At 50.7% G+C, this 123980-nt stretch overlaps 2 protein-coding genes across 3 annotated transcripts; both read right to left on the bottom strand.

The window, feature by feature from the left end:
- Nucleotides 1-2358: 2358 nt before the first annotated feature.
- Nucleotides 2359-10521, bottom strand: STARD5 (StAR related lipid transfer domain containing 5). 2 transcript variants are annotated; one of them, XM_049614345.1, is made up of 6 exons: nt 10326-10521; nt 9629-9678; nt 9145-9277; nt 5501-5618; nt 4520-4613; nt 2359-2807 (listed from the first exon to the last, which is right to left on the bottom strand). In XM_049614345.1, exons 1-6 carry the CDS (start codon nt 10422-10424, stop codon nt 2660-2662), a joined length of 642 nt encoding a protein of 213 aa, XP_049470302.1. In that variant the 5' UTR covers nt 10425-10521; the 3' UTR covers nt 2359-2659. The 2 variants fall into 2 exon arrangements, with proteins under 2 accessions (XP_049470302.1, XP_049470303.1); XM_049614346.1 differs by lacking the exon at nt 4520-4613.
- A 7988-nt stretch (nt 10522-18509) lies between these two features.
- On the bottom strand, nt 18510-57936 carry TMC3 (transmembrane channel like 3). The gene is given in 23 exon segments (XM_049614347.1): nt 18510-19426; nt 20534-20789; nt 22362-22404; nt 23522-23600; nt 23945-24070; nt 24736-24846; nt 25965-26093; nt 27882-27949; nt 28451-28579; nt 29229-29474; nt 30914-30992; nt 34367-34476; nt 36097-36244; nt 39522-39565; nt 40420-40567; nt 41799-41941; nt 42042-42140; nt 43121-43227; nt 46404-46485; nt 52342-52417; nt 56046-56192; nt 57448-57596; nt 57598-57936. Coding segments are annotated over 23 exon segments (3702 nt in total). The 3' UTR covers nt 18510-18582.
- Nucleotides 57937-123980: the final 66044 nt, after the last annotated feature.

Genomic DNA, 123980 nt, shown 5'->3' with positions numbered 1-123980 from the left:
GGGGGGGGGGGGGGGGGGGGGGGGGGGGGGGGGGGGGGGGGGGGGGCACCAGGACGCGGAGACGGCAGGTAACTTGTCCACGCTGGTAAACGATGAGGTCAATAACCAGAGGGATATGTGGTTCAGTCACCTCTTCACGCCCGATTGCCAAGCTCAGGACAAAGAAATGTCTAGAAGCAGCCAGCGCGCTCTTTGACGCGACCCTGGGCGGCGTTCCAGCCCCGTCCCGGCCCCACGTCTATCGCAAAAACCACAGACAACAGGAACACGAGTTATTCCCGGGGCCAGGAGCGCCGGGCCATGCCGGCGGGACCTGGTGGCTTCTCCGGGGCAGTGAACTCTTAGAAAAAGCCCCCGGGGCCTCCTCTTTACATGAGTGCCGCAGTGACCTCACGGCAGTGGCCGTCCCCTCGCCGTCCCGTTCACCCCGGGAAGCCGTTGGGCTCGGCATGGTCGTGTCCTGCCTGCTGCCCCCCTGCGTCCCCTTGTGAATCCCATGAAGCCCCGGGCGGAGGCAGGAGCTGAGCCGCCTCGTGGACCAGTTCTTCAGGTTTCATAGAAACCCTGAAGACGCAGCCCCGGAAGGCGTGACTCAGTCCTGCAGCCATCTGTGGGGTCCCACCTGCGTGACGAGGCCACGGGGACCCGGAGGCACACCCCCGCCCCCACCACCTCGCGCAGAGACGATTCCGATCATCGGGCCGTTGTCAGGCAAGCGGCCAGGTCAGGCACGTGGACCAGTGCAGGGAAGGAGGACACGGCCTTCTGTCGGGACTGGGAGGAGGGGACACGCATGACCATGGTGCCGGCCGGGGCCAGGGACACACAGAAAGCCTCCCGCCGGGCCGGACAAGCCAAGTGAGCGACAGGGGCAGGCTGGTCTCGGGGCTGGGGCGCGGCTGTGGGTGTCGGAAGGGCCCCCGGCTCGTTAGGAACGGCCACGAGGCCAGGCCCAGAACAGCCTCTGCAGACGGTGTTTCCAGCCACCCACAGGGACCCCAGCGTCACGGTTCCCAACCTCGTCAACGCGGCACGGAAACGAGCCTCCCTGAGGGCCTCTCCCGGCTGCCCCGGTCCTCTGCTTTGGGCAGTGACCTCGCCCGTCCCTCCATCCGCACGGACTCCCGAGCAGCGGGCTGGGGCTGGCATTTGTGTCCCCGTGTCGTCCTAGAGAGACAGGAAGTCGACGCGCAGGGATGCGAGGGGTCTGAGTGGCAGGCACGGGACCAGACGCATGCTTTCGGACTCCTAGTCCAGTGCTCAGTTTAGCCCGACGCCGGCAGGTGGGCGGGGTGCCCGGGGGGCCCCGTGAGACGTGCGCCGGGCAGCACGGCTCTCCACGTCGCTGGACAGCCCGGCACAGGCAGCCCCGTCTCGCTAAGACCACCGCCTCCCGGGGACTCCTGAGCCGGTGCGCCCAGACCTGGCTGCACCTGCGGAGGCGACTCAGGAGGCGCTGACACAGGACAGTGCCAGGCAGTTCTTCACGAAGGAAGGGAATCGAAATAAAGTCAAGAGTCTGATGACGACTTCCCGAGAAGCTAGCGGGGTGATCCCGACGGCACGACCGTGGGATCTGTGGTCGCATCACCACCCAGGGAGAAGGGGGCTTTCTCAGCCCCGGACACAGAGCCTCCCGTTTTAAAGGCTCCTCGGGCTTGGGCACATTCAGAGGACGGGCGGGCCAGGCAGATGTGAGGACACGATGCACAGGACTCTGGAAACTTCCTGCAGGCACTCCCGGCTGCCACACAAGGGGACTCTGGTCAGACACGCAGGGATCTTCCGCACCAGCAAGGCGGGGGACCGCAGGGGAGGGGGTGCCGGAGAACTCCACACGACTGTGTGGTCCTGACCGGGGAGAGGCAAGGGACCTCGTGGGGCTGCTGAGGCCCCTCCCAGGTGGCAAGGCCGGGCTCCCCGGGTCCGACGGCCCACCGCGGTGGGCAGGGCCCGTGCAGGCCCGTGCGGGGACTCTGGCCGGCGCTGCTGGAGGGGACCTGCTCTCCCAGCCTTCCTGCTGACCCCGGCACGGCCCGACCCGGGCCTCTAGCACGGAGGGTAAGAGAAGTTAACTCAGGGGAAAGAGACAAAACAACCCGTTCAAATAGAAGATACAACAAACGAAATATTGGACGAATTTTTCCTTAACGCTCATCTCATCTGTTAAAGCAGTATTTTCTAAGTTTTTTTTTCAGGGACATCTTTTTAAAGGGGAGACCCTGGTGCGGTGTCATCAGGAAAACAGATGTCAGGTGTGCGGCAACAGGTCGGACAGTGTCCTGGACGCTGAAGAGGCAGGAGAGCCTGGTTTCCGGTATCGACAGGGGTTCCCTCTGACCAACAGGGACAGGAAGTCTCAGACAGTGACTGGCACGGAAATTTGGACCGCGGAGTATCACCCTGTGGGCGGCGGCGGCTGGAGGGCTGGGTGTGCCGGCTGGAGGAGGTGTGCGGACAGCCGGCAGACAGGGCACCGGGGCGGGTCCCCCAAGGGGGCCCCGAGTGGGAGGAGAAGGAGCGGGACAGGGGGGCCTCTCTGGCCGGCGTCTTGGGAGACGAACGGTCCCCAAGCGGCTTCCACAGAGGGAAAAGCGGTACCCCAGCACCTGGAGCTCTGTGACGAGCGACGCAAGTTCTGGGCCAGCGGGCGAGCACGTCAGCTGTAGAATTTCTTCACGGCTTTCTCCAGGTTGGCGTAGAAGCCAGCCATGCTGCGGGGGAAGAAGGAGTCCACCACACTCCGTGGGAGGTACCCGCTGAGGTCAGTCTGGAAGAATGTGACCAGGTGGGTCCGGCCGGGCTCCCTGGAGAAACCAGATCAGAGTCACGTCACGTGTCCGTGGCAGGGCACTGGGGCCGCACAGCAGGGCCGGCGAGGAGGGCCCGCCCCCCACCCCGGAGAACCAGCCGGGACGTGGAGATTCGTCCTCAGGAACCCCACACAGCTCTGCGCCTGCCCATCAGACTTGCTCCAACGTCATGTAGGTCAAGGGCCTGGAGGAGGAGACCCTTTAGAACCCTGCCCTCCTCCCAGATGTACAGAAAGGGAAGTGAGGCCCGGAGACAGATGGGCTGAGCAGACAAGCAGTGTCGGCCAGCACGTGCTGCTCTGGGCCGTGGCTTTTCCGGTCTGCGCGGACCATCCAGTCTGGGGCCACGACTCCCTCCGTCTCAAAGCTTCACATCCTCCGCCCCCCCGCCCGCTGAGCCCGGGTGGCACCCCCCTCCTCTGTCTGCTCCTTCTCCCGGGGCTCGCCTGAGCCCTAGCATCCCTCTGCATGAACTCTTTGCCTGGAAACATGAGCAGGTAAAGGAGACACCTCTTGGGCGGTGGCGGGGAGTGCTGGGCATGGAGGGAGGTAAACACACGCCAGGCCGGGTGGGAAGAGGCAGCCCCCAGAGGCTACGGACAAGAAAACAAGGACAAGAGGGGGCGCCTGGGTGGCTCAGTCGGTTAAGCCTCCAACTTCAGCTCAGGTCACGATCTCACGGTCCGTGAGTTCAAGCCCCGCGTCGGGCTCTGGGCTGACGGCTCAGAGCCTGGAGCCTGCTTCCGATTCTGTGTCTCCCTCTCTCTCTGCCCCTCCCCCGTTCATGCTCTGTCTCTCTGTCTCTCTGTCTCAAAACTAAATAAACGTTAAAAAAAAATTAAAAAAAAAAAAAAGAAAACAAGGACAAGAAAACAAGGCAGAAGTTCATGGTCTCGGTCAGGGCACCTGTGCATGCGGGGGACCAAAACCGCATGCAGCTGTGTGTCGCGGGGCGTGTGACTAAGCGATTTTCAAACTCCCAGAAGGAGTTTTAGCAAAACCCTGTGGCAAGGCCCTTCGAGGACTGTGTGGTTGAAGGCCCCCCCCCCCCCCCCCCCGCCGCCCGTCCCCGACGGAAGCGTTACTCTGGGTCACAATCTCGGGTGCAATTTCTTTCACTGTCAACTGACCTTCAGTTATTATTTACCCAGAAAGTTCTAGTAAAAACCTGCCCCGAGCTGTGAGAAAATGGGACAGAACTGCCCCTGAGTGCAGGGTCAGGGCTGGCTCACGTGTGCTCTCAGAATCGCCCGTCAGCCCCTAGCACTGCCAGCCTCTTCCGTGTTGGGGGGACCCAAGCCCTGTGTGGGACACGGGGTGGGGACGGCCAGCCACTCAGCCACTCCGGGTCCTCCAACTCTGCACCGCCAGCCTCTGAAACCTTTCACCCGGCATAGATAACTTGACCTCCTCCGGCCTCAGTTTCCTCATCTGCTAAATGGGACCATGACGTTCGCCCAGCCTGTCTTATGGGGCGGGAGGGAGCAGTCCACATTGAACAGCAAGAACAAGGCCTCCCACGGTCCCTTCCCCTGGGCCTGGTGCTCTGGGACATTGCATCACTGACGAGTAATGTCAGAGCCTACAGAGCCATAAGGCATTTTTATGACTGCAAATCGTAACTAACGTGCCCCATGAACGAAAGGTCCACAGTTAAGCTACGCGTGGGTCTGGGCACGTAATTCCATGCAGGAGATCAATCTCACCCGGGCAGAGGTTCGCAGAAGCAACCACAAGGGTGGTTGAACCCTCTCACGTACCCCGGCCTCGGGGGGCATGACCGATGTTCCACGTTCACAGCTGGAAGACAGCACAAAGTGGCCAGTGAGCTGCGACCTCAGACAGTCGGGGCACCGTGGCCCCTCCTGCCCGCAGACCCCGCCATCTGGGGCCCGAGGAGTCAGCACGGGCGCCCTGTGACCTGCCCCTGAGCGTCCCCCCCCACCCGTGTCCCTCACACCCACACACACACACGTGCGCACACGCTCATGGGCGTCCACACACGTGCACAGCCTCCCCAAGCCTGCCAGCTTCTTAGAGAAAAGAACACTGCACGGGCCGAGGCACGGCGGTAGGAGAGGCGCCCCCCCTGCCGGGATCCGGAGGAACAGCAGGGGCTGCGGGTTCCCCGGGTGAAATACGCCATGGCAGGACTCTGTTCCCCGCTGGGAAGGAGGGGACGGCCCACAGCCCCTCGGGGACGCGCCCCCACGGGCCCAGCGACTCGTTGCACACGGAGGCTCCGTGCAGTCAAACCAGGCGACACGTGTCGGGCGTGGACGATGAGCCTTGGTGGCCAGCGGGGCGCTGGCCACATCTGAGACTTAGACGTAAAATTACGGGGCGCCTGGGGGGCTCAGCCAGTTAAGCGTCCGCCTTCAGCTCAGGTCGTGATCTTGCATTTTGTGGGTTCCAGCCCCGCATCGGGCTCTGTGCCGATGGCTCAGAGCCTGGAGCTGCTTCGGATTCTGTGTCTCCCCCTCTCTCTGCCCCTCCCCTGCTTGCACTCTGTCTCTCTCTCTTGAATAAACATTTATTAAAGGAAAACATACATATATATGAAATTACTAGCATGTGGGCCCTCCCCCTCGGCCCTCCGTGGCACACGATCCCACCCAAGCCGACGAGGAGAGGCCCACGCACAAGGGACGCAGGACGTGATCCCGGGGCAGCCGGCCGGCACTCACCGTTGGAGCTGAGAGTCCCATCCTCGTACTTCTTGACCAACACCAAGTCCACGAAATCTCTGGGGGAAATGAGCTTCATGGCGGCCGAGGGGGTGGCGGTTCTGCTGATACACAGCGTCTGTCAAAGCCAAGGGGAGTCCAGCTGCCGGCCGGAGGTCTCCCTGCTCCCACCCCACACCCCAGGGTCTGGGAAACTGGTGAGGGGGCAGCGCTGACCGTGGACTGCAGGCTCTAGATCGGGGCCACTCTGAGCTTAAGTCTCAGGGTCCCCAGAGTTGCCACTGACTGTGCGTCCAGGGAGAGCCTGGCTGGGCAAAGCTCTCGGGCACCTCCCCCCGCCACTGAGCTCTGAGAACTGGGTGTCATGAACCCATTTGACAGGTGAGGACACGGGGGCTGGGAGAGGTGAAGCAGCTCACCGCTAAGCTCAGGCGGGGAGGTGTGAACCGCCTGAGAGGCAGGAGGGGTGCTGGTTTTTGGCTAACCCTGCACCTGCCTGACCCTGAGAGGCTGAGCCAGGCAGCTTTCTGCTTACCCACGTCCCGGCCCTGGAGGACGTGCCCCAGGAACCCCACCCCGTCCCAGAGCACCCCACCAGTCCTCTCTCCCACCCTGTAAGCCAAGGTCACCCTAAACCCACCCGGGCTCTAGCCCACTTTCCCCTGGTGCAGCGGGGCCCCGCCCTCTCAGGCTCACAAAGGAGAACAGGTGGAGGACGGGGCGGGCCGCCTGGGGGCGAGGGACAGCACGACTGGCAGGTGTTTTCTCAGCCACCTCTGTCCCCAGGGTTTGAGTCTGCAGCCAGGCAGGCAATCCCTGGGGGGAACCGGGAATCCTTTTCCAGATGACCCGGCCTCCCCCGTGTGCCTCCTAAAACCACCTGCCCGAGAACGGGCTCACCTGGACGCAGGCCCTCCCTCCCCACTGGAGACACGGGCACAGCACGCTCGACCCGTCTGGAATCCTGTCACGCGCGCCCGAGTCCCTGTGCCCAAGTTCCCCAGGGCGCCAAAGGGACACGTCAGGATGCTGATTCCAACAGCAAAGGAGGGCACGCAGGAGTGAGAATGTCCTGCCCTCCCCTCTCTTGAGCAGATTCTTTTTTTTTTTTAAAGCATATTCTTTCTAAAGGCCAAAGCTTCTGTTAGAAACAAGGCAGTCCGGCCTTGTCTGAGTCCTCATGCTGTGCAGCAGGACCAGCAGAAGCGATTTGTTCTTAGTAACAACACGGCTGGCTTCTACTCCCGATTCCTGCCGCAGGATGCCTCGTTCCTGAAGGAGGGTGTTTGGGGACAGAGATAAAGAGGACACGGGTAAGAGACCCTGAAGGTGTCAGCGCGTGTCCTCAATGCCACAAGCTTGCGGCGTGGCCCTGTGTCTCATCCGTCCGTCTGTCCATCCATCATCTACCTATCAACTCGGAGATTCGTCACAATCTGGCTGATACACACCGCCCTGCAGGGGAGGGCTCCTTCCCCCCATTCTCACTGCTTCACGGAGAGGTCAGGAGGTGCCGTGGTCAGCCGCTTCCCCCGCTGAGCTCACCAGCAGCCCGTGTGTTCCCCTCTTTTGTAGCTATTGTCCACTAAAGGCTCTTTCTTCCTTGTTTGGTTTTTTTTTTTGAAGATTTTATTGTTAAGTAATCTCTACACCCAACGTGGGGCTTGAACCTGCAACCCCAAGATCAAGACTCACACGTGCCATCGACTGAGCCAGAGAGGTGTCCCCTCTAACTTTCTAAGTGGAAAGTCTTATCTTTTCACGGACACGTGAATTAATTCAAGGAGAAAAGACCCCCTGTTCCTCTCATGAGAGATGTAAAATAGTTTACTTTTATAGCTTATAGTCCTTCATCAACATTGGTAATCTAATCATGTTATTTTACTAAATTATAATCCTATCCTCAGTCCAGATTTGAAAAATTTTTAATGTACTTTTTAATTTTTTTTAACGTTCATTTATTTTTGAAGCAGGGGAGGGGCAGAGAGAGCGGGAGACACAGAATCCGAAGCAGGCCCCAGGCTCTGAGCTGTCCGCACAGAGCCCAACACGGGGCTCAAACTCACAGACTGTGAGATCATGACCTGAGCCGATGCTTAACCAACTGCGCCCCCCAGGCACCCTGGGTAAATTTATTTTAAAATGAAGCTATTTAGGGGTGCCTGGGTGGCTCGGTCGGTTGAGCGTCTGACTTCGGCTCAGGTCATGATCTTGCGGTTCGTGGGTTCGAGCCCCGCATCGGGCTCTGTGCTGACAGCTCGGAGCCCGGGGCCTGCTCCGGATTCTGTGTCTCCCTCTCTCTCTGCCCCTCCCCCACACGCGTTCTGTCTGTCTCTCTCAAAAATAAATAAACATTAAAAAATTAAATTAAATTAAAAAAATTTAAAAAAGATAAAATGAAGCTATTTAACTATCCCAAGATGGGGGGCGGGGGGTGGAAATATCACTTGGCATAAAGGCCACCGCAAAATATACAGGCAAAGGATTGTTGGATTGTAATTCTAAGGGGACTAGCAGATGTCAAACGGGGTCAAAGTCACATTAGTCCCCGAGACCCCCCTCTTCAGACTGTCAGAGAGTAAACTGAGATGGGGCGATCTCACCATGTGGGATTCCATTTCAGCTCTGGCCTGACGTCTTTTGTATCCCAGGGGTGTGTGCCCCGCCCTTCAGGAAACGGGGACATACGCTATGACAAGGGACTGCAATGTGACTTTTGGCCGAGGCAGAGAACACCTGGGTCCTACCGAGTGACCAACACACAGCACTATGTCTTGAAGGTTTCACAGCGTCGTCTGTGTAAACAGACGAGAGGCGGTCACGTCCACAGATGGCAAAATCAAACCAGGTGGCAACATTTCCCCCCAAGGCAACTGGCTTATTAGTTTTGTCTACGACTTTGTTTTGTTTCCTTAACTTCCGTAATCAGAATGAGGTGGGTTCTTCCTGCTTACAAGCTCCTGAGGCTTAATGTTCTGAAGACACAACCATCTAGAAATGTGTCCCTATGGTGGCTGATATCTCCGTGTGGCTGTTTAAACTGACATCGAGAGTAACGACAAACAAATAAAATTAGCAATTCACATCCTCAAACAATTCATTTCCTTCACTTTCTTGACACGTTTCAAGGGCTCTGTGGCCAACCGGGGCTAGTGGCTACTGTAGTAGGCGTGGTTACAGCACAATTCCATTATGGTGGAAAGTTCTACTGGGCGGGGCTAGCTTAGACGACGCACGTCTTACCAATGGAGAAACTGTAATCCAGAGCCGTCACCTGGCATAGCCCCGCAGCTGGCAGAGAACCCCGACGCTGGGGCCAGGACTCTGGATTCATGATCACGGCCCCATCAGAGGGCGATATTTCAAACCAGAGCTGGGAGGTCAAGGTCAAATCCAGGCACTGGCCCGGCAGCTGCAGGGCCCACATTCACACCCCCCTTTTCGTCAGCTGCTGCGTTCTCTGCACTCTGCTCAGGGTTCCTCCGCCTCGCCAGTCACGCCGTCTCCTACCTGGACCTGGCCAGCGGGCAGCCTGTGTTTGCTGGGTACCAGGGGTTTGCAGGGTCCTCCCCTTGCCAAGAGCTGCCGCTGACCAGCTCCAGAGGGAGGTGACTGCCAGGGTAAGAGCGCTCGCAAAGACTTACATCCGTGATGCTTTCGATAATTTCAAAGCTGCTCACATTCTCATCCCACTGGTCTCTCAGGGTCCCAGCAAGTGGCTTAACGCAGCCCCACACCTTCTCTGGCGTCCCATTCACGATGCCTTCTCCCCGGTACCTGGAGCACAAGGAGGAAGGTGATGCCAGGCATCAACCAAACGCTTTTTATCCTGGGATCGTACACAAGGACTCGGTGCCACATCTGTCACCGCTCTTTGAGACAGCCTCGCGGATTGGGGGCTGAGGTTTACCAGCCCGCCTCCCCTCAGGCCTGCAGGAATGGACAGTGAGCTTTCGCAAGAGACAGTTTGCTGGAAATGGTTGAGATAAAAACAGGAAGGTTTTCTGGACGACAACTGGCCAGCTGATTCCAGGGTGCTAGGGGAGACTGGAATTATTTTAGGAAGCAAACCCACAGAGACATCCAGAGCGGTGTGGCACTTCTGATGAACTTGGACAAGGCACTTACAGGTTCCCTGGAAACTCCATAGATGGCCTCCAGGAAACCGAGACTCCATTCTGTCAAAAGGCACAGAATCGCAGAATTTAGAGCTAGAAGGGCTCTGGGAGATCACCTGGCCCCTTCCCCTGGTCTGGAAGTCTGGAGCCTCGAGAGGTGGGATTCTCCAAGGTGCGTGACCCCACTCGTGTGCCAGGGCGGGGGTCCTGGACCAAGCTGAACGTGATGAAGCAACGGCTCTTAACTGGATTCCAAGGGCTCAGGGCGGTTTTCCAGCCTCTCCAAATCACCACGCATTTTGTTTCCTCCAGCAATGTCAGTCTGCTCGTTAAAAGTCATGAGCTGCGCAGGCAAAAACCATTCCCATGCCGCCCTCCCGGGAACACAGAGAGAGGTGCAGGCTTTGGAACCTGGTGTTTTGGCTCGACTCCAAACCACCGTGTGCTAGCCAGGTGGCCTTGGACAAGTCACACAAGGAAAGGGGTCTTATCTCCCGGGGTCACAGTGCGCACAACAGGCCTAGGGATTTTTTTTTTTTTTTTTTTTTTAAGGAAACAACCCTCAAGGGAATCTCCTCCCAATCCAGCTCCAGGGTATTGGAATGCAGAAAGGAGCGGGAAGAGGAGGAGCATGGGGTCTACGGAGGAGACCCCGGCCCCAGGGAGCAAAGGCCCCACGACCCCTTCCTGCCCAGCTCCTCACTCACGGCTTCCCGGCAAATTTTCCATCCTGACTTGTCTCGCCGGTACTGGAGCATCTTCTCCGCCACCGCCTCGCCCATCTGCGCGGCCAGCGCCGGGTCCATAGCGCCAAGGGCCGCGCGTGGCTGCGGGGTCGCGGCCCGGCTGAGCGGCGGCGGGCGCCGGATCCGGGAGGCCACAGCTCGCGGGCCCGGGCGGAACCTGGGCCTCGGCCCCGCCCCACGCTCGGGATTGGCCCAGGCCGGCAGACGGGCCCCGCCCCGCGCTCGGGATTGGCCCAGGCAGGCAGACCGGCGGCCTGAGACTGGCAGCGCTCGCGAGCGCCAGACCCGGCTGGGCGGGTCCGGGGATCACGGCGCAGACCTGCCGGGTCCGCCTCCCGCCCGCCGGGTCCCGGGAGCCGCCTTGCACCCCGAGCTCGGGGCGGCCCCGCGGAGGCCCAGGCGGGCCGGGAGCGCGCACCGGTGCTCGGAGCGCCCGCAGGCCTGCAGCCGGGCCGGGCGACCGTGCAGTTCGCGTCGGAGATGAGCTTCTGGGGTGGCTGCTGCGGGGGCGCAGGGGGGGTGCGCGGGGACGCGGGGTAGGGGCCGCAGCCGCGGAGGGGAGACGGTGGGGCCGGGGAGGAGAGGGCTCCGCCGCCGGTGCCCAGACGGGGGAGGCTGGAGGTCTGTGCCAGTGACGTGGGGGCTGCAGAACGGCGGCCGCCCCTGCGGCCTGGGCCCCTGGGGACCGTGGTGCCCTCAGTTCTGGGCACTTGGGGTCGGAGGGCTGAACGACCTAAGTGGAGGGGCCCAGGAGGCGTGGGATGTGGGGGGCATCTGGGGCAGAGTGAGGCTCCGGGTAAGAGGTACAGGCTTCTGCGCATCCGGGTGGCCTTGATCTTGGGGAATGAGTGGGGCCACATCCCCCTGGTGCGAATGGCAAGGGCAGCCTCGGTCTCTCCTCTTCTGGAACCAACCAAATGTGTGAAGAGGTCAGCACTGAGGTCTGTGTGTGCGTGTGTCCCTGTGCCTGTTGTTTCTTGTAAAGGTGTGAAAAATGGTTGTAAACCAAAAGACGACTTGAAAATCCTTTTCGGAGATTGTGATGGGCTGCTGGGCTGTAAGGAAGCCCTGGACGGGGACTTGGGGACTTAGGGACTCCCGGGTTCCCGACCCGGCTTCACCCCGTAGTGGCTGTGTGATTTGGGGCAAGTCACTTAACCTCTCTGAGCCTCAGTTTGTTCCAAGATGAAGCGAGACACTAATCAATGTCTCCGTGCCAAGTGAAGTCACACGTGGGTATTCCTAGGAGGCAGCAAAGGAAAGACCAATGAGGTAACCACATTAAAAAGAATTAAGCACAGGGGCGCTTGGATGGTTCAGTCGGTTGACCTTGGGACTCTGGATTTTGGCTCTGGTCATGATCCCAGGGCTTGGGATCCAGCCCCGCTTTGGGCTCTGTGCAGAGCATGCAGCCTGCTTAAGAGTCTGTCTCTCCCTCTGCCCCTCTGCCCCTCTCCCCCACTCTCTCGCTCTGTCTCTAAAAATAAAATAATTTTTTATTAAATTTTTTTTAACATTTATTTATTTTTGAGACAGAGAGAGACAGAGCATGAACGGGGGAGGGGCAGAGAGAGAGGGAGACACAGAATCCGAAGCAGGCTCCAGGCTCTGAGCCATCAGCCCAGAGCCTGATGCGGGGCTCGAACTCACGGACCACGAGATCGTGACCTGAGCTGAAGTCGGGCGCTCAACTGACTGAGCCACCCAGGCGCCCCTAAAATAATTTTTAAACATAGGGAAAAAAGATGTTTTAAAAAAATTAAGCACATCAAAAATGCCACAAAAATATCTGAAGGAAAAATCGGAGCACTGTTTATCTAAAAGTAAGTTTTTGTCATGTACAAAGTGCTCTTACGAATTATTAGGATATATGCAAACAACTGAACAGACAAAACGAATGCATCAGATGGGAACAGATACTCTGCAGAAAAATTAACAGGGCTAAGAAGGCAGTGAAAAGTTGCAGGACCTCCCTCATAGGGAATCCGTCACTAAAACATTAAAACAAGCGTCCACTTTCACACCTATCAGCCGGGCAGATAAAGAGGTCTGTTAATTCCGGGTAGGAGGGTGTATGTTTTAATACGCTGCGGGCAGGAGTCTAAATTTATGTAACCTTCTGGGAGGAGAACAGCCTATCAAAATGTGAGTTTACTTGTGCTTTGACCAAGAAACTCCTGCACAAAGCCAAAGATTGATCATGCAACCAGAAAGAAATCTGTTTGTTGGCGGAGTAAAGAAAGTTACAGGGTATTCATTCAGTGGACTATTAGGTAGCCATTAAAACAGTGAGACACAGGAAGGGGAGGGAGCCCGGCTGGGACAGGAAATATTCTCTGGAGCACAGGCAGCAGGCTGGACACGGTTGATGGGAAGTCGGCTGTTCTAGCCAAGAGCAATTTATTCTCTATGAAGGAAAAAAATGGTGTTGAAAACTCAGTTTATGAGGGCTGATGGGGGGTGGGAGGGAGGGGAGGGTGGGTGATGGGTATTGAAGAGGGCGTCTTTTGGGAGGAGCACTGGGTGTTGTATGGAAACCAATTTGACAATAAATTTCATATATTTAAAAAAAAAACTCAGTTTAAGAATTGGCTTAGTATTATTTAAATTCTTAACTCTCCCCTATGAATGTTTTATATGTGCAATGTGCACTGACAGGGAATATATATATATATATATATATATTTTTTTTTTTAATTTATTATTTTTTTGCCAAAAATATATATTAAAAGACAAGGGTATTGTAGGTAGGAGAGTCAGTGCGCAGCTCTGATTGCCTGGATTCAGATCCCAGCATCGCCACGTAACTAGCTGTGACCCTGGCAAGTCACTGACCCTTGCAGACTTTAGCGTCCTCATTTGGAAAATGAGAAAAATCATAGCGCTAACTCCTGGGGTTGACGTATGAGCCGAAGGTTTTAACGGATGGGTTGGCAATCGGAATGGTGGCTGGCGTACCATGAATGTTCATATGTAACATATCATATGTGTCTTGAGTGAGAAAAAAAACTAGAGATGTTTGTGTATGTTTATACATCGATGTGTTTAGAAGATTGGCTTCTAGCAAGATACAAACTGTGAGCAGGAGGGAGTGATGCCAAAGGCTGTTACTTTTTTTATTTTGTATCCTCATACACTGTGTTTAATTATTCTAATTCCTAACATGTAAGACTTTTTAAATTAATAAAAGCCTCCTTGACAAATTCGGTGTAGGCTTTCTGTAAAGCTGCAGCTCAAGACCTCGTCAGCTGGGACCTGTCAGAGATTTTTTGTTTGGGGATAAAACACAGTGAAAGCATAGCTCAGGGAAAGTCAGTCTTTCTGTAGAAAGTGATTTTCTTTTCTTTTTTTTTTTTTTTTAGTGTTTATTTACTTTTGAGAAACAGAGCATGAGTGGGGGAGGGGCAGAGAGAGGAGGAGACACAGAATCCGAAGCAGGTTCCAGGCTCTGAGCCATCAGCACAGAGCCTGATGCGGGGCTGAAACCCACGAGCTGTGAGATCGTGACCTGAGTCAAAATCAAGAGTCAGACGCTCAACCAACGGAGCCACCAAGGTGCCCCATAAGGTTACAGATTCTTTTTTTTTTTTTTAATTTCTTTTAATGTTACTTTATTTTTGAGACAGAGCATGAGTGGGGGAGGGCAGAGAGAGAGGGAGACAGAATCAGAAGCGGGCTCCAGGCTCCAAGCTGCCAGCCCAGAGCCCGACGCGGGGCTGGAACCCACGAACCATGAGATCACGACCTGAGCCGAAGTCAGATGCTTAGCCGACTGAGCCACCCAGGCGCCTGGAAAGTGACTTTAAAGTAGACATCAAACACTTAAGAGACTTATTCTTATATAAATGGAACATGTTTTTTTTTTACAAAAAAGAGTTAACACTGTAAGAGTGTTTAATGTTTGCTCCCAGAAAACAAGAAGCCCGGAGACCTGTGGAGGTTGTGGGGGCCGGGCAGGGGCGGGGGTCGGCCCACAGGACTAGCCGCTCACAGGGCCTGGGGCTGACGTTCAGAGCTGATGGGAAGGAGGATGGAGCCACTCTGCCGTCCCCACTGATCAGAGCCCCTGCCACCACGTCCTCAGGCCTCTGAGTAACCCAGCTGTGAGAGCAGATCGCGCTGGAATCCTAGTTGAATATTAAATCAGTGTAGATGGCGGGAGGGTGGGGTGGGGGCGGTGGGGGGAGCCCGGCGGCCTCCACCCCACCCCAGCTCCAGACCGCGGAGGGGTGGGCCCCTGTGTGCACACCCTCCAGCCCTAAGAGCTCCTGAGTGGGGTATTTGCGTTCTACTTGGACGATGGCGAGGGATCGGGTGTGCATTTCCGACGTTCATTCCGGCAGGTGCTGTCTCCACAGGCGAGTTTTCACCTGTAAGCACGCATATGCTTGTTCTTAGCCGCAGCTGGTTGTTTTCGGCGGGTCCTACTTGCCACTGTCCCGAGCACCTGCTCTGCGTGGTGCCTTTGAGCCCTCATGGCATTAGGAGATGCTGACTACCATCCCATTGCACAGGTTGAGAAACTGAGAATCCCCTAGGGTGTCCATGGCCCCGGAGCTAGTAAGGGGCAGAGCTGTGGCACACGCCCAGGCTCTGTTTACTTAACAAGCTTTACCGCCTCCGGCTTCCTGTGAGGAAACGCAGTGTTTACCACGAAACGGGCAAAGAGCAAAATCCAAACCGAGGCAATCCTGAAGAGGGAAAACACGCAAACACGTCCACGGAGTCGCCGGAAAACAGGAGGGCCACCCGAGCCTACAGAAGTCAGTCTTTTCGAGATGCACAGAAACTGCTCTCTAAATACTCTGGCCTTCGCGAATTTGGAGACAGGAGCAGTGACCGAGGGAGGCGCCTTTAGGGGCCTAAGGCATTTGCCAGACTGTTCCCATCAAGAGGAATTCACGCACCTCGATTTAGTGGATACCGTTGTCCCGATCTCTGAGACCTGAGAGGAGTTTGTTGCATAGACATGGTTAGGAGAGATTTTTAATAACGGTGTGGACCATGTCCTCAGTGATAGTTTTACTGGAGGGTGGATGGGAATCGCCCCCTGCCCCCCACCGCCCGCAGGGACCGTCCCCGGAAGCCCAAGCCGTGCTGTGAAGGGTCAGTTACGAGAAGGTGTTTTGGTAGCGCGGACTGGGGCTTTCTGCTGGCTGCGGCTCAGGTAAGGGCCAGAGCTGGTGGCCACTGACAACAGAAGACCGAGCAAAAGGCGGACAGGCTGTCCGTTCGCAGATGAGAAAATGCGAGCAACCAGTCAACACGGGGAAAGAGGCTAACGACCAGAGAAATGCGGATTAATTCAAGTAACTTGGAATTTGGGGCTCCCGGGCGGCTCGGTCGGTTAAGCATTCGACTTCCGCTCAGGTCACGATCTCGCGGTTGGTGAGTCTGACCCCCCGCGTCGGGTTCTGTGCGGACGGCTCAGAGCCTGGAGCCTGGAGCCTGCTTCGGATTCGGTGTCTCCCTCTCTCCCCGCCCCTCCCCGCTTGTCCTCTCTCTCTCAAAAATATGTAACCACTGGGGCGCCTGGGCGGCTCAGTCGGTTAAGCGTCCGACTTTGGCTCAGGTCACAATCTCGCGGTCCGTGAGTTCGAGCCCCGAGTCGGGCTCTGTGCTGATGGCTCAGAGCCTGGAGCCTGTTTCAGATTCTGTGTCTCCCTCTCTCTCTCTGACCCTCCCCTGTTCATCCTCTGTCTCTCTCTGTCTCAAAAGTAAATAAACGTTAAAAAAATTTTTTTTAAATTAAAAAAAAAATAAAATTAAAAATATGTAACCACTAAAAAAAAAATTTTTTTTTTAATTAACCTGGAATTTTTTTTTTTTTTTTTTCCGGCAGGTGGCAAAAATTGCCTCGTGGTGACGATACCAAGTTCTGGTGACGCAGTGAGTAAAATGGCCCTCATCATCCGCAGAGGGGGCTGTGAAGGTCGGGACGCACGGGGATTCACAGAGGAGCAGCCGGTGAAAGTGAACACACGCCTGCCCTGTGCACCAGGGACCTGCCCTTCGGGAGAACCAGCACCCCCGTCGCTCAGCATCAGCACGGGGGGCAGCCGAGACCGTGTAGAAGATGTTGATTGCCGCATGATCTTTAGCTGACGCTGGGATGACTTCAACGCCCATCGACAGGAAATGGAACGGTACTGAGTTTATTCCTACGGTGAAATACTAGGCAGCAGTTACAAGGGAACTTGATCTTTATATTTTGTCGATAGGCCTCGAACACATAAAGATGTAAAGTGATACAGGCAATACGATAGTATTTGCTTAAGCAAAACACGCGTATGTTTACGGATGTTTCTACACACATATTTACACACACACACACACACACACACACCATAGGTAGCTGTAAACAACTATGGACGTATACGAAATTCTTGGCAGGGCGAGAGGGGTGTGGACCTCTGCGTAGGGATTACAACGCACTCTGGTTGTATCTATAATATTTTCTCACGACTGATAACATGGTGATCGATGGAAATCAAGCAAAATTGTAGCGGTCGTTGATCCAGCGGGGGTGGGGGTGCTCGCCACACGGGGCTTTGTATTACTCTGTATCTTACACTGAGTGCGGGCTCCCAGGTCAACTGTGTCGCCTGCTCCCTGCTGTACGTTTCCGGCACTCGCGAATATGATGAGCTCTCACTCCCACCGTCAGGTGCTGTTCCACAGTAAAGACGGTTCTGGAGATGTAATGGAGGTCTCTGACCGGTTAACGTTGACGTGATGAGAAGGGAGATCCCTCTGGGGGGGCCTGACCCGATCAGATGGGCTCTTTGACAAGAGCGTCTGGGACTTCCCTGGAGGAGATTCAGAGCCAACGGGGTATCTTCTCGCTGCTTGGTCAGGCAGACGGCCGCGTTGCGCAGAGGGCCACGCAGCAGGACGTGTGTCCGGCCTCCGGGAGCGGAGGGCCGGCCACCGCCTCCAGCAGATGAATTCTGCCAACAGTCACGCGAGCTGCTCCGAAAGGGCCCCCAGCCGCGATGAGATGCCTGGTGGACAGCCTGGCGGCGACCTTGGACGGAGCACCCAGCTGCATCTGTGCTCGGCCCACAGACACCATAGGATGAAAGCTGTGTGCTGCTTTAAGCCACCAAGTGTCACACAGCAATGGAAGAGGAGGACAAGCCCTGCCACGTGTCGGTTCTGGGGGCGGGGGGAGGGCCCAGAAATGAACAAACACCACTTTGTTCCACAGGCTGGTGGAGGCGGCGGAAAAGTTGAAAGACACAATCTGGAGTGGCGAGAGGGGTCATGGAGATAGGACGAGGGGGTGGCCTCCGGTTGGCCACGGCCGACTGAACCCACACGGCTACAGAGCCCTGCGCAGTGCCCGCGAATGGGGCGTCAGCCACCACAGGTGCAGATCACGTGACGGGACGGACACCTCCCTTCCTTCCCCCGGGCCCATCGGCTGGCTGGTCTCCACCTGGCGTTTTCTGCCTCCGTGAACTCCTCTTCCACCTACAACCTGGAGGAAGCCTGTCGCCAGTGGGAGAAAATGAGGTCGACACACAGGGAGAGCTGGGAGGTAAAAAGACAGGGGATCCTGAAGACGTTCGACACCCAGGTCCAGCTGAGCCTGAAGCCGGCTTGATTCCCATCCTTCCCAGTTAAAGGAACCACTAAACCCCGGGGATCCCGTTACTTCCTATCCTTGCGTCCTCGTTAATACGGACGTTCACGCAGCCCGGTAAACAGCAGGAGAAGTTCTCACACCGTACTCCCGCCATTCCTAGACTGACGGTTCATATGAACTAATTAAGCGCCGTGAAGTCTTGGAGGGCAGGCGCCTCGTTCCTGGGTGTTATCAGGGAGCCTGCAGGGAGCTCCGTGTGCCGAGACAGACGTGACGGGCGTCACGGTTCAAACGGTGCACACGCGTGAGTAAGGACAACACAGACATCTCACAAGGGGTTCTGCCGTCAGGCTGAGCGGTCTGGCTTGCCCGTGACCTGTGGGCACCCTGAACGGAGGGAGGGGATGGAAGCTTTTGAAACGACAGCCTGATGCTGCGGACGTGCTGGCCACAAAGAGACCCGTGGACGCAGCCCAGCGCAGGCGGTTGCTGGAGAAACCGGAACCGTAGCCCTGTCCTGGGGCTGTGTGTTCGAGTCTCCTTCCAGAAGTGGGGGGGGGGGACCATTCGCCGTCAGACCAGCAGACCAGCACTCCAACTGGGCTCCGAACCAGCAGGATGAAGTCTCTAGACGTTAGAACAAACCAGGTCATTCAGATCCGCGATCAGCTCCTGCCTGGATGTGGCCTTTCTCCTGCCGAGCTGGAGCGCAGGCCTCGGGAACCTGCCCTTGCCGTGGGGGACCCAGAAGTATCGCTCACAGCTGCTGTCCCGCTGGTCGCTGCTGGACGCTGCTGACACGGAGTCCGATTCCGTCAGGGGTGGCTCAAACTCCGGCCTGTCCCTGAGGTTCGGGGGGTGCTGTGGGTACTGGGAGCCCCGGGAGCGTGGTTTCTTGTGCACGTACACCGGCCTGTCGAGTTGAGTCTCCAAGCCGTCACTCCAGGACCCGTGGGGCACCCTTCCCTGGTGCTTGGGGGCCGGGGTCTGCCTCTCTGACCTTTCGCCAACATAGAAGTGAGGAGCCCCTCGGAGGCCCGCCGGGGCGTGTGGGTGGAAAGAACCTTCCATCAGCTGCCTCCGCGGGGCGTCCTCGTCTTCCTCACTCAGCTGCGGGGAGCCACCCTGCCGGGGGCCCCGGGACACAGCTTGTCGCGTGCTCCTGGGGTACACCTCCACCAGGTCCCCCAGGGCATCCATCCGGAAATGTCTCTCTGGCCAGAAAGTTGGATGGGAATTTTTGTGAGAGTCTCGCTCATTAACGATGTAGTAGCTGGGGGCCCGGGGCCTGCGACCACGCGGTGCCCAGGCCGAGGGGCCCGGTCCGCCAAGGGGAGGGCTGATGTGCTGAAAGCCTTTTTGGAAAAGAGGTTCTGAGTGAGCGTCTTCGATGGGCTTTGTCAGCATCACAGGTGAGCGGGGTCTGCTCCTGCGCCGGTCACCTGTGCTCACACAAGGACCACGCGGGCGCCTGCAAGACAGAGGTGGGTAAGCGCCTGGTCCGAGCCCCTGCCTCCCGAGCGCCGCCAGCCAGGGAGGCCGTGTTCTCGGCCTTTCCCTGACCACGTCCCAGAGCGTTAACATGTGCTCTACGGATGCACGCACAGGATGGTTCGGGGACCCGGGAGAAACAGAAGCCTTTGCTCCTGGAATTCTAGAACACCTACCGGAATGATGCGCGCGGTGCATCTCCATGGAGGGAGTAGGGCAGAGGGCGCTTTGCTAACATATCCCACCCTGAGCCCCCGTTTTGTCCAGGAGCACACAATGGGGCTAATATTAGGCCAGCGCGTGTCGGGAACGCTCCTCCGTGTCGTCCCTGCCGTGGGCTGTCCGGCCGCTCAGGCACTCCCTGCCCACCCGAGGGTACGGGATCCCTCCTCCCTGTCAAGGCCCCGTAGATACACTCTCTTATCGCAAGATTTCAAGTCCTCCGTGAACTTGGTCACTGTCTTTAAGAAAAAAAAGCCCAAACCCCAACAAACCCCACCCCCTCCCCCCAGCATTTTATCTGAACTGCTTTCACGGTTGTCACGATCAATTCCAACCACATCCTCGGTGAGTTGGGGTCAGTGCGCACTCCCAGAGTGCATCCGCTGCTGTCTTATGTGTGAGGAAGGCTCAAACAATGACAATGGACCCCAGGTAACACAGAACGACCTTGCCAATAACTTGGCCAGCCCGGAACTGAAATATAAAAGGTCTTGCCAATAATATGGCCAGTGTGGACTTAAAAAAATAAAAGAACCAACAATTATAAAAGGTATTTTTTTCCCCTGAGGCTGTAGAAACACCTACCCTAGGTTGGCAGGAACGTTTGCTTACAGGTGATCCGGCAAAAGGCGGAGGGGGAAGAATGTGTCCTGTTTGACCCACTTTGTCCCCCCCATTTCTTCTCAGTACCAGCTGGCCCCATGGCCGGCTGGCAGAGCTGGAATTCGACGGCCTGGCCTCCTGAAACTGCTGAGGCCCTCAGATCCCTAAGGGTTCTTCAACCTGCACTTCACGGCCCTGGCCATCACCGGCAGGTGTCACGGTCAGGGAGGCAGGTTTCCAGCTGGTCTGCAGATAAGCTCACCTGTTCGTGTCCTGCCCCGGCCTGGGTTTGGACGTGCCGGGAAGAGGCGAGCTGGGGCTGCGGGGGCCTGGCCGGGGACTCGGGGGTGTGTGCTGGGCAGCGGCCTCTACCCTGCCCCTCTCACTGCTGCATGAGTCCCAATTGACCACGGCGCCGTTGCTCTGGGGTGTCCCCGAGTGAGCTGAGGACAGCTGGCTGCCGAGGTCGCCGTCCTTGGGAAGCCTCTTGCTGCTTTCGTCTTGGGTTTGGATTCGGGCTGCGGGAAGAGGGTGGGACGTGAGAAGGCAGGGGTGACCCGTCGGGGCTGGTTTAGCTGCAGGAACGTCAGGACCTCCAGCTGCTGGGTGTGCAAACCATTGTGTGCCTGGGGACACACCTATCCCATGGGCAGCCAACGTTCCGTAACCCCGATCATATCCTCACGGGGAGCTGGAAGGGAGTGTGGACTCCCATGAACCCCGAGGCTTTATAGATGCATCATGTGGGGCCCCCCAGAGGCAAAGCGGGTCGTTGCCCAGCTTTGGGGCTCTGGTCGTTTACCTACACAATGCATATCAGAAAGCTTATATGACAATTATGAGCTTTTGGAAGCAGTTCATAGAGCATTCTGGAAGAAGACGTAGCCTGGAGCTGAAAGAGGGCCATCGGACAAAGCCACTGCCCTCCCGAGAGAGCTCCCGAGACCCTCGGTTTTAAGGACCACCCGAACTAAATTATGTCCCATTGGCAAGTAGTCCTTGACTTTCAGTGGGGTTTGATCGTGTGAGCTTCAGTCTCTTTCTGTAGCGGATTTTCATACATAGGGTGCTTTCTGAAAAGGGGGAGGGGCAAGGCTAACCCTTGGGCCTCCTGGCTCTTCCTCAGCGCCCCCTTCAAACCCCCACACCCCCACGAGGGGGACGGATCTAATTAGCTCTGCAGCACAGCAGACACAGAGCCGGCCCGCGGAGGCTTTTAGGGCCTCAATCTCATTCATTTTCTGCAGGAGAACGTGGCCTGTGCCGTTTCAGCAGTGCGGGGTGATCTGTGGTCTCTTCGTGGTGCCCGGGGGCAGATGGGTTCCCATGCCCACCTTCCTTCCTTCCTTCTGGCCACACCAGCTCTCTGCAGGAGGGGGAGCCTGGGCGGGAACAAGTTTGTTGGGGCCCCTGGAGAATTTGGGGAGAGAAGGCCGGCCCAGCTGGCATTGCCCTGCGGGAGTGGGACGAGGGGTGCCCTCAGAAGGCTGCACCTGGGGCACCGACGGGGGGAGGGGGTCTCGCAAGGAGGAAATGGCCATCGAGAAGTACAGAAAAGTTAACAAGACAAGGGCGTCCGTATGGGTTTGCTCCAGATTTCTCTGTTGCTTTTTCTCTCCCGACTCAAACTCTCCTTCTGATTTCAGACATGTTTCGGTGCCATTCACAGGCCTGGGTATGACGGAAAAATTATAAGTTTAAACCAATATTTATAGCCCTGTTTTATTTTATGGTGCCTAGTTCATTGTGAAAACCACAGCTTATCAGGCATTTGTATTGGTAGCACACCTTAAACGGCTGTATTTCAAACATTTTTTTTAATGTTCTTTATTTTTGAGACAGCGAGAGGCAGAGTGTGAGCAGGGGAGGGGCAGAGAGAGAGGGAGACACAGAATCGGAAAACAGGCTCCAGGCTCTGAGCTGTCAGCACAGAGCCCAGCGCGGGGCTTGAACCCACAAACCGTGAGATCACGACCTGAGCCGAAGTCGGACGCTCAACTGACTCAGCCACCCAGGTGCCCCGAACTGCTGTATTTTTAAATGCCCCCCCTGCCCCAACTGAGGCAGAAGGCATTTTCGTCTCTACTTACCCTCTACCATTTGGGCAACCTTTTTCTTGTCTTCAGATCTGGCCTAAAATACAAATAATAAGCATGTTTGTTTTGGTTTTAGCAGGAAGAAGTAATGAACACTATTCCGGGGGAGGGGGGGATTCACGTGTGACGGCCTTGGGCCAAGAGCCTTCGACTGCTATCACTTGGGGACAGCGTACTCAGGGACTTGGGCCTTGCTTAAATGAATAAATGCCAACACCCCAGAGCTGAAGTGTTACCCAGCAGGTTTTATTTTTAGGGCCAGCTGTTCGACAGACCGGGTGTCGATTCTGCCACTATGGTCAACCTGAGACACAGATGAGAAAATACAGATCAACATGGGACGTGTATGTTTCCCCAAAACGCCTTCTGTAGCTCCCCATCCGTTTCTTATGATTGTTCACGGAACTGTTTCTTTGCCTGAGCCGATACTCCCAGGAGTTATGGTTTTCAAAGTTGCAAAAGGCGGATGTTTTTTGCGTGGGGCTCTGGGACTGGGGTGGGGCGAGGAGGCACCCAGGAGTGGAATTGTAGGGAGGCACCGCCCACTCTCGGCTGCGTGGGGCAGGCTCAGGGGGAGCCCGAGAGCCCGTGCCTCCCTTGCCTCACCCCGTCCTGGCCGGGGCGGTGTGCAGAGAGGGGACACCGTGCCCACGCTGGACCTGTTAGTCTCCTTCTGACCGTCCTGAGAGCTAAGTCCCAGATGGGAGAGAGGGTGACGACACCGGAGCCTGAAAGTCATGAAAAAGGTGCGTCTTTGGGTCCAAACAGAGTGCGTGGGCTCAGATGTGCAAGTTGACACAGAACGGGAAAGGGGCCCTTTTTCCTTCCTCTGAGTGGGTGGCGGCCCACAGAAGAGCCCTGCACCCTGAGTCCCTGGGGCAGCCACAAGAGGGCGCTGACGCGCTCAGGGCATCGGCAAGGCCGCGGTGCGGGGGAGGGGGGGGAGTCAGCTAGTTCCTGGGCCAATGCGAGCTGTCCCTGGGATTTCTTAGAAAGAACTCTGCTGGAGCCTGGGGGAGGCTTGGCCTTGTGCCCCGGAGGTGGCCAAGAGCCCTCGGAATCCGGAAACGTGACCTCACCGGTAGTCCCTTGAGGGCGAGAGCTGCCCCGCAGCGGACACGCAGTCACGACGGCAGAGACGAGGCGGTGCTTACGTTTTGGATTTGCATTCTGAGCTGCTGGTTGCTGAGCTTTAAGGATCTTGCGATGCTCTGAAGGTAATAGATGACCATGCTGGGACGGAAGAACACAGGCCACGCGTGAGCCCCCCTCGCCTCCCGCTGCCGGCCGCCCGGGGCGCGCTCGCGGCCAGGCTGGTGCGGGATCATTTCAGCGTCTGTCCCACAAGACGACGATTGCGGCATTCGGCCCCATCGCAGCGGCCTCAGCGGAACGAAGCCCGCCGTCCCTCCCTCCACCGCTCCCGCCTGGGTCATCAGGCTCTACGCGGGACTTTGCAATGAACTCGTGGCTTTTATTTGGTTATTGGAGAGCAGCGCTGTCTCGGTGGCCAGAGCTTGCAGAAGTCCCCCAAGCCTGGCGGGGAGGGGGGCGTGTGCGTCGCGTGTGGTACTCACAACAGCAGCAGGGTGGCCGGCAGGATGACCACGGGGCTGCTGACGTACCCCACCACAGAGCCGAACCACGCGGGGAAGTCCTCCTCGATGGTCTCCGACACGACGTCGTACATCTTCTCTTGTCCACTGCGAGGAAGACAGAACCCCAGATGGCGTTGCTTTTGGCGGGAGGACTCTACGGACCGTCAAGCAACAGCCGTATGGCCGGAGCCCCGTCCTCGGAGTCAGGTGCCAAGGGAGGGTAGATACCCCAAAGTGTAAGACATGCAACATTCCTAAGCTTTTGTATGACTTGTCCGACTGATGGGAGATTTGAAGGTGGAGTCAGCGATCACCGTGTGCGCGTGTGCGTTTTAAGGACGGTAAATGTCCCCGATAGTTTTGAAACCGACCTGAAGGGAAAGCTAGGCAGAGCGCTCTGGGCCCTGCTACCCTGATGCAGTTAGAGAAGTAACGTAGAATGAAAAGGGACGTGGGTTAGCGTTTGATAACGGCTTCCTGAGCTCTGGAAGGGACGAGCGCCCAGGTGACCTCCTCTGTCGCACAGCAGGCTGTACTGTTTTGATAGGCGCTATCTTTTCCAGAGGAGCACGGAAATGATGCCTCTGGAGGGCAGCCTGCCATCAGGGAAAGGGTGCTCACCGGTCCTGGACTCCCAGGCTGTGGGTTCGAGACCCTTCTCTGCTGTTGACCTGTTCCGTCGGCTGGGAAGAGAATTCCCTTCAAGGCAGGGGCCCTTCCCCTAGAGCTCAGTCGCTCAGGGCAGAGGAGACAGACCCGAAGTAACTTACCTGAAGGGCCCGCAATTCAGAGACGGCTTATACCGAGCAATAGCAAAGACAGTGGGCAGCATGCACAGAAACAGCATGAACAGGAGCATCGCCAGGTAGAAGTTGTTGGATCTGCGAAGAAACCGCGTGCCGCGTGCCGAGTCCCTTCTGTGACAGTTGACACGATGATATGCCCAAACCAACACCCACACCGAGGCCTTGACTCTTTAGACAGAAAAATCCTCCTCCTGTAGGAGGTGCCCGGGGCGGTGGGGGGGGGGGGGAGGGGGGGAGCTCAGTCCGTTGAGCCTCCGACTTCGGCTCAGGTCATGACCTCACGGTTTGTGGGTTCGAGCCCCGCGTCGGGCTCTGTGCTGACAGCTCGGAGCCTGGCGCCTGCTTCGGACTCTGTGCCTCCCTCTCTCTCTCTGCCTTTCCCCTGCTTGCACTCTGTCTCTGTCTCTCTTCCAAAAATAAATAAATATTTTAAAAATTAAAAACAAAAGATGCTCGGGGGGCGCAGGAGTGGCTCAGTCAGTTAAGCGTCTGACTCTTGATTTCTGCTCAGGTCATGATCTCAAGGTTTGTGGGTTCTGCCCACATCAGGTTCTGTGCTGCTGCACGGGGCCTGCTCGAGACTCGCTCTCCCTCTCTCTCTGACCCTCCCCTGCTCGCTGGCTCTCTCTTTCTCAAAACAAAGAAACATTTTTTAAAAAGTTTAAAAGGACGCTCAGGGGACTGTTGAAGGCAGCGCTGTTCCTAGCAGGGCGGGAACACCCCATGCGCCCACCGACAGGAGCAGGGATAAAGGCCCTGGGGCGCTCTCCTTAGGAAGCACCGCACGAGCACAGGGCTGACGGTACACAAAGCAAGAAACCGGGAAACGCGGCGCCCTTAGGAGTCGGTAACGAGGGGAATCGAGTGCAAGGGGGGCTTCCGGGTATGACTCTGGGTCTGCTTCTTGATCTGGGTGCTGGTTCCCTACTCGCATTCGGTTCGTGCACGTTTACGCCTTGTGCCTTTTCTGGATGGTTCTTAGACCAGGAAAGCGTTTCAAAACCAATGTGAGGAGCTGGGGAGGAGTGAATCGGAGTTGATCTGAGGGTGGGGCACGGGCAGGGGCTTCAGTGCGACCGGAGGGCGGACGGGCCAGGGCCAGGCGGCCGCTGGGACACCCCTTGCGGCATGTGGCCCCGGGGGTGGGAGGCCCGACGAGCCCTCTGTGTGCAGCGGCCGCGGTTGCCGCTCACCTGGAGGCCCGGAACACTTGCTGGTGGGGCACGTTGCAGGTGAGCACGGCCCAGCTCCTCAGGTACATGAGCCCGATCAGCTTGAGCACGTTGAACGCCGGGAGGCACGGGGAGAAGAAGGCCCCCATCCTGCAACACAGGGGAGGCGGTGAGCTGTGCCGCTTCGGACGCTTGGGGCGTTCCCGCGATGCCTAAGGAACCGGAGACACCCCGGAGGGGCCGGGAGCCAGGCCACCCGGCTCGCGGACACGGCCGGTCACCCCCGCGGGCGAGGAGTGACCCTGTGACGTGCCCCTGCCACGCGGGTGTGCTCGGCGTTTGTGTCTGCCTCCTCGTGCGGCGGGGGGCACACACGTTCACCCCAACACCTGGCAGTTGGCCTCGGGCCACTCCACTTTCCCGAGAGACCCGCCTTAGTACCTCTTGTCGCGAATAGAAATCCCAAGAGGATCTTTGCTTTCTCGCTTTGACAAAATTGCCCATACGGCAGTCCCCTCCTGGTCTGCAGGGCTCTGTTCCAAGACCCCCGCGCTGGGGGACAGTGCTGAACCCCGCATACACCGGGTTTTCCTACACATGCCCCCCCCCCCAGGGGATGAAGTTTAACCTGTAAGGTAGGCACTACGAGATTAACAAGAACTCCCAGTAAAACAGAACCATTAGAAGATAATGTAACCAAAGGTCTATGAATGTGGCCTCCCTCTCAAACTATCTTATGAACTGCACTCACCCTTCTTCTTGCCACGATGCGAGATTACTGTAGTTATAAAAGTGCCTGATACTGAGCAAAATATTAAATAAGCGTTGGGTGTGGCCTTAAATACTGCATTTGTGAAAACTGTGCAAAAGGGAGCAGACTATAAGGGTACAGACTTTGAGAAATGTTACTCGATGCTTCTCTATGCCTCATGCATTTTACTGAATGATTAGGGAGAGAGATTGTGTTTTCTGAATGCACGGAGCCTCCGAAAAGAAGGATGGAAACTTCTTTTCCTTGCCTGTATTTGAACAGACAGCACTGCGTGTGGTCCGATAGGCAAAGCCAGAGGCGGGGGCTTGACTCGGGGAGCTCCCCGCCGTGCTCCCACAGACACGCGCGTATGTGGGGGTCCCTTTGCGTCTTCGGTGTCTTTAGGAAAAAGATTGCCTTGGCCGGGAGTTGCCCCGCGTGAATGGATTTCATCCCAGGATGGGTCTCTCCGTCTGGACGATGGCCATGCTCTGGGCTCAGTGTCTCCATGAAAATACGGAGGCACATGGGAGGGACAGTGGGGGGCTGAGGGCGGGCCTGGACCCAGCTGTGACACAGCCACTCCCTGGAACTCCTGGGGGCTCAGCAGACTGTGTTCCCAGCTGTCCCTCAACCTCTCAGCAGCTTATTCTAATGGTTCCTGTGCAGGTATATATATATATATATATATATATATATATATATATATATTTGGTGGGGGGCTGTGACTAACAATGGCCTAAATACAGACTATTTCTTTTCTCGTTCCTTTCTGCAAAATGCTTAGAAAGCCATTGCTAAAAAGCCATTGTAAAATTACTACATTTGCAAGATAGTCTAGTTAGGAACTGTTTATGTCACTTTTAATTCTTGTGACTGTGTTTGTTACAATCGTGTCCCTTCCAGACCGAGTAAGGCAAAATCTTAGTCCGGGGGCGGCTGGGGGGCTCAGTTAGTTAAGCATCTGACTCTTGATTTCGGCTCAGGTCATGGTCTCATGGTTTGTGAGTTGGAGGCCCGCATCGGGCTCAGCGCTGACGGCATGGAGCCTGCTTGGGATTCTGTCTCTCTTTCTCCCTGCCGCTCCCCCACTCACACTCCCTCTCTCAAAATAAATAAACTTAAAAAAAAAAAATCTTAGCCTGGATGAGAGGTACACAAAGGTAAGAAGGAGCTTTGATACTTACCAAATCATTCCTTGGTTGTAGACTAAATGTAACACGTTCTCTGCTATTTTGAATTCCCCGTATTCAGGCTACAAGAGAAAAGGAACTTTCACATTAAAAAATGGTTCCAGGGGTGCCTGGGTGGCTCAGTGGGTTAAGCATCCAACTCCGGCTCAGGTCATGATCTCACAATTCGTGAGTGAGAGCCCCGCGTCGGGCTCTGGGCTGACAGCTCGGAGCCTGGTGCCTGGTTCGGATTCTGTGCCTCCCTCTCTCTCTGCCCCTCCCCTGCTCACACTCTGTCTCTGTCTCTCTCTCTCAAAGATAATAAATAAATGTTAAAAAAATAAATAAACGGTTCCAAAGTTCCTTGTGCAAACCAGTTCACGATAGTCACGTGCAAAGGGTTCTTTGGTGTTACAGACACAGAGAGATCGCGGTCTGCGTGGCCACCCCAGGAAACAGTACGGCTGAGAACGAGAAGGCAACTCAGCCCTGTGCACCCTCCCCTCTTCCCTCCCATTTCAGCCACATCAGGAGAGGAGGGTGCAGCCATAGGAGCTTCCCCGTGGACCCAGCATCTCACTTACAAACTTGCTTTCCAGGTCCCAGCACCAGTAGTCGCTTAGGTACCGGACGAAAAGTCCTCGGAAGAAGTCGATGAGCAGAATGCTGGCCACGGTGAAGAGCATGTCGATGATGGAAAGCTTCAGCATCTCCTGGAACACAGGGGGTCCTTGGGGCCACCTCCTCCTGCAGGGCCCCCAACCTCTGCCAGTCCCCCTGCCCCCGCACCGTGGCGTCTTCGCGTCTGGTGCCTAATGGGCGCTCAACGAATATTTGTTCATCTGAATTTGAATTTTGGTATCTGAGTCCAACCTGACACGAAACCAGGACAGAACCTGAGGTCTGTGGTTCTGAGCCACTGGAGACCACTTGGGGCCAGTGATTCAAGTTCACAGGACAGACAATAACCTGGGGGGGGTGTGGGGGGGTGCTGAGATTCTCTGCATGAGATCCCGTACGGGGAGGCCGAGTCTGGAGCGGATGCCCGGGTTCAGACCTGCCTTCTGCTCTTTACTGTCTGTGTCCACGGGCAAGTACCTTCACCCCTGGAGTCTCAGTTTCCCCACGTGTGTCTACAAGGAGGGTCACGATAGGGTCTCATGAGGACTAAGCGCTTAACACGGGGCCGGCACGTAGCCAACACTGCACGGGTCTTTGTGCTGATTGTTACCATCGAATCGGAGAAAATCGGAAACGCTCACTGAACCTGAGTTTCCTTTCCTATAAAACAGAGGTAGTGACCCTTCAGAACGAAGTGATGAATGGCTGTGGAGGGGCTTTACGAGGGACCGAGGGAGCCACCTGGCCGACGTATGTCTCCCAGCACTGGTCTTGAAGACTCTGGGTGTAGATGGCGGTCTTGTTGGCCCCCGCGAGGGGCAAGGTGGGGGTCGGCAGGCCAGCCTCCTCTGGGGTCCACATTCCGCCTCTCCCTAGCCCGGTCCCGGGCCCACGTGTGGCCCATTTCTCCCCTTCCGGGGCCGCACTGGCAGCCAAGAAGACAGTAGAACCCGTCCAGTGGCTCGCGTTACTGCTGGTGGCAGCTTCCTGCGGGGGCGACGGAAGGAAGCAAAAAAAATTGCTGCGTGTTTGTAAATAAGCATCGTAGACACCCAGAACAGCACTGCTTGGGAAAGATCTCCCTCCGCCTCTCTCTTTCTCACTGTGTCTGTCTCCCTGTCCGTCTCTGTCTGTCTGTCCACTCTCTCTCTCTCTCTCTAGCTGGGTGGTTGGCCCCTTCAGCCCCGGCCTCCAGACCCCGTCCAGGTTAACACCGAGCGCATCTTCTCGCCCCCGCGAGCGCGTCGGGACAGTCGTCACCCCCTGTTACAGAGGAGCAGGCTGAGGCTGACGGGGACGTTCCGGGGCGGTGTGCGGGCGCATCGCGAGTAAGGGCCCGGTCCGTGCGGCGCCACGGCCGCTTCTGCCCGTGGGAGCCTTCGGAAGGTGGCGCCGGCGACGCCCCCTCCCCCCTCCCCCCTCCCCCACCACGTGGGGCGCCTCACAGGTGCCGCGGGCTTACAAGGGGCGCCGGAGCTGCCCTGGGCGGGCCCGGGAGGGGGGCCCCCTCTGAACTGTCCCCACGCGTGCTCGCGTTCTCCCCAGCGCCTCAGTGAGTCTCACGGCCAGCCTCCCTTCCCCTGGATCGTCCGCTGTCGCCGCAGACGCCCGCCTCGACCCGATGGATGGAGCTCACAGAGGCGGGGCGGCCCCGGGCAAGGGAGCGGGAGTCGAGACGCCCCCGCTCCCCTCTCCCGGCTGGGTCACTCGCTAGCCATAAGCTCTGGCCTCAGTTTCTTTAGCTTGGAAACGGGGCTAATTCTGCTCCCTTTACCTTGAGAAGGCCACAGCTGAGTTGAGTGGTGAACGAGACGAATGGAGGGCAAGAGTAAGCGGTGACAATGTCCGCAAGGGTGATGGCCCCGGTGGGTGTGCGTGTGTGCGCGTGTGTACGCGTGCGCGCATGTGTGAGTACGTGTGTGCATGTGTATGTGTGCGCGTGCACGTGTATATCTGTGTGCACGTACATGTGTGTATACACGTGTGTATGCATGTGCATGTGTATGTGTGCGCGCGTGCACGTGTATATCTGTGCGCACGCACATGCATGTGTGTATGCATGTGCATGTGTGCTGCATGTGTGTGCATGTGTTTGTATGTGCACGTGCATGCATGTGTGCACATGTATGTGCGCACACCCATGTGCGTGCATGTGTGCATGTGTATGTGTGTACACATGCATGTGTACATCTGTGTGCACGTACATGCGTGTACACGTGTGTATGTGTGTGCACGTGTATGTGCTGCACGTGTGTGCATGTGTGCGTGTGTTTATATGTGCGTGTGCAGGCATGTGTGTGCGTGCATGTGCGTGTGTGCACAAGTGGGCATGCATGCATGTGTGCGTCTGTGTGTGTGTGTGCATGTGCGTGTGCAGGCGTGGCAGCGAGGATGGGACAGGGGCCTCTGCCGAGGACAGCACTCACCTCAGCGCTCATGCTGTTAACTTTGTCCAGGAGAGCGATGATCAGGCTGTAGAGGTTCCCCAGGTACAGCACGAGGACCCTGAAAACACACGCCCGCCTCGAGAGACAGCCCCACACGCAAGCCCGAGGTTCTGGACGTGCCCCACTTGGGAGGGAATCTCACGGTCACCCCGAGACAGTGGCTGCCCCACGCGGTTCCCTTCAGAATCGTATGGGGGGAGGGAATAAAAATTCCAGAGCGCGTCCTGCTCAGCCGGTCTGGGTGGGGCCTGGGGACCCCTTCAGGCCCCATCCTGGGGGCAGCATACTAAAGCCGCTAGTGTCCCAGGAAGCGTGTGAGCTGAGGAGGTGGGGCTCCGGAGGGTTGTGTAAATTACGCGTCCTTGTGTCCCCATTCCTGGTTCGTAAGGTGATTTTCCAGGCAGGATCTCATTCGAGCCTCCCAACCGGTCAGGCACATGCTGAAGGGACAAGTGGATTGCAACACGGGGCCCAGTGAGCGGCTCAGGTCCAGAGTTCTCCAGAGGCGGAACACCACCTGAGCGCCGCGCGGTCTGCTTCCCACACGCGGGTCAGGCCGTCAGCCGCTCGGGGGACTCTGGGCAGCTGTGAGCGGGGGGGTCAGCCGGCCACCGATCAGAGACGCGCTCCTGGCCGGGCAAACACACCCTGGGATCTCCCAGCACACGGCCTGAGCCTTGGCAGACGCGCGTCGGGGACAACGAGGCCAGACAGGCGAGCGACGGGTTCACCAGCTCCTCCCGGGGACCCTGACTGGCACTTAGGGGGCCACGAAACCGGTACAGGTGCATGAAGAAGAGAAACGGCTTTATCCCGAGGACCAGACTCCAAGCTGATGCTTGGCGTCGCCCCTCGGTCCCCAAGGCCCCATTGTTCACAGGTGCAGTTCAGACACGTGGGTGGGAGCCAGCAGGGGGGTCTGGGGCATCACTGCCACCGGCCCTGGCTCGCCCCTCCACTCCCGGTGCACCCAGCCAGAACCCGTTTGTCTCTGCATTTGGGGCACCTGCACAGGGCAGGACCCTCCGAATATGCTCAGAAGTGCTGCCCGACAGGAGAACAGAGGATTAACACGTGCTTTCCTGGTTCCCCCTTTGCTCTGGGCCTCCCCGGGCCCTGGACAAAAGGTGACATGATCTGCTGTGGTGAGTTAATGGGACTAAAACAATATGTCTTGCTCTTATGACCAGAATTAGCCCTAATTTGTCTCGGGCGAGTCTCTTGATGACTCTGTTTCTCTAGTTTTGACCGTGAATAACGAGACCGATCTGTATAATACGATTGCTGTTAGAACCAACGCAGTAATAGAATTGATCCTCCCCAATGCTTGCTGGTGAGGACAGAGCTGAGGCAGACACTTCTCTCTCTCAGGTCAAGATCGGGGCTGGGCACAGGAGGAGGACCGGGTTTGGGCCGGTTTGGAATCTCATCCCGGAGCCACCCTGGGTGGGGAGGTTTCTGCAGACCCCTTGCCGGCTCTTTCTTTATTTTCTTCCTTCCTTCCTTCCTTCCTTCCTTCCTTCCTTCCTTCTTTTTCTTTTTCTTTCTTTCTTTCTTTCTTTCTTTCTTTCTTTCTTTCTTTCTTTCCTTCTTTCTTATTTAATTCCAGTTAGGTAACATATACAACACCCAGCGCTCATCCCAACAGGTGCCCTCCTTAATGCCCATCCCCCATCTAGCCCATCCCCCCCACCCCTCTCCAGTGACCCTCAGTTTGTTCTCTGTATTTAAGAGTCTCTTACGGTTTTTAACCCCCTCTCTGTTTTTATCTTACTTTTCTTCCCTTCCCCTATGTTCATCTGTTATGTTTCCCGAATTCCACATGTGAGTGACTTAGTTTGCTTAGCGTAATACACTCTAGTTCTATCCACGTTGTTGCAAATGGCAAGATTTCCTCCTTTTTGATCGCTGAGTAGTATTCTGTTATATATACCATACACAAAAACAAATTCAAAATGGGTGAAAGACCTAAATGTGAGACAGGACACCATCAAAATCCTACAGGAGAAAACAGGCCGCAGCAACCTCTTACTAGACAATCTCCGGAGGCAAGGGGGATAAGAGCACAAATGAACTAGTGGGACATCATCAGAATAAAAGGCTTCTGGGGCGCCTGGGGGGCTCAGTCGGTTAAGCGTCTGACTCTCGATTTTGGCTCAGGTCATGACCTCACAGTTTGTGGGATTGAGCCCCACATCAGGCTTTGCTCTGACAGCAAGAAGTCTGCTTGGGATTCTCTCTCTTTCCCTCTCTCTCTGCCCCTCCCCCGCTAACGCACATGTACCCTCTCTCTCAAAATAAATAAACATTTTTAAAAAAAGATACAAAAGCTTCTGCACAGCAAAGGAAACAACAAAACTAAAAGGCAACCAACGGAATGGGAGAAGATATTTACAAATAACATATTGGACACAGGGTTAGTATCCAAATTCTATAAAGGACTTACCAAAATCAACACCCAAGAAACAAATAATCCAGTGAAGAAACGGGCAAAAGACATGAACAGACACTTCTCCAAAGAAGACATCCAGACGGCCCACAGACCCATGAAAAGATGCTCCGCATCACTCGTCATCAGGGAGATACAGATCGAAACCACAGTGAGACCCCTCGATCTTTCTAGTAGTGTTTTTCTGCCTTTGAGATGACAGTTGGGTTTTAGGGAGAGGCAAACAGCCCTCAGGCCAAATCCTAGCCTCACCTATTGTTGTCAGTAAAGTTGTGAGGGACACGGCCACACCCACCTGCTCTTTTGCAAATTGCCCCTGGCCACTGTCCTGATGTAACAACCTCGGGGCTGAGCAGAAGCCACAGAGACCTATCCCACAGGACCCAAACCGTTCACCCTCTGGTCTTTGGGGACAACGTTTCCCACTCCTGAACGAGAGCAACCTAGCCCGAAGCTAGCGGGCGACTGGTTCTGCAGAATGTCACCGAGCGGCACAAGAGACGATGCAGAGGCAGATGTGAGGCGGGGCTGTGTGGCGCCTCCCCGGCCCCGCTTGGCCAACAGTCCCCGCTCCTGGTCTACCGCATGGACGAGGGGACCGCCCTCTGGGGGCAGTGGAGTTTTCAGGGAGACGGGGTGAAGCCAGCACTAGAAACGGATGTGGGTGCCCTGTCCCCATGGGCGGTCCCAGGACACCCCGTCAGACCCAGCAGCCGCCATGCCTCGGGCCTCCAGCACCCCCAGCCGTCGCGTCCAGCCACCAGCCCCGCACCGCCCTCTCCACCCCTCTCTCCCGGCCTCCTTTTCCTCCTCTTTCCCCCTTTCTCTCCTGCGCATCCTGCTTTCCTTGAGAGGCACCCCCGGGGAAGTTCTGTGCTAAGCTTTAAGGGCAGCGAACAAGCTGGGCTCTTGAGGGACGCGGGTCCCCCGTGTGCGGGGCACACGGTGCCCCCCGCGTGGCATTTCCCACGGGGCTCCCGTACCTTGCCAGCTGAAAACGCAGCGTGGTCCGCGGGTGGTACATCTCCAGGGCGGCGATGAGTTCGAAGGCTGATGGCGCCAGCATGGTGACCAGGGAGACGACCACACTCACCTGCCGAGAGAGCGCGAGCCGGCCGTGAGTCCCCGGTCCCCCCCGGCCCGGACTCGCGTGCCTCCCGCTGGCCTCCTGGCCTTCCGTGTGGTCGGTGGGCACCCGGAGGGCTGTGCGGCTCCCATGCGGAAACCCTCCCCCAGATCCCTGCCGATTCGATGTTTCGGAGAGGCCCCTGCCACCCTGTCGCGGGCTTTACTCCTTTTAGGAGCCGGCTTTAATCCGAGATGCTGACGTTTGCCACCGGGGATTTGTGAGCAGTCCCGCCACGTCTCCCAATTGCCCTGCTGGTCACTTGGGTGGCGGGTGGAGGCGACCCAACTATTACACACAGGAAAGGGGGGTGCCGACAGGTGATCGGATACGCTTTCTGCACACGGTAGAGTAAATATCTCGAGGGTCACGCCTGGGTCCCGTTTGTCTGCCTTTCTGACGACGAAAGAAGGACGTTTAGCTGGTACCCGGGCGGTGTGAGCTAAGGAAAGATGCCGTATCTGAATATGCCTTTAAAAACCTGGTCTCTCTGCAAACACACGTAACCCACTTACCTGGCATGAAATAAGAGGCCTGAGAAAACCTGACCTGATGCCGTCTCAGGTTCTGAACAATGAGGGTCGCTTGAGGAAAACCTGAGAACGGCCTCTCCCCTACGCACTTTGCTCCGTAAATTCCAAGGATGACGCTCGTTTCTACAACAGCAGTCGGCGGGACGGTCTCTGCATCTGCCTTTTAGACCTTGGCGGGAAAAGCCAACGGGGCTTTGGAGGCAGCAGCCTTACAACAGATACTAAGAATTAGCAGAGTGGTCGTAACGTTTCTCTCGGCCGCTTCCGTCATGGGAATATTCACATCGACCAAGAGAAGAGACCTTTTAGCAAACAAGCCTGGCTTGGGATTTAGAAATCCCTGTTAATTTAGAAATACGGAGGGGGCGCCTGGCCGGTCCATCCATTAAGCGGCCGACTTCCGCTCAGGTCATGATCTCACGGTTGGTGGGTTCGAGCCCCGCGTCGGGCTCCGTGCTGACAGCTCAGCGCCTGGAGCCTGCTTCGGATTCTGTGTCTCCCTCTCTCTGTGCCCCTCCTCTGCTTGTGCTCTCTCTCTCTCTTTCAAAAATAAATAAACGTTTAATTGTGCTCTCTCTCTCTCTCTCTTTTTCAAAAATAAATAAATGTTTAAAAAAAAAAAAGACATAGAGAAACAACCTAAGTGTTTAAGAGCTGGCGTGTGGTCAGCTATGACAGGTGCCACGGACTGCGATTTGGTCATTAAAGCGAGTCTGCGGGGGATGTCTGTGTCTGGAAACGTGTGTGTGTGAAGAACCACCACGAGAGAGCAGCAAACCACAGTCCGCGACACCCCAAGGCGAAGAAGGAAACAAACACTTGAAGGTGACGTTGAATCGGAACCGTTCCCGACAGCGACCAACCAAACCATCCCTCCAGGTCTTGGTGTGGCCCCTGTGGCTCAGAGCCCGTGCAGTCGGTGTTCTCGGACAGGGGGACTAGGTTGTCCAGGGGGATATTTCCAGCCCACCTGCCTAAGGAACAGCCGGGAAGGGGAGGGCGCGCTGCTCTCGCGTCTCTCCTGGAGGGCGCGTGCGGGGAAGGCGGTGAGTACCTCGTTCTTCTCCCAGAGCGTCAGCTCCTTCTTTGACTGCTCCAGCTTCTGGGACCGGTCCACCACGAAGTAGATGAGGTAGATGCTCCCGGCGAGCGACAGAAGCACCAGGATGTTGGCAACAACCCTCAGGCACACGGTCACTGCCCTGCGGGGAGAGGCGGGCTGCGCTGGGCTGCGCTCCGGGCGCCGCGTGAACGACGGGACCCACCTCGTGTCGTGTGAACCCTCTGCCCTGAAGCGTCGGTGCTCCCCCTACCCACCCCCAAACTCCTCCTCTCCTAAGGGATCAACAAGGACTTCTAAGCCCACCCAACTGCCCTCAGGGGGACTCGAAACAAGTCTTGCGAATCTGACCCTGTGCACAGGTCCATGCGGTAGGTGATCAGCTGTCTTTCCCTCGAGAACATACGCTCTGAAATGGTTTACTCTTCCTCGCCGTGGTATTCTCAGCTCCTGGAACGGGCCCAGCGCATATAAATACATCCTAGCTCTTTTCTAGATGATGAACGAGGAATGGAACAGGGGTTTGCTCTTTCCTTTCTAACTCTGGGGGCAAACTCACTGATTCCAACTGCTTATATATATATATATATATATATATATATATATTTCTTATCTTTTTATTAAAAAAATTTTTTTTTTAGTGTTTATTTGTTTTTGAGACAGAGAGAGAGAGACCGAGCATGAGAGGGGAAGAGGGAGAGAAAGGAAGACACAGAATCCGAAGCAGGCTCCAGGCTCCGAGCCGTCAGCACAGAGCCCGACGCGGGGCTCGAACCCACGAACCGTGAGATCGTGACCTGAGCCGAAGTCGGACGCTCGACCGACTGAGCCCCCGAGGCGCCCCAACCAACTGGCTTATTTTTAAGGCGTCTTCTTCCAACTTTGGGGCCAGACTCAGCCTGGGTTTCCCTGCAAACAGAGCATCAGGCAAAGGCCTGTTTGCAAGTACTTTACTCGGGATGTGATCCCAGGAGGTCTATGGGGGAGACGGGAAAAAGAGCAGTCAGGGCAGGGTACGTGACGGACTTGGCCACAGCTCACGGCAACGGCAGGGCCTTCTGAGGGGCGTGCGGGCTGTGTCTCAGAACGGTCTGCCCGGCGAGAAGTAGGGAAGCCTCTGTCATCGCTTTCCTCCCTGCTGGTCAAGGGTGGCTCCCCGAGAGTGAACCCCCGGCGTTGCCCTAGCCTGTCAGATTCCCGTGCACGCACGCTGGCCGGGGTTCGGTGGGTGCCCCACACTGCAGCCTCAGAGGGGCCGTGGGGGGGCACTGAGCAGCGGGTACCGGTGAGGGGTGAGGGGTGCGAGGGGCCATTTGCACGCAGCTGTGGCGCCCCCACGGCCCTGCCCCGCGGCAGGTGCCAGAGGAAGGGGCGTGGCCAAGGAGGACGTGAAGGGCACAGAAGAGGTGTACCAGCCTCTCTGTAAAGCGTAATTCCACCCTCCGGGTGACCTCGGGCTGGTCGCGACACCCCCCTCCACATCAGTGGCGGCCCTTCATCGTCTGTACAAGGGGGAAGCTCACCCCCAAATGATCTGATGAACGTCACCTTGTCTTTCTGTGCAGAACTTTAGATGAAGAGTCAGAGCACTGCCGATGGAAGATCTGAGAGAGGGTGAGGTCCATTCATAGCGTCCTGTGCTTTCTCACCTCTCCTGTGCCCAGACCACGCTGCCATCCTTGGTGGGGGCCAACCAGGGCGCCCAGGCCACTCTATGGTCATTGGGTGGGTGGGGGGGGCAACCTGTCGGTCCCCGTGCTGACTGCGCCCAACAGTGCACGTGACGGGCACAGGCTGGGGTCGCCAGTCAAAGGTTAATTTCCCCCGTCTCTACCCAATCCTTCCGCGTCCTGTGATAATATCCTGGATATCCCAGAAGGCCTATCGCGGGCCTATTCTCCCCAGGCTTTGGCAGCCGCGGGAAGATTCAGGATTCGCTTGTGGACGAGACTTGGGGAACAGGCTATTCTTGCTGCTGACGTATTTGCTTATCATGACGGGTCATGCGTTATCTTGCAGCCAAACGCTGCAGTTTTTAAATGTGGGGGGACAGCAAAATCACCTGCTAAGAATGTGGATCGTGGTGGCCCACATCCAGACGTTCTAACTCAGGGAATCGGGGTGGGCGCCAAAGTGGTCGGCATGTTTTGTGCCTGGGGGGGTGACTGTGATGGGTGGGTGCTCTCTGCCCTCTGAGAAGCTTCTATGGAGCCCCATTCTCCTTTCACAGGGGAGGAAGTGGAGGCCCTGAAGGGCCAGGGGACCGTCCCGGGTCGTGGGAGCTAAGGACGAAGGGAGAGTAGGCGCCCCTCCCCTGCCTCCTTGTGGGGAATCCTTCCCACCTGCTTCCTCAGGGGCTTGCGTGGGCTTGCGCACCTCCCCACATCCACGGCATGGCTCCGATAGGCTTTCTGCATCACGGAAACGAATCCAGGGGCTCAAGACCCAGGGAGGATGTCAGAGAGTTGTCCCATGAGGACAGGTCACTGTCCCTTGGGGGATTGGCCCTTCCGGGTCAACTCTCTGGCTAAAGGGCCTCACCTCACCCAGACAGCCCTCAAATCCCAGAGAAGTTCAGATCTGAGCTATCACCTTGGAAGGCTTGTCGACAAGAATTGGTCGTCTTGTGACTTCCGGGATTTGTTGCTAAATAAAGTAGTCTTTGCTCGGGGACCTGGGTGGCGCAGTAGGTTGGGTGTCCGACTTCCGCTCAGGTCGTGATCTCGCGGTTTGTGGGTTCGGGCCCCGCGTCGGGCTCTGTGCTGACAGCTCGGAGCCTGGAGCCCGCTTCCCGTTCTGTCTCCCTCTCTCTCTGCCCCTCCCCTGCTCACGCTCTATCTCTCTTTCTTTCTCTCAAAAATAAATAACCATTAAAAAGAATAAAGTACTCTTTGCTTAATTTAGCAAACTAGAAATTGGTGCTAAAAATACCTCCTTTATTATCTGAGTAAAAGAACTCTCACCCTGTGGCCTGATCTAAGGAGGAAGGAGCCACTCTTGACTACTGCTACTGACCGATTAGATTACAGGCTTCCCACGTGTCACATTACTGGAAAGACGGATTTTAAGAAGGAAGAAGAGGGGCGTCTGGATTGCTCAGTCAGTCAAATGTCCAATTCTTGGTTTCAGCTCAACCTATGACCTTGCAGTTTGTGAGTTCGAGCCCTGCATCGGGCTCCATGCTGACCGTAGGGAACCTGCTTGGGATTCTCTCTCCCTTCTCTCTTTGGTCCTCACCTGCTCTCTCTCTCTCTCTCTCTCTCTGTCTCAAAACAAATAAATAAACTTAAAAACATTTTTAAAAACGAAGAAGAGCCACCTGACGATGTGTGAAAATAAGATATAGATAGTTGGATCATTTTTGTGCCAAATTAAAGTAGCATTTCAACGAATGAAGCATGGGGAGTCTCCATACATACAGGTTTTTACTTTTCTCCTTCTCCTGTTCTTCCAGGATGGCCTCCTTTAAGGAAAGACACATTCAGTTAGAAGCTTAGCGTTACCATTCATCATAAGTCTTTAGAATTATTTCATGATAAGAAATGATGAGTCAGTATCTGGAACCACTCCGTGAGACGTTGTTGACATCAGTGCTTTGTATAATAATAAGTAGATAAAAATGGAGGGGCGCCTGGGTGGCTCGGCTGGTTAATTGCCCAACTTTGGCTCAGGTCTGGACCTCGCTGTTCATGAGTTCGAGCCCCGCATCGGGCTCTGCGCTCGCAGCTCGGAGCCTGGAGCCTGCGTCGGATTCTGTGTCTCCCCTCTCTCTGCCCCTCTCCTGCTTGCACGCTCTCTCTCTCTCAAAAATGAATAAACATTAAAAAATAATTAAATTAAAATAAATGCAGATGGGGGCTTGGGGAGACGAGGGGGCAGAGCATGTTATTTAATAAATGAAATGATCTAATGGTGTTTCCCGAAAGGGGCAGCATTGAGCTGTCGGGTTGCTCGGTAGACCCGAGTCCCTGCGAGCTTCTAACTGCTTCCTCTCCTGAGCTACCACTAAAGCTCACATCGCCAACACGCGTGTATTTTTTCACTCACAAATTACCTGCAATATGGAGGCAATCCCTTATGCAAATTACCAGCAATGCACCAACTGAAATTTTCGGGGGATGAAATTTAGAAAATTGAAATAAAGAGTTTTTCAATGCCTCGTTCTGTATTCCATGGGATTGTGGGTGCACGGGGCCGGTCCCCTCGCTGAGGAGGACTCGGACTCTCGCGGAGGCCCAGGGCCTCCGCGGTCAAGGCTGCGGGCGAGGTCGGAGGACCCCTGACCGCCCTCGGCCCCCCCCGCGCCGCCCCACTCACCCTGATGCTGTTTACGATGGCGGCCGTTTTGCTCTCGGCGGCCTCTGGGTTTCCGATGAGGTAATCCCAGGCACAGAACACCCGCCAGCAGAACGTGTAGTTTTCATTGGAGGCTCTGGCGAGGCTCGTGCGCGAGTTCTTGGCCATCCTGCAAGAGAGGAGCCGGGACGAGCATGTGAGGGCGGCGGCGGATGAGCCCCGGCCGCCCCCGGGGGGCACCGGTGGGTCCGGCGCCCCTCTTGTGCAAATGGCATTGGCCACTCTGGTGGCCGGGAGGTCACTGAAGGCATGTGTGCCCGGGGCCGGGCAGTGTGATTGTGAAATCAAACTCTCCCTTGAGCTGACTTCGTCTTCCTGCCCACTGAAGGGAGCCTGTCAGGCGCCTCCTGCCCATGACACCCTTGAGATGCCTCTGAAGGCAGGAGCCGCCGTCCCTCTTCCTTCAGACTGAAGGTCAAAGTCCCTCTGCCTTCAGACTGTCTCTGGCGATAAGCTTTTATCTGTTCTCTCTCCACAGTCCTTGCTCCTGTGTTTGCTCTCATCCGTCTCTTAGATCGTAACATCGAGGAAAAGGCCTGTCCTCCAGGTGGGGGTTTTGAGGACCCCCCAGAAGCCAGGCTGGAAAGCTTCTTGCCAAGTGGAGGCCCCTGGGTCACTGTGCACCGCCTTAGGCTTTTGTTTTTTGATGGTGATGGTGCCCACGAGGCTGACAGAAGCAGCCAGTGAGCCACGCAGGGCGGGGCCAGGTTCTCCCTGGACTCCCAGCCCGTCAGTCAGTCCGCTGTGTCTGGCCCCAGTACAGAAGCGGGGCGTGTGAAGGCTGGCAGGGCACCTGGCCGTCTTGGGAGCCAACCTGCCCATTTTAGTAATGAGGCCCAGGGAGGGGAAGTGAGTGGCTGTGGGTCTCGCGGTGGGGACCGTGCGGGACTCCTCACCCCCAGCCACTTCCTCCCACTGTCTTCCTCCCACTGTGTCTCCTCTCAGTGATGGACCGGGTGTGCCAACCGCATCATGACGCGGACGAGCCTGTCCCTTACCGAACTCGTAGCTCGGTCACAGGCCGACGTGCGGCCGACGGAGAATGTTTGGCTTTCTGCAAGCTCTGGTCACTCAGACCATCCTGTTCCTATCTCTGTCACCGCACTTACTAAATTGCCTGAAATTACGTTAACTGGCAAGTCTATGGGATTCTTGTCTCTCCAGACCCAGCTCGGAACCTGGCACACAGCTGCTGGTTAAAATGAGCACATCTCTCTTTAGCTTTGGTCCCCCCACCTACAAAGTGGGTACAGTTCTGCCTTAACTTTGCATGATATTGACCAGCTTGAGATCACACATATCACTCTTGGCATGTATTTGGAGAAACTGAGCAGCCATACTTTTTTAAGAGGATGATGAAGCTGTAAGCAAACACAGCCATGCCCACCAGGAAGTACGCCAGGGGCAGCCGGTAGCCCGCTCTCCCGATCCTTCTCTCCCTGCCGTAATAGCCGTAGAAGAGGACAGAGTACTGTAGATAACCCTGCGAAGAGAGAACACTCAGTGTCACTTCCGGGCTCCAGAACTGTGGCCCCCGTTCAGCCCTCCCTCAAGATGAGAGTGCCACCCAGCTTCCACCTCACCCCCAGGGACCAGACGGTGTCCAGGTCTCCGGCAGACATAACACTCTCCTTGGGGATCATCTTGCTGTCTGTGCTTCCGAAGGGCTGGCCCGCAATGAGCTGGTGGGAGAGAACAGGATGTCATGGGATCCTCAGTGAGGGGAGGGGACCAGAAGCAAAGGGGTGGCCGATCCCCACGGCCTGTGAAGGCGTTGCACGTGTGAGATCTCTAAGGGCTGGATTTCCGCTTGATTCTCACTGATGGAGAGGTAATCCTGGGTGGGCAGATTTTCTCTTCGCTTGATCAGCCCGCCCGGGTATTCTGTCTCTGGGCTGGACGGGGCTTCTACAGATGGGTTTTTGAGGTCACCGGGTTTCTTTGATGGCACGGAAAATAACCCCATTTACTGTGGGAGGACAAAGGTTAGTTGAGAAGTGGGTTTTATTTTACCAGCGTCTGCACACTGGCCCAGATGCCGAATCTGGCCTGTCACCTCTTTTTGAACAGCCTAAGAGCTAAGAAGCGTTTTTGCATTTTTAAATGGTTGGAAAAGAATTAAAAGAAGAATGATATATTGTGACGCTTAAGAACGATCTGAAAGTCAAATTTCAGTATCCATAAATAGAATTCGACTGGGGGCGCCTGGGTGGTTCAGCCGGTTGAGCGTCCGACTTCAGCTCAGGTCGTGATCTTGAGGTTCATGGATTCAAGCCCCGCATCAGGGCTCTGTGCTGACAGCTCGAAGCCCGGAGCCTGCTTCGGATTCTGTGTCTCCCTCTCTCTCTGCCCCTCCCCTGCTCACTCTCGCTCTCTCAAAAATAAGCAAACATCAAAAAAATTAAAAAACAATAGAATTCTACTGGAACACAGCCACACTGTTCATGTGCCGTCCGTGGCCACTTTCACACCGCGTGGCAGACAGAAGGGGTGTGACAGGGGCTGCGTGGCCCCGGAAAGCCTGAGCTATTTACTAGCTGGCCCTCCACAGAAAAAGTTTGCTTGAATACAAGGATGATGAAGGGAGTCGTGTTATGAAACTGCTCTGACATCTCTTGGTTTTAACGACTGGCATTTTTATCTCTCCTGGACTAGTTCTTACCTCTGGAATGACGATAAAAGCACCTGTCATCATTGTGAGCACAATATTAATTCCAAATAACCATCTCAAGAATATGAAGTAGGAGGCAACACCAGATCCAAAATGACCTAAAGAAAGACAAGATAATAAGAACGATTAAAGAAAAAACCAAAAAACCAAAAAAACCCAAAAAACCCAAGACAAACAAACAAAAAACCCCCACACGCACACAAAAACCAAAAACCAAAAACCAAAACAGTATAAACAGGATGAACAATATAAAACCCTCACGGTGCAAAGTTCTCTGTAAGCAGTGTTGTAGTTGTTTGTGTATCGGGGCACAGATCAAGAAGGCCAACTCGGGTGTTCCCCCAAAATAGTCATTTACGTGGGTCAAGATGTTCCCTAGTATTTCCAGTTATAAGCACAAAAAAAAATCCCTAATTTCATAATTTCCCTAATGACATATTCATTATGTCATTGTACTTCAAATTCATTATGTCAAAATACTTCTCAAATACTCGTCAAATTTACAACATTTCATGTATGTTCAGAAGAATCAGCATCTTTTGAGGGGAGCCTGGGTGGCTCAGTCGGTTGAGGGTCTGACTCTTGACTTCTACTCAGGTCATAATCCCAGGGTGGTGAGATCGAGTCCTGCCTCTGGCTTTGCACTGGGAGCCTGCGTGGGATTCTCTCTCTCCCTCTGTTCCTCTCCCCTGCTCATGTGCTCTCCTTATAAAAATAAAATTAAAAAAAAAAACCAACTCTTTTAAAAAAAGAATCAGCATCTTTTGAGAATTTGGTGTATATATATATATATATATATATATATTTGTTATAGTTTTGAGAATTCCCAGGATTTTTCTTAGAATTCTTTTGTCTTAATTTCAAGATATATAGCAATCGGCTAGATGTTAACATTAGGGGAAACTGGGTAAAGCAATTATAGAAACTCCTTACAACTTTCCTATATATTTTATTCTAAATAAAAAGTGTATTCAAAACCCAATTTCTATTAAGAAGATAAGGGAGTGTGTGATTCGTACCATACTTAAAAAAAAAATCCCCTGAATCTGTATTTCAAATTTAGTTTATGTTGGTCACAATAAATAGGAAAACACAAAACATCACAAAGAAAAAAAAAATTACCTATTCTAGAACACTAAATTAAAATTACTATTAGAGTTTCTGGGGCGCCTGGGCGGCTCAGTCGATTAAGCATCCGACTTCGGCTCAGGTCATGATCTCACGGTTTGTGAGTTCGAGCCCCGCGTCGGGCTCTGTGCTGACAGTCGGATCCTGAGGCCTGCTTCAGATTCTGTGTCTCTCTCTCTCTCTCTGCCCCTCCCAGGCTCATGCTCTGTCTCTCTCTGTCTCCCAATAATAAATAAACGTTAAAAAAATTTTTTTAATTACCATTAGAGTTTCTAACAAGCTTTTCGTGTGACCCCTCATTATTATTCTCCACGTATAGATTTTTTGTATAAAATTCGCATCTGTCTACAACATGCATCTTGAGTTATTAATTATTATCAGCATTTTCTCACGCAAAAAAAAATTCTTCCATGAAATAAATTGCATTGCTTCATCAGCTGAATTTTCCGTAGTTTACTTAACCTCGCCCCACTCCCGGCCATTTCAGAAGTTTCTGACTTTTCACTTGGTGGGGGATTCACTGGGGTGAATAAGTCTGCCGTAGACCATTTCTGTCCGAGGTCGGGGCACACTGGGCAAGTGCTCTCTGGAGAAAGGGAGTGTGGGGGTCAGGGCAGGTCAGGGGAAAGGGCCAAGCAAGGATACGGTGCTGGAGCCTGGCTCCCGCCGATCCCACGGCGGATCCTGGAAGGCAGATTGCACAACACGGTGGGTTGGCCCCACTTGGCACAAGGAGCTGGACTTCGTCCATCACGGCCTCTGCGCCCTCGGCTGGGACAGGTGATGTGTGCCCCGCATCTGGAAGAGTGTTGGCCCAGGGCGGCGCTCCGGAGACCTGGGGTGGGGGATGGGTGGAGGGGTGGGGTGGGGAGGGGCAGCCGCGAGTCACAGCATCCACACCCAGAGCTGCCGGGAAAAGCCGGACCAGCCAAGTCGAGAAATCCGGGTGGGGCACCGACCTTGTCCGCCTGCGATGATTTTGTCGTGGCCCTCGTTTCTTCTGTCGTTAAGGGATGGGGGAGTTTTATCGAAGGGCACAAACAGCATGAAGGTTTTTGCTACAAATTTTAACTTTGCCCCGGAGACGCCTTCCCAGTGGGCAGTCCCGCCCGTCGCGTGTGCCGGTGCTCAATTCCACTGAAATGCCGAAAATGGGCTTTTCTCCCTTTGACTGTCAGCTTTGCTGTCTCAAGGACGCAGGTTGCCTTCATAGGTGACCAAATGCAGCCCTCTCTCCCTTGATGATTTCCTTCTTCGCCTTCGGGATTGGACGGGCTTCTGTCCTGATCCGTTCGGAGATCACACGCTCTCTCTTAATTCTTTCGTGGTTTCCCTATTTTATATTTAATAGCTAATGGGACTTTAAGTGGAGGGTCTGACAGAACTCTGTAAGAATCCAGTGTATCTGCAGTGCTGTACTACAGATTCAAGGGCGGTAGTGTTCCTCATTGTACTTGAACCCTTTGGTTACGCAAGCTCATGTGCGTTGTCAAAAAAAATTTTTTTCGACGCGTCTTCTGGGTGGTTTTCTTCCACCTACGTTTCACGATCATCTTGTTGAGTACAGAAAATTAAAAAACTGCGTTGAGGTTTTTACCGAAATTTCTGGAAACCTGTGAAGTGACGTTAAGAAGGTCCACATCTTCCAAACGTGAAGTCACCTGTGCCTCTCACAAGACTCTTGAAACATGTGGTGGCCCAATTTTACAGCTTCCTTCATTTCAGACCCACTGTTGAGTTTGTTCCTGGCATTGTGTGCTCTGTGTTATGGGTGTGTGTTGTGTGAACGAGTTTAGAATATGTTTTCTAAATGGTGCCACTCACCCCTAAGAAAATGCAGATTTCTGAGTTTTGGTTTGGCAAATGCTCACATCAACCTTGTGCAGTTTTCCACCTGCTCCTTCTGGGTCTGTGTCGGGTCCGAGTCACGAACGACCCGTGAGCCGCAGCGAATGTGGGACAGCTGTCGTCCGGGGAAGCGGCGGACAGATGCCTCCCGTCTCCACCGTCCCGCGTCCAGCCCGGCGCCTCACCACGCGCAGGGCGAGGACCAGGACACGGAGCCCCTTCTCGGGCCACGCTGTCGTCTGGCCACTGGCAGGGCCTCCCCGCTGCCCCTCCCCACCCCCCGAGCGCCCACACTTACTCTCGATTTTCTTTATCCTCATTTCCCAGGGGATGAAGGTGACCATGAAGTTACAGGCCCCGCGAGCAAATTTCCGCCACAGCTGAAAAGGAGGGAGCAGGGTTAGCGGGCTTCGCATTTGTCAGGATGGCAGGGACATCGTGACGCTAAAGTCCCTGGTGGAGGAGAGGTTCCCAGACACGCCTGTGATTATGACGTCATAGGACTTGAGGCCACACTAGGACCAGAGCAGCCCCTGTCCGCTCTTGTTGGGGTGACGACACCTGCTTGGGACCTGAGCTGTGGCGTCTGTATCGACGTGCGTATGGTCCAGGGTCACAGGCTGCCTTATTCCTACCGTTCCCGCCCTGGGGACTAACAACAGTGGAAATCACTTGAGGAGTGATGTCCACTCTGGGGCTGGGGCCCAGGAGTCCGCATGGCCAGCAAACTGCCCCGGTGACCACAAATCCCCGCTTGGGGGATGAGAGTCTAGAACATACGCCGAGCACGAGCCCTGCCCGCCGTGTGCCTCCCGTCCCGCACCTGTGCTGCTCTCCTGCCCTCTCTCCTGGCAGAGGCCGCCAGCGGGGAGATCTGCAAATTCGTCTTGTGTGTTTAAGAGGCAACTGCCAAGAGTTCAAGCTCTCTCTCTCTCTCTCTCTTTTTTTTTCCTCTCTCTCTTTCCTCTGAGGAGAATAAAGCACAGCGCGCTGGGACTCCGGCCGCTCCCTCACAATGTTGGCAGGCTGCCCATTTTAACACACAAACAATCCGGGCTTGTGTTGGAAGCAAATGATATCACCGCGGAAAGAAGGGCTCCAAATGCAATTACAGGATTCTGAAGTCTGAGACAGCGCACGGTCCTGATGCTTGAACGCACGATCGTGCCGTTCAGGTTGTGCCTGCCAAGGCCAGACACGCGAAACGCAAATCTGTTCGAGTTTCACCAGACGTTGTAATTGTTGGTCTTCTGTTCATGATCCAAGACGCAGCTCAGACCTAACCACGCCCGTGATGCTTCCGCACAGGCTCTCTGGAGAGAGGCAGACCCTGCTCCCTGCAAACTTCCAGCCATCGACATTCTTGTCATGCTCAGCTCATCCTACCTCGTGCTGCCCTTCTGTTTTTGTTTTTTTTTTTCCCCCGTGGCTTATGTCCTTTGGCATGGAGGCGAAGACCAAAGCTTTCGCTCTGTTGTCCCTGCAGCAGGCAGAGGCAGGGTGCTCACACATCCTCGGGGGAGGGTTTGGTGTTGGAAAGCATCTGAGTCTCTGGCCCGCGGTGAAGTCCTGCGGTGTAAGCAGCCCTGGAGGAGGGCCCCAGACCTGATGCCAGCTCCAGTTCAACCGCTACCCTACCACGTGCTCCTGGGAAAGGCGTTTTCTTTCAAGGTCCTCATCGGTCCAAGAAGTGGGCTTTGATCAGTGGTATTCAGAGTTACTCTTCCAATGAGAATTTCAGCGCATGAAATTTTAGTGCATGAAACAGACTAACGCAGAGCAATTTTTCTAAGTGGGAGATGCAAAACCTCCTCCTCCCCCTCCGCCTCTGGTGCTCATGTGACAAGTCAGGGGCCCCGAACTCAGCTTCAAGGCCGCCAGACCCTCAACGCTCGTTCTGGTGACGATGGTCTGCGCTAACCTTCTAAAGGAGCTTCCTTGAAACATGTGATTTGTTATGACCAAGATTCCATAAAGCATGGGAAAAAAAAACACCTGATTCTCTGATGATTTGCATCAAATCTCCATGGAAAGCCTGAAACTCTGAAATGATTTGAGATTTTAAGAGCAGAGCAAAAACAAAACAAAGCAAAACCAGGAGCCAGACTTGGAAGAAATGGGTCTTAATTGTGGGCCTGGGTTACTGGGTCTGGTGAGACTCCGTACCAAATAAGCTCATTCTTTCCTCTTTGGGAAGTCTTGTAAGTTCACCTGGAATAAGTGTGTTCTAACCACACGAATGCTAGTTTATGAAAAATGCATTCATCCAGAGCATGTCCTGAGCACTGTGTGTGTTTCCAGTACAGCGGATGCAAGTCGACAAGACATGTAAGACGTCAGCTGGCGCCGAGCTTGCATCCAGATAGAGGGAAGGCAACGAAAGAGTCAAGGCCACCGTGGGATGTGGTCCATTAGGACTGGAGGAGAGAGCTCTTTTAAACAAGGGGGTCAGGAAAGGTCTATCTGCAGAGGTCATACTTGAGCTGAGACTTGAGTGAAAAGAAATCAATACTTCAAAAAATAAGAAATCGGTAGAGGAGCTCTCTAGGAGGGCAGGACAGCATGCAATCCGCGAGTTAGCACGTGCTGGACATTTTACAGCAGAGGATGGAAGGGAGGAGGTGGGGTAGATCCAACAGGTAGGCAACGGCCAGATCAGTTGGGTCATGGGAAGGAGTGAGATTTAACTCTAAGTGTAATGAATGCCTATCTGTCTCTCTGTCTGTCTGTCTATCTATCTATTATCTCTCTATCATCCCTCCATCCATCCATCCATCAACCCATCTATTTATCTATCATCTATTATCTATCTATCAATCTATCTACCTATCATCTATCAATTATCTATCTATCAACCATCTATCTATTTATCATCTGTTTATCATCTATCTATCTATCTATCTATCATCTCCATTCGTCCATCCATCCACCCATCTATTTATCTATATCGTCTATCTCTCTATCAATCATCTATCTATCTATCTATCTATCTATGTTTTAAGTAAGGAAACAGTTTAAACAGTTTAAACAGTTTAAGTAAACAGTTTACTGTTTCAAGGACTGCCCGGGCTCCTGCACGGAGGAGAGTGGATTATAGGGGGACGTGTGCGAAAGCAGTAGGACCTTCCAGGAGGCCAATCAGCCTATATACCATCATAGGCAGGTGCTAAATCATGCCATGCAGGCTCTAGGGAAGGGTGACCTCCCTTGTGGGTATTGCGTGAAAAACAAAGGACGTAGAATATTAGAACCAGAAGGAATCTTGAGAATCACACGTGAAAACCAAACTCAGAGCAGGGAAACGATGGCAGAGAGACTTGGGTGTCCTCCCTCCTGCCGCAGTGACTTCTCGGGTCCCGGAGGCCCCAGCCACTCAGACCTTGCTTCTGTAAGAAACAGGGACACCTGCTGGCACTGAAGGAGGACTGCCTGTAAGCAGGCTCAGGTGGAGACCCAGGGGGGCGAGGACACAGGCCGGATACCGGGGAGGGCCCCCCAGGACGCCTTGTGCTCTGCAGCCGGGACTCCCAGAACAGGACAGAGTGGAGCCCCTGGGAGTGGTGACCGGATCTCAGTGCCGGGAGTCACGGGAGAATGGGTAGCCCGTGACACAAAACGTACTATTTGGAAAACAGTCGCATCTTCGTCGGACAAACCAAGGACTATAAACAGATGGGCCGCGGGCTAGATGGCTTCTGTTTTCTCTCCGCGGCAGCTGGAGTGGGTGCTGGTCCTCAGTGGCTCATGTCAAAATTTCCAGTGTAAAAAATTACAGGGGCTTCTGCGTGGCTCCGTCGGTTAAGCGGCCGACTCTTGATTTCGGCTCAGGTCATGATCTCACGGTTGTGAGTTCGAGCCCCACCTTGAGCTCTGTGCTGACAGTGCAGAGGCAACTTTGGGATTCTTTCTCCCTCTCTGCCCCTCCCCCACTCCCACTCTCTCTCTCAAAATAAAAAAAAGAAATACACATAAAAAGGTGGAGGAATGTTGTTCCGAACAGGGAGGGGAGGAACCAAAGCGTGAAGAAGACACGTGAAAGGGGGACCTGTCTTTGACACTTTACTGCACCCCCCAGAAGGCGGAAGTGACCCAGTTGGGACATGACCCCAGGGCCTGGGACAAAGCGTGGCACGTGGATTAAACTGAGCTGGATTGAACCCCTTTCTGCGGGGCCATTGCTCCTACAAAGGTGCCACCGAGCACCTTTGGGCAGCCCGTCTCTAGGTGAGGCTGGGAATTCCGGTTCCCCTTCTCATTCTGGAAACCCTGAGTCTAGTAAGTCAGCCCCTTGTCGAATTACACCTTTAATCCTTACTGATGTCACTGTGACTAAAAGTTGCTGTGCTTTTCACTCATATATATTACAGGTTGTCTGAATAGGACCTTCTAGTATTTTCCAAGAGACTTCCCACTGCATTGCAGGCCATCTGTTTAGGGAAAATGAGGGAGCCGGGCGGCACATATGCTTAGCATTAAAAAGATAATTTTGTTAAATGTATTTATTGCATGAGTCCCATCATCGCCTGACAGGCATAAGCACTCAGGGGTAATTTTCGTCCTACGAATAGATTAGAGTTTTCAGGCACAGTCTGTGCAAAGGAAGAAGAAAGCCAAGGCAGAGCTTTGAGGACCCTTTGCGACTTTATCTAATTTTTCAGTTAAGTAAAATTTAGGACCACTTTTAATTAAAAAAATTTTTTTTACATTTATTTATTTTTGAGAGACAGAGAGACAGCACAAGTAGGGGAGGGGCAGAGAGAGAGGGAGACACAGAATCCGAAGCGGGTTCCAGGCTCCGAGCTGTCGGCACAGAGCCCGGCGCGGGGCTCGAACCCACCAACTGTGAGGTCGTAACCCGAGCCAAAGTTGGACGCCCAACCGACGGAGCTACCCAGGTGCTCCATGACCAGCTTTAATTTAAACTTCGTTAAGGATTTTGTTGGTTTGTTTCAGAGAATCTGAAAAGAGTGCATTTGTCAGCTCTTATCTGTTAAAATATAACCAACTTAAAAAAAAACAATATCCAATATTGGCAAAAATATGAAGGCAGCAAAACTTGTCATGCATGGCAAGGTGAACTATCAAGGGTTTTGGAAAATAATTTATTAATATTTATCAAGAGCCGAAGCACCTGGATGGCTCAGTGGGTTAAGTGTCCAACCCTTGATTTCAGCTCAGGTCATGATCACACGGTTTGTGAGTTCAAGCCCTGCACGGGGCTCTGTGCTGACAGTGCGGGGCCTGCTTGGGACTCTCTCCCTCTCTCTCTCTGCCCCTTCCCTGCTCACACACTCTTTCTCTCTCTCTCAAAGTAAATAAATAAACTTCAGGAAAAAAAATACGTGTCAAGAGCCAAAAAACAAATTTTATTTTTCTACAATGATTATAGTTCTGGCATTTATCCCAGGAAAGGAATTTTAAAGGGTAGGAAAAGCACTATGTGCAAAGATAGTCTTTGCAGGGTTATTAATAATAATGAAAAATTAAAGGCAATTTAAATATACACCAGCAGACAAATACCAAATTAAGTTAATTTAACAGCAGACAAATAACCAATTGAGTTAATGTACTTGTCTGTCATGGGAGACAACGTGTGTAAAACGTTCAGAGCAACACGGAAAAATCCTTGTGTGTTGGGGTTAAGTGAAAAAACGTTTGTACGCTGTGATTACTGTGTGTGAAAATTATAGACTCAGTGACTGAAATGTGAGCTCTAGAAAAAGATACTATATGAGAGGATGATTTTTTTCCTTTGGCTTCTGAACATTTATGGGAATGATCGCAATGTCTCTCTGAACAGATCATTGCAATTAGATACTAAAGTTGAGCTTTAAGGGGATGAATGGGAAAAATAACAAACAAAAAACATAGCACTGAGTTCTCAAATAAGCACTGGGATAGATCTATAACGTTCCCATTACAAGACACGCTGGAAATAAAACTTACACGTATGGGAGGGAGTAAGTCAGGAAAAATGCTAGATCATTCTCTCGAGGGAAGATAGCCTTTCTGGGATGAGTCGGGTTTACCCAGGGTCATGTACAAATGGTGAGTGATGGCCTCAGGGACTAAAGTCCAAGTTCTGGGACATGCAGACCCTCCAGGGACCAGCATCGCTCTACGGCTGTAACGACTGATGCGCACAGCCGATGCATAATGGCAAGCACAATGTCACACACCTTCCTGGCCCCGAGGCCACAGGGAGGGGTGGGATCGCCATGCGTACACACTCTCACCTCTGCACCTGCCGCTTGGTATCCTCGGGTCCTGGTCAGCCTCCCTTCGAACTTCAGCACAATCTCCTTCGCTCGCCTGAGACAAGAGAGCGATGACAGTGAGCACAATTTTGGCACCGCTGGGATCGTGGCAAAACGTGTGAAAGCGTGACAGGAGCAGGTGGCCAAACGTGAGGGGCAAGATACTGTGGCAGGGAGCCGGCTATGAAAATACGCAAACCGTTCATTTCCTGGCTGCCAGCGACCAGAGGGCTCCCTTACCAAATATTTTCCGGAAAACAAAACAAAACAAAATATTTGAAAGGATACATTTACAGAAAATGATGAGTTAATGCCCAAATGAGTTGCAACTGAATTTCTTTTTTTTAAACAGTTTTTTTAAAAAATTCACCTATTTTGGGGCGCCTGGGTGGCGCAGTCGGTTGAGCGTCCGACTTCAGCCAGGTCACGATCTCGCGGTCCGTGAGTTCGAGCCCCGCGTCAGGCTCTGGGCTGACGGCTCGGAGCCTGGAGCCTGTTTCCGATTCTGTGTCTCCCTCTCTCTCTGCCCCTCCCCCGTTCATGCTCTGCCTCTCTCTGTCCCAAAAATAAATAAAAAACGTTGAAAAAAAAAATTAAAAAAAAAAAAAATCACCTATTTTGAGAGAGCGAGCGCGTGAGCAGGGGAGGGACAGAGAGAGAGGCAGAGAGACAATCCCAAGCAGGTTCCAGGCTGTCGGTTCAGAGCCCGGCATGGGGCTCGAACTCAGGAACCGCAAGATCACGACCTGAGCCGAGATCAAGAGTTGGACGCTTTAACGGGCTGTACCCCCCTGGGCGCCCTACAACTGAATTTCTTAAAGCCCTCCCCTGATTCCGGTTGTTGTCTGGGAATCGTGAGCGTTGGAAGTCCCGGCAGCGGGTGCTAGCACCTCGGCCCCTCACTTAACCTCGGCGGCCACTTCCTGCAGCCCTCGCGTCTGGAATTGAAGGTCAGACCTAGTTTCGGAGAGCCCGCTTCAGGGAGGGGGTCGTGGGTGTCTGGTTACCGCTGCGTCTTCGCTCCCGCAAACAAACTACTGACACACGCTGACCGGTGTGGTGGGTTGACCTGATGTCTCCACCTACATGATTCATCCCTGCAATGGACCGAAGTCCCCTGGATGGACGGTCAAACCCACACCTAAAGGAACAGCGGGGTTAGACAATCCCCGCTGGCGCTAATGGGGCGGACGGGAGTCGAGGACTCTTGGGGGTGAAGGTCACCTTCGAGGCCACCTCGTCTGACGCTGCGCTGATGAGACCCTCGTTATCCATGACCAGCCCCCTCCCCTTGACTGTGCTCGGTGCCTCTTCAGAGCCCCTCGACCTTCAGTCTGCCCGGCTCGCTGGTGAGGAAGGTCTCGCACACGCCTCTCAACAGCCGTTTAGCGGCCCCCTCCCCGGTCCTGAGTCCCTCCCTGAGACACCGGGAACTAGCTGACTCCCTTTTCCGAGCGAAACGTGACCGAACCGGAGCGTTTGCTGGGATCTGGAGCCCGGTGCCCTCGTTGCGATCACCCCATCATCCCGGCCCGGCCAGCCAATGCCCTGGCTTCATTCCGGTCAGGACCAGAAATGCAGGCAAGGGTGAGGGTTGACACCCTGCCCTGCAGAGCATCTAAAAGATAGAGGCCTGTACAAGTGACATCATTTATCTCATCTAATCATTTATCATTTTCTTCCTGCAGACATTTTCTGCACACTTCCTTGGGGCAAGCAGACTGGGACACACAGGCACGTGAAACAGAGTTGTTGTCCTGGAAGGCACCCCCTCTCTAATAGCGTGAAAGAGACCGAAAGCCACAGTAACAGGCGACAGGGTGGGCCGGGCACTCAGGAACCAGGGGGGACAGAGCTAGCCTGGTCCCGTTAGGGTGCCGGCCGCTGGCTTCCCTGCGAGGTGAACAGACCGGTCCTCCCTGACAGGTGGCTGTTGCCCCAGACCCAGCCGGGACCCCTGCCCTTTTCCGCGTCCGCCTTGTTCCCTGGGTCCCCACGCGGTCAGGCTTCGGTGGCCTCTGTGCTTTCCAGACGCCTCAGCGGGTCCAATTAGGGAGGCATGCATCGCTCTGGTAGCTCCTGAAGGTGACGAGGGAGGAGACGCGTGGGTCCAGGGGATGATCTATGGAGGTGCTCAGAGGACCAGCCCGTCTGAGAGCCTGACCGCCTCTGCCCCAGGCAGCGCCGTGTGGCCCGACCGCTGGCCAGGCGTCAGGACGGAGGGCCCGGATTTTGCCCTTCGGCTCGGGAAGTGTATCGACTGAAAAGTTATCATTTGCTGCTCTCTGCCTGCAGGTTAAAATGGCTTAGGCTCTTACTGGTAATTAATGGTTATGAATTACTGATTAGTAATTAACCACTTCCTCCCACTAACCATCAGCCATCCATCCTTAACAACGTTTCTGTACGATTTTTAAAAATCCGGATACAACTGCCTCTCTTTCTCTGCCTCTCCCCACGCGCACGCTCTCAAAATAAATAAATAAACTTAAAAAAAAGAGGGGGGGGGAAGGGGCGCCTGGGTGAGTCAGTCCGTTAAGTGTCTGATTCTTGATTTCAGGTCAGGTTGTGATCTCGCAGTTCCCGAATTGGAGCCCGGCCTCAGGCTCTGCACTGACGGTATGGAGCCTGCTTGGGATTCTTTCTTTCTGCCCCCCACCCTCCACCACCTCTCTCTCTCTCTCTCTCTCTCTCTCTCTCTCTCTCCAAATAAATAAATAAATAAATAACTTTAAAAACTGTGATACGACACATGACTCTTTCTTTCTTTCTTTCTTTCTTTCTTTCTTTCTTTCCTTCTTTCTTTCTTCCTTAGAACTGAGAAGGTTCTAATCCTGTCCACGCAGGGTGCCTGCTGGTCAGGGCTACTGTCTGTTTCTCTGGGAAGGTGCACTTGACAGGTCGGGAGACCTCATTAAGGCCATGCAATTAACCCCCTCTGCTGTGCTCCCGGGCATCGGCATCATCAATCAGTCCTCACTGGTGGGGCCTGACGGCCGGGGACCAGAGACAATGCGAGTCGCTTGCACGGTTCACTTCGTTTAACCCCGGAACAGGGGTCAGTGGATCTTAACCTTCAGTATGTGACGGAATCTGCTAGAATGCCTGTTAAAAATCCTGGGCCCCTCCCATCGTGGTAGGGTCCCTTCCCTAAGGAAAAAAAAAAAAAAATCTAAAGGTAACCTGGCTCTGTGCCTGCATCATAACCTCCCTCATGACCTTGTAACATGAGACCACTTAATCAGGCTGCCTGTGTGTGTGTGTGTGTGTGTGTGTGTGATCATATACGGGAGACAAAGAAGTAGAAAATATATAAAAAACGAGTCCACATGGCCACGCCGGTGAAAGTAATGTCTATTTTCAGTCTGGCTCATACACTTGTCTCTGCTGAGTCTGGCTATTTTGTTCACGTCTCCAGACGATGCTAAGATCTAGCGTTTGCAAGGGAGGTAGAAAACCACAAATTTTCCACCAGCACACGCACGCACACTCATACATGCACACACACACACACACACACAGAAACTGGCCACCTGGAGGCACCCGTGGCTTCTCAGAGTCAGGTCTGGAACGCCTGGTCACCACCGTCAAGTGGGTCTCAGTGCTCATCCCCTTGGGCGGGACCGGGCGGCCTCGTGGAAAACACACTGACGATAATCAGTAATGAGAAGGGAAGCCCCTACCTCAGTGCTCCCAGCTTCTGCCTCATGGTCCAGGGTCTGCAGCGAATGTTTGCCATGAGATCTTTCTGGAACTGAATATTCTGGAAGATTTGTTCTGGATCATTGCTGTCCCCTGTTTCATCAGCATTAAAGCTGTCGTCCAACTTGCTGAATGGATCAGGACATTAAGGAGGAAATCTGATTAGTAGAATTGCTTCCAGCAAGGACCTTGCCCAGGGTACAATCTCGCTGCCCCGGGGTCATCTGTATGAAGTTTCTATGTGTGGAGGGATGAGGGACCCAGGGAGGCAGAGAGAGAAGGTGGCAGTCCTGGCAGCCACCGAAATACGTGCAGTGGAGCCTGTGGCTTTAGTGGCTCGGGAAAAGAAGACGGTTTCGCAGCGTGAAATCTATTATCAGAAGACGTCACACCAAGAGACAAGGGGGTGCTTATGAACAATTCCTGAAGAGCACCATCGTTGTGGGCAAAACAATTTCTATTTCAGGCTGGTTGAAATAGTCAGCTAATTTTAAAGATGGGGCTCCTCCTTGTCCCCCAACTCTGGAGGTGAAATAAAGAGAAACCCAACATTGTCATCCAGAGACCCTCCCCGCGTTCCTGCCTCTTTAAAATGGAGAGGCAGGACAGTCGGCGATTTCTTTAAGCAAGAGTTTAGCCAAGCGGATTTACGTGGGCAAATCTTTCAGGGAAACGGTGACTCCGGAGGAGAACAATTTGGCAACGTGTAGCAACGCTTATTCCCCCTAACAATGAAATCCGAGGTGACTTCTCAGGAGGAGGGAAGAGTCTTCCGCGACAGCTGTTTGATCAATGATGCGCTTAGAAGTAAAGAGAAAATCATTCCTTTGCTTTTCTCTAATTCTGACGGTTTTCATTTACCCCTAGGAGGATTTCCTTCAATTTCTCCAAACTGATGGAGGTTTGGATATACCTTTATAAATATTTCACAAACTGATGGAGGTTTTAATATACCTTTATAAATATTTAACAGATTCCAACGGCACTCCCTCACTTCTCCCTGGCCTGAAGCCTGTGCCAACAGGCACCTTATTTATTATGACGGATGTATTGCCCACTCCCTCTTGACATCGCATAATTGCGTAAACAGACAGAAAACAGAGGGCGCACGCCCGTGGGTTCGGCCGGGTTGGGGGACGCCAGATTCGGGTCCCCCGGTCAGCCGGCAGGTACAGTCGCCTCCCTCTGGGCACGGAGTCGAGATGGCTAACCCGGGTGTGGAGAGCCCAGAGAAAGGAGTTTGGGAGTCCACTCTCAAGGAGAGGGGGACGGAGCGGGGTCTTGGCCCTCAGGTCGGACGCAGGCAAGGCTCGGGGTGACCCAGCTTCCCTTCCTCAGCACACCTGCGTCCCTCCTCCCTGCGGGTGGGGGACACCGACTCACCCGAGCAGCAGGGACTCCTGGTACAGGCAGCGCTGGCCGGTGTTTCTCCCGATGCTTCTGTAGCGCTGGGACGCCCTGGCGGGCTTCATGGGGGCTGAGCGGTTGCCAGTGACCCCTCGGGGCCGGCAGGGTCCCAGGGAAGCGGGGAGGCGGGGGAGGTCTGGGCCACGGAGGTCTCCCGAGGGGAGCCCCTCCTTGCCCTGCCTCCTGATCTCCGGAGCAGGACTGCGACCGTGCAGCTGGCACCCGGCGAGGAGGCCAGCTGTGCGTGTGTGATGCGAAGGCGGCTGCCGCAGCGCGATTGGCCGGAGTCTGGGCCGGCAGAGGCGGGTGGCTCGGCCGGGCTGAGCCAGGGCTCATTAGGTGGCCCCCCCCAGTGATCACATCCGTGACCCCTCGCGCCCAGACGGGCCGCAGTGGTTTGCACAGCGCTTCGTCTCCATCCCCATGACTGGTGTCCACAAAATAATTAGGGAGAAGGCAAGGCATGGCTTAGGGCTTTCCATGTTTACGTCTCGAGAAAGAGGCTCAGAGGGGCGCCCGGACGTCTCAGTCGGTCCGGCACCGACTTGGGCTCAGGTCGTGCTCTCGCGGTTCCCGGGTTCGAGCCCCACATCGGGCTCTGTGCGGACGGCCGGGAGCCTGGAGCCTGCTTCGGATTCCGTGTCTCCCTCTCTCTCTGCCCCTCCCCTGCGCGTGCTCTGTTTCTCTCTCGAACGTAAATACACATGAAAAAAAAATTTTTTTAACGTTTAGAAATCAACATTTTTGAAACATTAGTCCAAAAATTGAGACGAATGATTCACATCAAAAGTAGTAATTCTTCCTATTTAATTATCCTAGATAATTCATTTGGATACTAGAAATAGGTAATATGTTCAGATTAATCCATTTTATTCTGCCATAAAGTTAAGCAAAGTGATCTCAATAAATCTGAAAAGCAAATCACTGGTTTGCACTAATTTGTTTTAATAAATCCCCATGGTACTTCAAGATTTGCTATTACCTCTCTACTCCAAAAAAACCACAAATACACACACACACACATATAAATATAGAAATAAATACATAAATACACACACACACACACACACACACACACACATATATGCAAAGAAGAGACAAAACGATCAAAATGTTAGTTGCACAGACAGCTTCAGAAAAAGCAGGATAGAAAAAATCTTTGAAATGCTCAGAAATAATCCCTATAGGTAAAGATCTCTCAAAGAATGCCAAAAAAAAAAAAAAAAAAAAAAGCCAGGGGACTAACAATAATCTTACTTTTTTTTTAAGATTCTTTTTTTAAAAATGTTCATTTATTTTTGAGAGAGACCAGAGAGACAAAGGCAGAGAGAGAGAGGGAGACACAGAATCGGAAGCCGGCTCCAGGCTCTGAGCCATCAGCACGGAGCTCGATGCGGGGCTGGAACCCATGAACCGTGAGATTGTGACCTGAGCTGAAGTCGGATGCTTAACCGACTGAGCCACCCAGGCGCCCCTCCAATTCTTACCTCCTTATTATGAAACTCTAGGGAGCCTCTTAACCTCTCTCCAGCCCAGCATTATCGTGCCGACTGATGAGGCCACACTTAAGAAGCGTAAAATGTAAGAAAATCTTAATTTGATGATTATTAACATCATGTTGAAATATTTCTGCGCAACGTGCCATTATTTCTCAAACACACTTGTAAACGGTGTTGGGGGAAAAGTAAATAGATAGAAAGCAAATGTTAGCGACTAGTGAATCCAGGTTGGGGCTCAGCGATATCCGTGGTGCTGTTCTCTCAACATTTCTGTAGATCTGACTTTTCTCAAAGTGCAGAAAAAACAAAAAAACAAATAAGATGTTATAGCTGCCTCTCCCGGACTCCTTTGCGTGAACATAGACAAGCTTCTTACTCTAAGCCTCTTTTTTTTTTTTTTTTTATGTTTCTTTATTTTTGAGAGACAGAGACAGAGCATGGTGGGGGGGCGGGCAGAGAGAGAGAGGACACACAGAATCGGCAATGCCAGCCCCCCCTTCCTGAGGGCAGCAAGTTTTCTTTCACCTTTGCATTTTGCAAGAGCGACCTTTCCATTTTTGAGACATGTTTGCACGCCCGGGAGATTGTTCTAGGGAGTCTAAGGCCTCTTGTCTGAAGTCTAGAAATGCCTTTGGGGTCTGGGAAACGTCGTTCAGGGTGGACGCCCTGGAAAAGATGTTTTCCAATTTTCCGAGTCACGGCTGAATTTGTTGAGATGTGAGGGTGCGTGTTCTTGGTGGTGGTGAATTCCTCATGACATCATCAGCTGCCCGTAAGTTTGACACTGAGCAGACACCCTGAGATTTCCATCGGGGGTCACGTGACGGGTGCTCCTGCGGGAAGCTAAGGGGGGACTGTCACCGGCCCACGGAAGCCCTTCCGAGGGGGAGCTGATCACCGGGTGGGGTGCCCTTGAGACACAAATTATAGAGCCGCCCTGGGCTGCTCGGTTCGTGTGCTTTCTCAAGGACAGACGTGCATTTTTGCACAGGACCGCATCGAAACGCACCCACCGCCCTCGGACCTGGAAAAGGAAATCGAACTTTCTCCAAGGCTGGGATAAATTCCTTGTCAAGCAGCCACTTAATCGTTGGCTGTGGTTTCTCCTCTAATGATTTTTAGATTGTATTTACCCGGATATTCGGGGACTTGGAGAAAGTCCAGCAGAGCTGTCTCTGGCGGTGGGACAGCCTCCCGCGAGCGGTTCCCCCACACCCCTGCAGAGACACTGTGCATCAGTCAACGGACGCAAGCCCCAGGCTGAGCGAACAGAGCACAGCAGGTGTGGGACACAGCGTCTTCGTCGTATGTGGACCTATGGCCCAACCGCCAGGTTGGCCGTGTTCCTGCTTCGGTCCATGGCTGATCTTTTTAAATCCTCTCTTTAAAGAAAATTATCTTCATTTCCCTCCCCCCGCCTTCAATTTCACTGACGGTCCTTTTCATCTTGTTTTGACCCATCGTTTCTTGCTTTATAACGACCTTGAACAATCCTCTTTCTGAAAATGCAAAGCAGTTTCTCCCTTGACATTTCCAGACTTAAAAATGGACAAGCCCTCCTCTTCCTGCTTCTTTTCTTTTAGTGTTCTGTCTCCTTCTGTGAAGGTAAAGCATATTTTCGTGGGCCCACCCCCATCTCTGTTGATTTTCCAATGAGGAGAGTTCACATTTGCCCGTGTGTGCCCAGAAACAGTATTCACACGTGAAACCTTTTCTTTTTAAAATTTTTTTTTAATGTTTATTTATTTTTGAGAGAGAAAGAGACAGAGTGCCAGTGGGGGAGGGGCAGAGAGAGAGGGAGACACGGAATCCGAAGCAGGTTCCAGGCTCTGAACTGTCAGCACAGAGCCCGACGCGGGGCCTGAACTCATAAACCGTGAAATCACGACCTGAGCTGAAGTCAGACGCTTAACGGACTGAGCCACCCAGGTGCCCCTATTTTTGAGAGACGGAGAGAGAGAGAGAGAGAGAGAATGAGCAGGGGCGGGGGACAGAGAAAGGGAGACACAGAATCCGAAGCAGGCTCCAGCTTCTGAGCTGTGAGCACAGAGCCTGACGCGGGGCTGGAACTCTCGATCCGTGAGATCATGACCTGAGCTGAGGTCGGACCCTTAATCGACCGAGCAACCCCCCCACCTCCCCCCGCCAGGGGCTCCAAATCGTCTTGTGACTTAAATCTCACTGCGAAAGTGTGGCTGGAATGGTTCGAGCTTAGCGATTCTGTACGAACAAGTGTCATGACCCTTAGTACCTCGATCATTAACCTTATCGTAACTTCAGCATCAAAGTGTGATTAGAGTGGTTTCAGAACTGTTCATTTCATGATAACTGACCTGATTCGTGTAAAGAATTTGCAAAGGAGGTATACTGCAAGGCTATTTCTTTTTCTTTTTTTTTTGCAAGGCTATTTCTTAACTGCACGATAGACACGCTCTGTGTGCTCTCTAACATTGCCGCAAATACAAATAGAACTTCAAAAATGCCTTCCTTCTTCCTAAGGAGCCACAACAAGCTTGAGCAGTGGCCGATCGCCCGTACGGCATCTAACTGCGTGCATTCACCGCAGTCGGCTGTGGGTGGGGGAAGAAGCCTGCCAAGGCCCAGAGGTCCAGGGATTCCTTCCCGGAGCTCAGGGGGAAGCAGGCTGATCGTTGAACCGGGCGGTGCCGTGGAATTGAACGTGCGGGCCCGGCCCAACTGCAGGAGAGAAGAAATTCGTTAAACGGTACTTTTCCTGGGGTTAAAAAAGGAAGACAAACCGTCGCTGATTATGATAGCGTCTTATTACGTTTCTACGCTGCTAATTTGGAAACTGTGATAATGCAGACTACGTGACGGAGGAGACGAGGTGCCATTAGGTGCCGTCCCTTGGAGATTTTTCCTGTTGGGTGCGCTCTCACAGGATACAAGGCCTCTCGCTGACGTGAGCTTGTATCTCACCTCGGTGCCCCCTGTGCCATCCGCTTGAACGCTGTCCCGATTCCCTTCCAGAGCAAGGCGCAGGGAGTAGGAATAACGCCCAGCGTCAGGAAACCACCTGGGCGGTTGCAAAGCAGAGAGAAAAGCTTCACAAGGACGTGGACAGGGAAACGGCAGGGACTGATTGCCTAAGGGTGTCTGTCCGTGCGGCACGCATCGGGCCCGGGAAGGCTAACAGACTCCGGAACGGAGAGCCGAGCGCGTGTGACCGAGAACAGCACCGTGGGAGGATTTGACGACGACACCCAGCGCTCCAAAGAATGACGTGTCTGGGCGGCCGTGGTTGAAGACGGACCCTGCAAACGTCCCCTGCCTGGTGGCTCCACTCAGCCCTACAGACAGGGCCGGTCGTTCCTTGTTGGTTTCGCCACACGATGAAACACAATCCTGTAAACAAATTAATTTCCCCCAGGACTTTTGAGAGCATCCTAACTGCATTATCGTTTTTCTGCATAAAGGAAGCTTAGCACAAGAACAATTACGGAATGGGCTTCAAATGATCTCCAAATGGCCGTGACGTGGAGAAGGCCATCGGCAGAGATGTGGGGATAACACGAACCACGTTTTGCTGGCTAAAATCTGGGATCCTTTATTCTGAAAGCTGTGCTGACCCTTTCCTGTTCTTCCTCTCTCCTGGCAGAAACCCTTGGCCATCCTCATTTAAAACCTTTCTATTCCTCTCCTGCTGTCCATAGCCTTTCTGCTCTGTCCCCTCCAAGCCAACATAATGTAGAATTCCCGGAGTAGAATTCCCAACTTGACCTATCCCGGGATGAGCTGTCAGGGCAGGGACAGGGAGTATGAGCAAATGTGCCAGAATGGTATGGAATGAATTAGCACATCCATTCATGTGTTGTTTTTTTAAAAATTATTTTTAATGTTTATTTATTTTTTTAGAGAGGGAAAAAAGAGAGGATGAGCGGGGGAGGGGCAGAGAGAGAGGGAGACACAGAATCTGAAACGGGCTCCAGGCTCCGGGCTGTCGGCACAGAGCCCGATGCGGGGCTCGAACTCACCGACTGTGAGATCGTGACCCGAGTGGAAGTCGGACGCTTAACCGACTGAGCCCCCCAGGTGCCCCTCATGTGTTTGCTCATCTGTCATTAAACAAATCTGTTTTTAAACAAAAACCAAAAGTAAATTTGTGAAGAATTGATAAGACAAAGGGCTTTGGGCTATGGGTAGTAAATGGTGAAGAAGTGACACGGTTCGTTGTCTTATCTGGGGCCAAAGGGGGTGCCAAGTGTCCTTCCTGCACCTGCTGTTTCCCAAGTACCTGTAATTCAAAAACAATCCGTGAGCCCAGAGTGGCATATTTCGGAGTGATGGGTCCTGAACCCCTTCAGCTATGTGGGTGCTTGGAGCTAGGGAAGGGTAGAGAAGAGGAAGGGAACGTTGCCTGGTCTGGGCCCCGGAAGGTAAATCGCTATTCCGAAAGCACGGTGGAGGCTGGGTGAGGGGCACGGGTCAGCCATTCGAGACCAAAAGCTATCATGGCCTCTGGGGACCGGTGGGAGCCACCACTCCAGTCACTCAGGCCCGGAAGCACGGCCCCATCAGTCTGTTCATTTATTTTCCGGCCTCACCTGCAGGGCACGGTTGTTAAATATGAGGCGGGTGGTCACGAGGGCGTGGATGTTTAAGCCCCAGCCCCAGAGAAGACACAGATGCAAGGGACGGGAACCCAAGGCATAGGCCCTGGCGACCCGCGGAACCCAATAAGCTTCCATCCCAGTGCGTCCCCGGGACCCACAGATGCGCTGGAAAAAGGCCAAGGGAAGCTACTAAGCTCCACTCACTCATCAATTAAGCACAGCCTCATGCCTCCGATAATTCATCCACCGATCAGGACTTATGACATCCACAACGTGCCAGCCCCTTGGCTGGTCCCTGGGGACACAAGGGTGAATGGGACACCATCCCAGCATCTGGTATTGGGGTCTTCGGAGACCCTTGTGAAGGTCTATATCACCGCTCTGGTCAACTATGACCCATGAGACTGTATCGTCTTGTCACGCTCCCGAGAAAACGTCACTGACCCCCCCCCCCATCCTCATTCTATTTTTCAGTCTGCCATTCAAGGACTTGTGACATCTGTCCCCTCTGAGCCTCATCATCTGTCTCCTCCGTCTATGCAGGTGGAATGTCATTCCAAACCACCTGCCTCTTCGCTGCCACCTCACTCCCCACTTGAGGAGATTCTCTTCCCTTCTGCTTGCTCATCTGCGTCCGTCATGCTTCCCGAGAGGCCCCTACAACCACAGAGGAGCCCTCATCGTCCTCCTCTGCGTGCATCTGTCTGGCGGAGCCCATGTCTCCCTGTCTCCTCCCTTCGCTTCTCTTCCTCCAACGGCCTCGTTTCTCTCCACGGCTGCACTTGCTCCGTCCATCCACCCTAGCACCCCAGTGCTACCAACCACCACTCCCTTCCCCACCTCACCTATTTGGAAGTTTCCCGGAATCGCAGGAGAGTTGCTCTAGACATAGGCCCCTTGATGAGGCATCTCTAGGTGCTATTGTCACAATGGGGAGAGGGGAAGAAGGGCAAAGTCTTTGGCTTCTTCCAGAGGTTGGTTTGGAAGTTGCGATGGAATGAGTTAGAAGAGTTTGAGTTTCCTTGATATTAAACATACGTGCTCCCCTTCCCGTGGCTCATCCATCTACATGCAGATACCCGGAAGTGATCTCACATTTAGTAAACACACCCTTCCTTTCTCTCCTCACTCCTCTAGTCCTCCCAGTAGGTTCAGAGAATCTTCCAGCCAGAAGGGATCGCAGCACTCTTTACTTCAATTCCTCTAATGGTATTTGAATATCAGCACATTCACACCCCTACATGACCGTGTGGCTCCCGCCTGAACACCTTCAGCCAGAAGCTAAAAGATTATTTTCTCCTGAAGTAGTCCACTTATCCTTGGATTGTCCCCCCCATTAATGGGTCGTCTTCTTTATATGGATCTGAAACTATTGTTCTGAAGTTTCTACCCATGCGTATGATTTTTATTTTCTAGAGCCAAAGAACTAATAAATGAGTATAGCAAGGTTGCAAGACACAAGATCATGATAGAAACTCAATTTTTTTTTTTTTTTTTGCATACTAGCCATGGACATTTGGAGTTTGAAATTAAAGAAATAATGCCATTTACAACAGCACCAAATAATGGAATATTTAGGTACACGTCTATCAAAATATGAACATGATCTGTATGCAAAAAATGTAAACCCTTAATAAAACTCTAAATGAGTGGAGAGATATTTCACACTCATAGATTGGAAGACTCAATATTATGAAGCTGTCAATTCTTATACCCAATTGGCCTGCGGATTCAACAAAATCTCAGGCAAAAAGCTAACAACCTATTTAGTATACATCAATAAACTCACCCTAAAGTTTATACAGAAACGCACAAGAACTCGAGTAACCAAGATAACATCAAAGAACAAAATGGGAGGACCCACCCCGCTTCAAGACTTACTATAAAGCTACGGTAATCAAGAGAGCACGGTGTTGGCAAAGGGACAGGCATACACGTTGATGGGACAGGAGAGTCCAGAAATAGACCCCCACAGAGAGAGCTGATTTTTGAACAGAACAGAGGCAAGTCACTGGAGAAAGAAGTCTTTCAACAGAAGGTGCTGGAAGGATTGGATGTTCGTATGTTAAAAAAATAAATAAATGTAGAAACACATCGTATAGCGTTCACAAAAGTTAACTCAGAAGGGATTATAGACCCGAAAGTGCACTCACAAAAGTTGACTCAGAAGGGATTATAGACGCGGAAGTGAAACGCAATAGTATAAAATTCTAGAAGAAAACAAAGGAGAAAGTGTACACGATCTGGGGTTTGATGATGAATTTTTAGATACAACACCGGAAGTAGGATCCATGAATGAAAACAGTTGATAAGTTAGACTTTATTAAAATAAAAACTTCTGCTCTGCGGAGGACGCTGTTAAGAGAAGGAAAAGACAAGCCACAGATGGGAGACGATATTTGCAAAACACACATGTGATAAAGGAAGCGTGTCCAAAATGCACAGAAAGCTATTACAAATCAATAGTGAGGGTACAAACAACCCAATTAAAAAATAGGTAAAATATCTGAAGAGACACCTCACTGAAGTCCTGCAGTCTTTCTCCCCAAACTCATTACCCCAGAGTAATCACGAGAAAACACGAGACAAACCCTGGCTGAGGGTCCATTCTACCACATACCTGACCCGAACTGTCCTCGATACTGTCAAAAATCGTAAAAAAACCAAGGAATGTCTGAAAAATGGGCCCGGCCAAGAGGCGTCTAAAAGGAAATAATGACGAAATGTAATGGGGGATCCTGGATGAGATCCTGGAGCCGAAAAAGGTTGTTAGGTGAAAACTGTGAAGATCTGAATAATTGTGGGCTTTCGTTAATAATAAGGTATCAGCACTGGTTCATTAATCGTGACAGATGAGCCATACGGGTGAAGGATATTGACAAGAGGGGAAACCGGGTGTGGGGTATGTGAGAGCTCTGTTCTACCTTCGCAATCTTTCCATCCATCTAAAAAGTATTGTCTCCTGCTTCTACCCGTATGCCATTTCCTTTGCTCAAACTACACGCTTACTCCGGTGACGCGGAATAATTAATAAAGACAAAAGCTAGCGTTTACCGACCACCTCGTGTGTGCTATTTACACCTACTAACTACGCAGAGTGTCTCCATTATAACCTTGACAATAACGCCAGACAATAAGAAGGGGACAACCAGGCTCACTCGTATCTGGTTTTCCTGGATACGTGGGGAAAACGATATTTTCTAGCACCTTTACGGTGAGGCCAGGTCCCGTGCCCGGTTAAGTAACATGTGTCCTGCGCAGAGCAAGACATTCACCGGTTGGTACAACCCATCCGCATACCTTGTCCCCTTCGGCCATGACCGTGGGGGTCACGGGTTGAGATGGTAGGGCCACAAGAAGGAAGGAAGGAAGCAGGGTCTCTAAGTCAGCACGGAGGAGAGCTTCCTGGAACGTCACTGGAAACGCATCAGCGTCTGATACGGGCCAGACATTCATCTTGATCGTGCTGGACGGAACCTCTTCGATGCGGACTCCATCTTGATCGTGCTGGACGGAACCTCTTCGATGCGGACTCCTGTGAGGCTGAGACTTAAACGTATAATACATACCACGTGGCGACAGTGTGATCAGGCAGTCTTTATTGACGGGCTTGACGGTCTCGGTTTTGTAACAAAATCTCCTGAAGAATATTGGCTCAAAGGATGACGAATCACGGAGGGGTTTACGGCCTCGTTTCACGCCGTTGCGTAAGTCCTTGCGGCGGACCTTTCTGATTCCTTTTGATCCCACCGGCCAGCCGAGAACTTTCACTGACGTTCTCACATATTCTGACCTCTGTCCTTTCCTGCTGCTTAATGATCGTCCTATAAATTGTATAGGAAATGGAGCAAATGTAGTTACTGTGTCTGCCGGCCCTGATGCAGATAAATGTGGAAGTCTCGCCCAGTGTCTCCCCAGGGCAACCCTCAGCCCTCCGCCTGGGTCTTACCGAGAACAGAAAGAATGAACCATCAATCACAGCTCGGCCTGGCTCCAGCGATAGCCTCACCTCCTGGAGAACAGGGATCACGGCAAAGTCATTTCAAATGGACGTGACCAGTCAACACAAACCAAGCTCCTTTGGGAACGGAGCTTTTATAAATTTATATCGGCGTGCCGATTTCCCAGTGAGTAATCCATTGGCTCTCCAGGCCAGGGCAGCCCTTTCAATATAACCTCCCTCGTCTCTGTGTCTCAGGAGACCTAGTCTCCAGCCAAGATCTCCCCACAACCGTGGGGCTGTGACCAGGCATATTGGGAGGGCTAGTTACGTGGGCCAGTCAGAGATTTGTCTACGTGAGCAACGAAATGCTTCCGTGGTTTGGAACAGGGGGCTGGTCCTTCAGAATGGGATCTCCAACCTAGTCTTTAATTCCACAGCATGTAGAAATTAACCCCTCTCAAGAGAAGAGTTGAAACAAAGAGTAAGTGAATGTCCTCCTTTGTTCCTACGGGTTTTGTCTGGTAATAGAATAAAAGCAATTTCTTTCTTTGACCTAGCTCGTGACAAAATGCAGGGGGAGGAAGTATCCTCCCCGTCACCTTCACTCTTGACACGGTAGGAACAGGAACTTTCTCACCCAGCCCGGATGGACGCACGGAGGTGTTCTAACCTATGTTTGGACATTGGGGTCAGTGACGGCTAGCCCAGCGAGGGGCGCACTCCAGAGATCCCAGGGCCAGGAGGCCACCAGGAAAATGGTAGATGACAGCTTTTGCAAAGTCCAAGGATTCCAGTTCCTTAAGCCAGAAAGCAGCATTTTCTCCATTGTTCTTTCACACCTTGAGGGTTTGTTATGCACGAAGCACCTGTTCCCCAGCCCCATTCCTGGGCCCTGTGATGGCCACACCCTCCTCCGCTCTACCAACCTTCACTCTCCTGCAAGGTGGAACTTCACGCCTCCAACAACGAATTGTTGTCACTCTCCTTGTTATTTTAATTGGTGGGTAATAAGGAAGAGGGCTCACCTTTGTCCCCAAGTCCTGGGAGGTAGCCTGGAAAAGCTTGGAATTTTCTGTATGCTAGGAGTGTCTTTGTTCCTCATGGTGAGCCCCTGGGCCCACATTTGACAATTTTTTCTAAGAATAACTCAGATGGGGGTCCTCCAGGCCAAAAAAACCAGCCCCAGCATTACAGTGTTGGGGCTTCGAGCCGGGACATATCAGCCCAATCTCCAGGGAAGAGACAGGGCATGGGGGCTGGAGGTGGGGCTCGATCCCATGGCTAACGATTCAACCATTCATGCCTACGTGATAAAACTTCAATAAACACTCCGGACACGAAAGCTGGGGTGAGCTTTCCTGGTTGGTGATATTCTACATCATGTCACACATCCTGACTCCAGGGAGAGTCACACACACAGCCGAGGCTGTGTGCTGGGACCCTCTAGGACCTCGCTCTCTGTGTCTCTCTCCCACCCTTGACTGGTTCTGACTTGTATCCTTTTGATGTAATAAACCTACAGTTGTAAGCATGTTGTTTTCTCGAGTTCCGTGAGACATTGTAGTGAATTACTGAACCCGAGTTGGCGGGGTGATGGCCCAAAGTTGTAGCCAGCTGACTTTTCTTCACGACTCTGCTGGCCCATAGGAGTCCCGGGCTCCCTCCTATGTGTCTGGAACAGCTGAAAGGTGTTCTGGATCATAGAATGGGGGCTCTCCACATGGTGCGGGTGGGAGGGAGCAAGTTCTCAGAGCACAGACAGATGTTGTCCTGCTCGGACAACTGAAGGGCAGGGCTGGCTGACCTCCGAGTCTTCCCTTGAAAGAAAAGAAAGACAAACTGAAAAAAAAGGACAACTGACCTCTGAGATTATGCTAACTCATGATGCCTGTTCCCTCTGGGCTGGAGGTCTTTTCCTATACTTTCTTGTTCGCCTTGTCCTTCTCTGGCTCTCCCCCAGCTCCTGGTATCTCAAGGCGGGAAACATGAACGCGTTCTATCTTACACCGAGACCCTTTGCCCATCTCGATGCTGCCGAGCGTTTGAATTGAGCAGTTGACCATCCGTAACTTTTACCCTCTGGATCTGTGTCGAATGACTGATGTCACATTGTCTGGCCTCGTAGGTGAAGAAGGTACCTAAGTAGAGAGGAGTCCGGCCTACCAGCGATGAAATGATGTGATCCCAAAGCGCGTGTGAGCGTGTGTGTGTGTGTGCACACGCGTGTGTGTGATGAGGGAGTGAGCGTGGGGCTAGCTGAGGGCAGAGTGTGGGCTAACAGCACCCCCCCACCCCGCCGGGTGGGACATGTGTGATATTCCTTGGACACTCCTGGCTGCCCCCAAACGGGAAAGGACTAAAAACACAGAGTGAAACTGACAAGAGTCTCCACCAGGCTACCAGAAAAAGGCAATCCCATCAATAGGCCAAAGTCCAGGAACTCCCTATTGCCTCGATGTCCATGTTTCGCCAGACGATAGCGAGGCCTCCTGTAAGTCTTTTTATTTTTTTATTTTTTTTTTATTTTTGAGACAGAGAGAGACAGAGCATGAATGGGGGAGGGTCAGAGAGAGAGGGAGACACAGAATCTGAAACAGGCTCCAGGCTCTGAGCTGGCAGCACAGAGGCCGACGTGGGGCTCGAACCCACGGACAGTGAGATCGTGACCTGAGCCGAAGTCGGCTGCTTAACCGACTGAGCTACCCAGGCGCCCCCTCCTGTAAGTCTTTAGTACGTCAAAGTCTCTTTGGGACTCCCTCTTGACATTTCCGCCCCCCCCCCCCCCCCGACCCCATAAAACGGTCCCTCCCCTCAAGCCCAGTGCAGCTCTTTCTGCCCACAGGTCCTGTTCCCGTGCTTTAATAAAACACCTTTTTGCACCAAAGATGTCTTCAAGAGTTCTTTCTTGGCTGGCAGCTCCAGACCCCATGAACCCCCCATCCCCCAAAACTTCATCATGTGTGCGCATAGGATGCACACGGCCCCATCTTTCTTTCGAGGCTCTGGCACTGGGGAATGATAGGGGACTCGTTCGAAGCCACACCGAGAAGACAACCCCCGCCATCTTGGAGTCGGAGAGGTTTACCTCGGGATGCTGAGTCTAGAATTTTCCCCTTCCCATTTACAATCCCTGACTGGGAAGGATCTTTCCCTGTGACACAGTCAGGTGGTCCGGGGCCTTGCCCTACCCAGGGGTGTGCCTGGACTTCACAGTGGCAGCCTTGAAGGGATCCCATCCTGGAGACCCTGTCTTCAAGGCCAGAAGGGAAAGGCGTGCCCCCCACGCCCTCCCCACATGCTGGAGCTCCCATTCAGCCTACCCCACCCCGTCCCACCCAGGGTACGTCCCGAGGACCCTAGCCGGTGTGGGAGACTGAATGGCCGGCGTTGCCCGAGTCGGGGTTCCTGCAGATGCTGTCTGAGCTCCCGAGGAAGGCTGGGTCTGCCTGGTCCTCTGCTGCGGGGCCCCCCTCACGAGCTCTTCACCTTCCAGCTGTTCTTTTCCTCTAGCTCAGCAGAAGAATCTCTCTGTCCCGTCCGCTGACCACGGATTCTGTGACCTCTCTGGGACGCAGGTCAACGGCCTTACCGACAGGGCCAGAGGCTGGTAGAAATGATTGGAGGTATTTCATTCTGAAAGGTGGAGTCCAGAAATTCCAGGACTAAGGTAAAGTCTCCACCTTGTGGCTGGATTCAGTTCTGCAATGAACTCTTCCTCTCCCCGTGACCCTGAGTCCCCGTAGACCCCCCCCCCCCCTTCTTCGCTTCAAACCAGGTCTGTTTCCTTCGCGGCCATTCGGAGGGGGTTTCAACTTGACAATGAACTGCGCAAAGGTATTCCTTTGTTCCTTTCCTGGAGAGAGGGCCCCCGCGTGCTGGGGAGTGAAGGTTTGTTGGTGGACAAGGCACGGTGCCTACCTGGGAGGAGGTCACCGTGGAGCGGGGCGGGCAGGCTGACAGATACATGCACGTTCGAGACCCTTCTGCAGACACCTGTGCCGTGGGATCACGGGGGAGAGCCAGGGGTCAGGCGGGCGCTCTAGAGCGGACGGTCTCTGAGCTGACACCGGAAGCAGGTGCAGAAGTGGCCTTGGGGAAAGAGAAGGGAAGAGCGGGGAGGGCAGAGGAGGAGGTGGCTGATCATTAAAAGGATTTGAGAAGGTGCAGATCTTAGATCACAGAGGAAGTTACCGCCCGGAGCTTGGATTTTGTCCTGGGGTCACCTGAAGCATTGAAGCAACGAGTGAGAGGGACTAGAAAGGGGGGTTGGAAGGTCACAGTGGCTGCAGGGACAGGGGGCGGGAGGCTGAAGAAAAGTGCGCAGAGGGGCTTAGGTCCAGGATGTGAGGGGGCCCCGGGTGTAATCATCATAGCGGTGGCTCTCGTGGAACAGAGATTTTATGAAGTCACTGGGATTATGACGGTCTTAAGGGACCGGGAGTTTGGGTGGTGGGAGGGTGGCTCTTGTGGATGTGGAAGCCGGCAATCACAGGCGCATTAGCTTCCTACCGCTGTGTGACAAATGACCGCAAACCCAGTGGGTGCCAGCCACGGTGCCAGCTGGCGGTGGTCTCCCCTGGGGATCTTGGGGCCCTTTATATTTATGCATCTATTTAATTATTTCTTTTCTTGGGGGGTCGCTTTTCCGGCTCTCGGAATTTTTTTTTTCAAACTAGACTCCTCCCCCTCCCCTAGAAATTTCACTCCTGTGCTGTGAATCTCTCTCTGTGGAGATAACCCCACGAAAAGGAAAACAAGGCAGGGTTTACCGCGTCCGCCGTCACTGAATCTAGGGAGCAGGTGAGGCCGTGCGGAAGCCGCACACACACACAGAAGAAGCAGAAGGACTGGAGGGATTGGTGAGGCAGCCCCGTGACCGCAGACCGCGGCGCGACGTCCCTCCCGGGAGTCCGTGGGGTCCCCTGAAGGACGAACAGCACGCACCGTCTGTGCAAGCTGCGGGGGCTGCAGGGAGCGGGGTGGTGGCGGGACACAGCCCGGCACTGACTTGCTCTAGAGAAGCAGAGGGAACGGGTTTCAAGGCGGCACCCGGGGACCTTTGGACACAGGATGCAGCCGTGTCCGCACGCTGCAGAGATGAGAGCGATTGTAAGCCTTCGATAAATAAATAGAAGAGCTTGTCCCTCCGCCACTCCTGGACTCTCTCTCTCTCTTTGTCTCTCTCTCAAAGTAAATAAATAAACATTAAAAAACTATGGAAGAGGGGCGCCTGGGTGGCTCAGTCGGTTAAGCGTCCGACTTCGGTTCAGGTCACGATCTCACTGTCCGTGGGTTCGAGCCCCACGTCGGGCTCTGTGCTGACAGCTCAGAGCCTGGAGCCTGCTTTGGATTCTGTGTCTCCCTCTCTCTCTGACCCTCCCCCATTCATGCTCTGTCTCTCTCTGTCTCAAAAATAAATAAATGTTAAAAAAAAAAATTAAAAAAAAAACTATGGAAGAAAGTAGGAGGGAACTACTAAGAGGTGACAAACATACAGTGACAATGTTGAGTCAAAGGAGAGAGAAAAACTGGCCTGATAATTTGCCAAGGATTTTTTTTTTTTTTAAAGCCTTAGCAAGCAGGGAGAAAACCAAAATGCCCCAGTGCAGACACACGAGGAGGGGTCGGGAAGGTGGCAGGACAGGAAAGACGAGGGTCAGAAATCACAGGGGAGAGGACACGTCGGGGAAACACAGGCATTGAGAAAAACAAGGTAGAGACACGGGAGAAGGGGAACACAGACCATGGACGCAAAGGAATGAAAAGTAAAGGGTCGGGGAGAAAACGATAAACAGGGGGCACAGGTAAAGAGGATCCAACACGGGCACAGACGGGCTGCCTCCAAATCAACGGAATAGAACGCCACGGAACCGATATTTAAAGTTGCAGTCGAAGCACTTAAAAAAGAAAGGGGGGGGGGTGGCCTGGGTGGCTCAGTCAGTTAAGCGTCCGACTTCGGCTCAGGTCATGATCTCGCGGTCCGTGAGTTCGAGCCCCGCGTCAGGCTCTGGGCTGATGGCTCGGAGCCTGGAGCCTGTTTCAGATTCTGTGTCTCCCTCTCTCTCTCTGACCCTCCCCCATTCATGCTCTGTCTCTCTCTGTCTCTCAAAAATAAATAAATGTTAAAAGAAAAAAGAAAAGAAGTATACTTGTCACCTGTTCTGTAAAAGTTGGAGCGAAAGGGATTAACTTAAGGCGTAAATTCAAATCTTAGTCTCAAGTAGGTAATGACATCACTTAATTGTTCAAAATCAGGCACCCGGCCGGCCCAGTCAGGAGAGCATGTGACTCTTGACCTCAGGGTTGTGAGTTCAAGCCCCACATGGGGCGTAGAGATTATTTCCAAGGAAAAAAAAAAAGTTCAAGAGCAACCCAGAGACGTAATATTATAAGTTAAAGTGGGGTTGTAGGATAGGCAAGGGAAAAAGAAACTGGCGAATTTATCACTGTTTATGGTGATACTGTGTAAAGAAATCAAGAAGTAGGAGTATTAAATGACGTCACGTTGATAACCAGGAGAGTTCACGCACAAGCCATTGCAGATGTCAGGAAAGAGCACACAAGTACACACACACACACACACCCCCCCCATATTAGAGGCTTTTAAAATTACTGAACAGAAACTGTACCATCAAATAAGATGACAGAACTCAGACGAAATGTGCCATAAATATGTGAATGGGCTTAACTAACTTATAAGGAGAAAAACACTTACGTCAGATCGAGAGCAAAGGTGGCTGTCACGCTCATGAGAGATGGACAGGTTGAAGCAGAGAGATGGGCACACACCCCCAAGGCAAATCCAGACAAAACCCAATAGGAGCTGCGGTCAAGGTCACCTGACAAGGTGGCAGTCAGCCGTGAGACCTTCCACGAGGCCACAGGTGTGAAACGTGCACAGTTGACGGGGGACCGAATCGCCCACGTGATGCCGTGAACCTGGCACAGCCCCGCGCCTGCCGTCCGGACAACTTTCCCAACAGACTCTTCACTGCGAGCAGAGTGGTCCCACCAAGTGACAAGTCATGTTCGTTGTGACATACGGTACTGGTGAGAGAACAGACAAGTGACACCGGTCCCAGGAGAAAGGAAAAAGAGGCTCAGGGGAGTGTTAAAATGCGGCAGTCCTGGGGCTAAGGGCTGAGGCAGTTGGTTTTAGCCTTTCCTAGAAAATGAGGTCAACACTTGGAAAGTTTACTAAATTGCGTCCGGATGATTGATTTAGAATAGAAAAAGTGGGGAACTGAGATATTAAGACTAACGTAAATCATACCCGATATTAAGACTAACATAAATCATACCCAAGGGAGGGACAGTGAGGGAAACGGTGTTGTCCCGTCATTTTTTGCACAAGACTTAAATAGCGTACCGTGAGGACGTGGCATAAATTATTCCACACATAGATGAGCTCTGCCGTTCGGCTATTTTGTTTTTTTGTTTTTTTCTTTTTTGCTACTCTAAACATCCTGCCGAGGACACCCTTACAGCTAAAGTCAGATGCTATAGACATTCATGATTTAGGATAAACTCTTAAAGGGGAGATCGCTGAGTCAGCCGGAAGCATATTTTACAGAGACTCACTATGGAGTTGCAAATTATCCTCGGAACAGACTGCCCCAATTCGCCCCTCGGGAAGGACGTCACGAGAGTGAATGTTTATCTTCCGAACACCAGGAAGCTCTCTGAATCTTGGACAATTAGGTGACAAACGCAATCACGGTGTGATTGAAATTCACATTTGTTTATTAGTAGGTAAACATACAACCTCTTCTGTGTTCATCAGCCAATTATGTTTCTTCATTTTGTATTTCCTTCCTTATCCGGGCAACTTGCTTTTATTTTCCGTGCCGTTGGCTCTTGGGGGCAGGATAGAAGCATTAAGTTTCAGGTGCACGGAGACCTCCGGGCCCGCGGCTCACCTCGGTGTGGAAAGAGAATCCTCACTGGCAAAGCCCGCCTCCCCTCCCCGTGGGCCCGGGGTCTAGACTCTCCTGCTGCGGAAGCAAACGGTGTATGAAGGAATCAGCTTGGACAATCTGTGTCAGGAAGGTAGTGGGTGGGGAAAGAAACAGAGATCTGAGTATGGTCTGGTTAAAAAAAAAAAAAAAAATCAAGGAGGGGCGCCTGGGTGGCTCAGTCGGTTAAGCGTCCGACTTCGGCTCAGGTCGTGATCTCACGGTCCGTGAGTTCGAGCCCCGCGTCGGGCTCTGTGCTGACGGCTCGGAGCCTGGAGCCTGTTTCCGATTCTGTGCCTCCCTCTCTCTCTGCCCCTCCCCTGCTCACGCTCTGTCTCGCTCTCTCAAAAATAAACATTAAAAACAATCAAGGAATGGGGGGGGGTGCATATCAGTCTCCCGTGGCTGCTGTAACAAACGACCTCATCTGTTCTCTTACGGTTCCGCAGGTCGGAAGTCCACGGTCGGTTCTCCGAGCCCCAGCGAAGGTGCTGGTGGGGCCACACTCCACCCGGAGGCCCCCGGGGGAGGGCCCTTCCTTACCCTTTCCGGCTTCCAGAGCTCAGTTCCTCGCATTCGCCCACTCCTGTCCCCGTCCTCCACCTTCAGAGCCAGCAGGGCGGCACCTGGCTCCGGTCCACAGACTGCGTTGTTCTTCTGTGTCTAATCCCCTGCTGCCTCACTTTACCCTTGTGGTTCCATCGGGCTCCCCCCGTGAAAAACCGGGAGAATCTTCGCATCTCAAGATCCTTAACGTAATCATACCAGCAAAATCCATTTTCCATAGAAGGGCGAGGGGCTTGCCATCCACAGCTCCAGGGATTAGGATCTGGATAGTCTGTGACTATCACACAGCTCGCTCCAGAGAGGACACAAAGGGGATTTGAGAAAAGTGTCACCAGGGGCATAGTGGACACCGTCACGGATCTGCCCAGCATTTATTCCTCCACTGCCATGACGGGATAGCAGCAGAGATGTGGGACTTTCCTCCAGGACCGGGGCTGGGCCCTCCCTGGTCTAAGTCCATTGCTGTTACCACCCACCCCCCGATTTTAGTGACGTGTTCAGGGAGGGTCACTTGAACTGACTCATAATCCAGACCAGCTCAGGGCCTACAATTCTATCTCCACACTTGCAGAAAGAGGGTCGCTCTCTCCTGGACCTCGTCAGCTCTCCTGGGGGGGGGGGGGGGGGGAAGGGGGGGGGGGGAGAAGCCCAAGGGATTGTGGACGTCTTTCCATTGCAAACCTGGTGGCACTATTCGGCTTCTTTTTGAAGTTTGTCTGTTTATTTATTTAGAATCCCAATCAGGCTCCACACTGTCGACACAGAACCCAACGCAGGGCTCAATTTCACGAGCCGTGAGATCGTGACCCGAGCCGAAATCAAAAGTCGGTGCTTAACCGACTGAGCCACCCGGGTGCCCCAACTATTTGACTTTTCAAAGCATGTGCGTGAATTACTTGGAGAGTTTTTTTAAAACCGAAGTGGAAAAGATGATCTGATTTAAAAGATACAGCTAACAAAAGAAGTGTCACGGCCGAGTACGGACCATTTGTTCTTCGGAATATCCTTAGTTTTAGTATTCTTATTTTTTATTTAACTTCAAAGTGCATTGCCTCGAAAGCGTGTGGACTCCAACAAATATTTTTTTCGATGGAATTCTCTGAGGACATCATTGTGGGAAAGTGTAGGCCATCCTTGTTTTTTGTTTTTTGGTTTTTTTTTTCTGCTCATTTTGGATGCTTTCCGGCTCCTTTTAGCTATAGTTCAGGCTTCTTATAAAGCAAGTGGGAAAGTTACGCTTGACGAAACTGTGTTTTTCTCGGGTGACTCTGGTTGGAGATCTCCGGCGATCATTTGTGGCATAACATTCTTTGTTGGACACTTTCTAGCACTAATGGGAGCGACTTCTATTCACTCCAGCCTCCTCGTAAGGGCCCGAGGACGTCCTCGCTGGACTTGTGTTTTTCAGAAACTGCTATGACGTCATGGGCTCCAACCCAGAATCTCTTGGGGACCAGCTTCATCCAATCGCCTTCAGACCGTCACCTGTCACGTTCCATTTCCCCGGCTTTGACCTTGGAGCTGTCTGCGTCTGAGGGACAATCCTCTGTCTTCCTCGTTATCCTGAAAAACAAATCTCTCTCCTAGTTCTTGCTGTCTTGTCCCCCGGTTCCGTCACTGTGGAGTGACAGATTGTTCCTGAGGAGGACAGTGGTGTCTCCACCTGTCAGCTCGTCTCTCTCCAGGCACACCAGTGGTCCGAGGTAAACAGTGCCCACAGCTGTGTACCGTGAAGGAACAAACTTTAAAACTCGGAAGGCGTTTTAGAGATTGGCCAGTCCAGCATCTGACCGAGCGAGGAACCACCTGGCAGGAAACCCCTGACATGTCGCCGTCCTGGATCAAAGTATTTCCAGTTACAGGAAAGTCGGGACTGAAATTTACAGAATCAGATTCTTAGGATCAAAGATCTTAGAAATGACGGAAGGGAGTGTTTCTCAAGGTGAGGTCAGTGGGTCACTCGCATCGGAGTCGTTGGGGATGTTTGTTTAAGACTGTGAAACCAGGGCGTGGCTGGGTGGCTCAGTCGGTTGAGCGTCCGACTCTGACTCAGCTCATGAGCTCACGGTTTGTGGGTTCAAGCCCCGCGTCGGGCTCTGTGCTGACAGCTCGGAGCCTGGAGCCTGCTTTGGATTCTGTGTCTCCCTCTCTCTCTGCCTCTCAAAAATACAGAAAAAAAAAGACTCTGAAACTGGGGCCCTCTACTCATTGAACCACACTCTGCAGGGATGAAGTCCGTGCCCGGGCCAGAAGAGACGATTCTTAACTTCGCTGAAATTTGAGATCCGTTGTGCTGCACTGACCGCCCCCCCATCTGGTTTTCCAACCACCTTGACATGTATGCATGGGATGGCTTCTCCCCAGAAAAAGGCACATATGCACCACCACCCCCCCATCTCCCCCCTGGACGGGAGGTACGTCTTTGTCACAGTGCAGGAGGCTGGGAGTCCCGGATCAAGGCCCCCGCAGATGCGGGGTCTGGTGAAGTTTCTCTTCCCGGCTTCTCCTGCTGTGTCCTCATGTGGTGCGGTAAGGGCCTCACCATGGGTCTCCACCCTCATGACCTCGGCTAAGCCCAATGACCTTCTGAAGGCCCCACCTCCAAATACCGTCGCACTGGAGATTAGGGTTCGACATACGAATTTCTGGGGGAGCGTAAACATTCAGTTCCTAACGGTGCACCCCCCCGGCCCCCCAACCCTCAAATTATGTCACTTTTACCTGCAAAATACATCCATTCTGCCTTCAGTAGTCCCAAAGTCTTAACTCCAGCATGTACCCTCGTGTCTAAAGCCCAGAGGCTCATTTAAATATCATTTACGTCCGATCCAGGTGAGACTGGAGGTCTGACTCATCCTGAGGCCGAATTCCTCCCCCCTTCACCTCCCAACCCTTGCTGCTAACCTGTGACGTCATCGAGGGTTTCATGCTTCTGAAATGCAAAGCTGGAAGTCATGGATGGTCCCATTCCGAAGATTGAAACCCTCAAAGATGCACCCAAGGCCCTGGGTGGCCCCCCACATGGATCCAGGGCACCCCATGCCTAGGGCTTTGGTCAGAGGCTGGCTGGCTTGTTAAAGCTGAGGCCGCGGCCGGGGTATCTCCGAACTGTCCTCATGGTCATTCTTCCCCTCGTCTTGAGTAACGCATGTTCGAAGCCTGCCTCCACCCCGCCCCGCTCTGTCTCCGAGTCCCGGCTGGTGGTGTTTCTGCTGCTGCAATCCCGACTCTATTCCTGGGTCCCACTGACATGACTGCTTAGCATGATAAGCGGTGATAAACCAATCGTGCTCCCGTGTGTTTCATAAATTTGAAATGTAACATTAGTCATAACCTACACATTCCATTGCATTCCTAATGACTGCATGTTTTAATTTTCTTGACTTTATTTATTTATATTGAGAGAGAGCCAGCAAGCAGGGGAGGGGCAGAGAGAGCCCAGCACTCAGCGCAGAGCCCGGTGCCGGGCTCAGACTCACCAACCTCGAGATCATGACCTGAGCTGAAGTCGGACGCTTAACCGGCTGAGCCACCCGGGCGCCCCCGCTAACTGTTGTGTTTTAAATGTCGTTCCAGCGCTCAGAGAGTGGCACTGATGAGTGTCCCGGCCGTCACTCCGCTAGAGAGTGCCATGTTTCCCCCGTGATTTGTATTTAATTAGTTCTGAGTCCAACTGTGGTTTTAAATCACTCTGTCGAAACTAATCTCTAGCGACTGAACTCAGAGGTCAGGAGGCCTTGAGGGCGGAGGGGCTGCCCCGGAGCTGCTAAGAGAAGGAGGAACACGCCTACCTCATTGCTCAGTGTCTGTAGGAACAGGTCCCAGGAAGAGAAGGGACCCTGCGGAGTCACCGGCTGGGGGTTTTTGCTCTTCTGCTCTGGGCCATATGGGAAATGCTCGAAGAGCCTCTTTCAGAGATGTGGATTTTCAATGTCTATGCAGGGGCGGGGGCAGTGGGAAACTCAATCCGTGGCTAAGACATCTGCGTAGGCAGGGACTAGTTTCTCTGTGCCATCTGTGGCCACGAGGCAGGGAAAAGAGAGGAGAGAGACAGCACAGAGAGGGGCTTCAGCCGGAACCCTCCGCCCTGTCCCCTGAATCGAGTGCGGCGGGATGAGTGGGTTCCTGCATCTCACGGAAGGGCGTCAGGCGTGAGTCACTCTGATGGCACCTCCCCAAAGAGAGGGCTGTCAGTCCGGCGGGAGGAGCCGTGGGCTCACCAGAGAACATAAGGACAAGGGGATCCCTCTGCAGGCAGGAGCTGGGGAGGGGGCTTCCTGGGGGGTTGAGCTGGGCTCACTCTCCCAAGGAAACACAGGGCGAATGGGGAAGCCGCCTACAGGGTCCCCTACGGCACACACCTGTGCTTCACCAGGTCTCCCGCCTCCTACCCAGGGCACGTTTGCTGCCGGGACGTGCGGGAAAGCCAATGAAATAAGCACATCTTCGTACCTTTTCTCTAATGCCTCTCTCCTGCCAGAAGGAGGGAGCAGAGAGGAGAGGGGAGAAGGGCTCGGGAGAGGGGCATCCTGTTCACGCGTGGCTCGGGGGCCTGGCTAGTTCTGGGGAGCGGCAGGCGCCATAGGAGATCCCCTAACCGATTGAGGTCTACCATGAATGGGACAGGGTGCCCTCTCCCGTGTCACTTGGCTACCAGACAGGGAGCAAAAGCTATGGGGCTTGCCCAAACCGTCTTTAAGTGATGGAAAGGAGAGACACAACTTGCCAGTTTGAAAGCAAAGACTAGAGAAGAACAGGATCCCTCCCCCGCTGCGTTGGGTTCAGATCAGACTGCTCCGGAAACCCGGTGATGCCTGTCTGGAAGTGTGTTTCAATGTAACAGTCAACATCTTAAGTGGCTTGAACTGATCACCGAAACGCCAAAAGGATCACGATTTGTAATGCTGAGAAGGTGATATCAGAGTTTATCCAGATGCAATTATGGGGCACACAACTTGATCGTAAAGGGCTTAATTTTCTCAAAGTCATCATCTCCTTTCCTCGCGGGAGACAGGATCTCACACTGGGTATGTTTTCAAACCACGTCTGTGGGCCGCACCGACTGTGAAGGAGCTCTTCTTGGATCCGGGGGTAACTGGAGACCATCTGCCTCTGATGTTGATGATGATGATGACAACAATGCCTAGCGTGTTGTGTTCTTCACCACGCTGCGTCCCATTACCTCTCCGATGGCAGCGTGCTGGGGACCATGACCCTTTCTTCCCTGTCTCCCACACGTGGAGATTCTGGCCCCTCCTGTGCGTGTCCAGAAAGCTCTCTTGGTGCGTCTATGACCATGACCAAATTCTCCATACTAAACACGGATTATGCATGTGCTTGGAAAGTGTCCCCAGTTAGATTGGAAAGCACGAGAGCAATTCTCCTCGCGAGGGCCAGGTCTCGTCCGCCGCCCAGCACCCCACTCATTGAGGACCCGTGGGTTGAAATATCTAGAACCGCATCGGCACGATCACCAGTGGCCCCTGCGACTTCCGGGAGTTTGTGTTCAGAAGCAAAGCCCCTTGCCCTTGTCTGGCCCGACCTCGTTCCTCTATAACAGCCAGCACGTGGAGAACACAGACGTCACTCCGTCTTTGTGTGTAGACAGGAGTCTTAACTTATGAACCGCGTACCCCTTTCTCCTGGCCACACAGTTGGGCTGGTTTTGCAGAATTAAATTATTGGATGTGAATTTGACATCCCACCTCCAGATGGCACCAGAGAACTGAGAAAAATTCCATTTCTGCCGAGCCTTTGTGTTGTTTAAGAGAGACAGGCGGGCCGAGGGAAGCTGCCCCTGTTGGTCACTAAGTCACCATCTGCGACACCCCTTCCAGGACACAGGTGTGGATGCCCTCGCAACGCCCCCGCGTCATGACAGACCCGCGACCGTGGAAATCTCTCAAGCAGACGCACAAGTCTTGTGTTCTCGCAGACGCCCTACAGGCACAGAGGGCGATGCCCCTGGTTCTCTCTAGAAGGAATTTGGGCAAGTGCTCACAGATGGGTTACTCACAGAATTTACTTGTTAAGGTTCTTGTTGCAAAGTGGTCAGATATACAAAAATATCTGCCGGAGAAGCAGGAAAGTAAAAGATCTACGTGAACTTAGACTTGGTGGTTCGCTCTGTCTGAAGACGCCGAGACCTGCTACGGGCTCCCAAGCGACAGAAAACGACCAGACTGAAAACCGAAGCCGTCAAACTGTTAAATACACAAAACCTAAGAGATGATTCATCTGCTTGCGTCCTTCTGCAACCAGAGGCCTCCAAGGTATCTTTGTCCCCTAAATGAATAAATGACAAGATGCTCCTTGGATGCCAGGGAGATTGGCCGTTCTAACCTATGATTGTCACCTACCCTAACTTCTTCACCAGTTACCAGCTTATCTTAGAGACACAGATTCTGCCTCGAGAAACCAGAGGCCCGGCCACCCGTCACGCTGCCCATGGAGTCTTGCAAGGGACGTCGCTGCCTAGGGAAGCTCAGGTCATATCTCAACAGCCCTCCAGCACCATCAGCACTTTTAATCCTAAAACTGGTGGTTTCATTCTGCAACAGGGAGGCACCTGCTGTCCCTGGAGCCCTGTGTGCCCCTGGGGGCACGGATGCGGGTTTCCTGGCTCAACTTCTGGCTCTGTCTCAGCTCCCCCCTTCCTCAGGCCAGTTTTTGACAGCATTAGAGGTATCGGGGAGTACTGTTGTGACTGAATGTAGCCGCCCCACCCCTGCCGCAGCCAATGCAGGGGAGGGGGGTGACACTCTTCTCTGTTTCTTCCTTCCCTTGTCCCCCCCCCCCAGCTAAAGAGACTTTGAACTTAGGGGTCCCTTGAGCCTGGAGAGGCCTTACCCTGTGAGGAAGTGTAGGGGGAGCCCTCTCCCACACCCCTCCTCTTCCGAGAGTGGTCAATGTTTACAAGCCTCTGAGCCCCCCAGGCCAGGGACTCCGCCCCCATTGCTGTCCTTTCCCACCCATCTTCCTGGGCCCCAGCTGCTCTCCTACCCTCCCTGGGTTGGGGTGGGTGCAGGGGCTGTTCTGTATCCCCTTGTCTGCCTTGGACCCACTATCTCCCCCGCCCCTACCCTGCGTGACTCCCCTCTCTTCTACCTGCCCCTGTAAATATTCCCCTTCCCCCAATGAAACTTGGTGTGTGTTCTCAAAAAAATTTTTTTCCCTCTCCAGTGGGGAGACCTCCCTGATCATTCTTCCTACAAAGATTTCCAGCCACTCTCTCTCATCTCCCTGCTCACTTACATCCAGCACCTTCCAAAGTAAAAATCACCTCCTCTTATCCTTGTTGTCTGCCTCCCTCCCTCCCTCGAGTTTATGGTCAAGGCAGAAACATTTTCAGTCTGGCTCCCACTGTATACCCTTCAGAAGAGCGTGTGACCCGTTGCAGAAGGTTCGATGTGGGTCGAAGGGGTGGGTGAATTGCGACCGCTGGGCGGGTCCATTTCTCTGTTTTCTTCTGGTTCTGAAATCTGATTCGAAAATGGAGTGTGGGAGCAGAGCCATTACCAGAGAATATTGTATCAACACAGATAACTGAGTATGTCTTTGCCAAAGATGGGGTGTAACAAGAGGGATTATGGATAGCCTAAAAGAATATATTCTCTGCGGTGAGAAAGCACTGGGCCATTTTTGGAACAGTGATGAAGAGAGAACTCAAAACACAGGAGTCCTGCTGCTGGACGATTGTATTACCGGTGTACGATTTCTAGGAGAACGAGGACAGCCTGGCTCAAAAAGGGCAGAATGAACTTGGCACAGTCTCAAGTGTACCTGCTATCTTATCCAGAGTTGCACAACCACATGGGACCTCCGCGCAGTCACCAACCCAGCAGGGTGGGGAGGCGCTTTGAATTTTCGCTACATTTATAGTCTTGTACTTGCAAATTGCATTATCTTTAACCGACTTCCAGATGAGCTGGAAAAAGATCATTTCAGGACCTCAAGGAAGCTTTCGCAGGCTTCCAGATTAGCTCTGGTCCCTCTGTGCTCCTGCGCCGTATTTCTCCCCCGTGGAAGCAATCAAAACTGGAATGAAGTGATGTGCCGTGTGATTTGTCACCTGACCTCTCGGTCACCTCTCTCAGAACGTAAGCGTCTCGGAGGCGCGGACTGCGTGTGCACCTGTTCAAAGCTACATTTCCAGCCCTTAGCGTGATGCCAGGTGAATCAAAAGTAATCAATCAAATATTTGTTGAATGAATGAACGGGTACTTGAGCCCTAATGATGCTCCCGGAACTACACCACATTCTTGCATACGTCTCATCTTTCCCATTTCATCTCTCACAATCCGGTCTGGTAGATACTGGTTTCACCCGCGCTTTGCAGATGAAAACACTGAGGCTTAAAAAGATTAAGTACTGGGGCGCCTGGGTGGCTCAGTCGGTTAAGCGTCCGACTTCGGCTCAGGTCACGATCTCACGGTTCGTGGGTTTGAGCCCCGAGTGGGGCTCTGTGCTGATGGCTCAGAGCCTGGAGCCCGTTTCGGATTCTGTGTCTCCCTCTCTCTCTGCCCCTCCCCCACTCGCACTCTGTCTCCCTCTGTCTCAAAAACAAATGACCATTAAAAAAAAAGATTAAGTACTATGGTTAAACAGTAATTGAACGATATCATCTATAACGAGTTGCCCGTTTGAAGCGATACGTCACTGAATTGTGTGAATTGTTGCGGGAGAGAGAAGTTTTGGCCAAGGAATGTCTGTAAGCATCTCGCATCACCGGAGAGTAACATCCTAGTCCTGCTCTCAGCGTTGTGTTGAGGACCAGGTAAGACAAAACATATAAACCACACAGCACAGGGCCTTGCATATTGCCAATTCTCTATAAATAGCATTACTTAGCGGGTGAAAAGCGTCTCTCAATAGAGGATGAGAACGTATCTGATCAAATTGATATTCAATATGATCAAACGTACCTCTTCAGCTTCTATTTCCACCACGGTGGCGGTCTAGGTGTTCTGAGACTTTTTGCCCCTGCAGAATGACCACTTGGGGAGAAATGAGAGCAAGCAGACCTTATGTGCCTTGCTGAACTTTCCGGAAGGTAAAGGGTAACTTACAACGATGGTGGGGGAGGTGAATCCAGAGTGAGCAAACGCACAAACCAGAGGTTCCCGGAAGGCAGCAGCGGGTTTCAGAAAACTAGTGAGATGAGTCTCGATCGCCAGCGGGAGGGTAAAAGCGTAGGCCGTTGCACCAAGAGGCGGGGGCCCGCACCTGAGATAGTCCAGCGAGTCACGAGATGTTCCCACATAGCAGGGGGTGGAGGAGATGTGTGCCTGCTGTTGTAGGGCATCGACGAGGAAGCCCGTCAGTCTCCCCACGGCCCTGGACTGGGGAGAACGAGCTGACCGTCAAGAAACCAAAGAGCAAAGCAAAACCGAACGTTTTCAAGGAGAAAAGCTGTAACGCAAGGCTGGACCCATCTGAGTCCCGGATGTGAACGGCTGCAGAGCTACGCGAATCCCCAGGTAGGAAAATGCAGTGGAATCCGGTTGGTAGCGCCCTTGACGCCACAGAGAAAATGCAGATACTCTCTGGAGAAAAGGATCCTCCACGCAGGGCCCTTGGGGTTCCCGGAGAGTAAGTGCAGCCACGGAGTAACTCGTAAACTCAACATTTCCAAACCAAATGCTGTGAGCTCGAGGATTGGTAGAACTCTCACAAGAAGAAAAACAGTGTACGTATCTGCCAATCGTAGACAAAAGATGATAGAACAGGGGTGTGTGTGCGTGTGTGTGTGTGTGTGTGTGTGTGCAACTCACCAAAAGGAAGCAAAAAAAGAGAAAGAATATTTTGAAAGTATTAAAATAGCACAAAATAACTTAAGATAAATACAATCAAGTGAATTGATGACGTAAAAAGGCAAAGGGTCTTTAACGTCTGTTAAAAGGCACAAATTGTGCTCCAAGATTTAAAAAGACACCAATGTAACCATCTGCTGGTTACGAGAGACTGATGCATTGTATGAGGACACAGCAATGACGGAAATCCAGAAGTAAAAGCTGGAAAAAGATACTCCGCACAAATACCAACCAAAAGAAAGCGGATGTCTCTAGATTAGTATCAAACAAAATGATTTTTGAGACAAATCATCAATGAGCATGTAAAATTACTAACTTACGACGAAAGCATCACGTCATCAGGGCTAAACATAATCACCGCAAATCGCATCAAAATTTATAAAACTAATTACAAGGAGAAGGTGACCAATCCGTTCTTGTATTTACCACTCATCTCGGGAATTGCAGGAGAAACACACACGGACACCCAAACACACACGCCGACACGCCGGACGATTTGATAACATGGCTAATAAGAAAGATGTAAAGCATATATATGAAACTAACACCTAGCCCTTAAAGAACATGATTCTTCTCAAATACACACGGACCGTTGTAACGTTCGGATAAGCCCTAAGCTGCAAGGCGGGCCTCCACGTATTTAAAATCATTTGAAATCGTTGTTTCCACACAGGACATACCTTCTCACCGTGGCGCACTTAAGCTCGAAAGCAATGATAGAATGCTAATGAAGAATGCGCCAGGGGCTTAGGGGTTTAAAAACCCAGGAATCAAATATAAAGAAATGAAACTACGCAAGCCCATCAGCATTGAATACTAATAAAACGCTATATATCGCGACATGATTTTTTAATTATTTAGCCCATGAGACTGTGACGGAAAGAAAGAAACAGGTTGGGGGCAATTTGGACAACTCTCAGGCATGCTTGCTGTGAGCCTTGAGCGCCGCCAGCCGGGTGCAATTTATCATGAGTGGAGGCCCATCGCGTCGCGATTTTTATTTCCATCTAGCACGTTTCATTTTGGCGTCTCTAACTTCCTGTCGTGGCCTGATTTGTGCCCCCTGTTCACGTATTGAATTAGGTCCCCGTACTTCAAACCGTGGCTGTATTTGGAGGTAAAGCATTCAAAGGCAATGAAAGTACAAGGATGCCGCGAGCGGGATCCTAACCTGGCCCAACTGGCGTGTCCCTACAGAAAGACCATGGGGCACGCACGACACACAGAGCAGGTGAGGACCCAGAGGGAAGGCGGCCATGGGAAATCCCCAGCCACCAGCACCGGGAGAAAACAAATGTGTGCCGTTAACCCAGCCCGGCTGCGGTGTTCCCATGGTGGCCGCCGAGCCAGCTAAGACGCTGAGCGAGACCCAGTCCCACAGCCCACGTGGTTTCTACACGTCACCTCACTAAAGGATCGTAGACTCTGATGCCCACATTCTCAGGGCATCAGCGGGCACTTCGACGGTGCTGTTGAATCCTTACTTCCTTAGATGTGACTTCAAAGGTAGAGTCACCCTATACCTTCCCGGCGGGGCCCAATCTGGGAGAAGCAAGAAAGAGACTCCGCTTTGCTGATCCGCACTTGTCTGCTCTGCTTTTCCCTTCCAACTGTGACCCGCGCCTCCAAAATGGCCAAGTTCCTTGACCTCTCCTTCCCCTTGCCTCCTAGAATGGTCTCAGGAGGACAGTTCCTGGTGTCGGCTTTCCTGCTTCCCAACACGACAGAGACCGAGAAAATAAGACCTCGGTTCCCCATGAGGCAGGGCTCCGAGTTCGGACCGTTCACTCTGGTCGCGGAAAAGTGAGCCCGTGTCCTGTTTTCTCGCAGTTGCCACGCATTCCTCAGCAGGGGATTGGACACGTTGGAGCTCACCTATGTTAGCGTGCTTTAGAAGTCAGGTTAGGGGCGCCCGGGGGGCTCAGTCGGTTGCGTGTCCGACTCTTGAATTTGGCTCAGGTCATGATCTCACAGTTCATGAGATCAAGCCCCACGTTGGGCTCTACGCTAACAGTGCGGAACCTGCTTGGGATTCCGTCTCTCTCCCTCCCTCTGCCCCTCCCCAGCTCGCGCTCTCTGCGTCTCTCAGAATAAAATAGACATTGAAAAGAAAGAAAAGTCAGGCTGGACAGCCTGTCACCTTGCAAGAGCTGTGGCTCCCTGGCACCAAAGGTAATATGCATTCCTCCAGGGCCCTCTCGATCTCTCGGCTGCGAGTTCAGGTAAGGAACAAACAGGCTTGTCTCTTCACCTCCATGCTAGAAAGCTCAGATGGAAACATTGACTCAGATCCTTACAAACCCTCCAAACTTGGGGGTCGGTCCTCACAGACACTCATGAAAAGAGATGACCCGTTTCAGGTAGATAAAAATGGAGGTGCTAAACAGCCCACGTTTAAAACCGCGGAATAACCTAGCAACGATTACATCCTCTTTTTTACTTACTCCGCAAGGGGTACGTTCGGTTAATTGTGAATATTTCAATTTGGTATTTTATATAATAAAAGTGACAGCTGGGTGTTGAAGAGATCAGTAGATGGCAGACGAGAGAGAGGGAGAGAGATACTGTGATATTTCAGACTTGTCCAAAAAAAGGACTTAAGTTTGGTCTAGAAAACTGTGTAAAGCGTTAAAAAAAACCAGACAGGATTTGAGAACCTGTTTTGGTACAGCTGGTGCATTTAGGGAGCTGGGTGAGCTCGCACATCTGGAAGAATCGACAGAGGGCACCTTTGTACCCCTTTGCTCTCTGATAATTCTTCTAGCTACCTTTTACACGATCAGTTTTTTGCAGAGGCTTTCGTGAATGTATCAACTTTACATTCAATCGTCTCTTTAATGTGCAATCAACATAAGGTCTCGTGGACGCTTGTGTCTTTAGACTGCAGGGGGGGCTTAATTTTCAGGAAAGAGAACCAACTTTAGACATTTCAAAAAGCTGAAATAGTATCACGCAACATCGTCCTCCTTGTAAAATCACAAGTGTGTTGAGTTTAAGCAAATGTAATTAGGCCTGGAAATCAAATTAAACTATGGAAGACACTTTTTCTGCCCTAAGACTTTTCCCTCTATGCAAATCAGACAGAAGACATGTGTAATTTATGAGATTGCTGATTAAATTGCCCCGCAGCGACCACCTCTCCATAAGACTGCTTCTCTTCCAAAAACCACACAACCACCACAAGGGACACAACACTCACGCAAGCAACGTCTTCCATAAAGGACTTCAATAAAGTAGAATTAAATAAAATTGGCAAATCGGTACAGTGATGATCGGAGTCACTGAACGTGACAGCCTTTGGGAAAACTTCCTAACGTAACATTCACAATCCTGTAAGTCTGACTGTGTCTCCGAAATGGGTTGAAAATTTGGTCTTTGTTGTTTGGTCTTTGTTTGGATATCAACTACTCAGCTGTCCATGTGCTTGATTAGTTTCTTAGCCTTATGCATATTTAGAGAAAAAGGCACCCAGGTTTAGTGAGATAACCCAGAGAGAGTGGCAAAACCAAGGGTACCGTACTCCCCTAAAATGGCGCTCTGCCGTTCTCGAGTCTCCGTAACCTCCTCTGTTCTCCTCCTGCTGGTGTGAGGGAATCTGGCAGATATGGGATGCCCAGCTACTAATGCATTCACATGTGATCTGGGCTCAGTGAATTAACTCTACCACTCAAACATTCCCACTTAAATCACAAAAAGACCATGACCAGAGGCAAGTCTGGGACAAGTCTGGGCAAGTCAAGTGTCTTGGGACACTTGATTGGCTGGTATGGTGAATTTTTGATATCATCTTCTGCCCACTTTTCCATTATGGGAAAGGGGTTAAGAGAGAACAGAAGTTCTATGTTGCTTCAACATTCCTCTCCGATCCCTCCAGAGCGATCTTTGGAAAATGAATCAGAGACGTTATTCTCCTACTTAAACCCTGAAACGGCCTCTTCCTTGCTTCTCATCTTTGTCCTCATCCAATATGACCCCTGGTCTTCTTTTTGAGCCTCTCAAACATGCCAAACTCCACTCAACCTCAAAGGCTTGCTCAGAAAGTTCTTCCCCAGGCCTCTTCGTGGGGCTGCCTTGGAGACACCTTTGGCCATCTGGCCAAAATAGCCCTGCCCCAGCTCACTCTGGTTACCTCTGTATTCTATTAGCCTGTTTTCTCCAAGGCTTGTTTCAGGCTCTAAAATTAAATATGCAAATGTGTGTTGATAAGCGTGCATCCGATATTCAAGGGTGCCAAGGATAACCCAATGCAGAAAAGACAACCTCTTCAATAAATACATGGTGTTGGGAAGACTGGCCAGCCGTGTGCAAAAGAATGAAACTGGGCACTTTAATCATACACAAAAATTAGCTGCAAATGGATTAGAGACTCAAACACAAGATCTAAAACAGCAAAACTCCTAGAAAAAAACACAGGGGAAAAGCTTCTTGACGTTGGCTTTGGCAATGGTTTCTTGCATATGACATCAAAAGCACATACAATAAACACAGAAATAGGCAAGTGGGACTATATCAAACGAAAGAAGGTTCTGCACAATCAAAAATAGAAACCAACAGCATGAAAAGACAACCCACAGGTTTAAGAGAAAATATTGGCAAACCATACAAAAATAAACCAGAGCAAAACTCTGATAAAGAGTCAATATCCAAAATACATGGGGGAACTCCTACAACTCAATAGCAAACATAAAATAAAATTCAATTCACTTAAAATAACATAAAATAACCCAATTAGAAATGGGCAAAGAAATGAGATAGACATATGTCCAAAGGAGACATAAAATGACCAACAGTTATATGAAAAGGTGCCCCACATCGCTAATCATCAGAGAAATGGAAATCAAAAAACCACCATTAGGAAGTATCACCTCATATCTTTTAGGATGACTATTAACCAAAATCCAAAAGATAGCAAGAACTGGCAAAGACGTGGAGAAAAGGGAACCCTCGTGCACTGCTGAGATGAGTATAAATTGGTGCGGCCGTTATGGAAAACAGTATGGAGGTTCCTCAAAAACTTAGGCCTACTATGTGTTCCAACAATCCTCCTTCTGGGTGTACATCCAAAGGGTTGAAATCAGGATCTCAAAGACATATCCACACTCCCATGTTGACTTCAGCATTATTCACGATAGCCAAGATGTGGAAACAACCTAAATGTCCATGGATGCACCATTGGGTAAAGAAAATGTGGTACATGCGTACGTACAATGGAATACTTAAAAAAGAAGGAAATCTTGCCACGTGTGACAACCCGGATTGACCTTGAGGGTGTTAAGCTGAGTGAAAGAAGCCAGACACAGGAGGACGACAATACTGCTCGATCTCACTTATGTGAGAAATCCAAAACAGTCAAGCTCGGAGATGCTGAGAGTAAAATGGCGGATGCCAGGGGCCAAGGGAGTATTAGTCAAAGAGTAGAGATTTTCGGTTACGTTAAGATGAACAAATTTTAGAGGTTTACTGTATGGCACAGCCCTCGTAGTTACTGATACTGTTTTACGTACTTAGAAATTTGCCCGAAAGGTAGAGCTCGTGTCAGCGTTCTTACTTGAACAAGTATCCGTAAGGCTTAAGGCATGTGATCGCCGTGTAGTAAGTGTTCGGTAAACAGCATCCATTAGTAAACTGCGAAATGTTATTTATCTATCGCTGGAGAGAAGTTTGCAAATCTGGCTTTTTGTCTCTGTTATCTCTCCTTGTCCCCTGCGACCTTGTCCCTCTTATTCAAATAAGGAAAAAATATTCCGGTAAAAATAGCATCTCAGGGTGTATTTAAATATAAAGCCTTTCATGGACACGAGACTTTCGGCAACCAGGAACCTCCATCTCTCACTGGAGTGAAATTGGTGAGTTGGAAGTGGCCTTTACTGGCTTTGCTCGTGGTATTTGTCGAGGACTGAACAAATGACAGTGCTGATTATTACACCTGTGACGCCCTGCGGGCTTGGTGCTGCCGCGAGTCCCATTGCGGACTTTTATTTCACAGCGCACACAGGAGAGAGAAATCTACCATCAGGGTGGAATAGCTTTATGTTAAACACGTCTTCACATGATGCAAATGACACATTCGGGTGTCCTCTGAACCCCTGTCACCATCCTACTGATCCCCCTTTAATGGAGTTGAATAAAATATTTGGCACGAGTTCATTTACGTTTGCGCGAGAGTCACGAACACTTACTTGCCAGTGGGGACGCGTCGCATCAGGAGTGTGATGCCGAGCAGAGCCTGGCAGTCACAGGCTACAAATCTCCAGCCCAGCAACTCCTTCCTTATCATGAGGGCTCTCAACACGGTGCCGGACATTGATGGGGTATCCGTGAGGAAGCAGAACAAGGCTCACTGCACAAATCCAGGCTTGCAGCGAGAGACCGGTGAGCCTGACTGAGAGGAAGAAGTCTCAGAGGGCTCGGGGATAGCTAACACATCCAGAGGCAGAATTAGAGCCCAGAAAGGGCCTGGAAAACTGGAACATTGGGTTGAAATAAACCACATGTAACAAAACAAACTATTTGATGGCTCAAATATGCGTATGAATGACAAAATATTGGAATCCCTCGACTCTGAACACCCCCCCCCCCATGTAAATCTATTCTGAGTTAATAAAAACATGGAAAGAGATTTTTGCACAAAAATGTTAATTGCAATGTTGCCACGAATAATGAAAAATTGGAAGCAATCGAAATGTCGACAATATGGGGATGATTAAGTAAATTGTAGTGCATCTAATTCATGGGTTTTTTTCCTAGTAAAGTAAAAGAACATTTATTACATATATAGCGTATAATAGGAAAGTGCACGCTGCGTAATGTACAACTTATGAAACCATCATAAAGCGAACAGCCAGATCACCACCCCCCAGCCCCCAAAATAAAGCATTACCCACAACCCTTAGCTCTCTTCGTGGGTTCCCTTCAAACCCAAACCCCCTAAAGTAATCATTATCCTAGATATTATAATAATCACTTAAAATCTTTGTTATAGCCTAAGCATGCCGTCCTGAGACGCGTAGGTTGGTCTTCTGAAATTTATATAAGTGGAATTCTTGTGTTTGCCTCCTTTGGCTCAACATGGTTGTTGTTGTTGTTGTTTTTTTTCCTTTTTTGAAAAAATTGAAAAATAATACCCACGCCACAAAACTAACCCATTTAAAGTGTACGATTGAGTGGTTTTTAGTATCCGCCCAGAGTTGTGTGCCATCCCCACTGTCTAATTCCAGAACATTTTTATTTCTCCAAAAGGAAGCCCTGTCCCATTGGCGGTCACTCCCCATTCCTTCCTTCCTCTGACCCCTGGCAGTTACTGATCGACTTTGTGTCCCTACGAATTTGTCTCTTCTGGCTATTTCATGTAAGTGGGATCATACGACACATAGCTTTCATGTCTGGTTTCTTTCATGAAACATACTGTTTTCAAGGTCATCCATGTAGTAAGCATGTATTAGAACTTCATTTCTTTTTACGACGAACTAACATTTCAGTGTCAAGGTGAGTCACATTTTACTCATCCCTTCACGAGGCAAGGGACGGTTGGGTTGTGTCCACTTTTTGGCTGTTGACAATTATCCTGCTGTGAACGTTCGCATGTAAGTGTTTGGATGCATATGTGTTCACATTTCTCTTAGATGTAAACCAAAGCGTCTATGGCTGGACCGTATGGTAACCCTATGCTTAACCATTTGAAGAGCTGCCAAACTGTTTCTCCAAGCAACTGCACCGTTTTATACCCCATTTTGGGTAGTGAGGTGTGATCGTTCCAACTTCTTCACATCCTTGCTCACACCAATTATTGTCTATCGTTTCGATCATAACCATTCTGGCGGGTGTGAAGCGGTACCTCACGGTTGCAGTTGATTCACCTTTCTCTGATGGCTAATGAGGTTGAGCGTCTCTTCGTGTATTTGTTGGCCATTTGTATGTCGTCTTTGGAGAAATGTCTATTTGACTTCTTTGTCCATTTCTTCTTGGGTTGTTTGTCTTTTTATTGTCGAATTGTAAGAGTTATTTGTATATTTTGGGTCGTAGTCCCCTATCAGATATATGGTTTGCAAATACTTTTCTCCGATTCAGTGCGTTGTCTTTTCATTTTGTTGATAATGCCCTCTGAAACACAAGTGTTTTGGTAGTAGTCTTACCAACTAAGTATATATCCTGGGCACTATAGTTTAGTTTTGCCTTTTGAAATTTATACAAATGGAAGCCTCAGGTTTGGCTTCTTCTGGTCAACAGTATAATTTTTTTCTTTTTTAATTAATTGGGAAACAATCTACGTACCATATAATTAATTCTTGTAAAGTGTATAACTCAGTTAAAAAAAGAAGTCCAATTGGAGTCCAATTTATCTTTTTTTCCCCTTCTGTTGTTCACGCTTTTGGTGTCATATCTAAGGAACCATTTGTCTAATGTAAGGTTGTGAAGATTTACACCTATGTTTTTTCTAAGATTTTTGTAGTTTTAGCTCTTACATTTTGTTTTTTTTAAACCTATTTTGAGTTCATTTTTGTACATGGTGTGAGGTAGGGATCCAACTTACGCACTTGCATGTTAACCTAGAAACTTTTGTTGAATTTTTACTCATTGGACTGTCTTGGTACCTTTATCAAAAATCAATGTACCATAAATATAAAGGTTTACTTCTGGATTCCCAATTCTACCTTATTGATTTATATGTTTATTCTTATGCCAGTGGCACAGTCTTGTTTAACTGTAAGTTTGCAGTAAGTTTTGAAATATGGAACAGGAAGTCCTCCAAATTTATCCTTGTATTTATTTCAAGATTGTTTTGGCTACTCTGAGTCCCTTGAATTTCAATGTGAATTTTGTTATCACCCTGTCACTTTTTGTAAGAAAGACAGCTGGAATTCTGATAGGGCTTGAATCTGTAGATCAATTTGAGGAGTATTACCATCTTAATAATAATAAATCTTCAGATCCATGAACGTGAGATAGCTTCCCATTTATGTAGGTCTTTAATTTCTTTCAATGATATTTTATAGTTTTTAGAGCGTATGTAATACACTTTTAAAAAATTCATTATAAATTATTTTATTCTTTGTGATGCTATTCTAGATGGAACTGCTTTCTGTTTTATTTTTGAGTTATTTGTTGCTAGTGTATTGAAGGACATTTGATTTTTGTATATTGATTTGTAACTTCAGCCTGCTGAATGTATTTATTAGCTCAGGCATATTTTTTCTTGATTCTTTAGGATTTTCTACAAACAAAATCGTGTCATCTGCGAACAGTGGTAGGCTTGCTTCTTTTGTTACAATCCGAATGCCTTCTACTTCTTTTCCTTGCCTAACTGCCCTGGCTAGAGACTCTGCCCAATGTTGAGTAGCGGTGAGAACAGGCATCCTTGTCCTGTTTGTAATCTTACTAGGAGCGTATTAGCTTTTCGCCATAAGTGTGATATTAGCTGTGCAATGGTATCTCGGTGTTGTGACATATGATGTTTTTATATGCTTATTTGCCATCTGTGTGTTTTCTCTGGTGAGGTGTCTGTTCATATCTTTTGCCCATTTTTAATTGAGTGTTCTTGCTGTTGGGTTTTAAGAATCACTTTATATCTTGAACACCAGTCCTTTAGCAGATATGTAGTTTACAAATATTTTCCTCAGTCTGTGATGTGTCTTTTCTTTTTCTCAAAAATGTATTTTACAGAGGAGGTTTTAATTTTAACAAAGTCCAATGTATCGACTTTTTTCTTCTTTGATAGATTGTGCTTTTTTTTGACCTCTAGTTTTTTAATGCATTTCAAATAAAATATTTAAAGTGATTAGTAAGTCCAACATATGGACTTTCTCAAGAACCATTTCCATTGACTGTTTTCTTTTCCCTCTGTATGGGTCACACTTTCTTGTGTCTTTGTATATCTCATATTTTTTGTTGTTGAAAACTGGACGTTTTAAATGATATAATATGGCAACTCTTGAAAAGAGAATCTCCTCTTCTGTGTATTTATTATTGTTGCTGTTTGTTGTTGTTGACATGGGTGCGTGTGTGTGTGTGTGTGTGTTTAAATCTCTTTCCTGAACTAATTCTGTAAAGTCTGTGTGCTTTCTCGTGTGTGACCACTGACGTCTTTGCTTAGTTAATGTAGTGTTCAGCTAGTGATTGGACAGATTTCCTCAAATTCCAAGAGTTAGTAAGTGTCCCTGTCTTTGCTGTGAGCTCTGTGTGTATGTCAGGGCAACCATATAGCTCACAACTCTGCCTTAGTCTTCTCTCCTATTTGCACACAGCCTCAATGTAAGCCAGATGCGAGAGCTTAAAACCTTCTTTCAATTTTTTTTTAAAACATTTATTTATTGTTGAGAGAGAGAGAGACAGACAGACAGACAGACAGACCATGTGCAGGGGAGGGGCAGAGACAGAGGGAGACACAGAATCTGAAGCAGGCTCCAGGCTCTGAGCTGTCAGCACAGAGTCCAACGCGGGGCTCGAACCCACGAAGTGTGAGATCATCTCCTTAGCTGAAGTCAGACGCTTAACCGACTGAGCCACCCAGGCACCCCAAAACCTTCTTAGGTCTTTCCTGAGCAGGTGCTCAGCCTGTGGGCTCAGGCACAGCCCTACATGTAGGTGTCGCTTTCCAGATTCCCAGGAATGTGATGCAGCTTTTCAAAGCATCCTATGAAAATCTCTTACTCCTTAGCTTTTCCTTTCAAACTTTTGGCCTGCTTATTGTTTGCTTTAGTTTTCATTGCCACCCTAAGCCATAATAATGTTAAACAATTAGCAGCAATATTAAACAATTGTTGCTTTTATTAAAAAAATAAATGCCACTGGGTACAAGGTTATTAGCACTGGGTGACCGCTGAGCCAGGTCAAGTAAAGACAAGCCTTGCGTGTGCTGTTTTCCAGATGGGCCAAATAGTGATAGTTCTCTGAGAATGGTGTTTGAAAGAGATTCCACCCTTCTAGTGCCTGATTAGGCTGTTTGTCTCACTGTGATTGTGGGGTGCTCATTTTCAAGGGTACCACGGAGTTTAGGAGATCATGGTAATAGGGCAAATGTCATAGTAATAGGGCCAATTAAAATGTCACAAAGCTCACTATTCTTAATCACGATTCCACCACATAACCACCATTCTACCAAAAAGTTAAAAAAATTGTTTTTTAAGTTTTAATTTGAATTCCGATTAGTTAACATTCAGTGTAACATCCATCTGCCATTTTTCTTGCGTCAATGGTCCATTGCAAGCCTTTGGTTAATTTCTAGAGTTTCGAAGAAGTTGACTTTGCCATTTTGTCAATATTGCCTTTGCCTTTCAGGGCGAGGATTTTCAGAGGACCCCGTTCCCACTCATGTCTTAATATCCTAATTCTACGAGTCATCATGGTTTTTGATCGCTTTCAATCTTAACATTCTGGCCCAATGAACTGTCCTCTTCTACCCAGGGCACACTCTTCTATCCTGCAGCTAGGCACTTGGTTATGCAGAAAAGTTCCCCCTGTCTGGCCAATCATGGAATCAATGCTGACAATGAAAGAAAGAGTGGATACCCTCTCCAGGTTATTTCCACACCTATTATCATAATGACGTTAACAGTGTTTCATAGCTTCTGAAATAGACCAAACACTATCGGGCTCATATTGCTTTATCATAAGAGGTAGTGATACACATCACCGAGACCCTGTCTAACCACGTGATGATTTGAAGACCCCCCAGTTTTGTGAGTGTTTCCCCCCCCCCAAATTATGGGTTTGTTAAGGAAAAACTTACCCAAGTTTTTCCACCCACGTTTCTTTCCTATGTTACCTTTAATTTTACATCCATACCTCATTTCTGGCACTTCTGGTTCCCCAATGTGTGTGGGCTTTTCCCCCCTCCTAGCAATTCTCCGCCATACACGCTGGGTGTCCTATAATTTAACTCGATCCTGACATTTGTCTACCCGGAGCCAGATTGTCACCTGAGCTAGGTATAGACCAGAGGTTCCAAAGAGCCCCTCCAGTTGACTAATTTGCTAAAGTGGCCCAAAACTCAGGGAAACACTCACTCACATTGACCAGTTTATTAAAGGATATGATGAGGGATACAGATGAATATCAGATGGCAGAGGTGCGTAGGGCGAGGTGTGGGGAAGGGCGTACTGTACTTTGCGGCTTTTTATGGAGGCTGGATGATGGATTTCTACGGAGGCACGATTAGTCATGAACTCCGTTTCCAGCCACTCTCCCTTCTTAAGAGGATGGAAGGTAGAATTGGACACTCCAAGTTTCTGATCAGGGCTGGGTCTGCCCGTGACCGGTTCCCATCCAGGAGCCGCCTGGGAGCCACCCAGAGTCACCGCTCTACAATCAAAGATGTCCCTGTCACCCGGCAAATGACAGGGGCTTTCGGAGCGCCATGTCAGGAGCCAGGGGCAGAAATCAATACACATTTTCTAGCATCTCATAGGATTGTGTGAGTCTGTGTGTTTCCTATACAATCTCCCATACAATTCCTACTGTGTGAAGAATTATAATCGTGCTAAGAATTCAACACTCACCGCCAGCTACAGGACTCTCCGAAGAAGAATGATACGGATGGCAAGGGGGCCTTGACCAGTGCTCCTCGGACCCAGCCATTCTCTTCTACAGGATTTCTGCAAAGAGAGTTAGGTCACTGGGGAGACTGGTGAAGGGTCTAGGTCAGAAAGATCTACTTCTCCCTTGGATTCAGGTCATTGGGCAATACACTTGGGTCTGGCATTTACCAGTGCCTTGGAACTTGAATGTCCTCGTTTGTAAAACAGAGAGAACAAAGCCCACCACACAGCTTCCGGTGGGGCCCAAGTGAGATAATATTGGCGAGAGAAGGAAAAGCTATTTCAGCATAAAGGCTTATTATGATGACCTAGAAAATACCCATGAATCTGGGTCCCAAGACAATGTTGCTGCCAGGAGGCATCCCCTTCTGCCATGCCTGGTGCACACCTCACAAGGTTCACATTTAATTGGCCTTGGATGTGTCCCCAGCATCTGGAGTTTTTGAAAAGCTCCCCAGGTGATCTATCGTGCAGTTAGGGTAGCTTCATCCTGTGAAGACAAGGTAAAAGAGAAGACTTCAAAATGATGGCTTTCAGATCTCTGTTTATCTCCATAGCTGCAATCGACAGCTTGGGTTTTGCTGCTAGAAAGCTTAAAAAAAGAAACAAAATCAGTGGATGTGTGAAAACAGTTCTCGAAATAACTCTTCGAGCTGGTGGAATCAACACAAGGGAGAAAACGGATGAAAAGACCAGCATGATTCTTTTTCACTGTTCTGAATTTTTTTTTGTGCTGAAAAACTAAGTGATCACCTAACCTAGATATGGTGGGTTTTGTTCCCTTTTCAGGCTTATAGTCCCTGGAGGAATTTTCGCCCGCTGTTGTAACATACTTCAGCAATAACAACGGTGTGAGTGTGTTTCCATCACGCAAAAGAGGACTGTTTGTGGCCATTGCTAAAGACAGTGTTTGTCTTCTGCACGGTCGACCCAGCTGCCTGCAACCGGCCCCCCATCCCCCAATGAATCCAAGATAATTCTTTGTTCTTTCTCTCTTGGACTCCCTCTGGCCCCTCTCAGCGCGGCCCTGACCGTGGAGCCGGGAAAGTGAATTGTAACACGTCCTCTTTGTGGCTTCCTCTCTTTCCGCTCAGAACACCGATGTAGGGGCCACACAGGCTGGGTTTATGCTATTCGAGGATCGGTTATTGATCGACTGACTGACCGATCCATTCCACTAGGGCAATGTGGTTCTGAAAACATCCAGATACTTCGACACCTGTTGTCTGGAACTGGAAGAGAAAATGGGGCGTCGTCTCCAACACCTGGATACGAACTGGTCAAAAGCCCACCTGTACCCGCCATCGCTAGTCAGCGAGGGGATTGAAACCCGAGCCTGCCTGTGACCGCGTGCCCGAAATTTGCCACACACCCACACCTGCGACCGCCATGACTGGGGAGCAATCTCAAGGAGCGAGCACTTGAGAGGGAGTCCACTTAATTCAAAGATTCGTAAAGAGCACATTTGCAACTGCAAGTGTATCTCAGGAAATTAAATTCTCTTGAAATCTTTTTTACCCCCTGCTAGCCTTATTCTTTTCTTCGTGTTTGCTTGTTATAGCTTTCTCAATTCCTTTAATTTAACATTTCTACACTCTTTTCGTTGCTTGGTTAACAATTCTATAATTATTTTTGCTTTTTATAAAACCTTTCGGTTTTTTTTAACTTAAAAACAAGTTTTTTTTTAAATATACAATTTATTGTCAAGTTGGCTAACATACAATGTATACAGTGTGCTCTTAGTTCTGGGAGTAGATTCCTATGATTCATTGCTTGTAAAAACTTTTGTGTTCAACCTCCCTACATTCTCTCCTTTATCTCCTTACCCTCCAGAGAAATTATACCTGTGAATATAATTGGAGTTGCATTAATTGATAGATTTAAAAAATTTTTTAATGTTTATTTATTTTTGAGAGAGAGAGAGAGAGCGAGGGGCAGAGGAGAGGGAGACCCAGAATCTGAAGCAGGCTCCAGGCTCTGAGCTGTCAGCACAGAGCCCGACGCGGGGCTGGAACCCACGAACCGTGAGATGGTGACCTGAGCCGAAGTAGGATGCTTAACAGACTGAGCCACCCAGGCGCCCTGATAGATTTTTTTTTTAATGGGAATTGATTAAAAATATTGGCTAGCCCCACCTAGGATTATGGTGTGTTTTTCTATATCCATATCAAAATCCTTCCTTTCCCCTGTCGCCCATCTTTTTTAATGTCCTCCAGTAAAAGGCTTAATTTTTTCCCCTTAAATCTTGTATGACTCTTAAATTCTGTGAGGTTCTGTATTTTACATGGAATCTTTGATCTTTTACATGTGCTGCTGTGGGCGGGGTCAAAGGACTCTGACTTCAATAATAGCACAGAACTAGTCAAAGCCAAAACAGTGGTTCCTGAGAATGGTTTCCAAGGAGACTCAGGTTTTGTTTTGCTTTGTTTTATTCTTTTTTTTTTTTTTTTTTTAATTTCCAGCAAGTTCCCAGGGATGCTGGTGCTGTGGGTCCCTGGACCACACTCTGAGAAACACTGGCTTACTGCCGGGCTGTGCAGCCCCTGACTGCACATCAGTCTCACCCAGAAACTTGTAAAACTCCCAGTGTCCGGGCCACACAAGCACACGGATACGTCAGCATGTCTGGGAGAAGGACACAGGCGGTAAAAATTCCCCCAGACTTTCCCAGCTGATCCCGATGTGTAGCCCGGGCTGAGGAGCAGTGTCTGAGAGCCTTAGACCCTAGGGTGGTTATCAAAAATGCCGCGTCTTCAGCCCCTTCTGGAATCAGAATTCCTGGGGTTGGGGATCCTGGCATTTTATTTTATTTGTTTATTTTATTAAGATATAGTTGACATATAATGCTATCCTAGTGCTGGCATACGGCGTCATGATTCAGGGTTTGCTTCTACTGCAAAATGACCACCACGGTGGGTCTAAGTTAGCATCTCGCTTCACACACGCATGAGAACTTTCTTCTTGTGGTAAGAACTTTCAAGATCCGCTCTCTTAGCAACTTTCAGTACTCACAAGACAGTATTATTAACTATAATCTCCCCCAGGAGTTACGCCCCCAGGGTTTGTCGATCTTCGAACCGAAGGTTTGTATCTTTTGACCCCCTCCATTCATTTCACACACCCCTGCCTCCCACCTCGGGGAACCACCCATCGGTTCTTGTATCTATGAGTTTGGTTTTTGTTTGTTTTCGTCTTTTTTTTATATACATATAGATCTACACATAAGTGAGATCATATGGCGTTGGTCTTTTTCTGTCTTATTTCGGTGCCTTCGAGGTCCATCCAGGTTGTGGCACTCGGCCAGGGTTCCCTCTTTTTTATGGCTGAACAATATTCCTGTGTGTGTGTATGTGTGTGTGTCTCACATTTTCATCCATCAATGGACAGACACTTAGGAGACATTTTGCTGCAAAGCTTGGCACCTGGGGGCACAGGTCCAAGATGAAGGGAGACTATTCCTGCACCGAGGGGGCCTGGCCACTCCAAGGGTAGCACAAAAGGGAGGGGAAGCTGCCCCCAAAGAGTTGCTGCTGGTGACATCTCCCCGCGTGCCAGCTCCCTCTCCTTCCCTCGCGTTAGTCAGATGGCACTGAGCCCAGAGATCACCAACTGTGCTTACGTGATGCACCTGTTCCTCGAGAAAATCCTGGCCTCGGATCGAAGGCTGAACACATTTCAGAACAGAACATGGCAATGACAAAAACATACCAGGACGTAAACATACACACGACATGCAAATGTCAGGAAAGAAACATACTTGGGGATTTTTTTTCCCCCCGGGAAGAAAAGTAAAATCAAGACATTAAATTTTGCTGTGAATTTTTCATCAAATAAAAAAAAAATTTTTTGCTCTTTTTAATTTTGAGAATATATCATTCATCACATAAAGGTCTGTGACAATAGTTTCTCATGCCAATAGTTCCATTTTGTAAATGTGACTTCATTTTGTGTTGTCCAATATTTTTCACATCAATTGTCAAATGTAATACACCCGTGTCTAACCTAAATTGTTTCATCTTGCTTGGTTTTAAAAATTCATTTTTTATTTTTATTTTTTATTAGTTTTTTTTCCCCTAAAAGTTTATTTTGAAAGAGAGAGAGAGAGAGCAGGGAAGGGGCAGAGAGAGAGAGGGAGACAGGGAGTCCCCGTGCTAACAGCACAGAGCCTGACGCAGGGCTCGATATCATGAACTGTGAGTCCGTGACCTGAGCCAAAACCAAGAGTTGGACATTCAACCGACTGAGCCCCCCAGAGGCCCCCCCCCCATTCATTTTTAAATAACCTTAATTGGACTTTTTTTTGTGTTTGTTTTAACCACTCCATGAGGTTAAGTCTTTCATAGAAAACTTTTCATCCATTTATATTTGTTATTCTGAAATTTTTTTTAAAGGTTGGCTGGGTAGGCCTTTGTGTGAATTAGGTCTCGAAACTCCTCAATGACACTCAGATTTGCAGCGGAAAATGTGACTTCTTTGGTCTTTGTATCATTGCCCCCCTCTCACTCAGTAGCGGGGGAAGCAGGCAGAGAACTGAACAAAATTTGATTCTTTTTTTCTTTCGGTGACACGTTTAGTGACGCGGACAGAAGGCCTCCCCAGCTCCCTGCGCAGCTCTGGGAGAAGGGGGTGTATGACCTCACGGACAGGACTATCCTCAGATTCTTGCGGTGGTTTCTGGGGGGACAAGAGAGAGTTCCCGAGCCTGGCGTGGAGTCCTTTTACGGCCATTGTGCTGAAGAAGCCGTCTGGGCTGTTTCAACACCCCGTCTTGGCTGAATACATATACTCGACGGCCTGCAGAGGATACCAACGGTGGTCTACTGATCGCATATACTCACGGCTCCCAGGAGGGGGACACCGCATGTCACCTGGGCCACCCTGTCTTCAGGACCCGAGTGAGCCATCGGGGGCTGTAGGAGGCCGGCTCTGTGGGATCGGGGGAACGACGGGACCCCGGGTTCCTGGAGAGGTTGTGATGCGCTGGTCTGACTCATTCCACGAGCTGGCAGGGAAATGAGGTCTGTTATTCAGGACTGAGCAGGAGCCGTGCCTCGTCCCCACGGTGGGAGGGTCCTGATGATCGGAGCGGATTGGGGGAGCGAGCTTGCCGTCCGTCTTCTAGAAGGCCCGCCCCGATTTCCCCAGATGTGCGGGCTACACGGGACACGGGCCCCTCATCCCAGGCCTAGCGCCACTCTGGCCAGTGACGTCCTTCCATACAACCCCTAACCCTGTGGCTTCTTTGTCCCCTTGGCAGAGTCCCCAGGCCAGGTCACAAGGAAGTCACTAGTTGCCTTCCCCCCACGTGTAGGCCTGGCCTGGCTGTGCAGTGTTAGTAACGCCCCCGGGGGGTTTGGGATGTGACTGCAAGCCCAGTGACACTCGTGAACGGGGCCACGGAGATGGGGTATCAGCCTCACTTTCCTTAGATTCCCACGTTCTGTGGCCACGATGTGTGACCCAGCCCGCAAGTCTTCGTCCCCCCGGGAGGGACCGAGGGACCACGGGAAGGAGTCTGAGCTCTCTCCTCTGGGAAGAGAAGAGAGGGTTTTGCAGGCGGGTGTGGGCAAGGGCCTCTGCCGCGTGCACGCCCGCCTGTGTTTCCTTTCTGTTCTAGAACGCTTAACTTCCAAATTAGTAGGCCACACCTACATTTTTTTTTTTTTAATTGAGAAAATACTTTCTCTAATGACAAACTCAGGCTTTCAAAACCTTTATCTTGCTGCAGACTCAAAACCCTGCCCCGATTCCTCGTGCCCGGGTGGGATACGTGCTCTCCCAGCCCGTTTTGTGAAAATCCTGATTCCCCCGGAGAAAGGCGGGCAGTCACACGAGAGGAAATATAACAGGGGAACGCATGTCAGCACATTTAAATGCTCTTACATACGTGCCAAGCACTGTTCACGGTGCTTGTATCTATGGAAAGGAATGCAGGAACTTTTTTGTTTTTTTAACATTTATTTATTTTTGAGAGAGAGAGAGAGAGAGAGAGAGAGCAGGGGAGGGGCAGAGAGAGAGGGAGACACAGAATCTGGAACAGGCTCCAGGCTCTGAGCTGTCGGCACAGAGCCTGATGCAGGGCTCGAACCCACAAAGCGTGAGATCATAACCTGAGCCGGAGTCGGACGCTTAACCGACTCAGCCACCCAGGCGCCCCTATAGTTTTTTTTTTAAATGCCCCCCTGTATTTATTAAGTAAACGTCTACCCCCAAAGTGGGGCTCGAACTCTTGACCCCAAGATCAAGAGGCATATGCTCTGCCAGGCGCCCCTCAGGAATGTTCATTTTTAACTGAATTTAACATTGTATCGCCTGAATATTTTCAAAGCAGGGCTTCCAGCTTCCAGCTCAGTAATTACTTAAAACAGACGCTTGGTTTAAGTTTTCATCTTGTTCTTTGTTTGTTTCGAATGTATCTTTCCTTTGCTTTACGACTATTGTTTCAGGGTTATTGTTGGCTTGACTTGTGGTTCATGGGTTTTATTTTTACTTGTCGTCTCCAAGGATTACTTGCTGTCTAGCCTTTAAGCCTTTTAAATTATTACTTGCCTTAAATTCTGCAGGTGATTGGACTGGAATCGTATTTGCGCATCTCACTCGGGCAAATTCAACCATGAGACTGCGGAGGCAGAGAGAGACAGAGACAGAGAGACAGAGAGAGACAGAGAGAGAAGAGACAGAGACACAGAGAGGCCTTTTCTCTTCTCATTTGCCCTTCCCAAGGACTCTTCCTCAAATGCCAGAAGGAAAAGAAAGCCGTCACTTTAAACGCATAGAACAATGAAGGAAAAAAGTCACGTCTTTGGAACTTCAAGGGCCCAAATCCTCCTGGTCATTAAAAAAAAAAAGATGTAATTTCCTCCCCCAGGGCAGATTTAGCTACACACTTTTTCTTTTTCAAACCTTTGCACTGATTTTGGGTTCTGTCTCCGGCATCAGAGACAACCCACTGTCGTCCAGAATTCCTCAGGAGCCTTTTAAAAAACCTGCTTCTGCAATTTTTGGAAACAAGACCGAAGTGTAGTTCTCACTACCCCACCTGACGGAGGCACACATCTGTGAAGGGAGCAGGTGACCGGAGCTGGGACCACAGGGCCTTTGCACATCTGCTTCCATCCACCCGGGCAAATAGACTCTTATTCACGGGCGTGGGGTTTGCATGCCCTTCATTAAAGCTTTCCAGGGCATTGTTTCGCTCTACCTGAACTATTTCCTGAGAAAATTGATAATTAAAAAAAAAGTCAACAGGGGCGCCCGGGGGGCTCAGTCGGTTGAGCGTCCCACTTCGGCTCAGGTCACCATCTCACGGTTCGTGGGTTCCAGCCCCGCGTCGGGCTCTGTGCGGACAGCTCGGAGCCTGGAGCCTGCTTCGGATTCTGTGTCTCCCTCTCTCTCTGCCCCCCCCCACCCCGCTCATGCTCTGTCTCTTACTTTCAAAAATGAATAAATGTTAAGAAAATGTTTTTAAAAGCCAACAGGCAACAAACAAGGAAGTTCTATGTGGCATTATTTATAATAGCAACATAGTAGAAATAATATAAATGATAAAAAATATAGAGTACACATAGTAAAAAATTATTGTGTGTAACAGGACCCTTTGAAGTCATTAAAATAATATTGTAGAAGAATATTTAATGATATGAAAAATTCTCTTGATGTCCTGTTGTGTGCCAATGGTAGACTAGAAGCATAGGTATAAAATTGCCTCTTTTTAAAGTTAAATTAGATATGAATTATATGTATGTATTACACGCATATATTTATACACATTCATAGGAAAATACTGGCTAAAAAGTTATAAGGGGTGATTCTTCTAGATCCTGAAATTATAGGTGATTAAAAAAATATTTTAGGGGTGCCTGGGTGGCTCCGTCGGTTAAGCGTCTGACTTTGGCTCAGGTCATGATCTCATGGTTTGTGAGTTCGAGCCCCGCATCGGGCTCTGTGCTGACAGCTCGGAGCCTGGAGCCTGCTTTGGATTCTGTGTCTCCCTCTCTCTGCCCCTCCCTGCTCACACTCTCTCTCTCTCTCTCTCTCTCAAAAATAAATAAACATTCGGGGCGCCTGGGTGGCTCAGTTGGTTAATCGTCCGACTTCAGCTCAGGTCGTGATCTCACAATTCATGAATTCGAGCCCTGTGTCGGGCTCTATGCTGACAGCTCGGAGCCTGGAGCCTGCTTTCTGTGAGCCTGGATTCTGTGTCTCCCTCTCTCCCTGCTCCTCCCCTGCTCACACACTGTCTCTCTCTCTCTCTCTCTCTCTCTCAAAAATAAAGATTAAAAAGTTAAAAAAAATTTATTATGAAAATTCAAACATAGTATTACAAAGAACAGAATAAAGGACCCAGTGTCAGTTATTAACTCTTAATCTGGTTTTATCTATATTCTTCCCCAACCGGTGTATTTTGAATTAAACATAGGCACTGCATAATTTCATTTGCAGCCTTTCATTATGCGTCTCCAAAGGAGAGAAGCTCTTAAAACACTGGCCACACTACCACTATCCATCTAATACGGTGGCCAGCACAACTTAACCCCGATGTTAAAGGTCCAAACTGTCTCAATTGTCTCATTTGTAGATGGGTAGGGAGGTAGCTTGGTGAATCCAAGTCGAAAGCCAAGGACGGTCTACAGATGACATCCGGTCGATACGCCATTTACGCGCACGTTCGTCTATGGGTTTCCGTCTCCCTGTCTGTCTTTTCCCCCGGCCCTTTATCTGGGGAGAAAGTGGAATATGGCAGAGTCCCCATGGTCTCCACTTTGCCAGCTGCACCCTCGGGGCGTGCAGAGGATACTTCACCACCCGGCGGACTTTCTGAAACACGTAGCCGGATCTAGAAGCTTGCTCGGATTCGGGTGGTGAGATACTCCCACTGCTGACTATGGCTTAGAGCCCTTACGCCACTGGGGGGTTGCGAGCGGATGGCATTTTCTTCGTCCATTGGTTGGAATAATTCTTTAAAGAAGCTCCCCCACCCCGTCCCCCGTCAACTGTTGGATGGTCCTGAGGCGTAGCTCCGTACAGCCAAGGGGGAATAAATGCCTGTCTTCCCTTTCCTTACTGATTTGCAGAATAATGCGTTGCTCCCTAGCTTCTGCCAAAGACGACCGATGCTTTTTGAAAGTATTGGGTTTAAAGATGTCTGGCCTGCGTGGATCTAGGGTTGCTCAGACTTCGGAGTTTTTCTGACACGACTGTGTGTTCAGGGAGGGTTGAAAGAGTGAAACAAAGATGCTGGGGAGACGAGACCTTCATGCCATGGTGAGCCGCCCCGAGGTCCCGAAGGTGGTGGTGAGCCATGGAAGGGACCTGAGCACGGGCTGAGGGGGAAGGAAGCAGAGAGGAACCGCGGGTAGAGTTTTTGCAGAAGTTTGGATGACAGCACGAAGGTGCCGGCTTAGACCAGTGATGGCAGCGGGGAGGCGGCAAAGCGGCCGGAGTGAAGTCCTTCGGGCACCCGGGCAGCACCCGTCCTCGGGAAGCTACTTCTTAAATTCTGATTCTTTAACAGGGTCTTAAAGACATTTAGTCACATGGTCCAGTGATTAACCAAATGTGATTCAAAAGAAAATCCGGGGCTCATGGGTCCTCTGCTCCGGGCCAGGTCTTCGGGTATAAAATCTAGGGCACGTTAGCAGCTCCCATAAGCCCACGCAGTTTAGGCAAAGTCAGGGTACGCTTTCATTAACTTTCTAGGCATCTTCGAACTTGAAACTGGCACACGTTCCTTTATGAATTGTTGTCTGGGGCAGTGACACTCAGGATGGGTCTGTGAAGAGAGGTTCCTTCCTCCTGAACTATTTGTCACTGGTCTGCAACGACATACAAAAAGGAATTGAGAGAGCTTTAAAAAAAAATTGTTTTTTGATGTTTATTTTTGAGAGACAGAGAGAGAGAGGGAGACACAGAATCTGAAGCAGGCTCCGGGCTCCAAGCTGTTAGCACAGAGCCCGATGCATGGCTCGAACCCACAAACCGTGAGATCGTGACCTGAGCCAAAGTCAGTTGCTTAACCGACTGAGCCACCCAGGTGCCCCGGGAGTTAGAGCTTGTATAGGGACCTGACAGTGAGTAATTTTATGTGTGTCTAGTCTAAACATGTTAAAGAATCCTACCGACTGTGTTTTGTGTTTTTGGAATTTCATATCTGCAATAATTTACTTCTGCTGCATTTTCCAAAGCGATCAGTCAGGGACGGACGGACTGGGGGAAACAAACAGGCAGAAAATGTGCCAGAATCTCCTGACTGCATCAAAGTGGGAGCTCGGAGTTCATCCTACACGGTGACTTTAAATACTCATTTGGAAGCCATTTGGTAAGAAAGCCACGTATAAAGAAGTCTATGCTGGCGAATAGCAGAGGAAATGTAAAAGCGATCATCTCTGCAACCGTAGCGGGCATTCAGTCGTCGTCAGGTAGTTCGGTGCTTTCGATGACGAACTTGAAGTTGCAGGAGAGGAAAATGCCGCACGTGTGATGTCCTGAGTGCACCCATTCCACTAACACAATTCACCCTGCTTGTTTTCATGTGCAGGCACAGAAAATGCGTCCATTTAGCATAAATTATGTATGCGGATGGACACGGGGCGCTCACTCTTGTTAATAGCCATTATAAATCTGACACACCCCTGCCAAAGTTTCCAAGAAATACATGTGGGAGAAACGTAATTAGTCAGGGTCCACTTTCGTCAGCCTGCAGGAGTCAGGGCGAAGCAAAGCCCCTGATTTTCCTGCTTTTGAAAAGCTTTTGTTTGGTAAGTGACACTTCTTAATAAAGTCTAGAAAGTGCTTATTAGCAAGCTAGGCTGGCCCCGGGGAGGAAGCAGAGGACCGAAGGGCGCTGGGATAGAGCTGCTGGGCTGCCTGTGAGAGGGACGGGCGGGGGGGGGGGGGGGGGGGGTCGCCTTTGACTTTGGCCCAATTTAGAGTATGTTCAACAACAGGCAGATGACGCCGGCTTGGGAAAAAGTGTGCCCGTGATGCGTTCCGAGTTCCTTTACCCACCAGAGAGATTCCACTCTCCCTCAGATGAAATTTCGTGCAACTGTTCGAAGATCGGCTAGATCGGTGGGTTTAAACGTGGTAATTTTTCTAAAGGGTGCAGGACAGCGTGTTCTTTCCAGGAAGGACCCAGCTCAGGACCCTTCAGCGGGACGGCGGGGCCGCTCATCCCCACCAAGAGCTCAGAGAGCATCTCTTTTTAAAAAATTTTTTTTAATGTTTATTTATCTTTGAGAGAGAAAGAGAGAGAGAGAGAGAGAGAGAGAGAGAGAGAAACAGAGCGTGAGCAGGGGAGGGGCAGAGAGAGAGGGAGACAGAACCCAAAGCAGGTTCTAGGCTCTGAGCTGTCAGCACAGACCCCGACGTGGGGCTCGAACTCTCCAGCTGAGATCATGACCTGAGTTGAAGTTGGACGCTTCACTGACCGAGCCACCCGTGGGCCACTCAGAGAGCATCTCTTAAAGGGACGCTGGATCCCCCGGTCAGTGGGGGCATCTCTTAAAGGGACACAGGGATCCCCCTGTGTCCTTCTCTTATTTAGAATACGTCATAACAAAACAATTCACATTATTTATCGTGTGACATGGTAAAAACCCCATGACTTCACTGTGCAAACTATGGGAAAGTATAGGTTATTTAATACTCAGTGATGTTGGCACAATTTGCCGTTCATCTGGAAAAAAAAAAAAAAAACCAGAATCCCTACCTCCTCTCTCATAAAAGATGAATTCCAAACACTGTAAAAGCTTAAGCGTGAAACGGTAACAGCAACTGTTCTATAGCCTAGATGTTACAGGAACCATTTAATTAGCACAGAACGTTTCCCATCTCTAAAGAGAAATATAACCCTATTTGAAGATGCGACAAACATTATTTCCACACAACAAAGGATAGGAGCAAAATCAGCATTCACTGGTAACAGGCGGGAAGATTTTCAGCGAGTGTAACTGCTCTAACCGGGACGGTTCCAGCTGCGAAATGGCTACCTCGGTCCCCGAGCTGCCTTTGTCAGCTTTTCCCAGAGGCGGCACATCTTCCTAGGAAGGCCTCCACTCCCATGAATGTCACTTGTATCTTATTGGGTACATGAGGACATAAGGCCACCTCCCTACCGGTCATTGGAAAATGGTAGTGGGATGTCTATCACTGGAATGTGGACCTACACCACGTCCTTTCCTGGGCGTGAACATGTTCTCTCTCACCTGACATTGAAGAAATTCAGGGTTCTGTTATCAAAGGGGGACAGGGTGAGCGGAGATGTAATTGTCAAGTAGGACGGCCGCGGCACTTGCCGAAACAGATGGAGTAAATATTCTTCATGTGAAAAAGACCTCCTTCAAGTTGGTAAGTGAAAAAGCCCAGTGGAAAACTGAGAAAAGAAGATAAATAGGCAAGGAGAGGTGGAGGGAGAACCAATGGAGACCTAATGGAAAAGGAAAATGGCTCCAGCCTTTCTGGTTGGTGATCGTATTGATACGTAAAAGACCCTTCACCTGTGACCCAATGATCCAATCTTTTGCCTACCCAGTAGGCAAGGGTATATGAATGAAAACGTCGCTGAAAAGGTGTCTGTAGCAGCCGAGTGAAACACGGAGGTAAGCGAACTTCTCATCCAGAGGGGGGTGGTTGGGTAAACTGTGGCACGATGGGGGCATGGGGTATTATTAGCTAATAAAAAGAGTAAGTCAGATCTGCAGTTGGGAAGAAGTTAGGAGGCAGGAAGGAAAGGAAGTCAACAACTCAAGAAACTCGTTGAAAAGGTGCATGGAAACCTAGGTCGCCAGTTCTCTTTATAAGGATGAAAACTGGAACGCGGCCGCCATATCCAGGGCAGGCTCAGTTAGCCTGAGGATAGGAACACTCTAGAATCCCACCCCTGGCGACGCGTGCTCAAGGAGAGGTACCAAAGTCTTTGCCGCAACTGTTCCCGACAGCAAACGTTGGAAACAGCCTCAATGCCACTCAACAATAGGAGAGCGGATAAATTAATTTGTAGCATAATGTCTGAATATACTATGTTTTTGTACGCTTATTATAATACAGTAAAAACTGAATACATTAGAATTACATATAAGAACATACGTTAACCACAAAAGCCTGTCGAGCAAATGAAGGCCAGCTGTAGGATACGTACAGTACGATAGAGCTGATAAGAAATTTAAAATCAAGGAAACAATATTCTATACTGTTTGTGTCTTCAAAGAGAAACCTGATATGTACTAACTTCAAGGCAGGAACTGTTGCCACTCGAGTGGGCCAGTGGGAGGGACAATGGGACAGGGCTTCGACTCCATGGGAAATGCTTGCTTCTTAAAAAAATATGCAGAGGGGCGCCCGGGTGGCTCAGTCCGTTAAGCTTCTGACTCTTGATCTCAGTTCAGGTCATGATCTCACGGTTTGTGAGTTCGATCCCTGCCTCAGGCTCTGCACTGACAGTGTGGAGCCTGCTTGGAGTTCTCTCTCCCTCTCTCTCTGCCCCTCCGTCATTCGTGCTCTCTCTCTCTCTCTCTCTCTCTCAAAATAAATACATGAACTTAATTTTTTTTAACTATGGGGAAAAAAAAGAAAAACTATGGAAAATTAGTAAGAATATATTTTGAAGAATTAAGTTTAGATTCACTCAACCTGTTTATTAGTCTATGATATGTTTCCTCTCACTGCCCAATTTCCCACTTTTACTTTAACAATACATGTTTTTATTATAGTACTAAAGCAGCAAAGCTAATAATACACAGACAGAAGTTGAACTTAATGCCTAAGAACTTGACCCATATCTAGGCGCTGTGTTTTATTCAGACGGAAATTCTCTGGGACATCTGAAACACAAGTCAGCCCCATGATGTGAAAATTCCCGACTGTTTCGGAATCAAACAGACCCAGGCTTAAACTACAGTCCCCAAATGTACTAACTGAATGATCACTGGAGATATTAGTTAAAAAAAAAAAATTGAAATGTCAAATGATGGCATAGTCCAGGACGCTCCAGGCTCCCCCTGTGGGGGTGAATATCAGGGGCTTGGAGGAGGCAGGAAACACTGGGGAGTCTTACCAGAGGGACTGTGGCTCCAGGGTCACAGGACCTCTCCCCTCGGAGCCCTGGAGGGTGCCTTTTGTGGCTGCTACTCCTCCCCTCTTCCCTGCCCTGGCAGTCACTGTCCTTCCCACCGACGTGGTCTGAGCGTGGCCGGCCGCTCAGGGGGGCTGCTCGTCATCCCCACCCCTGCGCGGGCGTCTCTGCCCCTGCCTGCTGGCCAGCGGTCTCTTGGGCGGGCTTCTGCTGTGTCTCTGCTTCCCCGCCCCTTTTTTCTGAGCCCGGTTCTTGTCTTCACAGCTATTACGGCCCCTCAATTGTGCTCTGATAGGAGCTTCCCACGACAAGAAAGCAAAACGCATATGACTTCGACGTAAGGCTTAACTTCGACTGGTACTTCTAGAATGCCAGCGCCCTCCTCCTCCTTCTCTTCCTCTCCTTCTTCCTTTACTTTTTCGGTTCTAAACGAGCATTAGCCAGAGCTGGGAAGGAGGGAGAAGAGGGAGGTTGGAAATGTATCTCCTTAGCTGCAACTGTTGGGTCCCAGTGGGTTGGCCACGTCCCGTCGCCAGAGTTATGGCTCCTGCCAGGCGGCCTTCGCCAGACCCAGCTCTCCCCGGATTCCCCGAATTAGCCGGTTTGTGTGTCCTCTTTTCCTACTGGGATCCCGACTGGCCCACCCCCATCCTCAACCACGGAGCCTGTGTTTATCACTGTACGTCCACATATCAGTCCCTTCTGGCCGCTATGGCAAAAGTACCACCGACTGGTATGAGCATCAGACATTTATTTCTCCCTTTCTGGAGGCTGGGAAGCCCCAAACCAATGTGTTGGCCGATCTGGTGTCTGATGAGATAGGTGGGCTGACTTCTCACCGTGCCTTCGTGGGGCAGAGGGGACCAGGGAACTCTCTGGGGTCTCTTTTATAACGCACAAATCCAATTTGCCCTCGTGACCTAATCACCCCAAAGGTCCCACTTTCAAATACCATCCCCCTGGGGACAGGGTTTCCACATGGATTTTGGAAGTGACACAAACATTCAGCCCATAATCCTCTCTATCTCAGTTGATAGTCACAAACCACGTAAGGTTGAAACTGAACACTGACCCTAGACCCATCTCCGGCATCCCCCACACCCTGTAAGACCCGGCTAACCCCTCTTCTGGGATTCCTCTTGTCGGTGGCATCATCCAGAATTCCATGATCTCACCTACGTCAGCCATGGTTCTGACCATCAAAAGCTTTGATAGGTTTGGAGAGTTTCCTGAGGTCTGAAGAATTAAGACAGATGTATCACCTACGTGCATATGTGTGTTAAGACAAGCCTTCTTATGTCTTCTAACAAACGACTACTGGGAGGTTGGAAAAAAGAATTTCTATGCACGCACATGCTCACTTTACCTAAATATGTTAGGATTATCAGTCTCTTTACCAGATAAGGGGAGTTTCGCATAGTAGAAATAAAGCATATAATAGAGGCGATGAACAAGGTCAAAAGTTAGATCTTGCATGGATGAAGTCTTAAATGTGGAAGACAAAGTTACAAAACTTTTAGAGGAAGATGTAAAATATACTCACGACTGGGGCATATGGAGGGAATGTTTAAGCAAGACACATACAGCATACTCCAGAGACTAAGACTGATAAATTTCACTGCGTTACGTAAGAATTTATGTTTCACAAAAGGCCCATAAATAAAGTGAAGAGGCAATGTATAATATACTGAATATATACATAATTTTACCAGATGACTCATAAAAAGAAAATGGTTCAATGGAAAACTAGGCAAAATTCGTGAACAGGCATCACGTAGAAGAAGAAAATGAATGAACAACAAGTCTTACGAACAGATGCCCGATATTATTCGTAAGGCAGAAAAAGTGAAGCAAAACTATGATGTCTCATTTCCCCCCCATCGCGCTGGCAAAAATATTTAAATGTGTAAAATCAAATGTCGACGCGGACACGGGAAAAGAGGAACTGTTTGCTGCGCTGGAGGACGTGTAAATTTGTGTCACACAATTTGAACACAATTTGGCATTCTGTCTCCATTTCCGGTTGTTTAGTTAGGCAATTAGAAAGATTGGGCATCAGGACAGAAGAATCAGAATGTTCATAACTTAGGAAAAGAAAAATACGGAGGAAAATCCATACACACATTACAAACAGACTGGGTAAATATAGGGTCGAGTAGGGGCACAATGGGAAATAACACCCAGCAATACACAGATATAAACCACAGCTATGGGCAGGAACAAGGATGTCTTAGTCTTGGTCAATTAAAGGTAGTCAAAAAATGTATAGACTATAAATCCATTTACAAACAGTTGTTTCTAAAGTGGAAATACTAAATAATATATTAAGAATGCACACGCACCTGGTAAACTGAGTCAGATTCCATGTCCCTGAATGGCCACCAGTTCCCATCAGGGCAGCCTGGCAGGTGGGGGGCAGATACCAGCATGGTGCATGAGTCTAGTCTGATAGTTAGTGAGTTTAATATTCATCCTAATATGGATATGTTTGTTGTCTAGTTATTCTTTTGTTATTATAATTCCTTCTGTTTCTTCCCTCCCTCCTTCTCTCCCTCCCTTCCTTCCTCCCTTCCTCCTTCCCTTCCTTCTTCCCTCCCTCCCTTCCTTCCTTCTTCCCTTCCTTCCTTCCTTCCTTCCTTCCTTCTTCCTCCCTCCCTCTCTTCTTCCCTCCCTCCCTCTCTCCCTTCCTTCCTTCCTTCCTCTCTCCCTTCCTTCCTTCCTCCCTTCCTCCCTCCTTTCCTTCTTCCCTCTCTTCCTTCCTTCCTTCCTTCCTTCCTTCCTTCCTTCCTCTCTCCCTTCCTTCCTTCCCTCTTTCCTTTTTGATTCAGTAGAATTCAATGGGCTGGGAGAATGTACGAAAAAGATCTTGAAAAGGTCTTACATTTCATCTCCCATTCTACCTTAAATTATGACCTGAAAGGCTGTATTCAGAGCGAAATAGTTAAAACTATTGGTGAAAAATGAGAACGTAAAAAGATGAGACATAAGCATCGTAACCCAGAAAAAGAAAGGAACCGAAAGTTTAAGAAAACCAGAAATTTAAGAATTTAGAGGTTAAGTATAGGGAGATTAAAGCAAAAGAAATATCAGTCAGCACCTGGAAAGGTAAAATAGAAATTTTAAAACATATGGACAATTAATAGACACATTAAACCAATCATAATAGAGCAACGCACTAGCTCAGAACTTACTGTGACCTAATTACGTCAGAAGTTCAACTACAAAAGGGTGACTAATAAGAATGAAAAGAAGATAAATAATTAAAAGGCCACTTATAAAGCAGATCAACAAATCAAAACTAGGAAAGCCAGAAGGTCACTCATTATGCAAAAAGTGTTAATGTGGATCTTTCTGTGCGGGGGAAAGTGCTTGTTCCTGGTAATTAGAGCTCCAACATCAAAGGAGGTAAAAAGTATGCCTGTGTTAAATTATTCAAAGGTAAATAATAAGATCTAAAATATTTAAGGAACAAATAGACACAAATTTGAAATGATTTTATGAGAGATCGTATGAGAGATTTATGAGAGAAAAATGAGAGATAGAAAGGATGCCGAAATCCTGAAAGCGAAAAAGGTTACAATGAGATAGAACCAATGAAGGCAGCTTTCAGAGAAACGTGTTCGTCCACACCGCGAAGAAGCCAGGAAGCTTAGGGCTCAGGCGGAGCTCTCTCCTCCCCGGTCAGGGACCCTGGCTGCGGGACGTGTCTCCGACGGTCCCCATTTGTAATGTGGGAGCAGTGAAGGTCCCTGGGGTTGGGGTCTTTTGTGAGAATCGGATGAGATCAGGAATGTAAGTAATTAGCACAGCGTCCGACGGAGGTCAACTCTCAACAAAAGCTAATCGCCCCTATGATAAGCCCGGAGCGATGAATCTTGGAAACTATAGGACGAGGAAAGAAAAGAGAAGAAAGACAGGGTCCATAGGAAGGCAGCCAAGACTTACGTTTTTGGCTCAGTCGAGTCTGGGGCTGAGCTGACCTAGGATTGCGTGGGAGTTTTGGGGAGCAGAGAGCTGACCCCAGTGGGAAGGCCATAACCTCGGACCTCTTGCTCTTGGCTCTTGCCTTTGAGCTTTTCCGGGTCTGAGCCTCCCGTGTCTGCCCCAGATTCTGAGATACTCAGAGGTGGGCACCAGGCTCTGCCGGTGTCCCCTCCCCCTACACCCCCAGGGGCAGTCGGCCCTATTGAGGTTCCCAATCCCCCACCCCCTCAACCCGCTAAGAGTCTCTTTAGTCTCCTTTGGGACTTCTTCCTGTCAGGGAGTAGGAAGGAACAGCCACCCTAACAACCGAACTTATGATCGGCATCTTAGCCACTCATGCCAACATTTAGAAGTGACCCTCTGAGTGTCCTGCCCAAGGTCAACCTGCCTGTCTTACCACTGAATCAAGGTACTCGTACTACGAAGCTACGGGAGACGAATGAAAACAATCCATTTGGGTTTGGTTGTTTGTTTGTTTTCCTGTTTCTCCTAAACTTTGCGTTCGGCTTCACGATCTCACGGGGAGAGGGTGGGGGGGAGGAATTTTTATTTTAGGAAACGAGAATAATTCTGGGTAATTTGCACGCGGGCATTTGTATGTTGCATGCGACTATGTTAAAAGTGAAAAAAAGAGAGCACATTGGCGAAGGTCTGTTTCAAATCATGGAGGCGAACGACTTTCAGGGATCGCTAAAGTCGGAAAGTAATATCTTAAGTGATCTTACAGTCAGGAGTATCAGCAATGTCAAGACTGTTCCATTTTATCCTCCAGCGGGAGCAAAATTTGCAAGCAAATTTGGCAGAGGAAAAGATCCTTAAGTGCATTCTTAACTCTCTACATTTTCTTTCATGTAAAGTGCCAATAAAGAAAATTAAAGAACTGAAGGGGGTACAGACAGAGAAAGAATGCTAGCTTGCTGTCTGCTCAGCACTGGAGAAAATTAAGAAAGGAGTTGTGTGCGTTGGCTTTATACTAGAGAATCTTTTTCTTTTCTCTTTCTTTATTTCTTCCTTCTTTCTCCTTCCTTCCTTCCTTCCTTCCTTCCTTCTTTCCTTCTTCTTTCTTTCTTTCTTTCTTTCTTTCTTTCTTTCTTTCTTTCTCTTTCTGTCAACATCAAAATTCTCCATAAAGCATCTATGAGTCTTACCTAAAACAGCAGAAATAATCCCAGAACAGATGTTTTGTACCCCTCGTCAGCTTGGAGCTGGACTTAAAAAAAGAAAAAAAAAAATCTATGGAATCTGGGAAAAACATGGCGATTGGAAGCCATAGATTCACAAATATATTCTTCTCACACATTCCTCTTAAAATGGCCATAGATGAGCAAAGGTTTGCACCATCACTGGAATTCTAGAAACCTCAAAACCTTTTTACTAACTTAGTGAAGTTGAGATGACATTGGGGAAAGGTAATGCATAGAATTTCAAGAGAGGTAATTTAGTCCACCTGGGTAAAGCCTCTCCCTTCCAAATTTCCACTGAAATGACCAAAGAAATACGAAAACGGGAAGGGAAAAATCAGTTTAAGTCCTTACAAAGGGAAAATGTCATCGTGTGCCAGAAACTGTAGGGAAATTCCACAGGATATACACACATGGGATCAGGTTGAGGGAGAAACAGCCACCTTGCACTTACAGAAGGCTCAAGTTCACAGCGGCTTAGACAGCGATGATGGGGGCCAGGGGCTGGGGGGGCCGTGGCGGGATAAGCTGAGTGCCTCACCCAAATGCTCAGTGCCGACAGGAAGCAGAAGGTCATTCGTAGCTGGGCTTCTCATTTACGGAAAGCGCAGACGGCTGCGAACAGCCATCTGTGACCCTAGAAGGAGCGATCGCTCCCACTTCTTGCCCTGGGGTGAGTTGTGTAGCCAGCGCAAACCTCACTGAACCTGGGCGCGAGTCACGGGCTTTGGTGGGCATACCCGTGTTCCGTGAAGTCGCCAGGGGTTTGGAAGGAGCGGGTTTAAAGGGCATCCTTCTCGCCCGACAACCGATGAACAAAGTGTTGGCTGCTTCAGAGGGACCCCTTTTGCGAAGGCAGTGGGCATTCATTGCCTGTGGGCTCACACCGTGGTTGGGCTCTTTGCTTACATGCGGGTCAAGCAATCTGTAAATGTGACCCAGTTTCTATGGTTAGAGTGCCCCTTGTCCCAGACCCTGTCTCCTCTGCCTCTGGCTCTCCCATCCATCGCGGGCGGGGCGTGTGTGTGTGTGTGTGAGTGTGTGTGTATGTGTGTGTGTGTGTGCGTGTCGTGGATGTGGACGGGGGGAGAGAGCTTCCTTTCCTGTATGATCCTGCTTTCCCTGACGCTTTTGTCTCATCTTTCATTCTTTCCCTCTTCTCCCACGACCCGTGTTTTTGATATCAAAGCCAGGTAGCAGCCACATGTATCTCTCTCTTTCAGCTGCCACATCCTCGTTCGGAAATAATAAGCGGAGAATGGTCCAGCTCTTGTATAGAAGCGGTTGGGGGTGAAACATAAAGATGCAGTGAGTATTGGCACGGCAGGGACACATGGGTAATATTCCAGAAATAGCATTCTGCCACAAGTTTGATCTATTCTGTCCCTTATGTTGCTTTAAAAATTTTTTTTTTAACATTTGTTTATTTTTGAGACAGAGAGAGGCAGAGCATGAGTAGGGGAGGGGCAGAGAGAGAGGGAGACCCAGAATCCGAAGCGGGCTCCAGGCTCCGAGCTGTCAGCACAGAGCCCGAGGCGGGGCTCGAACTCACGAACCGCGAGATCATGACCTGAGCCCAAGTCGGACGCTTAATTGACTGAGCCCCCCCAGGTACCCCTTTGTGTTGCTTTTTATGGGTTTCAAAGCCTAAATTTTAATCCCATCTCCATCTACGTTCTCCAGAGAAACAGAAGCAGTAGCCAAACACTTTTAATAAATCTCGTTATTGTATATATCATATACAATATTTGATACATAACATATATCATAACTATCTTCTTTCCTGGAATGCCAGCTTGACAACTGCAGGTTTTAGGATCGCTCAGCCTCCACAATCTGTTATATATAAATATCATGTACGTAATACATTACGTACATGATATTTATGTGTTATATATAAAAACATAATTTATACTATATTGGTAAATTAATTCTATCAAGAAATTAGATTAAAATAATTATATTAATAAACTAATTATAATATGTTAATAAATATTATATAATATTTGCCTATAACATACTAAATAAGTATTATGATATTCATACAATATAGCAGTATAAAAATAAATATACATTCTATTTTACATAGTATGGATATTATATATTACATTCACTTAATATGTTATATATAATAGATTTATTATATAGGTGTATATATGGATGTATAGTATGTATATATATAATAAAGGGAGGATAGAGGCTGAGAAGTCCCAAGACCTAGGCTGGCAAGCTGAAGACATAAGAGAAAAGATGGTGTAGTTAGTTCCAGTCCGGGGCTGGAGGTGTGAGAACCAAGTTACAACCTGAGTCTGGGTCTGAAGCAGGAGAGACTGATGTCCCAGCTCAAGGACAGTCAGGAGGAGAGTTTTTCTCTACTTGTAGGAGAGAGCCTTTTTGTTCTATCGAGCTCTTCAACTGATTGAATGGGGCCCACCTTCACTGGGGAGGGTGACCTTCTGTACTCAGTCTAGTGACACAGATGTTAATCTCATGCAGAAACACCCTCACAGAGACGGCCAGACTCATGTCCGACCAAATGTCTGGGCACCTGGCGACCTAGTCAGGTTGCCACATAAAACCGACATCACACTGACCACACGTCAAATAAATAAAATGAAACTGGTTTCTACCAGAAGCACCAGAGACCAGCCTGAGAGGGGCCTCACCCTCTGCCCTTTTCTCGTCTTGCTATTGATGTGCTTCTGTGTTACCCGATGCAAGGTTTCTTTTTTAGACTTTGTTTATTTTTTTAAGTCAACTCTCCACCCAATGCAGGGCTCAAACTCATGACCCCGTGACGAAGAGTCACAGGCTCCCCGCACTGAGCCAGCCAGGCGCCCCTGATGCGAGGGTTCCAACAGCGCGGCCAAGAAAGGGAAGCCACAACGGGCTTCTGACGGTGTGGATTAGGGTCTCTGACCCGGGTGTCTACATCTGTAGATTCTTCGCGTGCGTCAGTTTTATGGTTTCTGGTAAGATAGAAGAGTACCAGCCCCGATTCATTGCTTACGATAAGCCTGTGGTATAATTGACCCCCAGCTATAGGTAAGGGAAGTAGGACACATAAAGTCAACCACTGGCCACAGGGACAGTGTGCCATTGGCTTTGCTGAGATGATAGAGTGTTGCGGACTTACGTCATGACCTTGAAGGTAAAGAGTAAAACACTACAGCACAGTGACTCTCGACCAAGGGTGGCTTGGTCCCCAGGGGATATTTGGAGATAATTTGGGGCTGCCATAAGGGGGATGCAACTGGAATGTGGAGGGTAGAGGCCAGGGATACAACAAAATACCCTAAAATTCACATGATATTCCTTTCCACCGACAAAGAATTATCTGCCTCAAAATGCTAATAGTTCAAGTTTGAGAAACTGTGGTCTACCAAGAGCAAACACTGGTCGCTGTATCGCTGACAAGATGGGGTCTCTCTTTTTGCCTTCCTCTCTTTCACGAAGCATGGGGGCCTCCTTCGTGGCCTGGCACTTGGCTCTACTCTCCCTTCTCCCTCGTGTGTTTGCTCAGCTAGTGTCCTTCATCCCTCTGGTCTCAATGAAATGCCACGTGCTCAGAAAGGCTTTTCTCGACCACCCAGTCTAAAGTAGAATCCCTTTCCCAGGGGGTCCTGTGAGACCGCCACATTTCGTCATCATCGCCACGTTTCATCGTTAACCATTAGAATGTAGAGTTCCGTAAGAGCAAGACCTCCTAGCGGTCATCACTCCCTTCGGAGACCGTCTGGCACAACAGAACAGATATCCTTTGAATTAATGACACCTCCCAAGCATTTTCTGGTCGTGGGAGCTCAGATCATCTCCACGGTTATGCACGCTTTTATCAGAGGAAAAGGTCAAGCCACGTTCTAGTCTAAGATTTTGTAATAGCGAACTCTTTGACTGCGTCTCAGTATTTTCATAGTTTAAAAAGTATATGACAAAACGTCGTTTTCATTGCCATGTTAACTTGTTTGAAATCATTTCTTTTTCAACATAAGCGTCAAGGTTCTTTTGTTAATCCAAACGGAAGGGATTCTATATGAGATTTTATTAAATTCCTACAGGAATTTTATCCATTGAGTAAGAACTTATCCGTACTCCCCCCGACGACTTCCAAGACCCTGTGTGACCGGCGGCTGGTGTCCTCAGTTCTCACTGAGCTCGAGCCTCTCTGGACGCTGTTGACCCCCTGGTAACACACACTTCGTTACCGCTCGGAGCCCTTCACGCTTTCCACTCCCTTTGCCTAGAAAAGTCCCCTGCGGTCCTGCACCCACAGACCCCTTGTTGTCACTCATGTTTCATTGGAAATATCATTGCAGGGAGACGCTCCCCTCCTGCCCCAGACCATGAGAGACCGTCTCACCCCATACGCTTCCTCTGCGTCAACTGACCCTCCGTGAACTCTCACTGCATCTAATCACTATCTAAAGTTACTCTGTCTTTCGTTTATTTGTTTGCCTGTCTGTTGCCTATTTCCTCTCAGGAGAATATAAGCCTCAAATAGAGAGGACTTTTTTCCCTGACTCCTTCACTACATGGTCCAGGCACTCAGAAAAAGACCTCGAATTAGCGGGAACCCGAATATTTGCCCTGAGTGGATCAATAAATAAAGTGTAATTGGAAACTCAGCAAACGAACTCTAAAGATACAGAGTCAAACTTCAGAAACTCTCTAGTTTTTCTTCATTTAAAATGGGGGTCAGAAGACATTGGATCTCTGAAAACGAATCACTTTTTCTCCACACCCTCCTCCTCCCCATCTCCATGGCATTGATCTTGTCTAGGAAAAGCACTCTCTACTGGAATGCTTAGTGATGAAGGAGTGGCTTAGCTCTGTGCTCTCCGGTGTAGCAGCTACTGGCCTTATGTGGTTATTGAGCTCTTGAAATGTGGCTGGTGTGACTGAGGAACTGAATGCAAGATTTTATTTTATTTATGTTTAAACAACTCTATGTGGTTAATGGCTATCGTGGTTGATAGTTGATTTTAACTCCAAGTTAATATGGATCTACTTCTCCTTTATTTTCTTTTTCCTTGACCTTTTTTTTGGATAACAACAAACATTACGATGCTATATGTCAAATTTAACTCCTTTCTCCTACAGTAACTTCTTAGGTTTATTTAAATGGAAACATCTTTATTTTTAAGTATTTTTTTTTTTTACTTTTTAGAGTGGGGAGGGACAGAAAGAGAGGAAAAGAGAGAATCCCAAGCAGGTTCCACATTGTGAGCACAGGGCCCAATGCAGGGCTCGGTCCCACAAACTGTGAGATCATGACCCAAGCCCAAAACAAGAGTAGGAGGCTTGACCAACAGAGCCACCCAGGTGCCCCTGAAATGGAAAGATCTTGATAACCTAATGTTGATTTTAAAGATAAGGAACATAATAAGATCTACAATCTAATACCATTTGTATACATTAATTAGAAGCTCATTTACATGTAAGTAATCTAACACATATAAAGATATGTAGTGTCTTTGATGTGTCTATGTTTATATATCTTTCATACCCAACAAACATGTAGATGATAATATATGCAAAATTGATAATGTTTTCATCTCTTAAGTATTTTGCCTCTTATTTTCCTTGTCTAATCATAAGGAGCTCAAATCCCAAACCACTGTTAAATAATAATAGTAAGAGACATTTGTATTACATATATATTAAAAAAAAAAGAGTACACATCAGATAAATTAGTCAAACACATTAGCTTGTGTGTCTTTGGGAGTTGGGATTTGGCGCCAAAAGTAAGCAACGACGGGGCGCCTGGGTGGCTCAGTCGGTTAAGCGGCCGACTTCGACTCAGGTCATGATCTCACGGTTCATGACTTTGAGCCCCGTGTCGGGCTCTGTGCTGACAGCTCGGAGTCTGGAGCCTGCTTCGGATTCTGTGTCTCCCTCTTCCCCACTCGTTCTCTCTCTCTGTCTCTCTCAAAAATAAATAAACATTAAAAATTTTTTTTAAATGAATAAATAATTTGCAAAAATGGTTTAAATGAGGTCATAAGGGTAGGGCCTAGTCTAAGAGAACTGTGGCCTTCTAAGAAGAGGAAGAGAGAGAGCTATTTCCCTCTCCCTCCCTCTCTCTCTCTCTCTCTCTCTTTCTCTCTTTCTCTCTCTCTGCTATGGGAGGACGTGGTGAGAAGGTGGACACATACAAGCCAGGAAGAGGGGTCTCTCCAGAACCCAGCCATGTTGGCCCTTCCGTCTTAGATTTCTGGTCTCCAGAACTGTAAGAAAAGAAACCTGTGCTGGTTCAGCCCCAGAGTCTACAGTATTTATCATGGCAGGCTCAAAGTGACCAAACAACTATATTGTTATTCAATGAGAATCTGGCATTTCAAAAGTTTGGATTATTTAGTAATGGCATTTGGACAGTTGACTAAACATTTT

This window comes from Panthera uncia (genome assembly GCF_023721935.1).
Source record: "Panthera uncia isolate 11264 chromosome B3 unlocalized genomic scaffold, Puncia_PCG_1.0 HiC_scaffold_2, whole genome shotgun sequence".
Classification (NCBI taxonomy): domain Eukaryota; kingdom Metazoa; phylum Chordata; class Mammalia; order Carnivora; family Felidae; genus Panthera; species Panthera uncia.
Note: the sequence above shows the minus strand (reverse complement) of the source record. Positions and strands in the feature narration are given on the sequence as shown.

Coding starts and splice junctions, on each gene's coding strand:
- STARD5 (XM_049614345.1), bottom strand. CDS start 10,424: ATGGACCCGGCGCTGGCCGCGCAGATGGGCGAGGCGGTGGCGGAGAAG. Junction 5,619..9,144: donor TTATCGAAAGCATCACGGAT/GTAAGTCTTTGC, acceptor TGGCTTTGACAG/ACGCTGTGTATCAGCAGAAC. Junction 4,614..5,500: donor TGGGACTCTCAGCTCCAACG/GTGAGTGCCGGC, acceptor GCTGTCTTCCAG/CTGTGAACGTGGAACATCGG.